Genomic DNA, 121896 nt, shown 5'->3' with positions numbered 1-121896 from the left:
GAGCTTTGCTTTACTGATGGGGTCAGGGTTAAATTACATTTAATAAGTGCGATGCATTTATAGGTGGGTGAACTATTTACTGCTGGGTCTCTTAACGGTTTGTGCTCTCCTGGGCTTTCTGCCAACAAGATGTCTTTGTGTAAATTATAATAACCGGTCAAAAATGTCCAGTACATCGCTCACTAACGCTAACTGGCCACGCTCAAAGTGCTGTATACAATTAATTAACACTACAAAATAGGATTCTGACCAAACCTGTGAATAACTCGAGACACGTCCGGTGTCCAGCGGCCCACTTTCAGTCCTGACTCCTGAGGGGGGATTAACCTCTCGCCTGCAGCCTTTTTGACCCCGCGGAGACTCCGTAGCACAATGCGGAAGTAGCAGCGCGGGTCGACTTACGAACGCTATTTCGCGGGAGTTTCGTCAACTGGATACAAGCTGTCACCGCGCAACATTACGGTTATTGAATTTATAAGACAATGAGTTTGTGGGTGGACAAATATCGACCGACTTCCCTCGGGAAACTCGACTATCACAAAGATCAAGCGACTCAGCTGAAAAACCTGGTAAGAGTAACGACCCGCTTGCGTGCTGCGTTAACCGTAACCAGGCAACATTAGCATTAGCATTAGCATCACAGTCCGGTGAAGCCCAGGCAAACGTACGTGTGAATATCCAACAAGTAAAAAAACAAAAAACAAAAACACACGTTTTATTATTAATGTTCGTTTCAGGTTCAATGTGGCGACTTCCCCCACTTGTTGGTGTACGGGCCGTCCGGCGCCGGGAAGAAGACCCGCATCATGTGTCTGCTGAGGGAGCTGTACGGAGCCGGCGTGGAGAAGCTGCGCATCGAGCACCAGACCGTCGTGGTGAGACGACGTGGGACAAAGTGTCAAAGTGTCCCAGCTGATCCTACGATACAGTTTACAGTCGGGGCTTGAGGTTACAGCTCTCCTCTTCCGGGGGATAAACACTGTGTTCTGTGTTTGTCATCTCCAGGCCCCCTCCAAGAAGAAAATAGAGATTAACACAATAGCCAGCAACTATCACTTGGAAGTCAACCCGAGGTAACTTCATGATTTATAAGCCGCCAGGTATTTTTACTTGAGTGCTGCACTTGATCACAGTTTTAGGAGGCATTTGCAGGAGATAATTTCACTTCATTGCAGTGAATTCTTTACTCTAATGCGTTTACTTGATTGCTGTAGTTGTTGTTATTATTATTGTGTTTGCTCTGCAAACCTTCCCCATGTATCATTGGATTGGTCAATCATTTAACCAATGTGGCGTGTGTTTATTTTTATAGGTCGGGTAAGAAAGTCTGTGGCTCTGTGTTGTTTAGAGGACTGCGGTCTGGCTCCGTGTGATTTACAGAGTGTGTGTGTGTGTGTGTGTGCGCGCCGTTCCTAACAGTGATGCTGGGAACCAGGACCGTGTGGTGATTCAGGAGCTTATTAAGACCGTGGCTCAGTCACAGCAGATCCAGTCAAGCACCCAGAGAGAGTTCAAAGGTAGCAAAGGCCGAATACCTACGAGTCATTTTGACTTGTGAATGCAGGTCCATGTTTTTAGAAAGGTCATAAAAATAAAAATAAATCACATCCCTCCATCATCATTCCACCTTGTGAAAACATCATATCTGACCGCCACTGTTGTGTTTTTCAGTGGTCTTGCTTACAGAGGTGGACAGGCTCACCAAGGATGCCCAGCACGCTTTGCGCCGGACGATGGAAAAGTACATGTCCACCTGCCGTCTCATCCTCTGCTCCACCTCCACCTCTAAAGTCATTGGGCCCATTCGGAGCCGTTGTCTGGCCATCAGGGTTCCTCTGCCGAGCACAGAAGAGGTAACGTGGAGACGATATGCGTTAGCTCGGACTCCTCCTGAAGGCGGCGGCACATTTTGAATAATCATAATCCAAGTCTACCTTTCACCCCATTTGTCCCTCTCTGTCTGCGCTATCGCTGTCTGCCAGGTCTGCAGTGTTTTGACGTCCATCTGTAAGAAGGAGGGTCTACTCCTCCCACCGGAACTGGCCAAACAAATCACCGAAAAGTCTGGTCGTAACCTCCGCAAGGCCCTTTTGATGTGCGAGGCGTGCAGAGTGCAACAGTAAGCCGTCACAACGCGCGCTGTCCTTTCCTCCACAGCGTGACCTTTTGGATCAGCGTGGGGGGAGAAGGATTCGCTCACTCTAGACTGAATTAATCGTTCCCAGGTATCCGTTCTCGGCAGACCAAGACGTTCCGCAGACGGACTGGGAGGTCTACCTGAGGGAAACGGCCAACGCCATCGTCAGCCAGCAGAGCCCTCAGAGGTAGGAGGAGAGAAAGGAGGATTTTCTTTGCTCTGTAGAAATTTAAGGAGAGTAAATCAGATTTGAGGGGGGGCAGGGGGCTTATTACAACGCTGAATCTCTGGTGTCGGTTCCAGGTTGTTGGAGGTTCGCGCCAGGCTGTACGAGCTGCTCACGCACTGCATCCCTCCCGATATCATTATGAAGGTACCGATCACGCCGTCCTCTGTGAGACTGCTTCACGGTGACGTTTGAGTGTTCACTTTACTCGTCCGAATCCCCTGCCAGGGTCTGGTGACCGAGCTGCTGAGCAACTGCGACGGTCAGCTGAAGACGGAGGTGGCCCACATGGCAGCTTACTACGAGCACAGGATGCAGCTGGGCAGCAAAGCCATCTACCACCTCGAGGCCTTCACCGCCAAGTTCATGGCCGTCTACAAGAAGTTCATGGAGGACGGCCTCGATGGGATGATGTTTTGACTCTGAGTAGAATACGGATACTTTTCGTTGTTGATTTCCCGCTATTGCTGGTGATATTATCAACATGACTCATAACAGCTTTTTGCAATGCGTGGGTTGTTGCCCCAAAACACATTACTGTACATAGTTTGTAAACCTTGAACTGTCACTCGCGGGGGTCAAACAATCCAAACATAGCCGTTTTGATAGAAGCAGGCAATTATTTGTATCAAAAGTATATTGTAACGATAAATTGCTTTGTGTATTTAAAAAATAAGTCTACTGTTCTTTGTTCTTAATAATGAAATCCACAATCACCCGTGTCTTATAACATAAGAATGCCTACGCAAACTTCAAGGATTGAAATTTGCGTTCCATCACACCAACAAATGTGTTTGTTTTCTAACCTCATTTAAGAAACTGTATTATAAGCAAAACAAATACTCATTACTATTACAAAAACATTAAAAATAGTTTATTCAGTTCTGTCCGTCCTCAAAGGCCGACACACACACACACACATCCTCTTTCCCCTACAATCAGAAGTTTCCTTCTTTTGGATTCTATGCATAAATTATCTTAAGGGTATAAATGGAAAATGGATAAAAACATCATCTGCAGCTGATAACAATTCAATTCTTGAGTGATTCATAAAAACCCAATCCCAGTCACAACCATCAGTAGCACTCTTTGTGTCTCTTGGCTGTGTAGTAGACAATGAGCCCCAAGGTGATCAGCACCCCTGAGCCCACCAGAGTCAGGAAGCCCACCACAGACTTCTTGGCCAGGACGTGGCAGCCCGGGCAGGGCTGAGGGACGCTGGGACACGGTTGGGCCGCGGCTCCCTGGACGGGGAAGCCGTTGTGCTTGATGATGTTGCGATAGTTGGAGAGGGAGGCCTTGACGATGGCCTCCTCCTGAATGTGTCCGTACAGGCCGAAGCCCGGGTCCCTCTGGTCGCTCAGGGCGTAAGCGAAGTAACCCTTCAGGTTCACGCCGTCCAGAGTGTGAGCTGCGGTGGGCGGGAAAATACTGTCAACAGGTTCGTGATACATATTTAAAAGTATACCATTTTTCTAAAGTGCTTAATGTGGAGGGTTGAAATATTATTTGAGTGTTATAAATACAAAACTCCCAATCCTTTGTTTTTACCTGCACATTTATAAAAAAAAATAGAAAGTAGACCAAGAAGTTTCAAGATCAAATAATGCAAAATAAAAAATATGAATTGATAAACTCCTCGTATGTCATAGTTGATGTATTAGACCCAATATATAAGAATAATATATTGCGATACATACGAGCGGCTTTCTGTGTTTGGCTGCCCCCTGGTGGTTAAAGAGCACACTCAAAAACAAAACAACGCGACACTATGTGCACATCGTAGCGGGACACTGCAATGTTTTTAACGTGGCAGCCAAAGTCTCCGCTGAGCGTAACCTGCTAAACTTTACCATGACGGGGAAATGGATCGCCGGTGACCCCGACTCCCCGATTCAGGTGAGGAGTGTATGTTTGCTGATAACTGTTCCGAGTTCAGGGGTCAGTGACCTAAATACCTGTCTAATAATTAAGCCCCGCTGAGGCCGCTAAGGGGAAAAACCCAAATCACTGATTTTGGATCCTACAAATCCTCCACGGCTAGATAAGCGTCCTCGTGTCACCTTTCAGCGCCTCGTTGATGTAGTTGTACAGGTAGTAGACTCGGAGGCTGTCTTTGAAGCGGGCCGGGTCTTCCTGTACCCCGTTGGCCATCACATAGACGGGTACGTCGCGGTAGTGCTCCCTCACCTGACACAGCAGATGAGCGACGACAGTCAGTCAGTCACAGTTTATCACATCGAAACAAACATTTCAAAGCAACAAAACAAAGCATTTGTGGTTTTACTGCATTTAGTAAAATATCAAAAACCAATGGCAGTTATTTAGGGAAATCTTAATCTTCTTCTCCCTCACTGAACGATCCAGTCTATTCACATTCAACTATTCTTAATATCAACAAGACTGCAAAGGCCACGGAAGAGAAGCCTCACCCAGTTGAGGGCTTTCCTCAGACCCCAGGGCACAACGGGCCTGGGAGACTTCATCCACGTGGTGTCTATCATCTGCTGGACCTCCAGCATCGCCGTGTAGGTGTACCTGCACACATGGACCTGAGGTTATCTTTACTGCCTAACACCTGGAAGCATAATATGTGTCTTTTTAGTAAACGCCATAAAGGTGGTGCTCAGGGGCCTGGTGGCTCATTCTGCTCTCTTCCTCCTCTCGTTTCCCCCTCGTAACGTCACCTGTCACCACGAAGGTGATGGCAAAGGAGCGGACTTTGGCTTACGAGTCTTCCATGGCGTGTGTCACCAGCTCGGTGCTGAAGTGACTAATGGCAAAGAAGTCATACGTCCCTCTAACCAGCTCTCTGTCCCCTTCATTGAACACCGGCAGCCTGAGGAGGAACACACGCAGATCATTACACGGGGGACACATTTCAGAAGTGCAACGAGTAGTTATCGATTTTTTCCCCCCCATTAATTATTAATTGTGTGTACGTAAGATGTTTTTCATCAATGATATACTGCACACAACAACATCCGGCTTAATAATATTACATCTTTGAATAATCCCAGTTAGAAACGCTGCTCTGTTGTCTTCATTGAATGAAAGTACTCGTACTCCAGTGAGTTGAGCTGCCTCAGCCAGCTCCTCATCCCCAGAGGATAGTCCCCGCTGCCGAAGACCGGCTCTGCGAACCAGCCAACGCGGAAGTCTAAAACCCTTTTGGCCGGCTCCACGTCTTCGCGGCTGAACGAAAATGCCGGTTCCACCCAATCCATGTGCAGGGCCAGGGACACCTGGACACAACACAGAACACGGCGGGACGGGGACGTTTTGAAAGCAGCGAGAGGAAAAAACGACAAAAAAAAACGTCAAAATTCACCAAAAGATGAACATTTGAATTGTAAAATGACGTACCGTTATAAAAAAAGTATTCAAGTGCATTTATATAACCAATATTGTAATTAAATTCCCTGTACTGACCTTTCCTCCCTGTGCGTGCCTGAACTCGTTGTCGTAGACGTGCCAGGCCCGAGCGTGCGCTTGCAGCATGTGATGACCCTCCTGGTAGGTCACCATCTCATCGTTGGGCTCATTCAGAGTGATCCACATCTTCACGTGGGCCCCCAGTTCTCTGTAACACAGCCTGGCGTAGTCTGCGAACGCCTTCGGGGTCTCTCTGGGAACAAAATAAGATATGGGTAAAATTTGAGTAATGCGCTGAGCTTGCGTTTAATTGCAGGCATGACATTCAGATGTAAAGCAGTCACAATGTTACAAAAGTATGTATTAAAACACACTGACACAAATAAATGTATATCCTAAATGATCTATTACATTGTCACATTCACTTGTCCGAGTTCAGGTTAAAATGCCAGTGCATTAGATTGTCCCATTATACCAATATTGTAACCCTGGTTTCAGTGATAGCTCTTTATGACAGGAAAGGGAAAGATGATACCGTGGCAGCGGCCTCGCGATGAGCACACACACGTTTACATCCCACCAGGGTAAATTGTAATAAACCGTATCTGAAAAAAGACGGGTGTTTATTAGCCTGCCGAGAACCGATTCTCCCGCTCTCACGTAAACGATCCAAAATAGAAATTAAAATGAGGAAAAAAGAGCTAAAAGGCTCGGCGGTGCGTCCGACCTGTTGAGCCACTTGTTGGCCGTGTCCAGTGGGGCCGGCAGGCTGCTGCGCAGGCGCGTGTGGTGCCACAGAGTGACCACGGGCGTGACGTTGGCCTGCAGCAGCTGGCGGGTGAAGCAGCGGTAGTAGCCCAGCAGGGTGGTGTTGGGATGAGCCACGTCACCTGTAGGCACCACAGCTGACCAGTTGAGGGAGAAGTGGAAGTGGTTGACTCCGACCTGCCGGATTTCATCAACCTAAGGAGAGAAACACAAGTGATCCCTCAGGGTCCGACCACACACACACACGGTCAACGTGTCTATAATTTGTTTCTATTGGAGCGATAGAGGTCGGACTGGTAGGAGGGACGACCTGTTGTCGGATGGTGGCGTAATCAGCACAGTGTGCGGCCCGGCGTACAGGAGGTGCGCTGAAGCCCTCCAGCCTCATCAGCTCTCCGTTGTTGGAGATGTTCCACAAGTACACGCTGGGGTCTGCAAACTGGCTGGGCGTTGTCTCCACCTAAGAAACAGAAGCAACAATGTAAACATGCACTCTCACCCCGTGGGGACCTATTACACGCGAACTCAAATAAAAAACAACCGACTCGGCCCTGAGATGTTTGGCCCGGCTGGCAGCGCTGGTCCGGCATGAGGTCATGTGATGTGGTTTATGATTAAGGGAGGATCCATCGTAGGGGCCGTTTCTGAGCTGGACTTTCTCCATGAAATGTGAAATGTGGTTTTGAAAATTGAGTCATGCAACTTTTAGGAACGGAGCAGAGGAACCGCAGCTACTGTACCTCGCAACACTAAAAGACAATAAAACAGTGATCATAATAAGAAATAATGATGATAATATAAATAGTGATAATACTTAACTACATATTAGTCAGGTTGGTACTGAATCTCTCAGCCAAAGTTACTACAGTGTTAATGTTTTCTCAAGTTACTCCCCTATCTCACACAGACACACACACACACACACACACACACCTGTATGGAGTTGGCTGATACCCCCCAGGCAAAGTCACACGGGAAGCTTCCTTGTGCCGGTTTGTTCTCTGGCAGTTCTGGGAAACCGTTCTTCTGGATGACGTTTCTTTTAAGAATAATGCACAATCATCACTTCAGGAGGAGCCATGTCAGGAGTGATGTCCCCCCCCCCCCCCCATTCCTCCCCCCTCTTCCCTCTGTAAGGCATCATTGCTTGTACCATTTTCCTCTTATAAAAGAGACGCCACCAACACTGGCCACCAGCGACGTGACGCTGTTTACCTGTAAAAGGTGGCGGACGTCTTGGGCTCTCTCTTCATGTCAGGAGCGTTGAAGTCCACGTAGTACAGCCCCCTTCGTATCCCATATTCCCTGTGCCACTCGAAGCCGTCCATCAGGGACCAGGCCGTGTATCCGATCACGTTCACTCCATCTATGACGATGGCTGACACGGACAGACGGACCGTCAGACGGTTCGTGCCCGTGTAGGGAAACAACTGCTGCGTTTTGTTACTCACACTTCAGGGCCTCTGCGATGAACCTCTTGAGGTAGTACATGTGTTTGGGGTCTTCGGTCTTAGTGTTGCCGAGGACGTACCTGTGTTTGTGTAGCAGCACAAAAAAGGTGTCCTTCGGTATACGGCAAACAACAGAACAGGACACCGGAGCACCGAATGGACCCGTCGGATACATACCACCCACTCTGCACCACGAAGATGGGCGGCTTGTCGTACTCGGCGTTGACCCAGTAGAGCAGCATCCGCAGGTCCAGCTCCTCCTGCTGCCCAAACTTCAGGCTGTCGTTGATGAGCTGGAAGCTCAAGGCGGCTCCGTGGGAGAGGGCGAAGAAGTCGGCCGTTCCCCTCACCTGGGCCCTCTCCTCCGGGGTGAAAGAGGGCAGCCGCGAGCCCAGCCTCGCCTTCATGCAGGGGGGGTAGTCCCCGTCGGCGAAGAGAGGCCGGGCGAACCAGCCCAGGACGTGGTCCAGGGAGCACTGACACTCTCGCAGGCTTTCCAGGCGAGTGCGGCTGGGCTTGATCCAGTGGGAGGCCAGCGCCATGGACAGCCGGCCCCGCTGCCGGGGGCGGTAGTGGCGGTCGTAGAGGTGCCACACGGCCGCGTGAGCCTGGGGGAGGACGGTGGGCGCAGCGGGTCGATGGGGATGAGAAAGGCTAAATGTATTTATTTAGTTCAGTGCAGTTGAATAGAAATGCTTCACGGGTCAAATGCAAAGATCAAAATTAAAAAGCAAATAGTGAGACAAAATATAGGACTTGTTCAAAATTGTGAAAGGGAAAAGATTTAGTTTTTACTCAAGTGAATACTTTAATAGAACCAATGAAGAGGGGAATTACGCATGATAATTAACCATAAACAATTAAGTTTGATTAAATATAGGACAAAACCTCACCTTAATGAGATTGTGCCCAACGCGGAACGGGAGGTCGGGGTCGTTCTTTATCCCGGGAGCCACCACCCCGGTGCCGTACCCGTGCCGCGCCACCACAAACGGGTTATCGATAGTGATCCAGTACTTCACGTCATCCCCGAACGTCTGGAAACAGAAATCGGCGTAGTCCTTGAAAATGCCCACAATCTCCGGGTGGCTCCAGCCGCCGAGGGTCTGCTGCAGGTGGTCGGGCAGGTCCCAGTGGTAGAGCGTGACCACCGGCTGCACGCGGATCTCCTTCAGCCTCCGCAGGAGGGTCCGGTAGTAGTTGGTGCCGATTTCGTTGTAGCTCCCGCGGGTGCCGTTGGGAAAGATCCTGGACCAGGAGAGGGAGAAGCGGTAGTGGCTGACCCCGAGCTGCGCGATGGCGCGCACGTCCTTGTACACGTTGTGGTAGCTGTCGCTGCCGACGTCCCCGGTGGCCATCCGGTTGCCGCCGCGCCGGAACGTGTCCCAGATGGAGAGCCCCTTGCCGTCCTTCTCGAACGCGCCCTCCACCTGGTACGCCGCCGTGCCCACCGCCCACATGAAGTCCTCCGGGAAGGTGTCGTAGAGGAAAGCCTTGTCGCCCGGATAGGGCAGCTTGTCGAAGCGACCCCACGTCCTCAGGCCGGCGTTGGGCTTGGCGGCGGCGGCGGAGGCGATGGCGAGGAAGGTGACGAGGGCGAGCGGGGCGCTCATGGTGCGCGTCGGACCTGCTGCAGCCTCCGGTGTCCGGGTGCTGCCGCGCTCTCAGTGTTCATTCAAGCGTGCTCGCGGGGGCCCGGTCGGTCGGGGGAGAGGGGGGGGGGGGGGGGGGCTTTATAGAGCGCGCGGCGGAGAGCAGCCGGCCAGCTGTGAACCCGCCACACGCGTCGCCTCCAAGCGATCTGTCAATTATTAGCCAACGCACCTGACGCACGCACGGTCTGCGCGCACAACGCGCCGCCTTGCTGAGCGGGGACACGGTGGCTTCAAGTAAACGGGATAAATAACCAATGGACGTGTTTGTTTTTATTGTTATTATTCAAGATGAGCATTTGTACTTTGTAATTTGATTCAGTCAGACACGAAGCGACCCAGGTGCAAAAAACGCCTGAATAATATGATCCATTACCATGCATCCTCCAGGGGCAGGACGTCCCATATCTCCATTTAATGCCACATGTCAGCAGCAGCAGAGAAAACTCATCTGTGTCGCTCACCGGATCAAGTTCAGTCCGGGAGGGAGGGGGGGAGGATAAGGGGGGGGGGGGGGGGGGGGGTAAACTAACAGCGGAGCCGGTGTTCCCTCTGCTGCACCATGGTCACCTCGCTTCCTTATCGCCTTTCTGCTTGGTTGCTTGGAAACTCAGAGCTCTTACTGCGGGACAGGGTGGTCCATGTGGCCCCCTGCATAAATAACTCAAGAGGGCTGTTAGTGTGTGTGTTTGTAATACAACATGTGCGGGTAGGTGCAGATTCTGAACTTGTAGTTTACATGTATTATTTTTTTTATGAACGTTTGAAAGTAAAATAATAATCAATGAAAAAAAAAAAGTCAGTTGAGAGGAAATCATTTGTCCCAAAAATAGAAGCCGGTAAACATTTTTAATGATTCATTAATGGTTTAAAGTAATATTTTTCAAAGAAAAAATGCCATTTGCTTTTTAGTTTACTCCAATATAATGTTCTGTTCTGATTGTTAGCTGACAAAAAGTTTCCAAGTTGTTTTTTAATATTTTATAGACCCAACAACTAATCGTATGAATACATTTAAAATGTCTACAATTGTTTTACCCTTGGAACTTAGTTTAAATCACAGCTTGGCTAATTAAAGCCTAAATGTGGTACAGCTCAGCAACAGACATGCGTGAAGAATGTCATTTTTCGTTGTGCGGCGGTCTATCTGGGCCGCACACAGCTAGAGGCCATAACGCTGCGTTCTTTTCAAGATCACGGAGGGAAGAAACTATTCGGCCAGTTCAGTGAATGAAACGTGTCGTCTCGCGTGCCGCTATAGCTTAAACTAGGACTCACGTCTTCCAGTGGCCTGAAGTCACGTCCAAGTTCCTGTCTCCTAATTTATTACCTGACAAAAAGAGGTGCATCATTTTCATAGACTTGCGTCACTCAGCAGCTCGTTGCTGAATGCGGCCTACAGCTTAGTTATGGTTGATCACTGTTATGGTAACAATAGTTACACTTGTATGACGTGTTGAGTAGAACATATTAACCCGTACTTACCTTTTAAAGGCAGAACAGAAAAAGGATCAATTGCAGATTAACTTTATCCGTGAGGACAAACCAGAAACAGAAAAATCAAACATGTAAGGTTTTATAGAGAATTATATTGATACAACGGGGATCTGACTGGGTGGATGTGACGTTAATCAGCAGTGACAAACACTACAACCACAGCTGCTCACGACTTCCATCTACCATTAGGTACAAACCTCAAAAGGAGACGCACACTACAACCTTTATCCAGAGGCAACTCTACATTTGGACATTTGGGTTTCTGACATTTTTGAATTTTTCCCAATACATAGTAAAAAAGTTTTTAATATACAGATCTGTCAACAAAAAGGCATGTTTTCCTTTTAAGTAAAATGACAATTAAACACAGTTAATCCAAAGACAGAAGGAATGACTGATATTGCTTTATGGAAGCATTTTAATAATAATAATATTGGCGGGTAAAAGGCTTTACAGCACCCCCCCAGTCAGCATCAAACAACAACAGAACATGAAACAGACATAAGAGACTATTTACAAGTGGGCTTCTTTTTTTTTTTTTTTCCTGTTAAAATGATTTCGACTGAATGTGGCGAACATCTTCACAACGCAACACAATGCAACAACCCACAGCTGACGACAAGGATGCACTGATGCAGCGTGCACGTGGCATATGCATGTGTGTGAACTTGTGTAACAGTAGGAGCGTCGGCGTATGAAAAGGTTAAAAAAAGTTCAATGTCCATATTTTCTTTTCTACGTCGTTCCTCCACAACGCGCCGTCTCCGTTTGTCCTCCCTCGCGTTTCTGCTCATCTTCTTCGCCCCGCTGGCTTCTTGCGTCCCTGCAGAAAAAGTGGTGGAGACAAAGGAACAGGAAGCTTAGAAAGTCTTCCACTTATGAGTCTGATATTCAGATATCCCATATCTGATTCATGTCAATACTGTGCCTACCTTGGGTGTTGGCTCTTCCTCCTCCTCTTCCTCCTCCTCCTCGTCTTCTTCCTCTTCAGAGTCGTCTTTAGCAGCAGCTGCCTTCGATCGCCCACCGCGCCTGGATACAGCAGAGGGGATACAGGGATGGGGGGGGGGAAATAAAGAATAAAGAATATTTAGAAATATCGTCTTTGCTCAAACTCACTGCATTCTAAGATTAGCTCATGAGAAATATTCTCCTCAAAAAGATCTGCCTCCTCCTGGTGCTTCAGCTTCCACAACAACCCCCCCTCACAAAAAAAAAACCCACACAGGACTTTTTTGGGATTTAGAAGAAAAAACATCATCTTACGCTGGTTTCTTGGCAGGGGGCTGGGCCGATTTGGGCGGACGTCCTCTCCTCTTCTGCGGTGTGGACTCTGCCGACTCCGTCCTGCAGATACGAAGACAAAGAGTGTGAGACAGAAATTGAAACCCCGGAGCCAACGGCAGACGTTTCTGCGCTCTTACCCTTGTGATCGCCGCGGCGTTCTGGCCGGCCTGCCTGCCTTGGTCTTCAACTCTGTGTTTTCACTGCTCCCGTCATCCTCTTCCTCCTCCGCCGGCTCCACCGCCTCTGCGTCCTCTTCTTCCTCCTCCTCCGCCTGCTCTGCGTCCTCCTCCTCTTCTGGCGGAGGGGCGGCCTTCTTTCGGCCCCTCTTCCCCTTGGCCGGCGTTTCCTGACCCGGCGTGGCCGACTTCGGGGGCCGTCCCCGCCGTCCCTTCTTCGGCGGGCTGTTCTGCTCGTCCTCCGGCCGGGTGTCCTCGTCCCACTGGTCCTCGGACTCGGCCACCGGGGCCGCGTTGGCCACCGCCTTCTTGCGGCCGCGCTTCGGCTTGACGTCCTGGTCTTCGCCGGAGGTCAGTGCTCGTTTGCGGCCGCGGGGCTTTTCAACATCCTGTGAGAAAACAACACATCAGTCGCCGCTTTCCTATAAAAAGGACATGTCTTCCCACTCGTCTGCATCGTTTTGCTCGCCGTGCGAATAAGCGTCTTCTAATCTACCATCTTCTTAGGATTAATAAATCAGATAGCGCTTGGAAATATTGTGACAAGCCTGTTAGACTTTAAAAAAAGGGATGCAACATGGTTACTTCTATGCTAGAAGAAACTTTGATTCTCTGACATTTAGAGGAAGAAAACAAAAGCTGCTTAATGGCACGAGTCCAGAGCTCAACACCAAGGAACCGACGACGGCGGCGTGTCGTGAATGATCGTCAACACAAAGTCAACACACAAGTCTTATCTCTACCTGAATCCAGCGGGTGTTTGCACAGTGGAATCTAAACAGAGACTCACTCGGGGTTTATGACTGGAAACACTCAACTGGATCACAGCAGCAGAACTCTCTACTGGTCCTAAGTTACTGTGGAACTTCTGATTTATTTATAATTTCCTAAAATAGGATTAAGAATGTCAGCTTCATTGCTTTTAATACATAACATTATATGAAAAAACCATTTTTTTGTATTTGTGTTATGTTCTAATCCAAAACACAATCAGAGGTAAGTAGCACTTTGGTTCCTCGATATAAGGTTGATTAAATATAAATAAATACAAACCTGCCATCTTTCCAAGAGCATTATAATAATTATATGTTTCCTTGTGTTGGATTTTAAATGATGATGATGATGATGATGATAACTGGAGCTTACAGACATCATATACACAAGATAGTAACGTATGACCATGTCGATGACGCAGATAAGACTAATTTAAATTTACAAAAACCTCTAAAAAGTCAACATTTAGCTAAACTAAACAACCCGTCACATCGCAGAAGACGTAACACCAGCAGACAGAGAGCGTTAAATACCTTGTCAGTGGTGTCGGCTCTTTTTAGGCTGATGTCCTCGTTTTCACTGTGATCCATTTCTGTGCTGTCGAGCCTGAAACCGCAATTACTAACGGTTACAAAAAAACAAACACCGTAGAGAAAGCAGCACATACGAGCGGTCCAGTGTAGTTCATGAACACGTTTCCCCATTTGATGCACGATTAGATCCTTGAGGTTCTCTTTGAACATTCAGAACCGGATTCACAGTCTTGCTCAACAACACGTACCGGGTCTTGCTGCGCTGCGGGGAGCCCGGGTTGGACGACGGGTCGTCGTTGCTGGCCGTCTCCATACGCGAAGCTTTGCTCTGGATCGGTTTCCCCGCGGACGACAGCGGCTTGTTCACCGCACCCAAAACGTTAGCCGACTTGGGCTTGATGAGAGTAGAGAGGGGGGGGGTTAAGAGTTAGATACGCGTTCCACTCAACAAGAGGCGAAAACGAGAGGCCTAGAGGATCAATTAAGCTCACCTTTCCAGGTGTGAAGAAAGACTTCATCTCTGGTGGCAGATAGTTTTTTGTGTTGCTGAAGTTCTGAAACGGAGAACTCGTTTGTGAATAGAGGACAATCAGCACACACAAGCTGAGGACGAGGAGGGGACGTCAGGTGGCTGCAAACAAGTCTGTTTGTGCACCTTTCATAGAACCGCACACATGTTTGTACACGAGCATCTTGACCCGTCATTTAATGGGGGGGGGGGGGGGGGGGGGGGGGGGGGAACAGTCACCAGCAGCTCAGATATGCATCAAAAAAAGTGTAAAAAAAGAAAAAAAAGAAAACAATTCTGTGATTCAAATGTATTTCTCGGGGTGCAGAAACCAACCTTGTCGGGTTTGGTGAAGAAGCAGGTGGGCAGCACGGGGTCTTTTGGAGACTCTAAGCTGTAGGTGGTGCTCTTTGACATGATAATGTGCATGGCCACATCACACACCGTGTAGAGTTTCTGTACGGGGGACGACACGGTGAGACGAAAGCCAATAAGAGCAGTAAACATTCACAGGTGTCCATACTCGGCCTCCTAAGCAGACAGGAAGTTGCAAGGGGGGGGGGGGGGGGATGTTTACCTCGTTGGTTTTGGGATCACTGGCGGCTTGGGCGTCTTTTGTCTGTTTGATATTTTCCACCATTTTCCTTATAAAGGCATGGCTGTTGTTCTCATTCTTGGCCATGATAATCTCCAGGACGAACCACAGAGCCCTGGTCGAAGAGGAAGGGAGGTGTCAAATCAGCAAATCTCAATTCCAGCCGTACTTTTGTAGCTTTTTACTTTCCATTTTCCTGGACATAGACTTAAATTACATCGGTGATTTAAGGTCTAACAGCAACAGTAACGTGTTTAAGAGCACCAAGTACCATTAAACATGAATCGCTATTTCTGAAATGTGCACTTCTCAACACTTAACGTATCATTTTGTTATCAGGGGTTACGGCCTCACTCTTTGATTTCTTTCAGCTGCTCGATGTCCTGTACTTTGACGTAGTCGGGGTCATGCGCCAGCAGGTGAATGGTGTAAGGCACCACGTACTCCGGCAACAGAGAGAACAGCTTGTCTGTGGTCACACGACAAAAATAAATATTACATCAACATGTCCACACATTTCTCACTTATGCACATTAGGACAAATGTTCTGGTTTTAGCTCAATACTGTAGAGTAAAAAGTACCACTGATGGCGGCGTGCTGTTTGAGGTACTCTCTGCGGATGTTGACATTTTTCACCAGGCACTGGCGCGCGTGAGCCCTCCTCTCCTTCACGGGGTCCTTGGCGCACAAAGCGAACACCGCCATGTACTCCAGAGGCAGACGGAGGCGGCAAAGCCCCCGGTGGAGCTTCTGGGAAAAACCTTGTCGCACCTGGTAGCACTCGTCCTGCAGAGAGAGAGAGACACACAGAAAACAAGAGGCATCACGTGGAGAAGACGATATACAAACGAAATAGGACGCAGAGGACCACGAGCTGTGCAGGAGAAGAGGATTCATACGTTGATGACGAGCGCACACAGCTGGTATTGCTCCAGCGTGACGATTTCGTGATAGCAGGGCTCCTGCGCCAGCTTCAGAAGGGCGCACGCCGCCGCCAGCCGCAGCCGGGACATGTCTGGTTTACTGGGGGGAGGGAGGATCAGAGGAGACCAGAGTAAACGAGGACGTCTTCATTTAGCTCTACGATACCCATTAAAAATACATCGGATGACAAAGTGAGCTTCTCAAAAGGCCCGACATGCACGCACAGCCTTAGTCTGAGCAGGAGGTTTAAGCTTGAGTTTATGTCATTTACCCCATCCTGCCCTGCTCCGTTAGGTCTCCATCGCTGTGCAGAATAGCGGTCAGCATCCTCAGCGTGGAGTTGCCCGATTTGCTCTGATTGTTCTTCACTCCCAGTAACCACCGTACCATCAGCTTTATGCCCTGGATCTGGACCGAGGAGGGTGGGTAAAACAAAAGAAAAAAAGATGGATTACTTTGAAGATGAATACGTAAGAGTCAGATCAAGGGGAGGAATTAACATTGCAATTCTTTTAAATGAAAGTATTGTTCAGATATTTGAACAACTAGCAGCAGACTGATCAGGTGGACATTTCCTAAAGAGACAAATGAAGGTTCCCCCGCTGACCTTGGCCAGAGTCTCCGGGGACACTTCCTCATCCGGGACCCAAAGTTTGGTTGTCTTCTTGCCCGGAATCTACAGAAAACATAAATAATACTTAGATACTTTGAACTGCCTACATTAGTATTCAAGCTCATTTGGATGCCTCACACAAACAACACAAGAAAAGGTTGTGCGAGTCAATAAACCATGACTACTGAAAGATTTAGTGAAATATATATTTTTTTAAACCAATTCTTAATGTTTAAACGTGAACACAATTTTTTTCCCCATTGTACTTTTGGTTAAGTTTGGTCACATTAACATAATTATGTCATCTCGTGATCGGGCCGTTCGGTTTTTAAAAGGGTTCATTTCCTGGACAAGAAATCACCATGCTGATCCTAGAACTGTGACAAAGGGATTGCCAGACTGTAAACCTGATTACTCACGTTTAAAAAGGTTTGTCTAATAGCTAAATTACAATAAAAACGTCTTCAGGTCCCTCGACACGAGTCCGGTTTACGTCGTAAAAGCGTACCCTGTCATTCATGAGCAGATCCTTCACAATGAAGTTGGCGACGAGGGATTTGAGCGGCGCAGCAAACTGTTCCGGGGCCAGCTGAGCCAGATGACCCAGAGTGGTCAGAGGAGTGATGAGCTGCTCAAGGTTAGCAGGGTCCAGGCCTTTGTGCAGAGGCTGGGGACACACAAACACGCAAAAGCCCATTCACCGTTTGATCCACAAAGGAAGTGAAAAAACATGACGCCGTGTTTGAGCCTTAGGAGGCGTGTCTATCAGTGCAATCGGACTGAAAGAACACAAAAACATTTGGAAATCCTCTGCAAAATGGGTCAGACCGGGAGATGCACACAACTAGACTATAAAATGGAAATACCGAAGTGACTAACCTCAAAGATTTGGGCGAAGTGCGTGTCTCTGTTGGTGAACATTGTGTTGATGCAGTGGATGGCGTACTTGGCCTGGCGGGGGGGCCCCCTCTTGGCTTTGGCCTGCAGTACAGGCAGCAAAACACTGGGGAGAGCAGGCGGGAGAATTACAAACCAGCAGCAGGTCAGAGCACGGGAGACGGCTTCGAGTCAGGCAACGCAACGTACGATTTGATGTGAGGGAAGCTCTCTTCCATCTTCATGCCCGTGTTCTTGAAGATCTGCAGAGCGGCCTCCGCGACCTTCTCGTCATCCATCTTCAGACAACCGAGCAGAGACTCAAACGTCTCTGCGGAGTGGAACGACACCGGGTGTGTGAACGACAGCACCTGGGGACGGAAATAAAAGACTGTCTTATACATAGTTACTAGGTAAACTAGATTTGTTTGCGTCACTTCAACGGCTGCCCGTGCGTTTCTGGCATTTTTTTATTTTATTTTTTACCTTCAGCAGTTCCAGTCCTGCTCTGATGGCCTCTTCAGTGGGGACGCCCTCCTCCTCGTCGTCAGCTGTTCCGTCTATAGATTTGTTAACCTGTTTTACCAACGCGCTGGTCGATGATGGCAGAGATTAAAGAGATTTAAAAAGGTCCATTACTGCAGGAGTGAATAAATGATCACTGGCATTTTAATTTCTCACACAGGCGCGCACGCGCACGCACACGCACTACCTGATGGATTCTGTGTCGATGTGTACGGGAGCAATTCTCTCCAGAAGGAACTTGACCATTTCCAGGAATGGATTGCTGGGCTGTTTGGGGCTGCCAAGCTTTTTAGTGATGTCTCGCTGAAAAGGTGACAAACGATTTCATTTTTAAAATAACGACAACCCTGAGGAACGCCCTGCTGGGCAAACCAGTAGAACCATCTCCACTCCTTACTACAGATACAAGGACCCTTTCAGGCATGCGCCTCTTTATACTAATAGGATGCCAATCTAACTTCAAATATGATCACGTGTGTGACAAATAAACAGTAGATGAACCTCTTATGTTTCAACTAACTAGTTTATAATAAAAGCGTTAATAAAGAGTAAAAATGGAACAGTAACATAGTACTGTCAGAAATACGTGAATAATAATCATGATTACGTGTAGCGATTTATAGGTAGTGAAAGTCAAAGCTTCAGGACAAGGATGGCCCGAGGGAAAGAAACTGCTCCCCATCATCCCGGTTCGGGCTTTCAAGCTACAGTAGCACCTCTTTAACTGCAGCAGATGTCATTTCATATCCGAAACACCTATTAACATTTACGACAAACTTTGAACAAGTCTCATAGTCGGAACCGAAAGCTTCTCCGGGTAAAGCAATTGTATTAAAAAGGCCAATTTTAAAGGAAAAAAGAAATCTGTTTTCCCCTTACTGTAGCAGAAGTGGTTTAAAAAAAGTATAATAATAATATTTATAACTTTATATCTATAACAGTATATTCATGCATTTCCACTTATGCAAACAGGGTAGATGAATAAAAGAGTATCCAGCAAACGCTTTGCATGCGGCATGTGAGCTTAAAAAAAAAAAAAAAAAAGTCCCAACTTAATATTCTCATATTCAAACTAAAGGGCAGCAGAGTTGGGTTTCAAAAAACAAGTGTCGTCGTGTCCAAATGGAGCCGTAGGGCACAAAAACATAACAGACTCTAAGGGATCTATGAAACATGTACTGCCTTCATCAGTCTACACGGTCTTTGACTACAAAAGATTGGACTAAATTAATTTTACATTAGAGATCCCACTTGAAATACAAAATGTTTAAACCATGAAGTGAACGCGGGTCCGACACTCACCACACAGACTTCGGCCTGCTTGCAGGAGCACGAGGGGCTGACCAAGGTTTCTAACTGATCTCGGATCCGCTCGTCATCATCCAGGACCTGAGCCAGCTTCTTCACAAAGTCCTGGGCCTTTCCCGGGTCTGGCAGGTTCCCTGTAGTCACATGGCATCAAAAGCTTTAGTCTACAACGAATGCACTCGAAAAGTTCGCTCACGCTGCCTCAGCAATGCCGTTAAAAGTTTGGTTTGTTCCTTTACTTTGTTTATGCCAAGTGGAGAGATTGTGTGGCTGAACGAGATGATAATTCAGACACAGGGACGTAGGGTTTTTTAAAGAAAAAGTCTTACTTGTGATCACCATGACTTTGGCAAATACGGCCTTGCTTGATGCATCAGACTAAAACAAAATGCAGAAGAAAATTCAAACGTGAGACAAGAGTATGTTAAAAATCTGCCTTTTTTGTGCTGTGCTTGAGTTAGTAACCTTGGGTTTCTTGATCAAGTCGAGCAGGTCTTTGACATGATGCCTCAGCAGATTCTGGCACTTCCACATCTCATTCAAAGCTCTGAGAGGAAGAAGAGTCAGAGGATGAGGGTGGAAAACAGACGAGGAGGAGGCATTGCAGTAGCACGGTGGGGAAATGAACGGTTTCCTCTTAAACGTTTGTTCTAGAAGGTTCAGTTGAACTGAATTTCAGAAGAAGAAATCTTTTCCAAAACATTTTTTTTCTTCATGATGAAAGTGGCGAGTCATGGTTTGCGGCTGCATTGATCCTCCATCTGTGAGAAACACTTACTTGACAGCATTTGTGTCCAGGGTGGCGTAGAGGTAGTACAGACACTTCATCCGCTCAGTGGTTTCCAGGTTGTGAGGAACCATGTACTGGGCAAAGACCCGCTCCACCAGCAACCTGTGCACATGGAAGGAATCGTTTGGGTCGCAAGGGAAAGAAAATCCCCACATATCCGTTTTCCTTCTGAGGCGTAGCGTGAAAAAGTGCCGTCTCATAATACCTTCTTGAATTTGCTGAAATAATTACGCACGGATTAGATAACAGCTCCTCACTGGTCGTTTCTAACCAAACATACTAGAGATGACATAATTAAGTAGACTGGTGAGATTTCAGCAGTGCAGGAATAATCTCACATTTTATTACTACCCTTCGGGGTAAAAATGGAAAATATTCAGAAATTATCCTTAAACTATGCTTACTACACGCGGAGGAAAAGTCCTGCTACAGTAGAGAGTTTTCTGTCTCTGACACTGCTCAGCATATCTCCACATTTGAGACAACGAAGGTTATTTGTTTTATGTTTGCACTGCAGAATCTTGCGAAACAACACCGCACCAAATGTCCCAAGTTAAAGTGAGTGATGCTGCAGTCTTCTGCCTGGCTCCTCTAATGCTTTCAAACATGTTTCAAATGCACATGGGGGGGGGGGGGGGGCTCTGACTGCTTGACATTTTGGAGCCCTGAGGCAACAGCAGGTGGAGCACGTTTGATTGTTTGAGTCCGGAGAGAAGCCTCTGCTTGTTGGAAGCTGAAGGGCTGATACGAGTCGGGTTGAAAGTGTCAAGACACTTTGATTTGGTTTTTGATTTGATAATGAATGGAACATTCATCCAATAAAAATGATGTGGAGAAATCCGAGCGACTTTGCAAATAGCTCAAAGCACGCAGAAACTGTGATTCAAGGAGCTCATTGATCCTAATCACCATCTTTAAAAGGGTACGGAGGTAAACGCTCTGCTGTTTTTTATAGTTATCCACAGGTATTAAATACTAAGGACTATAAAAAGGAATTGAACTTCTCTATTTGCGTAACTTGAAAGGCCAGGAGCACGTTTAAACAAACCTGTCATCGATGCTGTTTTGGTAGTAGATATGGAGGAGCTTGTCTTTGATCCAGGAAATCTGCTTGGAGGCCTCCCTCCCTCCTTCTCCCTGTAGCGAGTACTTCCTGTAGATCGATGCCAAGCCCATCATGGCCTCCTTACGCACACGCCACTGATGGGGAGGAGGAGAATAGGGCAGGATAAGAAGGAAGGCAAATCTAAAACACTGATTGATGCAGACAGCCTGCTTTTCAAAACCAGAAAGTTTGACTTGTGGTTGTATGCCTTTAAAGATTGTATCCAATTAGACAGTTGTTTAAGTTATATAATACAACACAATGACAACAATATGAAAAACACACCACAGCGGAAGTTGTCCACTTACTCGCTTGTCCAAAGTCCTCTCCTTTACAAAGTTGAGCAAAGCATCATTCACTAGAGACAAGTCTTTCTTGGCAGCAGTTACTATAGACACGATGACGTCATGGCGGATGGCCTCCTCTGGGTCATGTGATCTAACCCTCAGGAACTCTGTGGGAAAAAAACGGGAACAAATGAGTGGGATGTGAGAGAGACGGGACTCCGCCAACAGTGAGAAAATATCCGCCAGTTACTTCATGACACAAAAATAACACATTTGTTAAAGAAGAACAAGTTATCGTTGAGAGCTCGTAGAGTGTTGTGGAATCCCATCGACGCGCAGGGGCAAGGTAGCTCGCCGCTCATCACAAGCGGGTTTCCAATGACGCATCTGCTCAGATGGAAGAGCATTTTAGCCAATTCACCTGTGAGGTCTTTGGCCAAGTCCGGGTGGTTCATGAGACAGTGACTGGCGAACTTAACGCACTCCAGCCTGATGGGCACGTGGATGTCGTTAAACCTTTGGAGGAGAGAAATGAATATTAATATCAGCCCCCTCAAAATGACAAAAACATGCAAAACCCAGAAGGAAGGTAGGTTGGGAAGACTTGAATGATCTAGATGCAAGAGATACACCTAGATATAAAGAGCATAAACGGGACGTGCAATATATTTATTCAACAACCTTTTTTTTGTACAAATTAACCCCCAACAATTGAGAAAACAATCATTTCGTCGCTAAACAATTTTTCTGATGTTGTAGAAAATAAGATTTATTTTTCAGACATCCACACCCACCTGCCGAGGTAACACTGCCAGAGCGGTTTGTTCTGTGCAGCCAACTCGGAGTCCTTGGCTCCAAACATCTTAGCCAGCAGCTTCACCACTTGCAGCCTCTCGTCATTATCATTACTCTGCAGAGACAGAGCAAAGGGGAAGGAGGTGGGGAGAATTAGTCTGGTTTCCGAATGGGATGCGAAGAGGCAAGAGTGAGAAGTAAAGACTCAGGAAGCAGAGAGGGCAAAAGAAGAAGAAAAACAGTGGGGGGGAATAGAAGAAAATTAAGGAGGTATAAAAGTGATGATGAGACGATGAATGGGAGCGAGAGATGGAGGGAGAATGTGCAATCTGTGGGGGTGGGGAGGAAGGTATTTTATTGCAGCGATCATTTCGGGGGAGACGGCGGTGATCTACACTCCCTGTGAACAGCTAATGAGTGCCACCCATCAGGAGGAGCCTTCACGAGACACCGCAGAGGCAACATCGTGCCGAACGCTCTGTCTTTTCTAATACGAATCAACACTGCAGAGAATACGACACTGTGCAACCACGTCAGTTAATAGGTCAAAGAATGTGGTTTTGTTGGTTTGGTGTGTGTGAACATGCGCATTAATACAACGGGAGAGAATTATTGCCGGCAGAATCTAATTAGAACCAAGACCACAATGAGGCCGTGCATCTGTCGAATGTCCTCATAAAGTGCAGCCGGGTGCAAAAACAATTACACCAGCGGCATGATGTGACAAATGTCAAGTCGCTCCGTTTGTTCGCCCTCGCACACACCAACAGATATAACTGCCTGACTGAAAGAGGGGCCTTTCACTACCTTGAGCTTAAACTCCAGCTGCGGCAACACCGAGAGCAGCAGGTGGCTGTCGATGTTGTAGAGCTCCAGGATGAGGTCAAAGACGTGTTCGGACAGATCGCTGACCGAGGTCTTCCCCAGCATCAGCACCTGGTTGAAGAACTGATGGAGAGGGAGGAATCGGGGTTACCAATCAGACATGCTGAACATCAAGCCGGGACTTAACACGTGACCTTTTACTTTTTAATGGGCATTATTCACAATGTGAGCCTTGCAAAGTTCCCTAGTTTCTGGCTCCCTCTCTATGGAGAGGTCAAAGGGTCAGGTACACAACAGCATCCCCAAGGACCTGTTTCCTTTGCATGAACCTGGCACCTTCAGCATTGATGATACTCTTTTTCAGTAGCCTGTGTTGATCTGGATTTGCAACACTGCAGCAGCATGAAAACCAAAAAAGCCTCAGCCTATATATTTGGTGGATTTTTATGGCCACGGTATCAGTTAGCTGCAACGTTTGTACAGATATAAAGCTCTTGCAACACCAAGACGCTTCTGCCTTGGTTCAACCGCACAGGTTAAGCGGGACAATCCTTGAGTCTGCAATATCCCCCACTGTGTCCCAAATAACCGGTGGAGCGGTTGCGTTTTTTAGTTTTGGTTACTACAGGATACAGACCGCTGCAATGTTTAATTTCGGAACAGGAAGCTCTATGCAGCCACATTGTAGAAGCGTTTAAAAGACAAAAAAAAAAAAGTATGTCAAAGATGTGATCTTACGTTGGTGATGTACGGTTCAATAGCCTGAGCGGTTCTCTTCAGCAGAGCTTTGGCCAGGTCGTACGCTTGTTTATTCAAATTCTAGAAGGACAGAAAAACAAATCTGAGGATCAAACAGCAGGTCAGAGATCTCGTTCAGACAGATGACAAAAACTGCACAGGGTGTGCTAAAACATCATTTCTTGGTTGTCACACGGCAGAATTGCCCTTTGAGGATTTTACCCAACGAAGACAAAAAACTTCAACGCTGCGTTACCTCTTTTCACCTGCAGGGGGCTCATTGAATTACAGGGAATGGAAAGGGCTATTCTGAGCAATTAGTTCAGTTTCAGAGCGCCCTCCACACCAACATGGATTGTGCGCGTGCATGAGTGTAAAGTCTTCTTTATGCGATTGTAGAAGTGGAGTGCGTGGCCGTTCTTCTGTGCACATACCTTGTGTGCAGGGACCAGGTTGACCAACACGGTGTCCAGCAGCTCCTGCGACACGGTGTCTCCCTCACAGATGATGGAGCTCATCAGGTCCACCATATGCATGTGCACCTTTTGGTTGTGGCCGTTGCTAGGGAAACAAGGCAGGAAGGGTCACAGACCAAGGACATCGTCATCGCACGACTTCAAATGAAATATTCCATTGTGATGCCGGTTAAGGCAGCAACGTAAAACGGGCCGAGCTAAAAAGTGAGACGAACCCTGGTGGTTTTCACGGTTAAGATTTCCTCCGCTCACAGCAGGCATTAGTGGCTGTGTGTCTTTTGAAAACAAACTGTCCTCACACAAACAGACTGAGATGCCCTGATCACACAGAGAGAGACGGGGGAGGGGGGCCTGTACTGGATCAGCATTACAGCGGGAGGTAACGCTTATTACCCAGATTTCTATGTTGGTGACTGCTGTCCGCAGAGCCTTTTCTCTTACAGTCTCTTCACTGACACACAAACACTCCCCTGCACCTTTAAGCTCACGGTAGTATTTCAAGCAGAGCTCTTTAAAGGCTCCCTATATTAAAAAATAAAAAAAGCATCATTCTGGCACAAACTTGACGCGCGCGCACATCATTTTGTTACAATGGCAAAGAGCCCAATTCTGCATGGCAGAATTCAGCCCACACGGTTGTGGTCAGCAGAGTGAAACTGAGAGCAGGGTTGGGAGGAAAAAGAAGATAGTGGTGCAATCAAAGACAAATAAGGGCTATTGTGAAGTTTAATGGTGTTGCAGATTGACTGCTACCAAGACTCCTTCTGGACGTTGTTGCAGACAAAATGTGTTTGAAGGGGGGGGAAGAAACACTGCAGATATGGACAGAAATATTAATAACTGCACCGAGGTTTGCTTTGAAGCAAATACAAAATAAACACTTACTTGATGACCTGGAAGAGCGTTCTGTAAAGCTGGGTGAAAATCTCATTGCTGTCTTCAAGCTCAAAGCAAATATTGTAGGACTTCACCCACGCTATGTTCTGAACAAAAAGAGAAGAACAGGCCGGCTGTTAGTGACAATGCAGCAAACTAAATAAGACTAAAGGAGAATTGGGTGACTGGAGGAGGGAATTCACACGCGCAGACACAACCACGTCAGCAATCATTTGGAGAAAGCCTTCGCTGCAGCCTGAGGAACTCGTGTGGCATATTCTGCACCTTTTAGCTCCAGTTTTGGTCTCTACCGACTCCTGGGGGGAGGGGGGGTGACAGTCTCTTTAGCTGCTGAAATGCACCAACTACCTCCCCCGGTCTAGACGGCTGCTTGGGGGCCGAGCAGGTAGCGTGCAGCGGGGTTACGGCCCTTTCCTGGAAAAACAGCTACAACAACACGGAGAGCGGCGCAGCTAGACAATGAGCTGCAAGTCCGTATTAAGCTCTGTAAAAGGCGCCTCTGTTGAGATGCTGCCTGTTTTCAGAGAGCTCAATGTAATCTGGGTAAGCTTGAGATTCCATTCGAAACCTGAACAACTTCCACCATTCAGAGAGGCCGCCTCAGAAACGTGGTGTTTAGGAGGTGAGATAAACCGAAGCATAAAAACGGCACCCGAGGACTCATCGTTAGATACCGTGCAGCTTTAATGACATGAGCCGGGGCCGCCTTCAAACCGAGAGGTTTACAGGATCGCCGTGGTTACGGGCGATGTACAGTCAACCCCAAGAAATACACACAATGATACAGGATTACTACAGGTGAAGCAGCGACCCCCAAAATATGGCGCCCAGCCCAGTTTTTACACACAATTAAGACTGAAGAGCAAACCTAAGCATTAATACAGAACATTAGGGCAACACATTCGAGAGAATGCTAAAAATACTGACACATTTAGACTAGTATATTTAGTGACGGCCTTCAATATTTATTATTAGAACTGTTTTTAAGGTGGACGCAGACTGTGCTGCAGCCCAGAGAAGAAGAACATAAGTGACAAATTGCTCCAGATCTCTAGAGGAGTATGTACCCTATAATAAGCTTCTGCTGCCCGTGATTCAGCCACCAGCGCCTCCTCCATTGGGATTTCACATCCTTTATTTAATACAATATAGTTCCTGAAAATGCACAGAAACTCGTGAATGCATCCAGAAGACCAGAGATCAAATGTTGTAGGAAATTCTAATTCACCCCAAACCAGGTGGAATATTTAACAAACATTAAAACAATATAAATAATTAAAAAATGGACACATGTTTTCCCAGGTATCCTACTTTAGTGAAATGTATGGTTTGTGCTGCGGATTGCCTTCCATACTTCAACAACAAGATAACTGAACAAAATCCAGCTCGCACATTCACAAGTTCCTTTTACCTGCTTTTGCCAGTAAAACACACACAGGCACGGAGTACTTTTGGGCAGAAGGAGGCCGACAGAAAAGCTGCTCTATTCATTCCAAACATGTTCTACATAGTGAACATTATACTTGCAGCACAAGACAGAGTTCTCACATTTGCAAATAGTCTCTGAGTTTCCTGTTGGAAAAATAGCCTGATTTGTTAACTCAAATGTGCATTTCCCCAGTTTTTCCCATTAGTTCCATAGACTGTGGCGCCCTGACAAAGTAGATTTTATAATTCCAGTTGCAAAATGAACAATAAGTTTGTCCCCCTCCGCAGCGAGCCGCTCTAGTTTGGCTCAGAGGGAAAGTCACTTGCAGCTTTCTAACACTCATCTCCAAGAGTTCCCAGCTTCCCGGGGCCGTGACCCATAGTGACCTTTAGTGTCGGCTACACACTCTCCCCCAGTGGGGGAGGGCGGTTGCTATTGACGATGTTGAATGGTCCGTGTCGAATAATTAAAAGCGAAGGCCTGTAATAAATGCAGGGAAGTTATAAGAGCTCCTCAGAGATGTAATTACAGAAAAGCTAAATAGAACTTTGCTCGGTTACATTCCACCGCTGCTAGAACAAGAGCACCCAGATGTTTATAGATCTTTGAGGAATTTTGCTCCTCGGGTACAAAAGCTTGATGAATAGAACTTAAAATGTATTTGAGCAGGGTTCTCGTGAAGAAACATTGCATCATCAACGACACCCAGGGAGTGTTTTCATGGTGTAATGTCGGCTACTGGAAGTGATTTGGAATGCTTTGATGAGACTAGGCACTACACAGAAGAGGGGGAGACAACAACACCCTCCCCCACACTCCTCCTCCGACACACCTGAAGGATTCAAGCCGAGACACACTACTCCCGGCCGCTGATCTGGTTCTCCGTACAACCCTCTGCTGCTCATCTCCCCCCTTTAATGCTGCGGCTGCATTGTGCGAGTATTTTTCAAGCCGCCACCCGGCTTGAAAGTGTCTTCAGACTAAACTGGCAAAAGGTGATTGTAGATTTATTTTCTAAAGACAAGTATCTGCAAATGTCTTGAAGCCAAAGCGTAGCAGATCCGATGCGGGATTCAGAATGGATGAAAGAAAAAGAAACAGACAAACGGTGACGTACCTCAAGCAGATAGAAGTATCTGTTGAACTGGGCGCTTTTAGTGTCCTCCAGTCCTTTGAGCTGTCTTGTGATGAACATGAAAATGTCCTGGACCAGAAAGAAACGCACAAGTCAATGAGCCACACAGACAACATTTACCTGTAAGTGGATAAATAGGAGTCATTTCCAGCAACATTAGTTGGTTAATACTATATGAATACTTCAGAGAAGACCCAATAAAGGATGCAACCCGGAACCGTGGCCGATCCCGGCGGAGCGCAGTGATCTCCACTTTCCAGTGCTTGGTTCCGTTTGCCAGAGCGGAACCTTCCCCGCGTACCTTGAGTTTGTCTGGGGAGGTGTAGGGCGCCTCTGGGGCGTAAATCCGGAATATGTCCGCCAGACAGCAAGCCACCAGTAGACGGACGTCTTTGTCCGGGTGTTTGAGGAAAAAGTCGGAGGCCAAGTGCAGGGCCAGGTTCAGGTACAGCTCCTTCTCTTCCTCAGAGTCCTGGTCCATGTCCATGAAGGTCTTCACGACCATCTGGAAGGCGGGCATAACTATTAATTAACACTCTGGCTTACAAAACACAATTCACACCCTTAAAATATATGAAACGCTCTTGAATATTAGTACAGATTCTTATACACATACAATGAGCCCGTGATGTGTCCCACTACACAGCAGACAGAGGAGACACTGCAGCAGCAGACACTGACCTTGAGCCTGCGGACCATTTCCTCTTTGGAGATTTTGTCGGAGATCTCCTTGACCCCCGGGGGGTAGGTGACCTTCCCATCTGTGACTCGAGCTTTAGAGTGAGCCATTCTCTTTAGCTCTGCGCTGCCTGAGGAGAGAGAAAAGTACCGCTTGTAATCAAATCAGAGGAGCGCCAGGAAGAAGATGAAACGGGACACACACAGGGATTAAAGGCATAAAGCCTGGTGATTTGCTAGAACTATTTGGACTCTGTTCTTAAAACTTCAAAGTTGCAAAAGAAAATTAAAAAAGCTGCAGATGGGACTTTTGAAATAGTCCGCAAAGTATTCGCAGTACACAGAAAGGCCTTCCAGCTGAATCAGGGATAAAACTGCTGCATTCGAGAGAGCGAGCCAACGTTTCAGTGCACGCTGCCGCGACCATTGGGCTCCACGATTCATCCCACCGCCACAAACGGCCAAAGACGACAGCCAATTCATGTGTGAGACATTACCGTTGGTGCAGATGGTGCTCAGACTTTCACTTCATTACCCTGCTCACGGCCAGACCACTAGAAACTGCAACGCCACTCGACTGATCCGGCCCACCTGGCCACGGAGTCCTCGCTGACATCCTCAACTACGTCAAGACGAATTCAAGCCGGACTCATTGTTTGTGAATCTACAAAACGTCTGCATACTGAACTAGAAGCATGTCATGATACGGTACAAGTATGACACGTTATGTGGGATCGTCACATTTCTAACAGCAGCAGGGATAGAAGTCAAGAACTCCCCAGGAGTTTGGAGGGTAACAGAGGCGGATGTTTTGCAATCACTGAATTAGAACACTACAAATCAAAGAATATAGCCTCAGGGAGTCTGGAAAACAGATAAACAGACCCTAAACAACACTTTCCTTCCTCCTATATGATAGTTTACTCAACTATTTATAGCTGTTTGAGCGTGACTCAAAAGTGATCTTGTAAACAGCGATTACCTTAACCGTGTTTTCACTGTTAATAACACTGTTACGCAGGGTGTTACTCACAATTTAGACATTTTACTCATTGTGCAAAAACTAAAAAACCCTAACTTAATAAATGACATTGCCCTACACGCTGTTATCCGCTGCAGGTAACGAGCTTGAATGACTAAAAATGTTAGTGGGACTCTACCCAGTCGCGGATTGGAGGTGAAAGGGAACACGGTGGCTTCACTGCAAGGTCATTGGAATTCAATAAGCCTGGCACGTTCATATGCAAGTCTTACCCAACACACCAGGAACAAGCGGGCCCATCGGCCCCGTGTGGGCGACGGGCTCTGGGCACCGGAGTCACAGCTGATGGTGGCGCGCGTCAAGTGGCTGACTTGTTCTGCGTTTTGAATCAATAGGCTCTTTCAACAACGGCACAGCGACTAACAACGGCCGTCAATCACTCGGCCAATCCTTTTCTCGGTTAAACGATACGCTGAATAAATAAGACAGCAAATGGAATGCTGTTGGATTTCGGTCTGTTGGTCGGATTAAATAAAAAGCAAGCAGGTTGGCTTTGGAAGCCGTGGTGACCGGATCGTAAAAAGAAAACCACAAACTGCACGTCGGTGGAAAGTTCAGAGGCGCTGATTAAATCAACGCCTTTCAGCCGATGGGAATGAAAAGGACTACAATGTGTGTTTAGGGCCGTTTGTCACACAAAACAAGTGGGCCTGTGGATAATTATATCCCACTTTATAAACCAAACAACTAATCGTCAGATAAATTGATAAAGATAAGAGGTGCTTGTGACCGTATAAAGCAATAAAAAAGATGCACCTCGCTTAAATGAGCATGTGTAAGCCATTTACTACTAAAGTAACAATAAACACGCCCCCCCCAAGACAAGGCACCGCGTTTGATTCCTTTTTACCGGTGATAGAACTGCAATATAACGCAGTTAAAGAGAAATTGATCAAATTTCTCAGGAAAACAACAGTATTTAAATAGATCTGCAATATCCTGCGTGGCGGACGGACAGAAAGTCAGGACAACTGGAAAGACGGCTATGGGATCGAGTGGCCCACGGTCCATACCCAGTCCTGTGTGCTGTTACCAGTTAAGCACCAGGCTGGACTGAATGTGGCACCCGAGGCTTCTGGTATGGGATGGGTTTTCTCTGTGAGCTCTGATATCTCGTTACACAACAACCTCTTCTCTCAGAGGAGAAAATAAACAGCACCCGCTGTTACTAAAAGCATAAAGAAATTGGCCGATTACTTTTACTGTCTTTGGGAACAAAACGTTGCTTATGGAGATTTGAGTATTATGAAGAATGTCTGCCTACTACTTGAGCTTTCATTAATACACACACACGGACACACACACGGACACACACACACAGGACACTGTGAGGCTGCCAGATTGTTTGATTCTGACCTTCTTTTCCACCCCACAGCTGCTGCCAAATTCGAGTACATCTCTCTCTTGGTCTACCACACAGAGCTCTGGCAGCCAATCAGAGCAGAGCATTTGTCAACCTGGGCGTCCGTCTGGGTGCCGTCCAGCAGAGAAGATTTCACTTTGAATAAAAAGCAGCAGTAAATAACCACACACAGACTGGCGTCCAGTCAGTACTGCTTTATCACACTAAAACACACGTTGCTCAGGCCCTTCACCATGTCGCCCCTTTGACACGGCTGCCAGCCCAAAACGTGGAGACAAAGCTCAGCTCCCCTAAACCAATCTGAACCCCGACACAGACGCCCTTTGGTTTCACCCCGAGGATGGCGTCAGCAGACGCCGACCCCACACCAGCAGGAGGGCCGCACGCCAGCTGGGTGTCGTAAGGGGGGAACTCGACGACCTCCACAAATTTGCCCCCACCCCCCCCCTCGCAAAATAGAAAGCATGCAAACTGCCTGAACAGGGAAGCACTATTTCAAAATTAAATTATCTAGACATTTTCTGAACAGAGCAAGTCCGCCGCATCTGAACCAGCCGGGCAGAAATGACAACAAAGCAGAGGAGCAGGGTTTCAGATGAGTAAACCCTGATATATTTGACAGGTGACATGTCACCAGCAAAACCGACAAGGGGGCGTAGAACGACACGTTGTGTTATTAGGTAGAGCGGCACGCGCGCGCACACGCACACACGTTTCCGCCTCTGCTTGAATGTAAAACCATCATAGAGGAACAAATAGATTCCCATTGGGGCTCTGCAGACAACACATCATGTTGTTAAGTATTTCTTCTAGAACAGGTTTAAAAGGTCTAAAACCAGTACCAGGCATGCTCCAGCTTGATTTCTGATGGAACATTAGAATATCTAAAAAAAGATATATATAATTATATGTTATTAAACACAATCACTGTGATTGAACAGTACTGACGTGTGTGTTAATGGGTCCCAATGAAACCGTCTATAACCCAAAACATCCTACGGAATGCAGATATTTGTGAGAAATGTTACAACGTTGTGACCCGATGAACGCTCCCGATTTACGATCACGGGCTGATGGCTGTCAAAAAAAATACACACAAAAGAACGAAACGACGCGCTGCGTTGCGTTTAGCTTCATAATCCGTCGCGTCTCTTCTGCTCCTTCGACAAACGCCTAATTGTCGTTCGCCAATATCGAATCCGTGGCATTCATCGTTCATAGAACAAACCCACCATGTCTGCAGTAACGCGCCTGGTACAAATATTCACCTCGATAATATGAGGTCACGATAAAAACATGTTGTTGTTTTTTTTTTGCAGAGGAACAGCCGACCGGATTGCTGCTACTTCAATAAAGTTGACGTGAGAGGAAGCAATGAATGGCGGCTTGGTTGTTGTGGTACAGCGGCGGGACCGAGGCTGCGGGACTCCTCGGGACAGCCCCGCACCGCCTTGCTGCCGTTATGTTGACCCGTGTGCTAATCTGGTTAGCTTCCTTCAGCTAGCGTTAGCTTCTGGCGACAACGCCGACTAGCGCAGCCGTTAGCTAGCGTTAGCCCAGCGCTAGCTAAGCTCCGCGGCGAGAGGGCGGACGTGTGGTAAACGTTTACGCCGAACAAAAACACCGCCCCCCCTCCTCCGCCCGGCTAACACCACTTATATCGCACTAAATATACGGACCCCCGTGCCTATGGGCCGAGTCGAGTTATTGCCCCGGCTCGTCCCACCGGGGCTATCGAGCCTAGCGAACGGGCTAGTATGTGACTAGCTAACCATTATGCGCCGCGGGGACCAGGTCAAGCCAGGCGCCGTGAATCGGACACGGCTGCCGAGAACACAGGCGAGCGACGCGGGCTTAAGCTGTGCTGCTTTTTTTTCTTCATCGGCTAGGACGGCTGGCTACTCGGTGGATCCACCCCGGGCTCGTTACCTCTTCGCCCGCAGTAAGCGCTTGAAAATAGTCCGAGCCAGTCGATCAAAACGTCCTCTTATTCGTGCAATGTATTGAATTACCTGTTACGGTGAATTGTGATCGCGTCCTCCTCTGCAGCTCTCTTCCCCCTCCTAGCTCCAAAATGGCGCCAATATGTGTGGATCGGAGCGCCCGTCGGTGCGAACGATCGGCGGGTGTGTAGCGCCACCTATGGAGCAAGTGCATGGATGTTTTTTTTAAGTGGTGCCCGTGAAATCATTTAAAATGTATCCGTCTTTTTGTTTGAACAAAATAAATACGTAAGTGTGACGTAATTCCAAAACTATATCACAGACCATCAACGTACCAATTCGTGTCGTTTCGTAGCATAACGCGGATTTTTTTTTACCCCATACGTTTGCCCAGAAAGAGAATCGTTACAGTTTGATTACGGTATTAGTTAATTTATGTGAAGTAGTCAACATCGTACAATCCAGTCCAAATGCTTTGTAAATAGTGCAAAACGAACAGCCCGTCATGTCAAATATATTTTAGTACGGAAACGATCCCATAAATGACACACCCAGTACACATAATGCTCTCGTTAGGGCAACACTGAATGTTTTTTCCAAGTAAAATGTATTTACGAGTAGTTTAGCTGCCTCTTAACAACGCTGTTAACATTTGGAGCATTTTCATTCCTTTGCATGCGAACCTATTCATTGATATGCAACGTTTGCGTGGAAGAACAGCTGTTCCTCTCTCAGCCTCTGTGCATTACTTATTAGTAAGTTATTCAACTTGTCATTGCGTAGTCTCTGGTGAAGTCCACAACACATGTCTTACCATATTGGTTTTAGGAACTGTACGGATTAGGTGTCCTTGAGTTCAGCACTGTGATGGCCTGAAAAGCACATTGTCAAAACAAAATTACAGTGCTTTTTAATATTTCAAACGGAAACAACAACATCCAAATGCATTTAAAAACAATGAACATAACCTTGAAGAGATTGGATCGTAGCATTTAGGAATCACCAGTTAACATTCAATATTTATACAAATGAACAACAGAGTTTGGAACCATTATGAGCATCTCTTTAATATTTCCGCTTAATTGGAGGACGCGCGCTCCTGTTCTCAATCAACCAATCAGCGCGCGGCCGCCACGATGGCGACAGTTTAAATCCCAGCAGGAAGAACTCACGCTGGTTTCATGGCTCCAGGATGGAGGGGTTCGTGTCCACGTGTCCGGCGTACAGCGTCGCTGTCCCAGCCCAGGACATCGGCTGGGCAAAGAGGGAGGGCCGCTTCCTGATCCCCCAGGGCCTGAACTACCTGGAGCTCTGCAAGGCCATCCTGGCCCAGGTGCACCCGGGTGCGGCCCCGCCTCCGCTCCGGAAAGCCGCCACCAAGGAGTGCGGCGTGCAGGTGAACGCCAAAGTGGATAAAATCGTGCAGTGCTCGCTGGGTCCCAAAACGCTGCCGTGCGCGGTGGGCGACCGTTCCGGGTCCCCGAGGACGCCCGAGAGCCCGGAGCCAGTTAAACCGGAATGGAAGGCGCCGTACGACACGCCGCCGCTGAGCCGGCTGCGCTACCGGAGGCCCGTCTCCATCTACTCGCCGGTGTTCGACCGCCGGCTCTTCACGAAGAAACTCGACGAGGACGAAGCCGTCGCCGCCGAACCAGCGGGGTGTGATCGGGCGGATGTCAGTGGCGAGGCCGCGGTGCCGGAGGTGAAGACCCTCCTCCGCGGGTCTTCGAAGGGGTCCAGCTTTCAGGTGGGGGGTTTTCTCTTGACGGGAGACAGTCACGTGTTACTTTCACGCGCGTCCGCTTTGATAAATGAACCTTATTCTTGTGATTAACGTTGATTGATCAACTAATCTGACAACTGCAGTAATTAAGGTGTTCAAATGAAATGGGATGCAACATGTAGCCTCTAAAGGACGAAAAGTGCTCAGTATTGGGAAATAAACATGGTTCATTCTAAGCTTTAGAAAATGAAAGCTTCTTTCATTGCGCCTTTCAAAAGAGTTAAATAGGACACGAAGGCATTAAGGCCAATTCTAAATTAAAGTTATGGTGGCTTTGGTTCTGACTCAAGTTTTGGGACCCTCATTTGAAATCCATTTGTCTGTCATTATACTAGTTCCTGGAGCAGAGATATGGCTTTTTCCACTGCAAAAAGTGCAACATCCGGTGGGAGAGTGCGTATGTGTGGTGCATCTCTGGTACCAGCAAGGTAATCTGGTTTGTTTGTTCAGTGCAATCTATGGTTCCGCATGCATACACTTATGTTTGCCAAAATCTGCATGCATACGAAAAAAAAACAAAGCAATTATTTATTTTTTCCTTTAGGTTTACTACAAGCAGCTCTGCCGGAAGTGCCAGGTGGGGTTTAACCCCTACAGAGTGGAGTCCATCGTCTGCAAGGTAAATTTCACTCGGTTGTTCCAGGAGCAATGCGAAGTTGCGAGTCTTCTCGGCTTCTTAAACCTTGAGCGCCCTTCGCCAGGTGTTGGGAGAGTCTTCTGACTTGCTTGCTCTTCTCTCGCTCCTCTGCACTCAGGGATGCTCTCTAACCTGCTGCAGCTGCGAGAAGAAGCAGAGGCACATCAACATGAAGCGGCCTCATCGCCAGGACCTGTGTTGCCGCTGCAAGGGCGCCAGGCTGTCCTGTGACGTCACCTACAGCTTCAAATACATCGTCTGAACCGCCTGGCGTGTTCACGCTGGTCTGGGATCTGTTTCTAAGGAGACTGAGTGCAAATGCATGTCGCCGGTGGAAGTTCCCTCCACTAACACAGCAGAGAGATGTATTCTAGGGGTCTTTTTGTTTCCTTTCATCAGTCCTGGAGCGCAACTTGAATATGAACTATTTTTGTAAAAATAAAATCAATATATAAAATAAAGAAATTGTATGTTAAAAGTTATGTTGGATTTGCATTCATTCATCTATATAAACATGGAACAATCTTTTAGTAACGCTAAAAGCGCTCTGCATTTACTAATGCATGCTATTTTATGCATTAAATCTGGAGCACGGTACTGTTGTTCAAAGAGGAATGCAATGAAATCATTTGATATGTATTTTACTTTGACAAATACTTGTACAGAGCATCAACTAAAAAAACTTCACAAAGGCTGTAAAAGTATGTACAAGGTGGAAAAAAAACCTACAGTCTTCACCTAAAAAGCTTTAAAAATGTGCAATTTCTTGTTTGGCATGCACACACGTTCTCCCACACACTGGAAAGAAAAACAAACATACCCACATGAGCTTAAAGCCCCCTTTTGTACCTCACACAAATGTATCTTTCAGATAAAGTATGATTTTTTTTTGTTAATAAATATCTCAAACACTTCATACAGAAGAGTCATGCATGGCAGTTTGATTTGAGGGAAACATTGATATTAAACCCAAGTCAAATGAGCGATTCATAACCGATCACATAAATAGGAAAAATATATTTGTACAGCAAATGGGGGGGCAAAGAGTCACAAAAGGGGTTGACGGCAGGAAGCGGTGGACTTCAGTAGTAGCACGGGGTTTTGTTTTGAAGACCAACAAAGTGCTGAATGTCAGCATTTCCCTTGCATGAAAGGTACCTACAAACGACACAGACATATGCTACAATAGTCGTGTGCCCAAAACTATTAATAGAATACAGAAAAAGACTATTTCAAGTGTGTACGTGCACCATCCTCCAAGCATGAAAACACAAGGTCAACGTGTTACAGTGAGAAACATACAGTGTTTACGCTCGCTAATGATGCTACAACTTGCCACAGAGGAGTGCACAGATGTTTACAACGGGGGTCCGGAGACGAGCTGGTTCACTGACGCACAATATCAACAGCGCTAGGGCAGCATAGGGAGATTCCCTCTAATATTCCTACTTTGTCAATCAGTCTTTCAGTCAGTCTGGAGGGGTCAGACTTGTAGGGAGCCAAAGGGACGCTAGTACAGTGAAAAGCATTCATCTGGGTCATGCATTGCACAATTTCCACCAAATGAGGTCTCAAAATAGTAGACGCAACAGGGGAGAAGTTATTCCAGCTTTTGGCTTCTCCTCAGTGAAAGCGACAGCCTTTTTCCTCTTTCAGTGACAAAAAACAGAAACATAACCTTTCTGTAACAACCTTTTTAAAAACGAATACCAAAGTTCCATTTAGTGCAATTGCGGAAACTCTACCAGTGTTTTGACACAGTGTCACAGGTAGTTTCCTCACGGTCTCTGTCAATACTAATAAGCACACTGCGTCCTCTTTGTCGGAGGCAGTCAGTTCCATCAAGTTCTTCTGGGAGTCAAGTCAGAAGTCAAAGCTTAAAGCCTTCACAAGTCCTCAGGTACAGAACAGATTTAGTGCCGTGTGATGACCCTAAAGCAGATCAACCCTGCGGCATGTAGCCATAGCGATGTCAGCGCCTGGATGGAATCAGGTCGTGTTCATCACTAGGCAGCAGTCCAGGTTGTATCTAGTCCGTGCAGTGATCCCATCATATCTGGGGATATCATGATTCAATGTTTTTAAATGTGTAAAATCGGAAAGTATCTCTGGGATGTCATCTTCTGCTTTTCAGATATGAAGATCGGAGGGTTGCTCAAGGACGGTTGACTTCATTTAGGATCCATTCAAGTCTCAGACCCCTAGGTCTTCTGGCGCGGTAGGCTTACGTCTTAGGTCTGGACGTCGGAGGGTTCGGCATCCAGGAGCCCCCCTACTTTCAATAGGGGCAGGGCGGCGTGCCTCACCTTTCCCAGGTAGCGAGATAAGGGGGCAGAAGCTCCAGCGAGGGAACAACAGCAACCCCACATCGCAGCCTCTCCTGGGCCGGTGGGGCAGGGAGGGGGAGGAGTAGGAGCAAGGAGAAGGGATGAAGATGGGGCCGGGCTGCTGGATAACACAGCCTCTCGACTCGGTTGTCGCATTGGGGATAAACCTGTGTGTTTGTAGGGAGAGCGGGGGAAATCGGGGAGATGTGAACCCCGTGGGGCATCGAGACATGCGGTCAAATCTGAGTGCGTAAGCGTGGCCGGTTCCGAGGCTACTGTCAGCAGCATGCCGGATGTACGAGACGATATCCAGTGAGTGCTTCTGTGTGTGTGTAAAAGCGCCGAACTGTGCGACGAATGTCCGCTGAAAGGAAGGTCAGCGCTCTCATTGAGTTGAAGCCTCCTCGACTCTTGTGCGTGTGGCAATGGGGAAAAATGCGGCCGGCCCGGCGAGTTTGAGCAGCTGGGCGACGAGAACAAGTCCGGCGGTTTGGGAAAATCAAATAAGGCGGGATCAGACTGTACAGCGAATGCGGATGAGGAGAGCAGGGGGACATTAGGGTCGTGATCTAAAGAGGGTGCTGAGCGAGGCGGCAGGCAGGTAGCCGTCTGTTGCCGTGCAGCCGGGGCAGCAGATACACAGGGGGAGGCAGCGGCCAGGTATGTGGGTGCCGGGCCTCCGCTGTAACAGCCGGCTGAGACGTGAAAGGATGACGAGGAGGCTTTGGAAGCGTCAATGGTTGCGAGGACGGGCACGGGGGAGGTAAGGGTGGCGAAGGAGGGGGCGGGGGGCTCCTGAGCTCCTGTCAGAGACTTGTCCCGGAGGCGCTGGAGTCGGGGAGGTAGGTTGTGACCACCCGGTAACCCTGGGCGTGGCAGATCATGTCCCGGATCTCCCCGTTGAGCTCCAGCAGCTTGGAGCAGATCAGGCTGAGGTCCTGGCGGGAACCCACTAGGGCAATGGTGCCCGTCTGGCCCAGCGTCTGGTGGCGGAAGTAGACGTTGAGTAGCGTCTGCACCTCGCTTTCCGAGCCGCCACCAAACACGCCGCAGGGCCACTGCCTCCTGCAGACAGAAAAAACGAAAGAGGGAGAAGATTTGAATACTATTCTATGCTGCGTGTGCATGTATGACAGCGGGTTCACTTCATTTTATTAATGACAGCTGATGCCTTTTGCAGAGGAGAGCAAAAAGAGGAGATGCGTTCATGTCGATGCAGGGCTGGGCTATTTATTCATTTCCAAATACAATCATCCAATTATTTTTTATACTACAAAATATGTGTGATGGATTTTCCTGCGGATGCAGTGCTACTACAAACACTTTTTTCCCCACTATATTTTTAGTTTCAAGACACTAAATATAAGCACAACTCACTGGTTTTTAATGTCATCTGGCAACCGACATCTAGTGTGACACTTTAGAGAGAATTGCCGCTCACCTGCACTCCTGGATGTAGCGCACAGCTTTGGTGAACTCATGGTTCTTAAGGCACTCCAGTATGGCCTGCACAGCCGCCTCTGAGGAGGAGAAGCTGGGCACAACCATGGCTGCCACCTCGGTGGCGTGCGATCGAGTGTGGGCCAAGTGTTTGTGCTCCAGATCGCTGGCTACGGCCGCCTCAGCCACCTGCAGGCTGGTCTTCAGATCGGAGAGCTCTCGAGACATGTTCAGAAGCTAAGAAGTGGGAGAGAAACAGATGGGAGTTGAGCGTTAACATTATTTGATGTAATACTCAAGATTCACTTTAAGAGCCAGCGAAAGAAGAAAAAGCTTTGTGTCCTCTGTGTAGGCTGTGCACACAGTGTGTAGTCTACTGAGCACTCCGCTAATGTGTGTAAATTGGATGTAGCTGTCAATGGCATCATCTGGAAAAAATGATCATTATTATTGCTTCTGTGGATGGTGGTTCTATCTGATGGTGCTTGTCCCTGCAATGGTCCTGCCGTACGCCTGGCTTACTTCTCAATTCAATTATTGGAATCATTTGTGTTATAGGAATCGAATGTATTGTTCATCTTTTACATTGTTTATTCTGAACACATGACATCCATGTGATGTGAGGGTTTCGGGACAGAGGATGTCGCATGTCTACCGACTGTAAAGCCCTGCAAATTTGTCATTTGTGATTTTGGGCTATACAAATGAACCTGAATTGAATTGAAGTCAATGGGGCCAGAATGCTGCTACTCTTTTGGGGTTGAGTTCAATGGTGTTTACTGCCTGCCTTTGTGGTTTTCTATTTTCTTTGTTGACACCCTGAACAGTGTGAAGACGATTAAAGATGTCTTTGTGAGCTAAGATTGGACTCACCTCAGGCACCGAGCTGATAGCATGAAATTGACCAATGAGCGAGCAGTAGGACTGGAACAGTAGGAGGAGCTGGAAATGCAGTTTGTAGAGTCTCTGACAAAGCTCCAATTGCTAGAAGACATTTAAGAAGAAAACGGGTCAGTTTCAAACTAAGCCGACAACATGCAGACCAAATAACACAACATATACACACGCAAGCAAAGCAATAAAAAAACACATCAACGTGACTAGCGGATTGTCTTTTGCAAAGTATATTAAGCGGTTTAACAGGAGGTAGTGAAGTGAAGAAACTTGTAAGAGAACTTACTGCAAGAGACTCCATTTGCTAGACAGCGAGAGAGCATGTTAGGGCATCGGAATGAGGTGAGAGGAAGACAAAGCGTCAATCAAACACATGCCCAGCGAAGTGTACACCATGACCATTCAGTGAGCTAACAAGAATTAGTCAACAATGTAAAACACCTAGCAGCTCCACATTTCATTTAGTGTGTGGTGGCTGCGGGGGGAAAAAGAGAAGAAAGTAGATAACACACTGCAAACATGCAAAGAGAGCGGGAATCTCAGTGTGACAAAGAGGAGATGACAATCAGTATTACAGGGCACAGATGCTGAAGTGACCCATATGTTAAGCCTGTTTGCCTGTAAACCCTAGATGACTTGTAAACAAGTTGCCTGTACCTTCTCCTCTGAGTCTCCAGGCTGGCAGGTTACCACACTATCCCCGGGGCACCTGGGAAATGTGTCCTTACAGTTCCTCAGCCACTGGGGGTGGAAAGGAGGAAAGATGGTGAATATTTAGTTAATTAAATGAAGATTTGTTTTTATTTGTATATAACGTGTAGATGATAGGTTACCGATAGAGCAGCGTCCTCTCTGGTGTTGTAGGTGTCCAGGTACTCCTGCAGCTCCAGTGCACTGAACTTCATTTTTTCAAGGAGGCCATATGAAATAATCTGGAAGGAGCAACAAATTAGTTCAACACATTAACCCTGAGTTCAATGACAAATTCAGACACAAATTTCCCGCTGTTAACAGAACCGTTTGATGATGCCAACACTGTCTATTGGTATCAATCCTTGTCAAGTCAAGACAATTACGTTTGCAATACTCACCGTGTCAGCATCAATGTAGATTGTGGGACAATCTGAGCAAGTTGTTAGCATCTGAGACGACATAAGGAACTTTGATCCAATACCCCTCAAGCCCTCTCCAAGGTAAGTGGCAACATCAGTGGTCAGGAGGCAGAATTTGCCCTGGATGTTCTGGGGAAGAAAAAAAGTTTGATGAAGTGTTGTAGAATTGTAGATGTATGTGTGTCCGTTAATTCTACAGGAGTGGAGCATCATAGTTGGTTGTTTACCGTAAAGAGAGATGAAAAGACTTGAAAAGTGTGGACGGCACAAGACCCATCGGAGTCGGTCACAAGCTGGCTGATGTGACAACGCCATGCCTCCTCAGCATCGTCACACACGGCGGGTTGGAAGGCTGCCAAGATGGCGGAGAAAAATGGAGAGGGGGGAGGAGGAAAACCGAGGTCTTCCAAGTCATCTACATCATCACGTAAGCTGTCACCATGGAGATGGGAAAGATATGGAGTAAAAAGACGTTTTTGAGACCTTCCCCTCCAAAGTGGTTTCTATCAGAATACCTCACACAATTATATGAGTTGCAAAATGTGAATGCCTGGCTCACAATGATGATTGTTTTTCAAAGATAGCCTACTGTACAGGTCACAGGGGGCATCACAAGGGCCAGGATTAATATAAATCATCTAACAATTATTGAATATAATAATTGAACCTATGAAATCAGGACAATAAATGGCAAACACAAACTGCGGCAACAAAGAGAAACAATGTACACATAGTGAATCTTAGTAGCAGGGATATAACGTACAATCTGTCAAGCTGCATGCCAACTAATTACCCACATATATCACAGTGTTTTCATTTAGTGTTTTTTTTTACTTACACAAGGTTAAAGTCTATTGGTATCAATCCTTTTTTATTCTTTTTGACTGGGGCGTTTCATATATGAAAAATATTTACATCATACTTCACTGTAAATGGCGGCATTTATTAAATGACTGAATCTGTCCCAATCCTATATGCGGAGGCCCTCTGGTTGTGACAGAATAATATCAGTGGTTAACCGAGGTTTAGTCCCGATGTCATTCAATCGGCCGGTTGAATGACAATATTCCATTTTGTCTCCTGTCTGTCACATTCACCTGGGCAGACAGTTGGGGTCTAGAAAGTCCAGCGGAGGTTGGCAGTAGTCTGCGCTGAGACTGTGGTCCAGATTGGGCAGATGATCCAGAGGTTGGCCCGGCAACTCCAGGGTGAGACTCTCGCCGAAGTCCGAGCCGTGAGGGAGCTCATTGGCGCTCAGCGACAGTTCGTCATCCTGCACCTGAGTGTCCTCGTCCCCCCCGCGCACCCTCCCCTGAGGACGCAAACCTATTAGATGTTTCAGGGGATAACAAATGCATTTGTACATGTTTATGTATTTTAGTCCTCACATCAAGGCCACCGTGGTAATCGTGCAGCGCTCCCTGCCCCGGTGTGGAAGCGTTGAGGGATTGTGCGTCGGCAGATGTGTCGTAAGAAGTAGACAGAGAATCAGTGTGATTGGTTTCCTCCGATGGAGAAGGGTTCGTCTGAAACAGGAAGGTCAACAAGGGGAAATCTATCATTTTGATCCGACTTATTCGGGCCAATAACAATAAAGTATTTCAGGCTTCAGGGTATGTAAATGTAGCATTGATCCAACAATTGAAAGTACGCACAAGCTGAGAGTGAGACAGGCTCTGGCTGGTTGACGACTCCTCTTCCTCCGAGGACTCGTCTGAATCGTGGGGGTCCTCGTGACCAAGACTAGGGGTGCTGCCGGAGTGCTGGCTCTCCTCCAACATGTCACCCAGCTCCGTGCTGTCCAGAGAGCGCCGACGCACGCCCCAATTAAAGTTATCAACGGTCTCGCCCTGGATAAAACACACACATTGGGAGACAAGGGCAGAGGCGATGACAGCGGTGAATTTTGCTGCTATGAGGAGAGCATTTTCATGACAAGGTTGGATAGTTTATGTCCATTAGCATGACAAGCAAAAGCTTCAAAATGCCATTCATGGTATCACAATATGCTTGAAAGGCTGTCTGCATTCAATATAGGCCCAATCAAATTTAACTATATAACGCCAAATAGCAATTGGGTCAGAAATGGAGTTCTGCTACAAAGCTGTGACGGCAAAATGAAGCACAACTTATCAGCGGGAAACGAAGAAGCCACTACAGTGCTGGTTAAAGTCAATGTACATGCTGAGTGTGAGAGACCTTACCTGGAGCTCCTGGGCAGCGAGGGGAAGAGAGAGAGACACAGAGTTAGACACAGAGAGACAAGGACAAAGTATTGATGTTAAAGAAAGACATGCGGATACATTTTAAAACGCATCGAAGGGGGACGGGAAGGAAAGAGACAGACGGCGATATCTACGGTTAAAAATCAAGTGAAATACGTTTAGCACTCAGCAGGACTCAACGTGTGTAAAATACAGGGAAATGTAAATCCTACCTCTCCATCTTCCAGCTCCACATCCAGGAAGTCAAAGTCTCGGAAAACCCTGAACTGCTGCTCGCTGGCGGTGTCGTCTAGCGTGTCCTCTCTGGTTCCACCCTCCTCTGATGACACACCACTCTCCCGCACCTCCATCATGTCCAAGTCGCCACACGACGAGAAGATCACCTGACAAGGAGGAACAAAAAGGTATTTAAATCTAAGTTTAAAAATAAGTAAATATCTTGAGATATTATTTTAAGTGGAAGGAAGGATTATTAATTAATTCAAAAAGATTTTACTTGTACATACAGTGAACAAAATTTCCCAGAAATCAAAAAAGATGGTATAGAGGTTGACAGTACAACACGTGGAAGGCAGCTTACAGATGGGTTCTTGGTGAGTCCAACTTCTTGTCCACAAAGAGATAAAACGTTTACCAGCTTCTCTCTGGTTCTTTTCTGCGTGAAGGAGATATAGAAGAATAAACAAATGACTGTAAATCCAAGCAAAGAATAGACATAAACTCTGCTTTGTTATTGTTAGTTGAGCTCAGTATTTCAATGGATTTAGCATTTACAGTAATCTAGCATGGTTTTGCGTGTGCTATAAAACCTAAAAAAGGTTGTATATCACAATTTTACTGATGCAAAGAAATCAACCTAACTAGTCCAACTCTACCTGAGAGGACTGCGGTCGCCTCCAGCTGACGGGCACCAGGATAGTGTTGGAGTTGGATCCAGAGGAGGTGGAGGAAGTGCTCCGCGTTACAGCCATGGCTCTGGCCTTCCCCTCTCTGCCGCCCGAGCCCTGAAGCTCGTCAAACCGACGCCCAATGACTGGAGTCTGTAAAGGAAACAGAGAAGGATGCCCTGGTGAAAAAGCTTGAGCGGTGTGGATTTCACAAACGCTCGTGACGCGTAATGTCTCTTTTCACAGACATTTTTTTGCAGTTTCTTCACCTCAGAGATGTCAAAGGTGAAGTCCAGTGTTTTCCCAGGCAGAGCCTTGGCTGAACCGTCCCACACTCTGCTGACCTCCAGGTTGGACAGGTCGCCCTGTGAGTGGCGGTACACCGGATGAACAAGGCTGGCAGAGCGTGAGACCACCAGCTTCAAGATGTTTAAGGCATCCTTCCAGTGAACTGTCTATGGAATCAAAAGCACAGTGTTGAGCATAATAGAGGCAGCGGGTTGCACAATTTATATCACACATTACATAACACGGAGAAGGAGTGTAAAAATAATTAGTATTGTAAGGAGTTACCTGAACAAACTTCTCAATGGTCTTGGTGACATCACCGTTGAACTGTTTTACTTGTACAGAGGTCAGGTCCATGTGGCTGAGCAGGCAGTAAATGATCTGTAGGAGAGACTGTTGCATAGCGGGAAGGCCCTTTTCCAGCAGCTGAGAGATGAAAAAAGAAATGAAGTGAGTGACAGAGCATGCAGCTACTAGATTTATCCTGCGTAGCGGCAAAGACACAAAGGTGTATGGTCAATGCAGATTAAGTTTGACCTTTAAGCAAAATATCATCATGATTCCATACTGCACACAAAAGAAAATTATTAATTTGTGGCTATCTTTACTTTGCAAACACTAACAACTTTTAACAAAACAATACACTTAACCTTTCTATCCTCTCCAGTTCCTTAGAGAGTTTAATACTTTTAGTTTATCATGCAGCCACACAAAACAGGGTACGCAATACACATTGCTCAGCACTTGCCTCAGCCATATAGGTGACCATGTTGAGTGTGATTTCGGAGAAGGCTTCATGGAGGTAGCGGCAAACCACACTGACCCAGGAGAAGGGGTCCCGTGTGTAAGAACGTGTCTTATAGAGAGTCATCACATGGGCCAAATGGGAAAGCTTTGTGTTCTTCTCCATTAAACACACCTGACAGGGGGAAAGGGAGAGCTTGTGCTTAACTTTTCTGTGCCAGTTTCATTCCTCAGGACGTTTTTTTGGAGAAGCCTGCTTAAAGGAAAGGGGGAAGAATGGCATTGTACCTGTGCGATCCTCTCAGCACTCTCCTTACAAAACTGAGTCGGATGGCCAAAGTGCTGCACCAAGTGAGGCAGCAGACACAGCACATTCAGAGGGAAACCTGCACAGGGAGCAGAAGTTGAACTTCCAACACCCACCCATTATAAGAGAAACTACAGACGTGTTGGTTTTACGCATAGAATAAGAACCGTACAGGATGAAGATCACCGTGGTCTCCGGTACGCACCTATAGACTGAGAGCTGTCGACAACAGGCACGCGGGAGACTGGCGTGAGCTGGCAGAAGAGCTGCAAGGTGAGGTCAGAGGTGGCCTGCGAGGTAAAACCTTTCAACAAAAGCTGCTGAATCCCAGAGAATCCGCTCCACCTCAGCTGAGCCTGGAGCTTCTCCAGACGCTCGCGGTTTTCGGCTCGGTCTAAGGGCACCTGGGAAAAGAGTCTCTGGTTTAAACTGAACCTGGGAGTACATTGTATTAGTATCCTAATGGAATGCATTGTGAAAAGATGATTTGTAGCGTTAAAAGCCTGTTGCTTTTAATTCAGCGCAGAAGGGATAGCTGGGAGACGCTTTATATTTATGAGAAAGGACTGTTTACTTTGAAAAATATAATAAACAAGGCAGTTTTGTAGCCCCATTAGAAAGAGTGGGAGGTTCTTAGGATGGCCGGTCCGGTTGGCAGTAAGAAGCAGCACAGCCTTTAGAAACCTCTCTCAGAAATGACCCGCAAGTGCTGACACGTCGTCAGTACATTTCCTCTCATCTACCTTTGACAGCAGCTTGTGAACGAGGCGTAGTGACATCTGATATTCAAACTCAAAGTCGGACTCCATGAGGGCCACCGCCACCCAGAAGACTGTGGCCAGTATTGTTGAAGGATGGGAGACGTGGGCGGGGTCCGATAGGACGCTTGGATCGATGCGGTTGGTGGAGGATGTGCAGGACCCGGGGGTCCTTCCTGTTCGAGCAAGGCCATGGCTGTTGCAGGCCTGTCGATTTAAATATAAAAGACAACTCTGAATTAGCGAGATGCACAGTGTTCAACAAGTCCGCTCCAGCATCAAGGTGCCACACCCAGCAAACAATTGCCCTTTCTTGCCTGTATGCGATCCAAAGTTGCACTGCGAGGAGGATCACTCAGCTGGTGGCCGCACTCGCCAAACTTCTTGGGGACTGAGTAGGAGCGCTGGTGGCGTTGTGACGACAGGCCGACAAACCCCGGGCCGGGATAGTTCAACTGACCCGTGCTCTTTCTGTTCATCAGTTTCTCGCTAGTAACAAAGTCTGGCGAGGATGTCCTGCGAATCAAACATGGTGAGAATGTATGCATATACACCGGAATATGGTTGCATATGTTAAACAGGGGAATTAGTTTTTTGCAACGTAACCGCTGGCTGGACTGAATTTCTTTCCCTGCATAAAGGTCAGAGGCCTACCTGGTCAGGGCTGCCATAAGGTCACTGTTTTTCAGACACTCGGCGAGATTCACCACCACCGACTCCAGCGTCAACAACACCTCCATCACATAGCCCTGAAAACGCACCAGCACGCACTCTCATTTACTGGGCAAAGAGGGGGTGAGATGCTGCAGTGGCTCTCTCATTGGCCGCAGCTCACCTGCACCTCGTCTCCGTGTTCTCCCACCACCTCAACGAGGCGCGAGACCAGGTCAGAGACGGCGTGATTGTTGATTGGCTGTTTGAGGGCTCGGAAGATTTGGAAGGAGCGCCCGGCATAGTGACGAGAGGAGCTGCACAGAGCCGTCTGTAAAGCCACATCGCTCAGCTGATGCTCCAAGTGGAAATCTGTATGAAGAGACACATAAAGATACACGCATGCGCGTATGTTTGTTGATAAGCGGTGTTGTATTAGCAGACTCTATTTGCTCCTGGACTTTATCGTTCATTGTATGTATGACATGTATTTTTCAGAAATGCTCCATGTGAGCCCTGATATTTCCATGCCTTAGGGAAAGACCTTTTACTTTAACGTGAGTAGTTCCTCACCGGACTTTGACTCCTTAAAGACGGAGACAACGTGCCGCAGGAAGTTGGAGAGCTGCTCTGTGCTCTTGGAGTTTGGGTTCCTCGGCGTGATGTCCTCGTGCACCCACAGCGGCCCAAGCGCTCTGAGCAACAACAACACAGTACTCCAGGCACTGCATACCCACCACCAGTAACACCACATACATGTTACACGAGCACTTTAGCGTGTGCCTAGTGCGAAGATAGTGCACTTTGCTAGCACACCTGCTTGATTATTCGCCAAAGGCACCGGAATTGCACAAAGCGGCGGTGTAGCTGCGCGTACCTGGTGGAGAGGAACTCGATGAGTTTGTTGGTCTTCTCGTCGGTTTCGTTGGTCGTATCCTCAAGGTCCCCCAGGTCATCTGGTGGTACGAGGGGCAAATTTCCAACACTGCCAGCAGTGCTGCCGCCACCGAGACTGACAGAGGAGGAGTTGGAGGTTGAGCTGAGGCCAGAGTCCGCCATTGGAGACGCCTGCCACTCTCGCAAGAAGTCGGGTGTATCTAAATGGACGTGCATATTGAGTATACAGAGAATACTATTAACATATTGTTCCACAGCTTTATGGTATTGGCATATACTGCACGTTTTCAACACAATGTTATTGTCTCTCTCATGTGATCACCCAATCAATTTGAATAAATGTCAACGGGATAAACAAATATGTGTTGGCAAGTATTTTTGACTTACGGGACTGCTGGTACTCTGTGTGGTAGCTGGACTTAATGGTGAGGGTCTTGTTGTCACTTATCTCTCTCGTCAGCATCAGTACTGAAGCTATTACCTGGAGAAAAAAAGGAAAATCAGTCAATCTTCAGTGGCTTTGAATGTATTTTTGACTGAATAACTCCCCATTGCCACTTTATGCAACACATGGGAAGATCTAACTCTGACCTGGAAGTTGTTGTTGCAGGAGAGAGCAATGAGGAGGTGGAGAAGGAGACGTTTACTGTGTTCATAGACCTCAGGTCTGTAGTGGTCCAGGCCTGCCAATAAAAAACACATCCAGGACGCAACCATATGATTAAGAATACTACACTATCACAGATATCTACAGATACAAATAGATAAAACAAGAGAATTGAAATATTGGTCGTCACTGTTACTGTGTCCAGACATGTGTAGAGTTTCTTGAAAGGCACACACGTATCAGGGCATGTTGTTCTTCATTGGTTGCCCTGACAACACTGCTCCCAATACACAGAGGATTTCATAGACAATGTCATGCACGCAGAGGTACAGATTGTAAGATAATAGTATGCTGATAATCCAAAATAACAATACATCTGACAGGGTAAGTATGCGTCTAGATGTCTGAGGGAGAAACGCAGACAATATGGAATGTGTCCGTGTCTTTGGTGACTCAAGGAAACTGTCATGAAAGTGTAAACACCCTTTTTGACGGGTCAGTAAATGATCATTTTTCAAGTTGCTTCATGTGTCTCCCTTATCTTCCCTCATTGGGCTTGAGAACTCCACATAGTAAAATTGCCGTCTTCAATCTGAAAACACGCATCTAGGCATTAGGCATTACTTAGGCATTATTTTACCTTTGTCCCTTTGTCTTTCAAGAATAAAGTCCCAATGGGCGGACTTGCACCAAGGGAAAGTTAGATCTGAGTTATGTGTTTGCGTGTGTGTTTACGCCTACCCAAGAAGAGGGCATGTAGTAGCAGGGGAAGGTGTAAAGCCCAGTCTTCTCTTACACTGTGGTCAACCACCATTTCTGTCATGAAGATCACTGCAATGTTACACCTGAAAATCAACACAAGCACACACGGACCCAATGAGTGCACAACATATCCACAATGCCTTCTCCAGTCATGGACTGTGGGGGGGGGGGTCAATTGGTAATGATTTTGTCCTTTGATCAAATTGAGTTTGCAAGTATTTCCAATTTTTATAATCTATTCTTACGGAAATTAAAATATCCTAGGTACTGTCTACGAGTTGGTTAATGAGAAGTCTGAACCAGTGATCTTTCTTTGAAAAAAAACTTTAATCAAAGCGTTTTCTGTAGATCAACTAATTGAGAATATCATCTACAAATTTCAGTTTAGTCAAGTGAATAAGTAAAATAAAAACGCACACATAAAAAAAAATACTAAGATAAGTTTTACCTCATACATTTCCTTATACACTCACTAAGATGATTCGAAGTTAATGTATTAATGTGCTTTTGACAAAACATGCAAAAAGATTATTACTATGCTTTTTAGCCAGATATATCTGATTATCATGCAAGTCATACTCTAGGAACTGCATTTGAGTGCAAATTGCATTTGGAATCAATGTTTCTCCATAACAATAATTAACAAGACAAACTGACTGCAAAAACAAACTGCATTTGGCTGAACCCCCCCCTACTGCTGCACCATTTATGTAATAAATCTATCCTAAAACTCATCTCCACTAATGACTTTGGAGATGTCAAGAGAGATGGAGAAAATACATTACTAAATCCCTTCTAATATTCATTCTCCACACATCAACGGCAGAGCCGGCTGGCTGGTTTTCCGTTTATCAGACCATCTGGGAGAGCAGGTGTGACTAGTCTGTGTGAGAAAATACCTCTCCTTGCTGAATCTGCTACTATGGTGCTGAAAGGAACACAGCTGTTTTAAATTGAAAGGGTTTCTTTCTGGGTGGATTGCGTCCGTGTTTGTTTGTGCATACCTATGCAGTGGTCCTCTGGGTGTGATGGTTTCCGGCAGGTAGTCCACCAGAGGAGCCCAGCAGCCTCCGTTAATCGGCATGGGTAGCGGCTGAGGGTGATTGGTTTCCAGAACGCCCAGCAGCCAACCAGCGTATGGTGGGAGAGGGTCGGCTACAAAAAACAGACCAATTCCGATGTTTAGTCAATTGTAACACCCATCTCATATGTACAAGGCTCTCTCTCTCTCTAGATTTTACTTTAATGCCATCCATTCAGCGTGCGTTGGCCGTTGATCCTCACGCACAAAAAAAAAAAAAGAGTCTCTCCCGAGTGGAAATTGAAGCAGTGTTCTTCACCATGTTTGCAGCTGTTGACACGTTAAGTTATCTCTGTGACTCCATACTAACGCAATGGTTTATTCTAAATATAAACAGTCTTGAAATGTATTCATTTTTAAGATGTTTAAGACATTTTGGGAAACATCCTTATTTGCCATCTTGTCAAGAATTGTTGAGAACACTGTTAACAATAATGAACCCACAATAAACATGAAAACTACAGGCTGCAAGAACATCTCACCAGCGCCTCTAAAGCTCACAAATTAACACGTTACATCTCATTTGCTTAGTACGTATAAAACCACAAAACGACAATTTACCACTTCACAGGCAATTGCTTTGCACCCAGCAGAAAGCAGAAGAAGATATGGTCCCAGTTAAGAAATATTTTGACACATAACCTAAGGGACATCATTTAATTTTCAGCAGGAAATCCTTCAAAATTCTACAAAAAAGCCAAACCTTTTTCTGAGAAAAAACATTTGAGGAAGACATTCTCCTTTTTAAGAACTTGACGACATGAAATCTAATTATCATGTTAAGCATGATGTAATTATCTCATCAAACACTGGCTGGATGAAAGATGTGACAGCTTTCAGGTCTTTAAAATGGACCCACCCTTGTACTTGGCAGCTCTTCTTGGTCACATGAGTGCTACCAGCAGCAGAGTCACGCCTCAAAGCTTCCCAACACACACACCCGCTAAAGATAGACTGGGCACCACCACTGCGGTGGAGGTTAAATCTGTGTCAAAGGGCACAGTGGTGGGCCTTGGCTTGTGTCCAAACAACATGTTTCATTAACAACTACAACACAAACAAGTAACATTTTACTCTGTGAGTGAGTAAGACACACTCACACACACACACACACACACACACACACACACACACACAAACACACAGACACACAGACACACACGTTTTAGCTTGGCCACACCACAATAGCTGTTTGTACGGAGGGAAATAGTGACGATTATGAAGAAAGTGTTGAACATTGTGGACTAACAGGAAGAATCAGAGCCCTGAAGCTCTTTCCAAATAACAGACAGCTGTTAGTCCCCTTGTGCTGTGTGTGTGTGTGTGTGTGTGTGTGTGTGTGTGTGTGTGTGTGTGTGTGTGAGTGTGAGAGAGAGAGAGAGAGAGAGAGAGAGAGAGTACACATTATTGAAAATAACGTTTTTTACATTCATTCTCATGAGAACCAAAACAAACTTACTCTTTTCATCCTCGTAAGACCCCCCGGAGCTGTTGCTGTAGCGAGATTCTAGTCTGTTGTGAGCCCTGGCCATGCTGAGGCATAAATAAATGTAAGAAAAATACAGAATTAGCAACTGAAAACATTGAACGTCTTTATTTTACTTAACTGCACAACTGGACTCACATGATTGCCATATTTTATCTACCTGCAAAAGACTTCTGAGAGACCGAATTATTTAAAAAAAGACTTACCGCTCTTCACTCTCTCTGACCAGCTTCTTCTCATCTGTGTCTGCCAGGTTCTCCTGACCAGCCACCACGGTGTTACTGCTGGACGTGGTGCCTGAACGTAACACATTTCAAGAGGAAATCTTCAAAAATGCAGTCAATCATCCCTCACATAAAAAGCTACCTGGTTCAAAATAAAAGTCATGGTTGAGATGAAAATAGGAGATATGACAGGAACGTCTCTTACCTGTCTGTGAGGTGGGTGCTTTGTTGCTGGCGGCAAAGCGATAGAATGGAGGGTTATCACAGTGCAACACCACGGGGTTGACAGGGTCAGTCTGTTGCAGCTCAAACAGGAGCTCCTCCATAGTCTGGATGGTGTTGTTGCGACACAGGTAGATGACCACTTTCTTTATCTAAAACACGTACAAACATACAGGATTAATCTTTTTTTCGGACACTATCTCCGTAACAAGGGGCCCTCCAGTTCTATTTCACGTGGGCTGTTCATCAGCAGTGTGTCGGTTTGCGCAGCCCACACTTACAAATGGCAGCAGTGTCGTATCACTGCTGACTCCGCACAGGCTGATGAGGAACTGCAGGGTGATCCGCAGGTTGTTGCTCCACCTCTCGTTGGACACCAGAGCGTTCCAGGCATTCTCAATCTCTGGGCCGGGAACCTCGTCTCCGTACTGATAACGTGAGGAGAAAAACAAAACTAACAGTTGAAAGGAAAGGAGATTTTCTTGGAAAAGGCGGCATCATTTCACAAGCGAGCACAAGGACAGCTCCCTACCTTAGCGGTCATGAACATGAGGTTATTGAGCACCAGCGACGTTGCCTGCAAGGAGCCCCAGCCGTTGCCTCTCAGACTGGGGGACATGCCCTGCCCCTGACCGCAAGCTTCCTCTTCTGGTGTGCAGGGGCTCGAGGCTGGGGGTAGGAGCCCCGTGTCCACCAACTCAATGTTACTGAGCCAGGGCAGCAGGTAGGATAACATTATCTGTCTGCCGTTGGAGTGGGTGGTTGAGAAACGCTGGCTCACCTCTGGACGGGCAAAAAAAAAGACGGCTGGGGTAAGCGTTTTGTAAAAATCAGTCCAATAACAGCAGAGACATTGGTATGACATTGAACATCTATTTGCAGGAGTTTACTTGCCTCTTGGGAGTTTTGAATGTGAGGGTTTAAAGAGATTGTGCTGTATATTAGGTACATTAATCCTTGGGATTAAATAGGTACACTAGATGCAAACATTCACACTGAAAGAGAATTGTACCTGAGAAGAGAGGCAAGGTGAGCTCAGGGTACATGCTGGCCAGCTGGATGGAGAGTTGAGAGAGGTTGACACTGTACAGGGGAGGCAGAGGACCGTGTGTTCCATACAAAATGTTACCGGGCTTCTGCTCCACCATTCGCTTGGAGTACGCACACAGCTTTGACTCCAGCACCTGCAGAATGATTATTTATCTGTTACAGCAATGATGCATTACAGGTCTTGGTCTTGTGTTTGTGCTCTCCTTTCCCATCACGCTGTGTTTATGTTCCCTTTATGTATGTGTGTAAATACCTGCATCAGCTGCATCGAGATCTCATATATTTCCCTGCTGGTGTCTGAGGCCTTGAACAACACCAGATTGAGCAAAGTCACAAGATCACATGGGTAATTCCTGGCAAAGTAAGGAGAAACAGTCATTAGTCCTTGTTTACTAACTCAATGGATGTAAACTACCTAGCCTCCTACATGGGGGCGTAGCGCATGATTCCCCACCTGTTGCCGCAGACAGTGGCGATGGCCTTGAAGCAACCAGAAGCTAGCTGGTAAGACCCAGTGAAGCAGCGGTCCACGGCCCAGTTGAACAGATTGATTTGGTCCGGGTTTAATTCTAAGAGCAGGATGACCACCTCGCACCCCAGACGGTGCACCTACAACAAACCGGTTATTACAAGGAGGTACTAATCCACAGGTATAGAAAATGACATGAAAGGACTGAAGGCACAGACTTGAGGAAAACAGTGTACAATAAGTGTACGAAAGTGTACAGTAATTAAAAGTTGGGTTAAGCTAAATGACTCCAACTTCATCAAATCCAAATCCAGCAACACACAAAAACCTCAACAAGTGAACCGTTGACCTACCCGTAGGTCATGACAAGCCAAGATGTTGTCGAGCCATTTGTAGAGATAGCCATCAGTAGAGAGACCCACATTGTCGAACACTGGGCCGCAACACAGAACTGCTGACATGGCCTGAGGGACAACAGTTCAACTGAGTTAACGCCAAAGTAGTGAAAGTGACAGAAGGACTCCTGTGGTGTTTTGCGGAGTTTGGGACACTAGAGAATCGTTACCTTCAGGGCGCAGTACTGGTAGCGAGTGATCTGGTGGTTGCGATCACTGTAGCGGTCGAGGGGAGTGAACATGACACTGAAGGGGCCAGCCCATTGACTGAAGAGAATGAAGAGATGGTGCCTCAGGGACTGTTGAGGAAAGAGAAAGCGCCTGTGGTGGACTGCGCAGGTTTGAGGTTGAGAGAAAGAGAGAGAGACACACGCAGTGTCAAAATAGAAAATAAGAAACATGTGGATGGATTACAAATGTACATTGAAGTCTGACTGGAACTTTGTTTGTTGGACATTGTGACACATAATGAAATGTGAAAAGCAGCAGTGATTTACCAGGAACACACTGGATGAGATTGGCCACCATCCCGCTGAAATGGGCTCTGATGTCTTTAAGCACGTCCATCTCCTTCTCATTCTCAGCCTCCAGAAGCATCCGGGTAAGATCCACATACTCGAGGAACAGGGCACCCAGGGCCAGTGAATCACGCTCCAGTGCTCCATTGGTGCTGTAGGGGAGGAGATGATCACTTTTGAATGTGCATCGGAGGGCAAGAAGTGACACTCTAGATTAAATGCGTGCGCTACCTGTCACTGATAACGGCTGCATTAGCCAGCAGTTCAAAGATCCTCAGCAGCTGCAGCCTGAGAAGGTCCCTCCTCTCTCTGCGTCGCTTGTTCTGAAAGCACAGACAGGTTTCCCGGTTACTGGTAAATATGAAGGTTTTTTTGTATATACAGGATTAAATAAAGTAAAGAGACACTGAATTTAGAGGCTCAAGTAATGGAAAACACCTCTGACAGAAACAAGTACACACTATGTATACATCTACTAAACTATCTACAACTCATTACATTTCATCAGGAGAAGGTTTTCAAAAAAAAAAAAATTCTGGAATCATCAGAATAGAATCTGTTTCTCTCTCAGATTGTGTTTGTGTGTTACCTCCGGCCTACGTTCCAGTGCTTCCTTCATCAGTGGATGGAGTTCTTCAACTAGCTCCCTATGAGCAGGATCAGAGAGGGACAAAAAAATCAATTGATTGCTTCATTGCTAAATGAGAATGATCAAATCATCCTTCCTTGTAGATAGAGGACGGCCTGCTTTGAGGGAAACAGAATGGTTTGTAACAGATATCCATCTTGCGCAACCCAAATGTCACATGTCCTAAAAAACACTAATCCGCGTACCGACCTATTAGAGACTTTAATCTCTTTGACAAAAATGCACGCCCTTTTCGAAAACATTTTAGATTAAAAAAAGCTAATCTCTTTGAAAATTAAATTCCTCTCTTTCACAGTGGAACCTTTGTCCTCTAAAGAAATGTGATATGTCTCTGTCAATTTTTTTCTGAATGTCAACGAGGCATGCATCTGAGTTATGAAGGGAATGTAGGAACGGATGGGATTGAGTAATAGCAGAGTGAAAAGACTTATGTAAGCGAAAAAGCTCAAATCTAGCACATAAGCTCTAGCTCCATTTTCTGCTGTGATCCTGTCAAGTGGTATCGCGTTCATTCATGCTCTGTGTGTTTACTACCATTAACAGTTAACAGGGTCTGAGCATTAAGTCAGAATTTTTCACAAATTATTCAACATCTTAGAAGGATAAAAGATATGTAGCACTGGTGAGAATTATTTCTGAATGCTCCCGTTCAAATACCTGAAGACGAGAGCGTTTGTGCATCCAAACCCGAGCACCAGAGAGTCTGTGATCTCCAAACTTTCCGCTCTCATCAGCGGGACGAGCTGTTTCAAAAGCCAGGCTACCGATGGAGTTCCTATCACCTGAGCAAAAGCAAACACATAAGCATTGATCAGGCCACATCAACAACCTACGTAAAGAAACAACACGTTCTGGGAAACTCTTTTTTTTCCTGTTTTACATTTCAGAGAAGAAATGATCTTTTCAGGAAATGGAACCAATTAAATAAACTTAACATATCCAGCACAAACACCCACTTTGTTGTCGTAGGTGACGCTGCCGTCGGGAGTGGTGGCCATGATCTCCGGCGTGGAGGCTCGGAGGTGACCGGGGGACATGATGCTGGGTTTAGCCACACCGAGACACAGGATGAGGTAGTTACGCCACAGGGAGATGTAGCTGTCGCTGGAGCCTGCCGTGCTGGTCTTCTTGGCGTTCACAGGACTGCTGCGCAAAGACAAATAGGAAAATAGGCATGTGGTCAGATATGTGTCCCATGAACATGGATCGTTTGTTGAATGATCTCTCTATGGTCACACAGTTAAATACAATAGAATGATGCGGGTTCTCGTACTTGGGGTCGACCAAGGGCAGTAGCAGCTGTAGCCGTGTGAAAGCATAGGGCCAGGCGTATCCCAGGGCAGTGGGGCAGTGTTTGGGCAGGTGCTCCTGCCGCAAGAAGATGTGCAGACAGAGCACCCACGGGTCCTTCACACACAGCGCAAAGATCCAGACATGGCTGGGGCTCTTCACGTCGTAGGAGCTGCTCACCAGCCGAGCCGTCCACTCCACCAGCCACTGGAGGTCAACATGGTGGCTGAGGGGCAAGGTGGACTGAGGGGGGGGAGGCGATTAGGAATGATACACGGCAGCTGAGGAAGTGACAGGAATAACTTATTGCATGTACAAATGTTACTGGCGCATGCTTTGCATAAACAAGCTCACCGAGTCAGAGACAGCGACGTGAACAAAGCTGTCCATTACAGCTGGGCTCAGCTGGTCCATCACCTCGATCATGGGTTTGTCATCGTCCTGGAGGGCGATAAAATCTATTTTTAAAACAGCGTCATACGCACATACCACATATCAACATTACAGCTCTGCTTCCCTCATTTACCACCAGCTGCGAGATACATGCTGGTAATATCCAAAGTATGACTGTGTATAACTCTCACTTTAAATCTATGACAGGAGCTTAAAATAGCGGAGAAGCTTGTGACTTGTTTCTCGCCATCTTCGCTGGGTGAAGATGTGAACTTCCTGTACTCACGTCAGCATGTCCCAGGGCAGTGAAGAGGCAGCGTATTTCTCTTAACACACCGACCGCCAGCTTCCTCGTGCTGATCTGACACGAGCAGAGCAGCAGCAGGGCCAGACCCTCAACCGCGTGGAGCACGGAGCAGTGGGGGCTTCGCTCTGGTAGTCTGGGGCTGGACTGATGGAGGTGGAGGACAAAATGGGGGGAGATTAAGTAAAGAGTACAAATATTACTGTGAGTCACCTTGTAAAGTAATGGTTTCAAACTACAAACCTCAACTCCACCTCGCGTCTTCCCTTGGAGCTGCAGCGCCAACCTCCACTGAGTGAGCAGCTGGAGAAGGAGCTTCACCGAGGCATCCTGCAGACCCTGATGGGTGTCTTGAACCTGGAATTGTTTAGAGAAGGGAACTTACAAAAGGGCTGCCAATCTCATGTTAGGATATTTTAATGACGATTATGCCTTTTGAATCACTCTAGTATTTTTGAAATCCTGAGATCCTTATGCGATGGTGAGCTACACTTTGAAGTGTAAACAAAATGTATTTTGTATTTTCTCTTATCTGGTGTTTATCAATACAACAAGCCAACAATTGCAAACGCAGGATTCACATTGTATTGGCTAGGTAGCTGTTCAGAATTACCTCGCGCAAAAGGAAATGTGTGTAACCAAACAGGACGTCCTCCCTCCAGTCTGGGAAATCAAGTAACAGGCTCTGCAGGGAATTCTGGGAAATGAGACGAAGCTCGTCGTCCATGTGCACAGTAAGTCTAAGGGGATGGATGAGAACAGATGAGTCGAGTGAACAAGAACTTATTATACAGAAAGACAAAACCATAGGAGTTCCATCAACAAAGTATTAAAAAAGTATAAAAAAAGAAAACAACATAGCCCTGAAATAGGCTATTTTGTGTGTATAATTAGAATGTGATGCATTTCCTCTCACTCACCTTGAGAGCAGGTCAACGAGCTCAGGTTTGGACATGGCATCAGGAAGGATTCGAGGAATGGCCGCCACACATGTTCTGAACAGGTCGATTTTAGGTTTCCTTTCGCCACTGTCAAAGTTAGAAAGGGATGTTAAGCACAATCGCCCAAGTCAGGGGGAGTTAGCCTCAGCTGCAAATATTGGTAGGGCATGTTTGAGATGTCTGAGACTTTGAGATAACAACATCTAAGATATGTGGCAGCAAAATCATAAAGATAGCATAATGTCAAATGCTGTACATTTATTTATGTTTTGCATCATTTTAATTATAGTATGACAATAACCCACAACACTGAGAAGTTAAAAAAAAGAAAAATGCCCTTTGCAATTACATACGTGATCATGTCCTCTGGTTCTTTGTTGAGCATCTGAACGCTGGTGAGCATCATACAGCGACCCACCTCCTTGTCCAAGTGTCTCAGGATGTTGTCCAGAGCCTTTCGGACCTGGGAGTAGTACAAGGACATGCCTGTGTAGGACAGGAAGAGACAGCGCATCTGTTAAGAGGCTACATTCACATCACCCTGTCTAGAATGAACAGGTACACACATACCTATAAGTTTGGCTTCCTCCTCAGTAAGTGTCTTGCTGAGATAAGTTTTCTTTTTCTTCAGAGAGTTTCCAGAGGGCAGAGTGGCTCCTGTGTTGGGCATAGGAGGCTCTCCGTCCTTCTGTTGCAGAGCGTCGGCTATTACCAGGAACGCCCGCAGGCCGATGTTCATACGCTGGAACACAGAGAAAGCACAGCATCCTCACTATGTGCCTGAGTGTGCTTATCGATAGCAGTGATTCAATGGACGCTCATATGAAAAATGTCGAGGCTAATGTAGCCAAGGGACCTGATGCTGAGATGACGGGATCCAAGAGTTTTTCAGCACTTTAGGAAATTAATTAGATCTTCCTCGGGAGCCACAGCTTTGTGGAACATTTTTTCACATATGCATTAGTACTCCCAACGACCTCTAAACCGACTTTAATGAGTAAAATCGCTTGCCCTTTAAACTGCATTGATTGCAGTGATTCATTTAATTTGTAATAACATTAGGCATGATCAACCCTAATTATATTTCTTTCCTACTGCTGAAACATTTCTTACTCCATCATCCAACAAAGAACGTTCTTCACCGTTCTGCGCAGACTGAGTACTACAAATAAAAACTGGAATGCTCATCCTTGTAACATGGCCCAGGGGATACAACGGTGTACTGTGTGCGATTGTGTGCACATGATTGAGCGTCTGTGTTCGCTCCCCTTACCTCTGGGTTGAGACTGAAGGCTTTGGCAGGTTTCCCGACGCTCAGCAGATCAAATATGATCTCCTTCATGGCAAAGTCCAGTCTCTCCTGAACAGAGGTCAAATAAACTGGTGTTATAAGATTTTAGAGGTGTGAGGCAACAAGCTGTATGTAACCTATAGGACATTTTTATTACAGTATGTTTTTATACCGAGACAGAAAATTGACAAAAAAAGATGTAAGGAAAAGGCCTTGTATGGATATAATAAGTCTGATTATTCCATATGTGTTATTTACAATAAATTACATATATGCCTTTTTGTGATCAGGTTTTATCAGAGCCACTAGAGAAAGTGCTGCAACACTAACACTAGCTTTTGACCAGTTTCTTCAAATCTGTCGAGGTAAGAATTTCTTAGTGATAGCAGAAAGAAGTACAGAATAAATCTTGGAAGTTGGCACATTGTTGGCTCCGCACTTAACACAACAAACACTGCTTCATTTCTCATGCCCTAAAGCCGAATGTACCAACTGTGTGCATGAGAGTATGTGCAAGTGTCATACACACCTGGGCAATAAACTGGATAATCTTGACAAAAATATTCAGAGGCATGTCTCTGGGCACAACGCTCCGACTACCTTTGGGGAATAGAGTGGAGGTGATGGACGTCAGACGACTGGGGGAGGAAGGAGAGACAGGGAGGGGGGCGGGGGGTTGAGACAACATCACAACATGTTTCGATAACAACGATAACAAACATCATCACTAGAATGCCCTGGATTTGGTAAATGTCCCAAATGTTACAGCACAAAAGAAGCGGCATAAAGACAGACCTCCTTTCGCTTTACAACAACTTGGTTCAAAAATGTAGTTTACAATGCAACAACTTCAAAGTTACATCTTATATCTAATTGATCACAATCATGACACAACATTTGGCCGTTACCTCTGAGTTCCTGTGTTGCTCTCGCACTTTATTCGGATCATGTAGACCCAGAGCAGGCGGTAGAGCGATTCTAGAGCCACGCGGGCCATCTTTGGATCTCGATTCTGCAATTAGACAAAGATATAGATTTGATCCCTAACAAATCCTTCTTCGTTAGCGCACATCTAGTGCACTGGCTTCATCGTATTTGTACGGTAAGGACATAAACGCCGACCTTGAGGTTGGAGAGGCAATTGTTGAGGAAAATGTGCCAGCGGCTGAGGAAGAACTGCTTCTGACTGACACACAGGAGGCAAGTCACCAGAGGATACAGAGCCTGTGGTGAAGAGGGGAGACAGAGAGGAGAGACACTTCAGGCAATTGAAATTCAAAGGCCAGTCATTGAATGTAAATATGAAATAGAGCTGCCTTACTGTTTTTTTACACGTATGCAAAAGGCAGCCTATTGCTCCGACGTTTAATAAAGTCACTCGTTAAAAGGACTAGGAATCATTTATTCTAAACTGAAAATCGGATTTCTGAGCTCTTCCTTTATCAACAATAGGCAATAACAGTGTTTCACACCTCATGAATCCCTCATCAAACTGTTTTGTTTCCATCTTCAATAATCTATGTTTACATCTCTGCCATTAAACGCTATTATTATTATATTTCAGTTTCTTTCGGTCTGTCCCTTTTAATTTGTTAATTGACTTGGAATTGTTAACACATGAATTCCTCCAGTTCATAAATAACAAACATAAATCAGAACAATACCATTGCACGGTTCACATAGAGGAGTGTCTGGGCTGTTCAATCATCTGGTACGGGTATGTAGACAGATTATTGTTGAACATGAATGCCTTCAGTGAGCAGTGTGAGTCCAGGTACACCCTTCTCACGAATGGTTCTGTTAAAACTAGGTTTAGGGAGTGCATCATTTACCTGTCGCTCCTTATCAAAGTTGCCATTTGTCATCTGTCACCTTCGCATTTCAGTGTCACCTCTCTTGTCTATCTCAGGTGCTCAGAGTGCGTCACAACTGTCATTCCTAACATGTCTGCCCATTCTACTGTGACACTGCTGGTGTCGTTCGGTTGCATGCGTCTGTCCAGGGCTTGTCTCGAAAACGTTTGCGTGCAGAGGAGGTGTTTCAAGCCTTGATTAGTTTGTTCTGAGCATTTGGAGAATTCAACAAAAGAAACAGGCGTTACGGCCGAGTAAGTAATGTCTGCAGCCCTTAGGCCGTGACTCCCCGTGTGGGAGGCACCTGAAAATATATGACAAAGAAACCGGCAATAACGCAACGCATCTGTCATCGAATCTGTCTGTCAAATGGCTGTGGGATACAAACCAAAACCAAAGGGTGGGAAACATCTCAGGGGAAGTGTAAAGCATGAGTAAGATTAACCAGGTTATTGCGCTAACATAACTACTGTATCCTTCTCGTATGCCTCCGCCAACCGCTCAAGTAGCAGTTTACATCCTTGTCAGTCCACAATGTCATTTTATTACCACGGTGTCATAATTATCATAAAAATCCTTGAAGTTATGGCCAAATCTGAATCAGTTCAAGAAGACCGTTATGCCAATTTACAGTGTTGCCAATGTAGAGGCTTGTTTCCAGCAAAAAGACTTTAAGAAATAAACTAAAGATGAACTAAGATGAAAAGAAACAAATAGGAAACATTTGACCCTTTGTGTTCTCAGGAAATACTGCTGTTATAATCTGTCTGGCCTGCACCACAAGTCATGGCCTGTCCCATCATTTCCTTGACGTTCATTATTTTTAATAACTTTTTCAGCAGTGAAGAAGGTCCTTAATATACCAGTACTGAAACTGCGGTTTGTAGGTGAAAGACCACTATCTCGATAAGAAAGGTGTACTGCTTTTAAAACGCCCGTACGCCGCGTCCTGCACTCCTCTCCACGGCAGCAAGCTAAAAGCCCACATATGGGAGAGTTCCAGTAAGTGCTCTCACCAAGTGCTCCTAATGGAGAGGAATTGAAGAGAGAGGGGCACTGAATAAAAGGAGAAACTTACCAGAGAGTGTTTCTTCCTGGATGACAGGTCCAACGTAGTATCGTACAGACTTTCTACAAAATTTCGCAGACACGGCACGTTCACCTCGTTCTTCACGGTCTGCGAGGAGGATGAAAAGTGCAAGAGTGAGTGTCCAGAAGTGTTTTTGTTGGGTCCCAACACTACTTGATGCATGTGGATAGATAAGACACTATACATTCAAGCTAGACATTTGTCTTATTGTTCTCATTGCTCTTATGATCATTGTCCAGGTAAAAACACTATATAAGGAGAACAGCAGAAAGACAAAAGCTAAAGTACACTGAGGTGCTCAGCAGTAAGATTAAATGCACTTACAGCAGCTACAGGTACAAGTATTTCCACAAAGAGTCCGGCTAACGAGTGTTTAATGTCTTTATCCTTCACTTCCAAGAAATACTGCGCGCACTCCTGAGGAGACAAAGAGAGTAGGAGACAGTTACAGAAACAAGGTATGTACTTGACAATGCTGCAAATGCTAGGTCGCCTCCTCTAATCCCCGAGTCGTTACGGGGTTAGGAAATGAGAAACATTATCACCACTGCAATTACCATCAAAGGGGCAATAAAAAGGCACATAACCCCTAATTACTCGAGGGGGCCCTCTTAATAGTCGAGTTAGGATATCTCTCTGATAGCACTAAACCTCTTCAGGGGATGAATGTGCGCAGGGAGGAGCATTTCTACAATTTGTTAAAATCAAGTAAGGGACCAAGTGGTTTGAGCTCTACCTGCATGAACTGGAAGGAGGCTTCAAAGTCCTCCACCGGGTACATTTTGATGCGGAAGAACTTGAGTCCCATGATGAGGCTGATGGTGGACTGGATGACGTAGGGGCTCTGCTCCTTCTGCCTCAGCTCCTTCAGCTCGGAGATGAACTTCTTCCTCACTGCTGGGAACCTGCCATGTAAATGGCGACCACATTTGAACAGTCGCTCTCAGTGAATTGTTTTCATGACCAGGCAAAAAGGAGTGAGTTTACTATTAGCCTGTCTGTGTCCGACAACCAAATTGACTTGACCAAAAGCGCTGTGCTAGCCCTATGTTTAGAATGGCATCTGGACAGATGATTTGGAGGGAATGTGCATGTGTGTGCGTGCACTGATTCTTTGGGCGTCTGCGTTTTTTTTGCCAGCCCCTTTGCGTGTTTCACAGGGGTTACCACAGCGGCTCAGTAAGGGGAACAGTCATCATCCATCTGTTTACTGCAAGTGTTTAAATAAGATACACAAACACCCACATAATGCCTGCATACGCATAAAGTACGCATAACTTTTTCACAGCACAGTGTGTGAATAATGAAACACAAACAAATAATGATGAAAGGAGAGCTAATTATGTCAATGAGCTGGAAAAATAGAGATACAGGTATGTGTGTGTTTGTGTGTGAGCGTGTGACAGCAGAGACTGAGCAATCCAGTGAAAGCTACTCCATCCCAGTAATAACCTCCTGGAAAATGCGAACCGTGCTCATCTGTCATCACAACATGACAGACAGACGGAGGACCGTCATTATCCTCATTGGTCATCAGGCATTTACACATCCACACAAACAAAAGCACGCACAAGCACTCACAAGAGCAGGCATAGTTTCTTTCTCACTTGTACTCAAAACGGAGGTACGGCATTCATGACATCGGTTGCCACTTATTTATAACTTATTTTCAAATATTTGGGCATACGGCAAAATACAACAATCTTATTGTTGATGCTGTTTATATACAAACATTTAAATCGCAAGCACTCACAAAGAAGCAGTACAAACACTGATTTGCACGTTACCTGGACTGAGCTACAACTCCCACGACTTCAGCATAGAGGTCAGCCACTATGTGCATGTTGCCTGTGTTGGGTCCCAGATACCTATCCCAGATAGAAGTGACCACAAAACATGAACATCACAGTATGTGGCTGTTCACATTGAGAGAACAATACACACATTTGCCACATTTGTATGAGCTGGGCAGAGAGAAATTGCATGTTGAAGGCAACGGCGCACGTCAATACGTTGGGAAGATTTGAAATAAGAAGTAAAGTATTCCACTGAAATGCGATGCATTCAAGAAAATGTGTTGTGCTTCTACATGTGATCTGACTTACCCTTCTTTGTATTTGAAGTGCTTGAATGTCAGGTTTATGACTTCTTGGATGAGTCCGTCCAAAAGAGGATGAAGGGGGATCTGGATTAAAAGAGAAAAGTGTATTATTATTTCATTCCGATCTCCATCTTTTCACTGGATGGCTCGGAACTTTTAATCATAACAACAAGTCAACATAAAATACACAACAAAATACGAAACGATAAATTTAGATAAAGTCTACCAGGAGCGGGTGCAGGAAATACCAAGTAAGTTGGTTGACGGGAGAATTCACGGCGTCGTATTTGGCCGTCCAATCGGCATTGACAGCAACTCGATTGCTTCGATTGAAGCAGTAAATTCTGCAATGTGTGCCTGTCTTTGAAGCCCCGGATTCCCGTTGGCCACAACAACAGATCTTGAAGATGTTAACCCTGCTTTTCTCCGTCCATACGCTCTTACCCAGGAATTTATTGCTTCACTTCACAACAAGTAGCATCAGCAGTGATTGCATGTTCACGTGAATTAGTTAAGTAGCCAAAATCATTTCCAGACTAATAGTACTTAACCAGTGCGGCTTTGCTTCCAATTGAGGGATATACTGTTTCACAACAGGCTTTCGTTTTTTTTTGGAGTGAAACCCATTCATGCTGACTAGTGAGATATGTTGTCTAAGTGTTAAATCAAGACTCACCTGCTTCAAAACCTCAATAAGCACCAGAGAAAATATGAAGTCTATTGCCAGATCCCTCCGCTCCAATAGGTAGTCTTTCTGTTGCTCGTCACTGAAACAAAGAAACAGTTTGTTCTTACACTTGCCTTTGTACTCAACACATTAGAATGGGCTTTTATTACATTTCCGACCATTAACTAATTGAAGGCACCGTCAGGGTAATTTTGTAGCTGTTGTGTGTACTTAGTGTGCAGTGTGTTTGAGATATGGAAATAAGCTTCTGCTGTTCATTTGTGTATTTTCTTTTTTTATGCTTTTTGTGTGGCAAGGCTGTATGCAGTTAGTGCAGGAAAGAAAAGTAATACACTGAAGTACGTCTGACATGGTAGTTTGTTGTGTTTTAGCTTTAAGCTTCACGATGTATTATTTGTTTCTGTAATTGAGACCTCCGAATCTACTCCGAATGAAATGTAACTCGAGGGCATGTGCCGTTTGTGTCCTCTCACTTCTTCGATTTTGTGTTGGCCCTGGGTCGATACTCGTGGGACTCGTCCTCCAGACCGTTCTGCCTCTTGTACCAGTCAAACAGAGTCCTCAGGATGGACGGCAGGCAGTACTCTGCTAGAGAACTCATACTGCTGATGAACTGCACCGAACGAAGGAGTGGGCCATGTGAAGGTGAGCAAAGAAGAGAGAGCGAGAGAGAGAGAGAGAGAGAGAGAGAGAGAGAGAGAGAGAGAGAGAGAGAGAGAGAGAGAGAGAGCAGTTAATCCCACTTCCAAAATAAAACAATTCTGTGGCGAGTAAAATGTGTCCATATCAGCAACACAAACCTGGTCGAACTGTGGGTCCTCTCCCCTCTGCAGAGACTTGTTAAGTGGCTTCTCCTGCGACATAAGAATGGAGAGAAGGGGAAACATGTCCAAGGAGATGAGAACAGGTAAACATTTTGCTATGAAACTTTGTAATCACAACTAGAGCTGAAAATATCGAACGTTTTGCTAATTGAGAATTTGACAGTATACCAAGCGAGGGATATGATAAGAAATACTTTTGCTTTATTTAAGGGTATTAGTACATACAAAACAACACGTAATTGATTTCCTTTTTGGGAAAAAATCCACATTTTCTTTATGAAATAATATATGAAACCCATTTAGTGCCATGTCATACTTTTTCTTTTCTTTTAAAGTATAACTTCAAAATATTGAAGACACTTGAGACGCTGTGTTGGTGCTAAATATAAATGTGATTATCAGCTAAGGGCCTAAAACAAGCCAGACTGGACAGAATCCCCTACTAAATATCAAACATGCTGCTTAGACACCGCCCTTGTTATGTTCCTTTCATGAAACATATCAGGTGTTCAGCACTAAGCGCCCTTAACATACTGTAAAAGCTTTGCACCCTACCTCTTACACCACTTTGAGTAAGAGGTAGGGTCTATATATATATATATATATATATATACTATTTAGCTCCGAGGCGCATTGCAGGCCTCCCTTCCACTGACGAAGAGTCTACATATAGGGGCTCTGGATGACCCAATCAGATGAAATGGACACCTAAATGATGCAGCAACCTGAGAGACACTGGACGAGACGCCGAGACAAAACAGAATAAGATACGGTCGGAAAGTCACTCACCAGCGGTTCGGCCATGATGATGCGAATCTTGCGTTCGGAGAGCAAGGTGAAGTTGGCAAACAAGCTTTTTAGGACGAACTCGCCCGGCTTGCTCTCAGGGTCCACGTTGACGGGCGCCATGACGACAGGACCCTTCCTATCTCCCAAGGTTCCACTGACTGGCGGGAGGGGCGGCTTCTGTTCCACTGGAGAGGCTGGGGAGTCAGAACAGGTCAGTCAGCCGAGGCAGAATTTTCAAGTCTTTCCAAAAAAATGTGTGATTAATTTGTTATTTTTCAAAAATCTATTGACAACCCTAATATATATCATGTCGGTCCGAGCAGAACCGTGATCTGGGCATCACAACCACTTCTGCAGCTCAAATTGCTGCAATACAAAGACTCTGCTGAGACCTCCTGCTCATTCTCCGGCCTCCCGTCCTACTAAACCTCACTCCTTGAAAATCTATTCTTCATTTATTATTGTGAAGTAAAACTCCTTTGTTATTACTCGTTTGTTTCGAATGTGTGTCCAAGCTTGACAGGCAACACTCTCCAGGCACACATATACATATACACACGCGCACACACACACACACACACACACACACACACACACACACACACACACACACACACAGACAAAAACACGTGCTGGGCAGGTCATGTTTTCATTCCTCCCCTCTGATTCCATCATCATTATGGAGCCTGGGCACATGGGGAAGATAAATAGGGAAGGGCTGAATTCTCGCGGGGATTTGACTGAGAGACATTAGGATGAACAGGGCACTTCATGTCAGGAGTCTCTAGGAATACTGGCTTGCCCTTAAAATAAAACAAACTCCTCACTCTAAGAAATGGCGTCTGTTATGTTAAAGTTCGGGGACTTAAGCAATAACTTCGTGGATATTGTGCAACTTGTATGGAAATCTATCATACGTCAACCAATGTGGTTTACCAAAGAAACAAACTCAAAAGGTTACTTGTATGACTGAAGAGGGTTTGAGTATTAAATTCCCTGAACATGCTGAAAGGAACAATGTGCATAAAAAACTTTCCAAAAAGGTTAAAAAAAAGCAATAATTCCCCTGAGCATTTCCGCGTATCGTGTGTGTGAACAGTGTCAGGTCAAACTGACCTTTCATGACCGCGTGACCCAACCTCGGTGGAGAGGTGAAATGTAAACACTGATTCCGGGGCAGAACGGGCCCCGGGGGCCTCATGGACAGTGGCTTGTTTGTATGAAAGCCGAGCGCTCGAACGAGGCAACACTGTGCGTGCGTGCACTTGGAACGCACGCACCCCCTGCGTGCTTACCGAGGCCCTTGATGAAGCTGATGACACTAGCCCTGCTCCATCTAGTTGGCACTTCCATGGTGCGGGCAGCCAGACGGCGAGGAACAATGGTACGGCGGGTAGACGTGGGTAAAATGGGCTGGAACGGAGGGATGGAGGAGGGACACCAGAGGATGTGGGGAGTTGTGGAGGTGTAGCTGCGTCTACAAGGTGTAAAATAAAGCTCCAACGACGGACAAATAGACAGAATTCCTTGCGGACCAATCAGCAGCCACAGGAGAAGGTTGCCTTTAACATCCAACTATTTGTCCATGGCAGCTTTAACCAAAGCTGAACGTGTGGAGCTCCATCCTCCAGAAAGCTGACAGACAGGTAAAGCGAGCCGTATCCCACGTTCAATCCGAGGGAAACATCCGCAGACCCCAGGGAGCCATCGCCGGCCTGAAACCGCTGCGGGTGGAGACGACTCAACGGCCTTCGTGCGTCCAAGTGTCTCAACCGCGGCGGAGACAGGAGACGCTGACCTGTCTCCTCAAAATAGCAGAAGAGACGACCAACACCGTCATGAGTGAACTCTACCAAAGGGGAAAGAGATATGTTCCAGTGCGCTGCTCCGGCGGTAGATCCGAGGCTGCGTAGGGCCCCATGCTCCAGAACTACACGAGACTAACTATCGGTTTCAACTTTGGCTTCTGCTGCGGCTCCGGCCCGCTGTCACGGCGCGGCGCGACAGCTCCCCCTCCACCACGGGAGCCCGCGCATTGGAGAAGTTGCGTTGAAACAAAGCGCTTCTTTGCGAGGGTTGAGGCGGCTGCCCTTTTGGTTGTCAGTGGCAGTCAAGTAAAGTCTGCTTGTGGAGATCTGACCAGAAGAGTTGCGTTGGAATTTCAACACTGCCCCGAGAGAGAGAGAGGCGAGGGGAGGAGGGAGGCGCTATATTTAGACCACTGGAGGTCACTCTCTTACATACCCACCACTCCCACTGACCGCCACTCACACACTCCGCACACAGACACACACACACACACACACACAAACACTGACGCCGGCACACTTGCGAAAGACCCACATGTAAGCAACAATTTTCCCAGGCAGACAGTGGCAGATCAGGAAAACTCCGTAATCTTATTACACCCGAAAGTAAATGGCACTGATCTAATTCAGAGAATATAAAGTTGACTCCAAACAGAGATAATCCGGTAAAGCTTCTATGTGACATGAATTTAAGACATGTATACATGTCTGTGTGTGAGCCTTGGGGAGAAGAAATGCGAGTAGGAGGACGTAACGTCTCCAATAAAAGTGGTCGATATAGCACACCGTTGCACTTCCCGGGACCCTCGTAAACAATTGCATGACTTAGCATTTCAAGAGATTAATCAGCAGTAATTGAACACTTCTAGTCATGAAAATTTGACCTTTTTTTAGTAACATTTTCATATGCTGAAAGGTTTATTTAATAGCCCCGGGATGCCAAAATGAAAGATGAGAGTGAAGCAGACGGGGAGGATGTAGAGGACCTAAATGGTTCGGTTGATTAATTGATGCACATAAAATGTACCCGCAACTATTCGGATAATAAAACTAAATGTTCACTTGTTCTTACTTCTCAAATGTGAAGGTTTGATGCTTTTCTTTGTCAGCAATGACAAGAGTGAAGTGTGAAATAACAGAGGCACTTGAATATCTCAATATTATGTTTTTATGATGCAGTGTGGATGTTAAAGGACTGTGATAAATGTTGATGCCGATCCAACTAATGTCATTAAAAAAAAGGTGAACACAATTTTACTATGATTTTATGCATACGCCACATGTTCTTTGTAGATGACAATTTCCCTTAAATATTATTTTAAAAATGTAAATATGTTGCCTTGCTTGCAGTATTGCAAGAATTGTTACCACTTATCACAGGATTCTTTTCATACATTACCTTAAACAAAATGTCAAAAAGACATCCATTCAGCATAAACAGAGGCACAAAAAATTCAAGGATCAATAGATGTCGTAAATCCTCGTTACTATTTACTAGTACTTTATATCTAGATTCAGGTTAACCTTCTACCATCACGTCATATCGACAAAGAAGAATTCTGAAGTGATGAGTCATGACTCATGTGACATCATGCGCGTGTGACAACACAAGACCACGGCTTTCAAACTCATGTCATCGGCATAGAGGTCGAAATCCAGACCGCAGGAAGTCGACCTGGGTCGGTGAGCATCGTAACGAGTCATCTTGGCTTATAAAAAGACAAATCTATCCTGTACAGCTCGTACGGCTTGTCCGCAGTGCAATGAGTCATTTAAAAAAAGAAAACAGGCAATTACCACCAACACAACGACTGCCGCAGACATGACCGAACAGAACCAAACGTGACAGGTCCTTGTTTGATTCATGTATTCTGGCATCTACCCTGTGGTGATGGTCCATTGGCTTTCAGAAAATTAAATATAATTACATAACATAATTTAAAGGAGTTGATCCTTTTGTTTACTTTTGTGTTCTTTTAACCAGCTAGCTTGTCTGCAGTGTGTGTGTGTAAGTGTGTGTGTGTGTGTGTGTGTGTGTGTGAGATGAGGTAGTTGATACAGGCCCAGACAAGTGTACCGCTGGCATGAGATGGAACAAGTTCAACTAGATGAGGTCAGCTGTTTATCTAGCAATTACATTCAGTAAGTACGTGACTCCTGCTGGAAGTGCAAAGCAAAGCCTTCTGATCGTGTTCATCTTCACGACCTTGGGGGGGCGGGCCAACCGAGGCGACTAAATTAGGTCCTTCACCGGTCCGTCCCCATCTCGTCATGGTTCCTGAGGTTTTTTTTTGTTTTTATGTCACGTAAATGGCCGCGGGAGGGATGCGGGGGGAGATAAATCAACACATCCCCTGCAACTCCTCTGTAATCCTCACACCAACATAGCCCCTGCTGACAGTAACCTTCAGCACACCGCTAAACGGCTACCCCCGCATACATGGGGCAGGCAGGCTGATGACACGCGACACAAAGACGATTTCGAAATATAACTTCAAAGCATCCCACAACAAAGGACCCCACACATACGTGTACGTGGAGAGATGAAAGCTAAAGTGAAAGCAGTGTTCCGTTACATGGTCTACGTGTAAAAACGGCGATGACCACAAGCAAGAAACGTTGCGGCTAAACTGCAGGCTGCATGGTCCCGATTGTATTGAGTCCCATTAATAAAGCAGCGGTGCCGTTTTGCTTACTGTCACGTCGCAGGTTCATGAGCCTGGAGTTGAAATTGGGGAAAGTACAGCGTGTCCAGTTGGCGACGGACGCAGATGATGTTGCTGTTGGGCATTGATCACCGACTGCCTCGGCGTGCCAAACGGTAGCCATACTTTCTGTTTGGTAAACAATGGCTCAGTGACTGGGAAGCTGATTAAGATGACTGTGAGAGCCCCTTGTATTATAGTTGACAGAATGTCAACACAGTCTGCGTGTTTCACTTTTGATGCCGAGGCACGGAGATTGAAGAAAGTCAGAGACTGTTTGAATAAAAATGCTGTACAGACAAAACCGCCAGATTTACTCTCAACTAAACCAGGGGGGCTGTTTACTCTCGCTCAACCCTCCGTCTTCTATTATTCCATTACGTAACATTGCCAGATATTGACAGGGTGGATCATGCTGCATGCCGCCTGCAACACAGATTAACAAAACCCAAACATGCGTAGTCAGTGCTCTGGTCTGATCGCGCCAGCGTCAGTGACTGCGATGTGGTTTGCTGTACTCACTCCCTCCCAAGGACTTGAGCAGAGACTTGATGCTGATGTCAAAGAAGCCCGAATCCTGCTGGCTGGTCGCCATGGCCGCGGAGGCTGTGTCGCCACGGTGACAGACAGCCGAGGGAGGACAGGACGGCAGGATGCCACGGAAGGGAGAGAAGGGGCTGGGAGAGAGAGAGAGAGAGGGATGCGGGTGGGCACAGCCGGCGATGCGGATGTTGCGTCTCTCTGCTGTCGAGTGCGTCCCACTCTGTGTGTGCGCATGTGCACAAAACCGTGTGTGTGTGTGTCAAAGAGAATGAGGCAAAAAAAAAGGCAATCAGCCTCGTCTGCGCTTTGCGTTGCTATCTTGCTGGCTAACGCTCCCCATCCCCTCTCTGTTTTGCTCTCTCAGGACAGTGATACACAGATGTTGGTAGACGCCAACAGCCAATCCTCTGAGAGGAAGAAACAAGAGAGAGAGAGAAAAACAGGGAGGGAGGGAGGGATGCAATAACATACGGTAGATGCCGCTGTACGGAGGGAAGGACACTGAGCAGACAGTGGAAGGACGGATAATGAAGTCAAGATTATAGAAATAAAAAGGACGGACATCAAATGTTTCCCAATCACTTTGGTTCTGTTCTGACTCACAATTAGTGTGGACCAATGAGGCTAGAGCAGCACTGATTGGCAGTCAGTACCAACCAGTAGTCAGGAACAATAATAAGGGGCTTAATGAATTCGTGCTGCAGGTACAGTATATTCTCACCGAGGTCTGAATATATATTTTAGACACTTTTGTCCCACAGCGCAATGCACGATGAATTGTCTTTAGTTTTTTTATTTAACTGATGCTCTCTCAAACATCATATTTTTTTTGTGATTCCTGTGTACAAAATAAGTCCTTGTTCCCTATATGATGCCCAATAATAAATTAATTTCAAGTGGGGATGGAGGGAGATGGAGAGGGCTTGTGTTGACATGACCCCCATCCACTGGGTTTTTATTTTGGTTTGACGCAGGAGTTCTAATATGAAACATCAGGTACCATATTCATGCGTGTGTAAATAATAACACACAATGAACAACTGTGACCAACATACTCCCATGGCAATTAATAGCTTGCACTTGTTTACTAGTTAGCCTCATTTTATGTTGTCTGAGTGGTAGAGGAAAGGCTTTTGGGAGGTTGTGCGGGGAAACAGTGTGAGGGAGTGGACAACTCCTCCACTGCGTTACAAATAAAAAACTGTTTTCTGCTGTTTCTGACTCTCACAGAACTACGAGATGGATCGGCTGCTGTTTGTTTTTCAGGGGTGTAGCTCTAACCAGAGCACATTTGTTTTACCCTGCCAACCAAAGGCAGGTGATGATTTGTCAGGTCGTGAAACAACACACTCTTTGTGACAATTTTCGACACAACGTTCTACAAGCTGCTCCACTAAATCAACTGAATTGGCGATTCAATTCCTGCTCATGTGCTCACTTCAGCAGCAATGATTCTGGACACTGGGCGATTTTGCAAATATAGTTGCAGCCTAAGAAATCATTGATAACATCTGCTCTTGTAGTTACATGTTTTTTTTTATCTTGGCTTGGGAAATTTGAGTGAGTAAACAACGCAGCTACCGGGCTTGCCTGATAAAACGTCTCGGAATGACCATTTCAACCAGTTTACCGCCGCACCCACTTTTAATTGGTCACTCACCTCCTTCGCTAATTACGCCGGCCAAAACTCCCAACAGTCACCCGTCCTTTGCTTGCAGCTAATATTGACCTACCATTCCAATGCATTCATAGAGCTCCAGCATTGCTGCTCACAGTTATGACAACGTGGAGTGAAAAAATGAAATGCTTTCCCTTCTCCTCGAACCGATAAGGCATGGCGGCCATTGTGACAGTGACGCCCCGGTTGGCGGGTTAGGGTTGTGGAAGCACAAGTGGATAATTAGGGTCATTGTGCAATTCCCCGGACCAACTGCGGAAGTGCCACAGGACAGCGGGTGAGGAGGGGGGGTACTACGTGGTATCACGCGAGGCAGCGGAGGCTCGCGGGAACGCCACAGAGCACAGGATGGCCTGGTTCACATTAACAGACAATTACGCTCTAATCCCAGAGGAGGAGGAATATAGAGAAGGCCTTCGTGCTGACTTAATGAGTATCATTTGAACGCGTTTAACGTTGCAAAAAAGTGAGGCAGATTGGACTTTTGATAAAAAAAACGTTCTCCTGCTGTGTGCAGCACGCAGCTAAACTCAAAGGCGGTTGTTAAACATTATTTCGTCTTCTGTGTCATCTCTTCATGCTCACGAGAAAGTATGAACACGTCCAAGGGTTGCTGTTTGTTGACCCCGTTCCTCCCTTTTTGGGTAAAAAGGCTGTGGGAGGTTTCATGTTATGCGTGGGCAAACGCTACGCGATGACACAAGTTGTTTGGGGGGGCCGCGGAGGAGAGCAACAGTTCTCCCAGGATTCAAGAGAAATGGAACAGAGACGAATGTGTGTGAGCATTAGATTTTTGTTCATCTTCTTATCAATTCTAACTCAGCCCCTACAATGGGGAGAGGGACAGAACTGCCACAGAGCGACACCCATTCATAAGGGTTGCAGATACACCCCACACAAACACACACACACACACACACACACACACCCCCTAGTGGAGGTCCTAGGATTCCTCACATTCTGAGCAGGGGCCTGGGCATGCCAGCTGTTTGAATGTTACTTTTCCAAACACACACACACACACACACATACATGCATGCATGCACACACGTACGCATTCAGTGAACTCTTATGCCATGTGCTTGTGCGTGTTAACTGGTCCATCACAATGAAGCAGAGCCACGCAGCCACAGAGGGACTGTTTGAGGGTCACAGTTCACACAGTGGTGTCTCCTTGACACAGCTGGGCTGACCAAATAGATAAATCTAGTGCAGAATGTGTGTGTGTGTGTGCGTCAGCAGTTTTCATGCCAGGCATACCTGTCTCTCCAGCATCTAAGCCACACATTATCACAGCATAGAAGCCTGTTGCATCCATGTGTGTCGACACTTTGAATTTAATGATTGACGTGCTCATTAATTGAGAAGTGCATTTCTCCTGAAACAGGTTTGTACATGTGGTATTTTGTTTCACAGGAATCACCTCACTCCAGACTAGGTTTGCAAAGGGGCGGAAATTTTCCTGACGAATGTGGGGAATTTAAAAAAAAAAAGTTTTTTTGCAAAAGCATATAACAGGGAACTTAAATGTAGTTGAGAAAAAGACTATGCACGCCTAGCTCAGCTGGACCCTGGATGCAGCTGGTTGGGAACATGGTCTGCCAGAAACATAAACGTAAACATAAAACGTTCTGTTGTTTTTGAGTGTCTGTCATTACCTAGCAAATTGATTACTTGGTAAACTGAAGCCATGTTCATTTTAATACCAAATGTATTTGTATACAGTAGACTCACAGACTTTACACCACTGAGAGTAGGATGTATGAATGTCCACACAAAAGTCACCCCGATTATTCACAGCTTTCGTGGTCCATCAAAAAGCGCGAGTTGGGCCACTTCTCACACTACAGCAGGTCGACTCAGGTAAGTTTTGATGATATTACTGGGCTAAATATATTATCGATAAGACAAACAAGCTGCTAGTCATTAAGAAACTGACAGCTTATCATTGGAGAAAAGCTCAATTCTGAGCTGACATGAGCGGGAGATGGGCTACTGTACAGTGGAGGTACTGGCTGTGTTCGAAAACTCTTAACAGTAAGATAGCTGTCTTACTACCTTACTAGGGATCTGACTCTGACGGATATTTTTTACAGGTGATGGTATCTAAAAAAAAACATGTTGTTTTTTGACCGGTCTTTTAAGATAGTTGAGTAGATGATAACGTGTGCCGTTGGTGCGCTGAAAGAACGCTAGGCTATCTAACATACCAGCACGTATCTCTCCTCATTTTCAGATCATCCATGAGTTAAGAGTTAAGGGTTAAAAAGATGATTATATCAATACTGTAACTTTGATTCACTCTGCACAATGGCATAACATGTACATTATGATTTGGGCCTGACGAGGCCTTCAACTCAGAGTCCCCCCCGTCCCCTCACGCTCCCCGCTCGGCCGAACCGTTTGCCCAACTACAACCCCTCCTGAAGTTTTAAACCTAGGGGAAACATGTCCTTTTTTTCTCCTCCGACTCTACATATAAAGACGATTAGTGGAGAAGTGTCGTGCCGTTTCTCTCTAAACAGAGAAGGTATCACTCTTCACGGGCTCTAAAGAAACCAGTACAATGACACTAGTCAGGTGGAGTTCTTAAATGCACAGAGTGGAGGATATCTCGCCGAGGCGACAGGTAGTAAGAGATCTGAACCATCGCAGGTTGTGTAAAAAGCCCAGCCCACATTCCAGCTGGGGGGTAGGGTGGGAGTCGAGGATCATTCTTTCAACTTGATGTCCGACCAGCTTTTCCACCTTTTCCAGCACACGAAAAAAAAAGACCAAAAACAACCAAAGGCGGCTCACATTCAAAAATCAACCTGTTCCGCGTCACACACTCCTGCAGGCAAATTGTTTTCTCACCTTGTTGTTTTCACAAAAAACACCAATGCCTGACGGTTTGCACTTACGGTCAATGATCCTGGTCCTCTTTCTGGGCCACTGGATCTTGGTGAACCTCCCGGTAAAGTCGCTGGGGTCAAACATGTCCACGGGCAAGGAGGCAATGCGCTTCATGACGGCCCCATCCTGGCCCTGGATGTCCGGCTCCAGACCTGAGTGGCAGTTGCAGTGGACCGAAGTGCCGTTCACGGCCCCGAGACTCACGGTGCTCCTTGCGACTTCTCGGGACATGTCTTTTAGTGACATGTCTTCTAGTGACATGTCTCCGCGACCCACAGGAGCTCGACCTCCCCTCCTCTGTTGTTTCCTGTCGAAAACTTGCCCACCTCAGAGCTCGTTGGGAGACGCTCTACATGATGCTTCTATAGTAGACTTAGCAATCCCAAAAAAACCACACAACATACACGAGTCGCTTAGTTCCAGAAAAACTACTCTTTAAAGAAAAAGGAGAATCAAAGGAATTCCACTTTTGTTTTCTTTATCTACTTTTTGTCCTTTTCTTTAGGTATCCCCTTTTTTCTGGAGAAGGGTTCTTGTCTTCATTCAATCCAGAGCCGGTGAGCTCACTGCTTTGTTGTTTCAGATACACGTCCCTCCTGAGAGTTCACGTTCTCCCCTCCGGAGTCCCTCACTCTTGCTTTGAAACGAAAGAAAATAGTCCAGCCATCATCCTCTTGTGCTCTCTTTTGGCTCTAACGTGGTTCCTTGTTCCTCTCTCTCTCCCTCCGGTCTCTCTCGCCGCTCTGCGACCCAGCTGTGTGTCTCCGCTGTCAAGTGAGGAAGAAGGAAGGGATCCAATTCCAACAACAGCACCTTGATTGGGTGATGTGGGAGGTTATCTTATCCCCGGTCCCGATCACCGTCTTCTTTATACTTTTTCTCTCTCTCTGTCTGTCTCTCTCACTCTCTCTCTCTCTGGGGTTTTCCAGCCACCTCCCTCCTGTCACTCAGCAACCACGGAGCGGCTTCTTTCTGGGCTCGCTCAAAGTGAAGAAGTGTAGCACGGCATGCTTGTGCTTGATTCAAACAGCCAACACATGGACAGGTGGGCGGTGGCGTCTCTGCTCTCACTGGTCGAGGCTGTTTAGCCAGTTACAGTAAGCTCAATGTGTTAATGGTGTAGGATTACAGGGGGCAGACACACCCCTTTACGGAAGGTGGGGAGGTGGAGGGGGGGAGGGCAAAGCCAAAAACAAAGAATCCTGAACGCAGTGTTCTGTTAAAAGTCTCGATTAGCAGATGTATTTCAAAAACATATTTAAGCGGCCACATATTTAAATACTCATCTGTTTTACAAAGGTTGAAGACACACATACACGCAAAGTTAAACCGTAGAAGTTTTTCTTTATGACAAATAAACACTTCAAAAGCCAAATGACCTCATTGTGGCTTATCTACACAAACCATCTTAGAGGAAGTACGCCGCTGTGTTTTGGTCTGGCCGCCCCTAATTACATGTGGTCCTGTAATGCTGCCCAATATTCCCTCTCAAGAACACATGCACCTTCTGCCTCCACACTTCTTTTTCCCCAAAAAGGGAAGAGAAAGCCTTTTAACACTCACTGGAGGCACTGAGCCGGTCATAAGGTGAATAAAGGTGAATAAAGTCAAACAATCGTCACAATTGTGTTCATCCCGAATCGTACGCTCTCTTTCTCTGCAGGTAGGCTAGTTAGTATCTCTCAAGAGACACCTACCCTGAGGGGACTTCCTGCTGTTTATGACACTATTGTCATGACATCATCGCCTTGCCCCAAAGCTTGTATGTGTGTGTGTGTGTGTGTGTGTGTGTGTGTGTGTGTGTGTGTGTGTGTGTGTGTGAGAGAGAGTGAGGATTGGAAAAAAACAAATCTTTCCACCACCACGCACGTTTGAATAAACACAACGAATGAGCGACGGTGTAGATTATCTTAGAAAACATCTGTCTTAAAACTGTTCTCCGTATTTTTTGGAAAACAAGTTGATGCACATAAAACTTTTTGTTATTTAAATGGCAGATAACTTCCTCCTATCTTTATTAAAATATACCTTTTTAAGTGAGATTTCTTCAGGGACATTTTTAACAACTTCTCCGGCATCCACCTGGCCCGGGTATAGTTAAAGGATGGCCAACGAGCTCGAGGGCTGGGGGGGGGGGACAATGTGCCAAAGTCAGTTGGAGAGGCGGGCCGTCCCTCGAGGAAGTCACACAGCAAGTATTGAGGCAGACGCACTCGCTCTTACCCACAAACAGGAGGTTGCTTCTTTTTGTTTTCTTCCTTTCATTAACTGACAACCCCTGCGACCGACCGGTGAAAGAAAAACACAAAGGTTACCCAATCAACTTCAGGAATGTGTTGGCAAACATGAAGCAGGCCGCTGGGAGGAAGGAGGGGGTGATGACGGTAGAGACACGAGACAGAAGCAACGGCCATTCGTCGCTCGTTTGATACACAAGGTGCATTGATGACAAACAACACATATCATAATCTGTCCAACACAATAAGGTGAATAAAAAATATTATTTTGTATACCCCCAAAAATTCCCGCAAGGTCAATTCTCACACCACTCATAATCATAAAGATTCAATTTCTAAAGTAAGTATGTCGATGTTGCACATAAATCAGCCTGAACTTGAGTTAGGAGATGCCTTTTAGTAGCTGTACAGACATGCTCTGGGTGGCTGGGACAACAAACACACCCAAACAGACACACACACACACACACACACCACGGGCTAAGAATCTGGATGAACAGCAAAAGTGTCTTAATAACTATAATTTGTCCGCTGCCGCAGCGCCCAATCCCTTCACATACTCCTTTCTTTGTCTATGCCCTTTTACTCAGTACTTCATCCAAACCCAGACTGTCCCTCACATCCTCACAGTTTTATCATATCTGATGGTCTCCGTGTTTTTGTCTGTGGAGACGGAACGAGGAAGAGGTTGACTTGACAAAGACACAGCAGTGCCAATCGGACAGAAATATGAAACCATTACCTCGTTCTCGCAGGAATGTTTTAAGTCAAAAAGCAGGCCGCGAGAGATGTGCTTTTGATTCACTTGATATTAAGCCTTAGTTTGTGTTTAAAATTACCTGTTAATAAATCTAAGAAGTTCCCAACTGTGTTTACGGTTTACATCTGGGTTACAAGATGAGCCAGTAAGCATTCTCCAAAAAGCGTGTCCTAAATCAGTGCCACATCTGACCACTTTATAAAGCCTGTGACGAGAGTATTAGCTGCTAACGCATTTATGTTGAGCAAGCTTTTATTCAGGTATTTGTGTAGTAGGAGCTGCAGTTGGCAGGAGCACAGAAATGTGCGTCTCACTCCCCATCTCGCTCACAAACGCCCCCACAGAGCCTACTTTTAATGGGAGATATTGATAGCATATAAGTAACAAGTGTTTTTAAAATTCTGAATATTATCTGCGCACTATCAACTGACAAGTGCGCTCAGGGTTCCCACAACTAGAAAGTTATACTTTCACTTTTGCGCTGGTTGTTTGGAAACTGATTTTGCAACTTTCCTCTTGACAGGTGTTGAGCCTGAGGCTGCTGGTTGTTAGCTGCTATCAGGGCAGTTGTGGGCTTTCATTTTCACTTGAAGCTCTGAACCAACTGATGAAGACCGTAGACCTCTTGGAACCGAGCTTGGGCATAAGGTCATAAAGATAATCTAAACTAAAATTAACTGAACATATTTTGGGTATTTCACAGGTGTCGTCTCATGGAATGAAATGTACCAAGTACCACAAGTTGTAGCCGAGTACAACTGCTAACTATCATCATAGTCATAGTCAGGCCCACATCGGCTCTACTATGGTGCCCCCTTTAGTTCATTAGATGTATAATAATTCAGCTCATGCAACTCGTCACATTTGTGCAGTCCCACGTTAAATTATTCATTAAATGATTCATTCACCTATATTAGCCCATGATAAGTCCACATGCAAACACTATGCCCTGCAGCCTGTGGATATTGATATACAAAAAGGCGAAGGGGCTCTACATATAGAGAGAGAGTGATATGTGAAGAAGATCTCTGGGGTCTGTAATTTGCAGATTAATGCTTCCACTAACAGCCTCAGTGCCGTCAAAGCTAATATCAGTAAAACAACATTCCCCGACTAATTATGGGAAGTCCTAAAATCACATCCTAAATCAAACACCCCAAGACACACAAGTCAAATTAATTCATTCTCAACCAGACGTCTAGATAGTTACGTCAACACATGACTCAACCAGGCTCATCTGATTATTGATTACCTATTATTATCTGATAAGAGCTATTCTATTAGCAAAATTGTGGAAATGAGTTTGACAATAAAATAAAGCCCCTATCGCTTCTCCAAAAGCACCCGAGACAAAGCCAGAAAGGGAGTGTGGTGCCGAGGAATGCCAGTGTGCACCGACGTCTCTGTTTATGCGTGGACCGGGTTATGCAAGCCAGTGGGAGTGAGGTGCCGGCAGGTATCTATGGGAACCAAAGAGAGTTCATCCTCTGAGACCATGCTTCAGTGGGCAGCGAGGGTGGACTAACACAGTTTCTGTTCGGTTTCTTGCTCGTAGTTCACAGGGTTTACAACCGTGGACAACAAGACTGTCACTGCTGCAACCGCACTGTACCATCATGATTTAACTTCCAAAACAGGGTGTCATATCAAATATGACATTTGAGTATGGAAATGAATCTAGTGATTTGTGTCAACGTGGTCTCTGAAAGAGGAAAGAATCCATCGGTAAATCTAATATTTTTTCAATCATTTTCCTAACTATTTGTTTTATATGAATATTGTGATTAGAAAAGATGACTACATCTAAGTCAATGGAGAATCCTCACATTCTCTGAAACCCTTTATGTGGCTCCCCTGAATTCTTGCTTCACTGCTTAAAACAACCAGAGACAACTTCACGATAACACATCAAGGGAGTACGTCAACTGGAAGATGGGGGCAAAAAATAGAGAACCCCATATGGGAGTGAGGGGAAGCGCGGTGACACATGCTCTGTGAGTGTGTGTGTGTGTGTGTGTGTGTGTGTGTGTCACTCAGTCCAGACACAGAACAATGGAGCAAACTGGGTCGCCTTAACTGACCAGCAGTGCCAAACAGCTGGGGAGATGGAGAGGGAGATGACTGGGCTAGGAAGGGAGGGAGGGGGTGAATAATGAAGGAATAATTGACTTAAAATGGGGGCATGAATAGACGAAAATTAAAAAATTAAGCAAAGGAAAGAGGTGTGATAAACCATGATAATTAACTTCACTGGAAAGTCAGTGGTGTATATCTTTCCAGAGCGGCACAATATCAACCCAATAAAAAAAAATATATATATATATATGCAATTCATTTTTTTAAATATATATATATATATATATATATATATATATATATATATATATATATATTCAATATACGTGCAATACCAAGAAATTAAACAGCTCGGAATAGAGCTGTATAGAGGAGTGCACGTGAATAATACATGACGTAAAATGATGTAAATATTCACTGAAGCCTCTCCGTTAATTCAAAAAACTAGCTTTTCATTTCCACAATGAGGAGGGGGAGGAGGGGGAGAATAATGCATTGACACACCACGAGATGTCGTGTACCGTGTTTACTAAAGCCCACGGTGCGTGTGCGTTAGCCACCCCCGGCAATGGTGACACCGGCTGGGTCGTAAGCTAACGTCATAAGTCAGCACGGTGGCGCATGTTAGCATTATCTCCCACCACCGTTGCACACCAAGTGTGTCTTTTACAACCGCCGCCTCGGACCAACACGAAGACTGTTGCCCGGCTCGTCCGCCCCACGAAGCGACGCGGCTTTGTTCGCCGTGTGAGTCCTACCAAGGAAACGCGGAGGGTGTTTAATTATAGGTTGCTCACATTTAATTGCGCGTAAAGTGCCTGTCGAACACCATCACCAGCGACGCCTGTAGTTAGCTAACTCGGTACCGTTAGCCTACGAGCTAGTTCGACCCCCCGTGATAGTTAACGTTGTATCGATGTTTATGCGAGACGTTGCTCGGTTTGCCTTTGTAGTCAACACAGCACCATTAAAACAGCACCGGACACGGCTTTAAAACGACATTAAACCCAACTGTACCTTGTCTGCGTCGACTGTGGCAACTACGGGACCATATCTTGGCACTGGTTCTTTGTTTATGTGATGTAGTGGCCTGTTTTCATCAATCCGTTTCGTCTCTCTCCTCCGGTAGTCGTGCTGCCCCGGCTGACAGCACTACTGCTGGGGATGACAGGGCCCCGCCCTTAGCAACCAATTGGATGGCGAGGATCTCGAGGCGCAGACTGTGCACGTTTCCTATTGGCTGTTGGCGGTGTCCATCGACGTGTCGCTAAGGATGCAACAAGGTCCAAGGGTAGAACACCTGCCAAGGCGGGATGCTGAGCACCGCAGGTGCAGTCAAATGAAGTGATGAAGGGGCTGTAGAAAAAGAAAAAGACACGAGAACAGACGCGTTTCCCACAGGCTGCTGCACAAGAGCAAGAGACGAAATGGACCGCTTCCCTTTGACGATAGAGTGAAATCAACATGTTCTTCATAGAGTAAGTCTCCTTCTTGGTGTTATCGTGTGGGGGTTTTCTACACCACCCATGTTTCAAAAGTATTCAAATGTATCAAATCAATTAGTTAACAGAAGGTTGCTGAAAAAAAATCTGTGCATTAGGAATCTGTCGTATTGCATACATGCTCATTCTCAACCAACTATATGATAAAGTTTTGATCATGGTCATGGGAAATGCAGTTTTGAGTCATAATATAATGTAAAATGAAAGAAACTGATTTCTGTCCTCAACGGTAAATGTTACATTCAGTTTGGAGTATGAAAGCTCTACCATTTTTAAGAAGAACAGGGAAGTGGGTCAGTGCTTCATCTCTCTATTGGGTGCAGGTACTTATAATTTTAGAACAGAATTGTTCGTTTAGCGTGAGTATTGCGTGTTTTTGTTTGTGCGTGAGTGTGTGTGTGTCTGTGTGTGTGAGGGAGTGAGTGAGCAAGTGTGTGTGCATACTGGTGTCTTCTTTGTCAGCTTGTTCCATTTTTTTAGGGGGTAAATGTTTTAAGGTACTTGAGGTTTGGTCTCTTTTTTTTCTTTTATTAACCCAGTCGAAGGGCGATATCTGTGTGGATGCAAATGAACATAAAATCACCAACAAACCTCTAACAAACACGTTACATAACAAACACCAACAAGACAGACTCCAGATGTTGTACAACAAATATAAACCTGCACAGAAACAATAGTCCTTATTTCATGAGAGTAATTTTCACTCCTTGGCATACTGCTTTAGAAATCAGCACACCTATATAACGTCCTGGTTGTCTTTTACCATTATCTGGTTCTTGATTGTCCTTGAATCAAACTGTAAAAAGGCAGCAAAAACAAAAGTATATTATACAGTTTATCAGTATAAAAAGTATAAATAGAGACATAAAACGTAATTCCAGCTGATGTCGCCCAGTGACAAAAGATCCGAACCGAACAAAGTCCTGATGTACGGATTAGTGAATTGCGCAGCATGCTGTAACTGACCATTTTAATCCAGTTCAGGTCAGTCATGCAATCAGGAGGTCTAAAAGTATGACTTAATGGTAGCAAGATGCTGCAGCACATTGGCTGTGATTTAGAATTAGCACAAAGCACATAGTGTACCGCATATCTTTTGTTATGTGTCTTTGTATTTTGTGATGGACCCCCCCCTCCCCTTGTGTTGCACACTTAATTCAGTTTCAATTGAAAAGTACATGCAGATGGGTTGCAAAAAATGTCAAGTAAACAAGTCAGGGAAACAAATCACATTACACTCATTAGTCATTACATTAAAATATGAAGTATTGCAGAAATGGGCATCAGTTTACATTCATTGGGGAACAGGAAGTTGCTGCTACACGTGACTGCTGCACGACATCCACTGATTGTCGATTTGTCAAACTCACTCGCTCACCTTTTTTGGAAATTCACTTCGGTGCTTAGTACATGAAATTATAATCCTGCCTTAATTCACTAAACAAATGGCTAATACACATTTTGATACAATTCAAAATCCAGTTTAAATCATCACCGGGAAACCATTAATTAAAGGTGAAATTATTTGAAATTTGAAAGCTTTTTATTAGTAAAATGAATACTAGTGTTTAATATGATCATTCAAAAGTGCTATTTGTCTTTTAATTTGTAGATTTTTGTATGAATAAATATAATTTGTGGGATTTATTTAACATTTTTTCATGCAGCACTGTAAAATCAGGCAATAAAGGTGCAATAGATTTGAACAGAAATTTAAAAAAGATGGACAGAGAAGAAGCAGAAAATGTCATGGAATATTTTAATCGCATAACCTTACAATACCTTAAATTGTTTAACCAACTCTAATCTTAACCTGCTACATTTCAACTGGCAGATGAAAGAAAAAAGATGCCCGCTGAACTACATCATCATTATGTGACCATTAATTAATGTTTCATTTGTATTTTGACAATAGTATAATTCCATAAACCATGTGTGAGTTTATGAAATCCCAGACTCTTGCCTCTTGTTTTTAGTTTAGACTGAAACCATTTGTCCTTGAAGATATTCCTCAGTTAAAAGAAGTATTTCTCAGTGATTCAGTGAACTTTGACCCATAATTCACTTTGTAGAAAATATTGTCTCTGAGATGAGGGAGATATTTGGCTGTGCCTCTCTCTCGCTCTCCCTCTCTCTCGTTTTCTCTCTCTCAAAAGTCCGTTGTGATGCTCCTCGGGGTGGAAATGTACAGTATCTGCTAGTGTTCATCAGCTTCTTTGTTATTCCTATCTTCACTGAACCCCAAAGGGCTGTCCCCATCCGTATATATCTTCTTCTTCTTTTTCTTTTTTTTTTTTTTTTTTTACAAATATGGACCACGCCAGAGCTTGTGATTGATAATCTTGTTCTACTGGAAAGTCAGCTTGATTGAAGCAGTGCAACTTCCCCGTAGCAGCGTGAAGTCAGAACCGGCAAGAGGCCCGTTGACAGGCAGGTTTACAAAGCGCCAGGAAAGGTCCCGGCCTTGGTTCAGGCGTAGCGGGGATCTGCGCCGGCGTGTGCCGACTTCTGGACGTAGGCTGGTGGCTGGTAACAGGGAGGACGTGGCGTCTCCATGAAGATTGTGGAGGAGGTGAGGCTTTTGCGGTCTTTTTTCAGAATGTGTCTCCTCTGCCAACGACAGAGTAAGACTTCCACCTGCTCTCTGAAGAAGCTGGTGGTCAAGGTGTAAAGGATGGGGTTCAAAGCGCTGTTGATGGGTAGGATGAAGACGACCATCCAGCTAGAGATGGTGCCTAAAGGAAAACAGGAGCAGAGCCGTCCACACGTTTAAGCAGTGAGTGGATGTTTCTTATTACGCTATTCAGTAAGTAAAGGGTAGGCAGCAGATCACTGGTGTGTGGCAGCTGTCAATGCAAACACAGAATCATTTCTTACCCGGTATCTCCACCTCCAATAGTGAGAGGATCTTCACCAAAAATATGGGAATCCAGCAGAGGGCATCAGAGAACACTATGAAGAAGAATCTGTTGGCAACAGCCACATCTCTGTGCAGTCTGCTCCTCAGATCTGTGGCATTGATACCAGTTTTATAGATGGAGTAGAACATGCTGGAGTAGGAGACGGCAATAACCAGGAATGCCACCAGGTTTAGACCTAAAGAAATGCAGATAAATCACACATAAACACAGGGGGGGGAAGTTCAGTAAAAGTACCAATAATATCGTTCAAAAGAAATATATACTTAAGGATATATTCAGCAGAAAAAAAACTCCCACTGATATATTATAGTAAATGATACTATCAAATGATTATTTCTGATGCTTTGATGATTGAGCAACATTTTAAAGTGGTCGCTGGTTGAAATCTTTTTTTTCACATATTTATATTGTTTTTGGGACATTTTTCTAATCTTAGCGATTAGCGGATAATTGTACCTCTTTGGGGTTGAAGCAGTATAAATGAAACCATCTGACATATTGCCTGAATGTATTAAGAGAACCGGCCACAGTGTCGGAGGCAGCTCCGTGTTCATGCCTGCTGCTCATTGCAGCATAAAGGGGAAAAAAAATCCTTGCTTCGGCCATTAGGTGATTTTGCAATTTGTAAAATAATTCATGTAATCTAATGCTTTCTTCAACTGAACTGAAACTGTTAGGATGAAAAAATAAAGCAGAATAGCAAAATAAATCACATTCAACTATACATCCTCACAAAATAATATAACGATAATAATATAGAAGGTTTTATTTTTTATGTCTCCATGATAAGCAGAAGTATCGCTCATTGCATTTAAAGCTCACTATTTTCATAGCCCAGTGTTTTTATTTTTCACGTTGGAGGGAAAGAATGTTTCATTAGTTTCACACAAAAAAAGCTGTGGCCAAGTTTTGAATTCATTGTTAAAGTCAGCATTCAACGGGTGATGACTTTACGTGAGAACATGACATATCTTTTTTTCAATTTACCCAGAAAAATCCCAGTTGAATATCCTTTGGCGGTAGGTTTTTCTTGCCTGTCAGAGTGCAGGGGAAAGCAGACCCCATTACGTCCATAGTAGTTTCCAAACAAATCCTCATTCATCAGTGGCACCGCAGCTATAATGAACCCCAGTAGCCAGATGGACGCCAGAACCACCTTGCAGCAGGAGGACAAACATGCCGTTAGGATTTCGAGTGTACTTCAAAGCCCACAGTTAAAAAAGGATTTGAGCAAATTTCAATCAGACTTACATCAAGGATGAAAGAACATTACTAGCAAATGGTTTTACAGTCACATTCGGCGAGAAGGAGCGGGGTGGTGGAGCTGTGCAGCTCTAGCCCGATTATATCAGCAGAGCAATGGCGTTTGAATGGAGTCGCGGCGCTTGTAGTCAGCGACACAGTTGTCAGTGATGCTGAGAAGCATCAGTGATCTTTATATATAACATGTAGACATCTATATATACACATCTATATATATATTATTATATATATTCTATATTATTATTGTTATATATATATATATATATATATATACACATACATATACATGTATACATATACATGTATACATATGGTTTTATATACACATGAATATAAATATTTCCATTACATTTTCAACACAGCATTTTTAGTTGAGCTGAACTTCCGTGAAGTTAGAAGCACTCGCTTCGGCTCTGAAAGTTAAAAGCATATTTCTGTGGCTTAGTTGTAATTATTGTAGGGTCATTTATACTGAGCTTTGCAGTCTAAAATAACAAAGTGTACTGACACACGTTGAGCAGCTCTACTCGGCTGCTATTGATCTGCTCTACAGTATAATTATATACATGTACACAATTTTAGTTTCATTCTAAACGTAGCGACAGCAAAGGCAAAGGAGGGTTTTACACAAGGTGCACTGAGCACTAGGCAGAATAACAATAATAATAATAATTATATTTTCTATAGCAATTTTCAATCGCACTGGGCTTCCCACAGCCGATCATTACCAACGTACAAAATCAAGAAATAAAAAACAGAAAAACGAAAAGACCGTATAAAACACATTAGAAGATTAATGATCCCAAAGCATAAAAGGTGGGGACTGTAAAACTAATACAATAAAATATCAAGTCGTTGCACAGCAGAGCTATATTTAAGAATAAATAAAATGAATAGCTCACCATAACACCTCGTTCTCTTCAAAAAGAAGCTAATACAAGATGGTTGAATGAGGATTTTACAGACACCACTGTAAAACAACTGTCGGTCTTAAGCTGTCCTTATTTTAGTATCAGGATGATAAAGCCGCTCACCACAGTTTGGAGTTTGCTCGGGCGCAGGTTGCTGAAGGGGAAAACGATGACCAGGAACTTCTCCAGAGTCAGGTAGGTCAGGAGGAGGACAGACACCTGGGGGAGGAGTAATTGTTTGTTTAATGCTCCTCTTTTTTAATCCTCCCCCATTTCATTTAGCGATTATGTGTAGTTTTGCATAATATATATAGTCAACGTGGGCGGCAACATGCGAAACCACTGGTACGGTTCATTAATCCCTGCCCAGTAGAATCCCGCTTTGACAGTGAGGTATTCCACTGTTTTCTGTTCACAGATATCCTCAACACTCTGCACAACATCAAAGGTAATTTAGGGATGCGCCGATCTAATCGGATATCAACATCACGAGAATAATTCATAAAAGCCTTGGGGAATTTTCCAATTATAATCATGTTCGCAGTCAGTGTGTTTTTACCAAAGCACAATGTGTGTCCTTAAATTCCTTCCACAGAAAACATTTGCAATGATCCACATTTCGAGCGTTGGTTTCACGTTTATTAGGCCTTGAATTAAGGCAAAAAAGCAAACATGGACTGAAAAGCGTCTCTGAAGCGAACGTTTTGTGACAAAGTATTCGAGGATACGTTGATGTTCCCTCCTTGTGTAGGCACAAAACAGGGAACAGCTAATAAAACTATAGATTGATAGCTCTATGCGGATGCCTTTCAGACATCGGTTCCTACGTAGTAGTCATTATGAATGTCAGCAGTTTGAACTCTTGACAATGCCTCATTTCAATTCAGCATGTACAGACTCTGAAAAACTATAGTCAGAGTCCACAAAATGCTGAAGCAGCAACAGTAGTGGCTGAAATGGGATCAGTCAAAAGACAACATCAGCAGAATAAAAGTAAGTAAGCTCAATCAACAGCTTGTAAATAATATGGATGCTGTATACGTATATATTTATTGTTTTACAGTGAATATCTGTCACACGCAGTGTTGAATCCACCAAGACTTGACCCAGCGTTTATCGACACCGTTTTTAAGACAAAGTTGCAGCCTACAAAAAGAGGTCTTGAGATCAAGTACCTAAACATCACACGTTCACCTGCAAGCAGCAGACTAGTGTGTATGTGTGTGTGTGTGTGTGTCCGTAGCAAGTCACCTCTGAGGAGAGCATGGCGAGGAATCCAATGGTCCGACACTCAACGCTCTCCATCCAGAGCAGCGCGTTGCGATTGTACTGCCCGCGGAATTTGATATCAAACACACCGACGAAGAATAGGTACACGCCCATGAGGCAGTCTGCACCTGAACGAGGAGGAAGTGATGACAAAACACCAGTGCGTTAACGGAGAGAGAGAGGCGCCTTGCGGGGGGGATTATTAGAGGGCAACATCTGTCTGCTGCCGACACGGCAGACCCGGCGCCTCTCGATAAAAGACACAGCAACGCTTCGTCTACCCTCCGGGGCAGGCGAGAGTAATCACTCACTTACGGGGTGAGTTAGCGGGTTCAATACAACCTCTTTTTATAGACAACATGTGGATAAAAAGAAAAGAAAAGAAACGTCAAGTGTTTTTTCCTCACTGAAATGCTGTATCTTGAATGACGGAGAGCACCTGTTTTACAAAGTAAAGCCTGGGGGATGAACAAAATGCAGACGGAAGAGAAGCAGCGATGGGGGGCGGGGGGGGGGGGGGGTTATGCAAGTGAAACTGACTGAGAATACCGAACAGAGGCAAGTGAGAGAGGAAACAAATGGTGCTCAACAGAAGAGAGCGGTAAGGTCGATTAAAAGGCAGCGTGCAGACATTTCAGAGAAGCTCTTTCATAAGCCCTCCCATCTTTTTTAAATAATTGAAGTCTTTTGAAGTGGATGTTATTGATTTATAGAGCAAACCCTGCCGGGTATTTTGAAAGGAATCTTAATACCACCTCGAAGCCTTATTTAAGTTCACTATGACAATAAAAATAATAATATGATTTGACTCCAAAACTTCTTTTAAAGAACAGTTTGAGGATTCCCTTTTATATATCTGCCTGTTTAGTTTCATCCCCACAATTTTTAAATCAACCGTTTATCCTTTTTAGCACAATTGTTGTTAGATGCGGTTCACCTCCACCCTGACATGATCAGTCAAATGCCACGTCTGTATTCATGTTTCTGTATTTGCACACTGTGTGCGCATAGTGTGTGTGCGTGTACTCACAGCAGAGGACCTTGATGCAGGCGGCATGCAGGTTGTTCTCCGCTCGTATCAGCGACCTCATGCCGATGACGAATAGGTTACCAAAGCAGGTAATGAAGGCCATGACCCAGACAGACACCCGCAGCACCATGTTAGCCAGCAGGTCCTCAAAGGAAGAGATGCCATCTGTGTTGGGCTTGCAGGACCTGACGTGAGGCGCATAGGAGCAGTACTGGAACGTCTCAAAGTAGCTGGAGGAGAGGAGGAGCAATGACAAACGGAAGGTGTTGGTGGAAGAAATGAACGAGAAAGAGTTTGACAAGCAATGACACGTGGAGGGGGCAGGGGGAAGATGGAGAGACATTCCATCGGGTTAGTCGGCGTTGGCCAGGTACTTGTGAGGGTTGAGATACTTGAGTAAGATTGTACACACATGTGGGAGAGGTTCTTCATAGGCAGGAACATCTTTGTCTGGATGTCTGAGATCTCTATCCCCTCCAGCGCCCTACAAACAACACGGCATATCTCAGCACAAAGGGGCTGCAGCCAAAACGTTCCTGTATGTGTGTGTGTGTGTGTGTGTGTGTGTGTGTGTGTGTGTGTGTGTGTGTGTGTGCGCTCACAGAGACTGAAGATGTGTCAGGTGGTTGAAGTGGCTGGGGTGAATCCGGAGAAGGGGATTGTGGGAAATATTTCTGCAACAAGAAACAGATTTTAATAAAGTGAATGCTGCCTGGATGCTGTGTTACGTGTAGCAAAGCATTTGTGTGTCAAATATTATGTAGTGTAAGCCTGGAAATAGCAAACAGCAATGCTTTTGAGCAGAGTTTGTTTCTGTTCGTTTGGACCCGTTTGCTCTCATCTACATTTCATTTATCCAGTTTGGCCACAGGTGATGGACAAGGAATTTTTTTTCTTTCTTTCTATAAATATGATGTGATTAAATTAATGACTATATGAACGTGCTATTGTTGTTAGGAATGTGGCTTTAGAGACGTTCAAACCACAAACTACATGCACGCTGCTGGCATAATCATTGTGTCTGCAGACCAAACTAATATTGAACCATTGTCATTCATCTGCAAATTCTAAACTCACTTGGTTAAGGGAGGAAAACACAACAGATTCAAAGCAGCATACTATCAATTAATGTGCTTCATGCTAGCCGTCCGGTCACCTACAACTATGCAGCAATTCCACATTACTACATAACGTGCAGGATTCCTTCACTATTAAAAGTGCTGTGGTGTGATTACTGCTTGTGGGTCCGATTGTTGTTGCTGTGATTGTTAGAGGTGACCTCTGGCTTTTGGTTACGACAAAAAAATGGTTACAGAATAGATGAAATGTGTGTGTGTGTGTGTGTGTGTGTGTGTGTGTGTGTGTGTGTGTGTGTGTGAGACTTGTCTCTATCTGTAAGTGTGTTATTCACATATCTTGAGAGCAACTCATCTGATCTTATTCCTTTATGGTCGTGTGTGCTTAGGAATATAAGTAATATAAGAATGTAATATAAGTCATGACATTGCGTCTAGATTGTATTTTCACTCGTGTCAAAAATTGTTATTTTTGCTACTCCTCAAACACATGTTGAGCAATCGTAACTAAATATTTCAGATAACAGCTCTGGAATGTTCCAATACAGTTAATTAGCCCTAAAATATATCTCCTGAACGCTTTGTGCTATTGCACCACAGCTATTGGGAATAAATCATCAACGGATGAATCCAAGAAAGAAGAAAATCCACGGAGGAAAATAGTTAGGTTCTTGAATACTTCACATTTTTTGAAAATGTCATGTGTGAAGTTTTCATTTACATTCTCAGCAGCGGCCTATAATTACTTTGACCTTTGAAAGCGACCTCCTTTAGGTTTGTGCTAGATAAGTTGATAAGAAATCAACGTATTAATCAACTTAGCATGCGACCACTTGACTTCTGCTGGGTGTTATTACATCTTGTTGAAAATTCTTCAGTAAACAGTAATTGCGAATTTGATGTCTCTCTCTTGCAAACTACCTGTATATTTTTCTATATGCTGATATATAATATATATATATTTGAATAATTTCTTAGTGCACACACATAATCTATGTTAGCGTGTTTAAGTTACTGTGTCAGTCTTCACTGTAAGGTTGTGATGGTGCACAGCGTAGTGCTTTACAGTGTCATATTGCCTCCAGCTGAATATCAGAGTATTAAAGGATGCCTATAAGCTGGAATTTACACCAGTCAGCCAAAGCCAGTGCGCGTGTGTTCGCTGTGGGAGGTTTTCATTCAGCTTTTAGAAGCCGTATCAGGATGCGTGAACATATTATGCAGCAGAAGACACATTCTTAATTTCTACAGCGAATGAACGATATTGGGTTTTGGTGAGCTCCTTAAATTCAAGGTCTTAACTTCAAACAATGCAGTGCTAAATAATTTCGGTCCGTTATAAACTGTAGATAAAACCCTGAAAGCATTAAGAAAATCCTCTTAATGTGAACACATTTCAGAACCTTCATCTGGACATTTGAATCTTCTGGAGAGGTTTTCCTTGTAAGAACGGACTGTGCCGATCAAATGAGCCGGTTAAGAAAACTTTGAAAACAATGTGTCAAAAACTTTAAACACGAGTTGACAAAAAAGAAAAAGAAAAAAAAAGACGTGAACTTTGTTTCAATAAACTACAGCCATCTCGTTCTCCTCCCTCCTTCCTCCTCCCCTGTGCCACGTTGCAAGTCGGCTCATCTAGATGCTCCCCACGTCGCTCTTTCGTGGCTTATGAAGCAGCAGCTTAAAGCGGCTGCTGGAAGAGCGACGGCGGCTTGAGAGAAGCGCGTCAGGAAGAGTGAAAAGAACAAGTGCCGGCATGGGGGTTTCCGACGAGCGGCAGGCGACTTTGAGCGCCGGGTGAAGCTGTTTCCATTGGAATGATAAAACATTTGTGAATGTATTCTGCGCATCAGCAGTCATCTATACAATTGTCGCTCAGCTCGAGGATGTAATAACGTTTTGTGTCGTTTCCAAGGTCACGGTTTACCTGCTGGCTCTCTGGTAACACAAACAGTGATTTGTTTCACCCGCACACAACAAATCAAGAAGGTCTCGAGTTAAAAACAATCTATTCACATTCAAATGTTTGTCCAGACAAGCAAAATAACAAAAGGAGACAGCAGATACGATAAGATATTTTGGTCACATTTCTTTCTAAAGTTGCCAAAACACTTCTCAGAGAGCCCATTCATCTACCTTGCTGCTGCTCGTGCTCTTTCGGTCTGTGTTCGCCCTGTTTGGTATTTCTGCTCACACCTTCAAACAGTAATGATTTCAAATGTTTTCATTTCAAGATTTTACATCCCAGCGAGAACATGTCTCTGAGTTTCTTACCTGTGGGAGGCATTAACAGTAAGATAGAAACTTGTTCTCTGAATCCAACCAAAGGGTTTTTACGCTTGATATGTGATGACTACCCTCAATAATCTTTAAACAATAACTCACACCTCTCCGCCAAACCAGACATCGGTTACTCACAGTTTAAGGAGGGACTTGGAGAGGCTCTTAAAGGTGTTTTTTGGCAGCTCTCTTATCCTGTTGCTGGACAGATTCCTGGATACAGTCAGAGGTCAGAAAATAAAATGCAAATTACTCGCTCAAAAGCATAATGACACACAAGCAGATGTACTTATATTCATTATTTAATCATTCAGATTAAATATCTACCAGCCATGAGAAACCAAGAGCCTCAAAAAGACATTTCAATTTCAACCAAAACCCAAACAAACCTCTTGCTATTAATATTTAATGTCTCTTCATACAAACAGAATTAATTTTGTTAACAGAACGATAGAGATTCAAACTAATTGTCTGGAACTCACAGTTCAGCCAGTTTCCACAGAGACTGGAACGTGTTTTCTGGAATACTTCTGATCCTGTTGTCCATCAGTAATCTGAAAAAGGCCGAACCTCCGTCAGCAACAATGTGCAGAGTGCGGGTTTCTTAAACTCTCTTGTTGTCGTATCCGAACGTTGGGCTCCCAATTGTCACAATGCACCATCCGTTAACAGTGAAGGCTGACTCAAACAGCGCTGCCTGAAAAACTAATAAAAACTGGAGAAACTTTCAGAGCAACACAGACAGATAAATCCATCAATCAATGCCTTGTTGATGGACAGGCCCGATAAGGCCGATAATGCACAAACAAGTGTCCGCTTCATGGCCCACTGAAATGTGGGAAAAAAGGCCGCTTAGAAATCTGACTTGAAACACTACGTATTTTATTCTCATTCTGAGGCACGTTTGTAATTACTTTTACGTTTGAACATGAGACTTGATGTGGTTAGTCCTAAATCCATAGTCCGGAAAAAGCAATCTTCACAAAGGCTTCAAAAATCTGTTTATATTGTGAGTTTAGCAACTTAAAAACATTGGAGCAGAATTCTAGGCAGCCGTTATGTACGCTTGAAGCAAACTGATTTCTGTAATTTTTGTTGTCTAATCTGTAACTTGGGTACAAGATGATGCTGCACAGAACGTGCTATTTTCAAGAGATGCGAGCAGACAACTTAACAACTTAACTGATAACATTTGATTAACTTACAGTACACAAGTATAAGTATATTATTATCATTATCTAAGCTGCTGCAATCACTGTTGAGAGGTCTGACAATTTTCACTCTTCCACAAATGTTCTGAAATTAGATGAAAACTAAAATTTTGATTAAAAGGTTGATACCACTTTGAGAAATAACTATTGTGCAACCACAAAAAAAGAGCAGAGTCGTGCTTGATCAACACAGTGTGTGAAATCTAAAACACAATTACTGAATAAATATCTGGTGTAGTTTGGATTTCAGATGAAGCTTCACTCAGAAAACCTTTTCACGTCCGTCAGTCAACAGATGGGACTGCACATAATTTGGAGTTGATGTTTTGGAAAATGTAAAAAGCTCCCTAAATGGAATGGAAACACGCCTTTGACTCGACTCTCCTAAAAGAGATTGTGTTTCAATCATTTTAGACTTTTATTACTTTAAAAAAAAAAGGTGAAGTAGGATACTCACAGAACTTCAAGCTTGCTGCAGGTCTTCAAGATCGAGTAGTTGAGAGTTTGAATCTGGTTTCCCTCAAGATCCCTGATAGCAGAAGACACATGGGAAAGTTAACCCCCCCCTGTCATCTCTGGGTGTACGTCCGTGTTTACGTATGCACACAAGCACACCCATATCGCTCCGTCTGGTCAATTATTTGCAGCATAGATATCTAGTGAAACACACACACACACACACACACACACACACACACACACAACACAGCAGACTCACAGCCAGTCCAGGGCGGGCATGTGTTGACAGAAGCTCTGGTGTGGAAGCTGCTGCAGTGCAGTGCCCACCATGGATCTGAGGATGCGAGAAAACGTGTGTCATTGCAAACAAGAGATTTAACTCAACTGGATGAACATCTTGCACTGACGTCTACTCTGGGTAACTTCAAAAAATCGCTGAAGCAGCAAAAGCCAATAAATAACCATTGAGGTTTAACCTTTGTTCTGCAAACAATTAAACCCATCAGTAGGACATAATTAAGCTTTTCTTATCAAACATACTGGTTAAATTACTATTAACTACGGAATCCAAACGTTTTCTGTGCTGTTGATTTTCCTTTCTGATAAGATGCCTGAAACCACCTCAGCGGGCCGCGGACTACGTGAAGCACCAGCAACTTCACTCGTAGCTCTTTCCGGGTGTCTGAGGTCCTCATTCTATCTCTAAGGGGGCTCAAAAAGTCATTTGGGCTCAATCCATCTCCACAGTCCTCCTACCCCCCCTTCTAAGGTCGTCAGCGGTTTCTCGAAGCCCCCCAAAAGACCTGGACTTTAGCCCACGTGTCCAGACAAGCTGCCCTGCCAGCACTGGGCTGCTGGAGGACCTGCTTTCCCTTTTCCAGGCCTGGTGCTGTGACTCTGTTTTTGCAGATTGCCGTGTTATCATGGCCAATGCTTCAAGACTTTAAGTCTGTTTGTGGTTATTTAGCCACCAAGTTTTTCTTTAAACGCTATAAAGCAGGAAAGGATTTACTGGCTGTTCTTAGTTGTGCCCTAGAAATATATCTGACATCACCTCACGTTCCCTACACTGTTCACGGGGACAGTTTCTTTGTTGTTCGGCCGGGCCCTGCTTTCTGTTCCTTGATTCCTTCAAACTCTCTCGCCAGTTCTGCTCCCTTGACACATCCTCCCACTCACTAAACCAGACTGCTTCCAAATGGCCTTTCTTTTCTCCAGAGTGAAATGACACAGAAGTACTGAGCAATGACAAGAGCATGTTGAACCCTCTAAATTCCCACAAAAAAAGGAAAGGTTGCCGTTGCTTCTGTTCTTTATTATTGTTCTATCCTGCATGAAAGAGAAGATAATAAAATTCCACAACTAATTGCAGCAGCGCAGCGGCAGACCCACAACAATGACATCTGCCCTTCGCATTTTTCTTTGACCCGTATGACATTTTCTGAAGAAGTGGAGAACAGGTGATAAGGTAAAAAAAAAAAAGGCTTAGGAAGTAACTCGTTTGACTATTGAACCGCGGCCCTGATGAAATTGCCCTCATCAGCCGTGTCGTTTAAAAACCGGCCCTTTTTTCCACACAAACCTCTCTACTGCGTTGAGGTGGTGATTTATTGGAATTCCCCATGTAATCACGGCGTTTCACGGTTTGTGAGCACAAACTATCAATCTCTGTTAAAGTTGGCAGCCAATCAGCAAACCATTTAATTCAAAAAGTTTTTAAAAAACTAAACAAACGTGAACCGCTATGCGGGGGTGAGATCTCAACAGTTAAAGTCAGTTTTCGGGTTAAAAGCAGATAATTCGGATGGCAACTCTTCAGACGAATGTAGCAGAGACAAGGGACAAGGGACAACGGACACCACAGCTGATTGGAGTAACCAAACGAGGGACATATGGTCACTTCTGACTGGGAGTGACTCCCGAGAGGAACAAGCGCTCTTTGAAGAGGCAGACACAGAGCGTTCACCAAAGGCCTTTTATCTTTCAACCAAAGACATGAAAGGGGATTTATTGAAATGAATAACTGCTGTGGCCAGAAAGCAAACAGAGAAGGATTGAGTCAAGTGCAAAGATGAACTGAGGAAAGACAGGTGTGAAGCAGAGAACAACATCCATGGGTTGGTATTAATAAGACAGACTCTCTTGCCGGTCCTGCTCACTTTACTTACTTGCCCACATGCACATCTGGGCCGACCTAGTCTACAGGGCATGTTGGGAGCAGGTTGAATTCTCTGAATGCTGAAGACAGCTGTGACAGCTGTGCCTCATTTCCTCCAGCACTGGACCAAGCTCGATGAATGTAGAGGAGTCCTTTTCATTGCCATGTGCATCTTGTCTGTTTCCCGGTGTCTGTTATCTGTAACTTGGCGGCCGAATATAAGCGCCGCCCTCCTGTTTGAACATCTGTCTTTTGACTTTGGATTTCATTGTTATGCTCCTCGCTGGATGTGTTTGCCCGTTGGACCCGTCTTCCCGGTGCTGTAACAATACAACTCTGGAATGAAAATGTCAGTCGGCTTTTGGGTCCTATCCTTGTTACCTCGCACACATCAGCAGTGGAAACTCCTGAAATGAATCCTATTAAATTGCCACAAACCCTTTAAAGCCTTTTATAGGACTCCATTGACTCCCTTGTTACTTGACCATCTTTAAGAAGTCAGTCATGACTGACCATGAAATGGGGTGTGTTATCGTAACAAAGCAGATGTTTGACAAGCTTTGAAGCTTTGAGCCTCCTCGGGATGGAAAATGAGACCAGCGGGATGGCCGACATCACTTCCTTTAATAGTCTTGGATCTTCGTGGGCTGATGATTTACCATATGGAAATATTCTCAAAGAGTAGGCGTTGCTTTTGTATATACTGTGCATACAACTCTTATCCAATGCATTTCATATCTCAGACTCTGCATGTTTGTCTCATCTCAAATGTTGGAATCCCTTTGAGTCTAGAATCTGTCAGATTTTTGGAGAGAAAACCTTGAACTTACAGGTACATGAGCGACTGGAGCCCGATGAAAGCGTCCTGCGACAGGTTGCTTAACGGGTTATGATCCAAAATCCTGGCACAAAGAAACATTGTTAATCATTCAAAAAAATAACATTTAGGGAAATACGCCTAATTACCATCTTACGAATTAAGAATTAACCAAGATGATCGATATCAGCGTGTCTGTACGCTAAATATGCATCCATATATTACCTGACAGGAAAAGCTAGAGAAGCTAAGAAATCTTCCTGCCAGCACCTCCAAATTTGACCGATGAGCACGTTGTCTCTTGTTCGAATATAAACAGGCTATAGCTCAACACTTAGTATACAGACATGAGAGCATCAACATGACCGCTTATGATCCCAAAGGGTCCAAACATCTTACAGTATTACAATGTTTTTGAAAATGAGACACAAAAATGCAACACGTGTGCACACATGCACGAACATGCGATAAAAGCGCACGCGGCTTTAAAAACGAGAAGACGCTGGGATGACTGCAGACACGGAGGGAGAGGGACATCCTTCTCTAATTGGGTAGACATTACCGCCCTGTTTCTTCTTACATTAAATAGTTCCTGGAGGCTTTATTATTGTTCAGAATGTTAAATAGAGCTAGCGACACGACACCAGTGGGGAACAGGAATTTGTTTTTGCTTCATCGAGATTGAAATGACTTTTTCCCAGGGAAGAGGAGACATAAATGTAGAACTCCGATGGGTGGAAAAAAGAAACTTCTCTCCCAGCTCCCAAAAATAATTGCAACTCTCCCAGGGATGTGTTTTTTTCAGGATCCTAAACCAGTAGACAAAATCTGAAAAGAAATTCCAGATGCCTAAAAGGATGCTGATCAGCTGTGTGAGTTCCCCATTCAACTACCATGTAATTGAATGTACTCTATAGTACCAACTAAATGAATATAAACCCACAGCGAAGTACACAACTCAGTAACTTCTCATGCTGAGGTGCGTGTGTGTGTGTGTGTGAGTGCGTGTGTGCGTGTTACTCACAGCCAGACTAACTGATGAAGATTCTTGAAGACACCAGGACTAAGGGAAGATATCAAGTTCTCACTGAGAAACCTGAAAAACGCAGTGAGAAGCAGAGAAAGAGGTGGTGATCATCTAATGTAGTTACTCTCTGACTACCAGCTCCATATTTTTTTTTATCCCAAATTTGCTGCCATTTCCAACACTACATATTACAACATAAAACCTGTAAAACCTCCTCAACAGCTCTGTTTTCTCAGCTTTGGTATCTCTGGCTTCCCCCTAAAATGGACTTTCTTTGGTGTGTGTGCGGCCTCGTGTTTCCACAGTGTCACAGGAGTCAAAGCCTCAGTAGAAGAACCCAAGAATCCAAAGTGTTCTAAAGAGTTTAAATCTAGTCAGAGTTCAGGGTTTCATACATATTTCACTTTTTATGCATTCTGTGAAGGGCTAATAGAGTACATAAATACAAAAAAAAGTAATTGTTTCCTGCCCATTAGTTCTTCATTTGACATCTGATATAAGAGATGCACTCATCAAACAAACATGTAACCGTAAGGAAAATAATGCAATCTGAAAGGATAATAAAATCCATGAAGACATTTCAGGAGAGATTAAAGTCATTGATCTAACTTACAACTTCTTCAAACTGTGCAAGCCGCTGAAAGCATGTTTGGATATGAACTGTAGGCTGTTGTTCTGCAGAAACCTGGGAACGGAGACAAGAAATCATCAGAAATGCTCCTCTTCTGACTGTTGATCCCTCTCACGCATGTAAACGGCGTACACACAGAAAAAGCAGCTTATTCTGCACACAGTCCCGGACGGCAGTCCACAACAGGGAAGAATCGTTTGCCAAAATGAAAATTATGATCTTTAACAACCCACTAACAAGACAGTAATTACGGACCTTTGTTAAAGTTTACAAAAGGTGGAGCTGAACTTTTAAGAAAGTGAGTGAATTAGTTTGTGAAGGTGTGTGTTCCCCACCGAATAGATTCAGCAGAACAGACCATTTTTGATGAAAACTATAATTGCAAGTCATTATTGATTTTGGTATAACATGCAGGAGAGGGGAACACAACCATGGTTCATCATTTGTCTCTTAATGTCTGTCTTAATGAGACAATTAAATGACATAATTTCTTGATTGATCGTTATGCATTTCTCTTCTTATGGACCTTGACAAACAACAATGCCAGTTTGCAGGTGCACTACAATACAATACATGGTAAACGAAATCTGATTGTATTCAGCTCTTTTATCTGTCATTTCACTATTTCAGTAATCATCCGCAATTAAGGAGAACATCCCAAATTCCACCACCTGACTTTAGTTCTTCACCGAAAGTAAATTCCTTAAACTGATGCAGCATATTGTTAGAACTTTGTATAAGCCTCTTATTAGACCAAGATATAATCGTTTGTAGTGGGAAGTCACAGTGTATCATTTCAGCGGCGTAAAGTTGTGTCGGTTAAGATGTTCAGCAGAAAGATTTGCACCCAAGTCCATAAACCGGATAATATCTGGCATGAAAGCAAGATGAGACGACAGCGAGAATGAAGCAATTTATTTCTGTTCTGTTATTTTGTCAAACGATTTAAATCAACTTAATTTCTGAGTCTTTGGTTTGTAATTCTGGTGATAAACTATTCCAATAAATGTCCTTATGTCATTTGTATGGGGCTAGTTTTACAGTTGGCCAGCGCTTACCTTACGATGATTTATGAGGCCCATCCTCATGTGTTTTCCAGAGAAACATTATGCAACTCACGCAAGTATAAATGCTAACAGAGATGATTCCAAGATTGAAAAAAAAGAAAACTGCAGAAGCAAAGAGCCTTTGCGGCTCCCATGCATCTGTCATCACACTCACAATGTGCTTAATGGAGGGTAATTTTTTAATAACTATTGAGCAACCAGTATATAAAATGTAGTGACGCCAGAGAGATGTAAATGACCTTCTGCTGGCCTCATTATCAGCAAAAAGCCTTACATTTTTTACTTGGACTTTGTCTCAGGTAATATTGCAGTATGCAGTATGATGTCATTGATTTACTACAGTGACATTGAGTTTTTCTAGTTCAGCCTGCAGAGACGTCAACTAACTTCTACAACACACTATAACACACAGAAACTATTTTCGTGTGAAAGAGTGTAACTGTGGCGCAAGGAGGTCATTAACGTGTAGAAAGCATTAATACTGCCAACTAGTCAGAGTCACAGAATCACTGATTGAAAACTGAAAATGTGAATAATAATTTTTACATTTTAGAAAAAGACAATCAAAATGTGGCAGCATATTATAGATCTCTATGTATAGATATCTATAATATGCTGTATCTTTCCTTGAATAAAAGGAATTTATGATGATTGGTACATTGTGATTCAATAAATACATTTCAATTAGTTTTTAAGTAGCATCGATGTTGTGAGAGTATACCCTATGAAGGTTGTGCAGTACGTAAAAGTATTTAAAATGTTTTACTTTATCTAGATATTTTAAGCCCACTTTTCGTTGTAATATTTCCTAAATAGTTTTGCTCTTTGTCGTTGCGAGTCCGATGGTTTCTTTACACCTACAAAATCCCTCCTAAGACATTCTGAGCATTAATCCAAAAGGATTGTGCTTCCACACTGAAGGCAAAATACATAAAATAATGATGAAATCAACAAACAGTTCCCATCGTGTGAATGTAGAAAGCGGCACAAAAATGACTCACAGTTTCTCGAGGTAAGAATACTCTGAGAAAACGCAGTCCGACAACACTCGGATCTCGTTGCTCCTCAGCGACCTGGAACAGAAGCCGTAACACAGTCAGGGAAACAGAGCGACGTTTCACACAGGCGGAGTGCAGATGCACTCCGACAAAGGAAAGCAGGTTGAGAGAGGACAAAGCGTCTGAAGAATTATGAGGTGGGGAACAGTCACACAAAAACATCACTGCTGCCATTTTATTCGGAGAGGGGCTTTTAAAGGGCTCACATCACGTTCCGATATAATAAAAGCACAGAGGAAAGACTTCAAAAGGTTCCCCGTTATGCAGCTTCAACAGGTTGGTAAAAGGACGGGCACATAAAAATTGCAGAGCATGGATTAATTTACAATCCACCCACTCACCTACACACACACACACACACACACACACATTAGAATTCAAGCAAACAAGAATTCAAGTTTTACTGAGATGCTTAATAAACTTGTTTTTGTTTTTGAACAGAGCCGGTCACACCGTTACTAGCAAAACAGCTTATTTAAACAAAATAACAAACATATATAGGCCTTAATTATACAGTCAATCATACAGACACCCACACTCCAAGAATCAATAAAACACATTGCCAATAAAACCCAAATCGCCCTTCATTAGCATAATAGAGAAGAGGGCAACACAACCGAGAAACTCCTTCAATGGCAATGCAACAGGTCATCAGGACCTAAGGTTAAAATCGAACATTTTCTTCAGAGCCCAAAATGTGAGGCTTGATAACCCAAAGTGATGCTCTGGCTGAGAAAGTAATGAAATGTAATATTCGAAGATAATGCTCGAGGGTGAACCAGATTTTGAAATAAGCAGGAAAGATGCTGAAGGCAGAGAGGATAGAATAAGCAGGAAATGGGGAAACCACCTTTGAGATATACAAATTACAATGGTTTCTATATTTTCAAAGGTCATGATCATCATCTCTTCATCTTCTGCCGTCGGGTGGTGAAATAGACTTATTTCAGCTGACACGGTGATGCAATGGCCATTATCCACAGCCATTAAAAGCTTAGATATTTTTAAAACAAAGAACTTCTTTGGAGGTTGTGGCAGTCGGTTGGTTACGTGTTTTATTCTGATCAGGAGAGCGTCTTTAAATGAAAAAAAAGGCTTGGACCTGATAATCCCTTTGCATTTTACTATAGATATAAACTACATACATTAAAGCAGGTTTCGTGGAGCTGAGAGAAAGAAATTGTATCTAAGTGAACAATAAGAACCGTATATTTGGGCATTCCAGAAATATAAACATGCATTGTTTGGTAAATCTAACTGAATTGTGGAAATGGAGGCAGAAGGGCCCGAGATAACCTGACTTCTAAAATTGATCTTCTCTAAGCCGAAGCGTCGCTGTCAGAGCAGACAAAGCCTCTCTGGAGCCACGAAGCGGCTAAACCGTATTTAAAAATCTGTATTGTGATGGAAAAACTTTACAAAGTGCTTCACGTTTCACAGCTACAGAGAACAAACGACAGTTGGACTGAAAGAAAATTGGTCGCCGGCGAAGAAAAAGCTGAGTAACAGAAGAAATCCACAAGAGCAAGATCAGGCATCAAAACAAACGGATGTAAGATGTAAAGTGAACAGGAGGTAAAGAGAAACAATGTGCGTTCCCCGTGTGAGCAAGTGACTGCAGATAAGAGCGCAACTGCAACACACACATCGAACATCTATCCAAATCTAATCTTGCCACTGTGTGTGCAATTATGCAAAAGGACCTTTTGTGTTTAGGTGTCACATAATCTTAAACTGTCAAGCCCAGTCAAAATAAAAGTGAGGAAATCCCACTTTAAGGAAGGAGGAGGAGGAGGACCTCATCGTGGCTGACTGGAGACGACCACACCGAAGAGTCCGAAGAGCTGCCTGGTGGCGCTCGGCACGCCCTTTTTAATCAGTGCACAGTGAACAGGACGGGGTGGGAGGTTTCTTACTTAGGGACCAATTTGAAAAGGAATGAATCAATCAAGCAATGAGGCATTTTCAGGCGTGGAGCAGCTGAGAGCGAGATGAATGTGGGGACACTTCACTATATGACAATAAAAAGGAAACGATCCACTCGTGCGTCTCCTTAACTCCGCAAGTGGGTATTGATGATGATTGATGGATATGAATCATGGCTGCCATTTCAGTGGGCGTTCAATCAATGATTATTTACTGAAAAGTGGTGTCACGTTTTGTTGCGGCAGTCCTCTGTAATTAGAGGAAAAGGGAAACCAGAGGCTGCTGCTGCTGCTGCTGGTAAATCTACTTTTACCACAACCGCAAAATAAAATAAGACAAAATGAGACAATCAAGTTATCAAACAACAATACTAAAGGAGTTATATGATGAAATAGCTTACTTCTAGAATTCTGTTGGTTTGTAAACAGTCCTGAAATTGGCAACCCCAATAGGCCGATTATCAATTGAGTCGATGAAAGGAGAGAAGCAAGTTGGAATGAATAGTTTGACGTTTGGTGTTGAGTAGAATAACAACTGGGAGCAGGGGGGAAAAAGGCTGAGCACGGCCTGAAAAGCGTAATAGATCATAGAACATTGAGAACATCTGCGTTGTGTTTGGGAGAGCTACACTGGCATACTGACATACTTTTTCTTTCATAGTATTACACCTTAAACTTTGACCCTCTGGCTCATATATCAGCTGCACCGCTGGCTCGCACACTGCAAAAAGTGGTGGCGTGTGGTGGAATATTCTGGGTTTCCGTGCATTCTGTGCATTGGGACGTCCTAAATGTCTTTCTGTTATTCTACATTGTACGGCAGAGTGGAAATGTAAAAATTCAGAAAATGTCTGCATGGACACGGACAGCTTTGTATCCGATTTAATCAGAACACAAATTCTGGTGACTTCTGCAGCTGCAGAGAGAGACTGAACAGCAGATTGCCCCCATTTCTTTACTGAAAAACCACTTAGTTATTCTGATTTCAGCAGATAAACACTAACAAGACCAGGCAGGATATTGCGAGTAGCGAGCTGCAGTGTAAAGGAAACCATTGGTAAAAAGAAGAAATAGGGGGGACGGTTGGAAACGCTAATATGGGTAAGAATGTCAATGTAGCTTCAAAATCAATCAAGCGCCAAAGAAACTTTTGGAAATACTTTCAGGAAGCGCCATGGTAATCGATTTGTGCTTTTACCGTCTGTTCAGCAGGACCATTTATAAGTAAAGCAATCATTCGCCAAATATAGTCAACCACTTACTGTCGTCATCTTGGTGATTTGAAATGGATTTATTTCGTTTATCTGTCGGGGTTCATTGTTATGGCATCGATGCTTCTACATACAGTAACAACAAGCTGAAAACAGCATAATTTATCCTTTAAGAACTCATTTGTGAACCAGGGTGACTGAAGATTATCCACTCAAATTGGTATTCACAAACCCGGAAGCGCACCCACGCACGCACACACACACACACACACACACACACACACACACACACACACGCACACGCGCGCGCACACACACACCCTCACACACACACAGTAATTCAGAGGACAATCAGAGGACAATCAGAGGACACTTACAGAGAGGTAACGTTTGTAGAGAGAAGTGGAACAGCCTGTAGGTTGACCGCCACGCACTCCACATCCGTCTGAATGCAGTCACAACTCTCTGGATACTCCTGCAAGACTAAACACACACACACACACACACACACACACACACACACACGCACAAACGCACTTCACTGTAGCGGCTTTTTGCAGAATTATAACAGTTGGCAGAAGTAGTCCTTTGGTGGCCATCGATGATTATTACCCGTTATTATTATTATCCGTTAACTTAAAAATGCCACACTTTCTGAGAACCCAACTGTGATTACATTGACTATGATTCCCACACTTGCTAAACACACTAATATACTGTGCACACACATGCTAAAAGTAAACACTACACAAATACAATTTACACACACACTTACAACACTCATCCCGGAAGTAATTGTCCACGTCATTGGCATCCTGCAGTGTTTGGCCAATTAAGTCGGCCCACCCGATGTTGTCCCCTGCAAAGCCAGTCAAGGAAAAATAATTATCCGTGCGGAAATATGTGAAATGGTCGCGATCTGCACGTCTCAAGGCGTTCGACAACAGACATTGGAAAACTACTTACTTTGATAATAAATGCCGCCGACTTTAACAACCTACCATGTTACTGCGTGAGTCTCTTGCTTGTTGCAAACCATTTTAGAATAAGCGACTTGCAATCACGACCCAGTCGGGCCGGATCGTGTGTCGCGCTGGTACGACTGTTATTCAAACGAGTATCGACAACCCTAAATGAAGCACTCACACCTTTCATTTAGCAAAAAACGGGCACTAAACAAAACACACTCATGGCAAATTTAACAAAAAAGGGATTATAATCCCTCCATCCACTATCTTTTAACTGCTTATTCGGTTCAGTTTCACTGGGGGAAATGGAGCCAATTTTAGATGACACTGGGGGACGGCAAAGGCAGGGTACAATTAAATTGTGTTGAATATAACCAATTCTCTTCTTCACTTCCCCGGAGTCAGCAGAAGCAGATAGACAACTGAAAGTGGAATCCAAACACAGTGAATTTCAGCAGTTTTCCCAACTTAATAAGAATGTGTTTTCATGGTTTGTGACTCATACTAGCTTACAACACCAATAACGTCCGGCAATATTCCTCTGCTTATTAAATCCATGCTCTTCTTTAAGTACAGTGGTTAGGGGGTCAAAGCAGGCAACTATAATACACGTTAAAGCAAGTAACCAGGTCTTCTTTGTGTTTTTCATGGGGTGGCGTAATTATCAGAGGGTCTCAGACCAAACTATTGTCTAGTTGTTTAAGTTTTCACTCTTAAACTATAAACTACTAAAACAATACAAATACGAATAATTAACAACACAAATCCTGCATTCGAATATTAATTTCAGGTGCAGATGATACATTTACTTTCAATTGTAATGTGATAGTTTGATTACAGATATGAATCATATTTCAAAATAAAGATAACATTTTTATTGTTTTATTTTAGTAAATATGAATCTTCAAATGGACCAGCAACCTTTCTCTGTCACGAAAGTGACTTCAGGGCCCTTTTAGAGCTGGAACTGCACTTGTCTACACAGAAATCTTATGGAGGCTTCGTCGATGTTGCTTTTAATGAAAGTAATATTTTGCAGCGGCTCAAAGCAGAGTCGGTTGGAGCTGTCAGACGTGCATGTCGCGTCTGACGAGCACATTCTGCGCCTTCACCAGCTTACAGCCGGACCGACATTCAAAACTGCTGCTGTAAGTGAAGCTCGATGAGAAACAGATTGGAAGCCCATCATGCCCAGATGTGACGGAGTTGTTTTTTGTCTTTGCACAAGCAGTCAAGTCATTTGCTTTCTCCGTCATTAACCGGAAATAAACCGGAATGCTTCGTCTCGTAGTTCAGATCTAAAACATAAATGTCAACTATGCGAGGGATATTTTCAATTTTAAGCTGTGAATCGTGCCACGGGTTGGGTAAGCGCGGCCCGGGAGGCTCAGTGCTGATGTAAAATGAAGTTTTGACAGATCATCGGGCCCCGCAGTGGAGATCGGCCTTGGCTGTCATAAATCTACTGAGCTCTCTCCCCAGTGAGACCCTATGAGCACCTCCTCAATGTTTTTTTCCTGCTGGGCACACCCTGCCCTATATTAATTCATTAAAGCACTTGATCAAGCTTCACTTTTAATTTACGCTTCCGATTGAAGTGTTGCCTCGGTGCTTTTCCACAGTTGTTGCTGGAGGAATAAGCGGCACCGCCCCGCCTCAGCATCTAATCGTAAATATCCAGCAGAGAACCGCAGTATTAACAGCAACATTGAGAGAAGCGAAGTCATTCGCTGTGTGCATCACTATTTAGACAAGCCTTAGCCTTCCTTTGAGACATCCCTTACTCATTGATCATCTGATAGCTGGTCCGCGGCCTTGCATTCCCACAGCCAGGGTTATTCGCTCTAGCGTTCACAGCACGATGTGGTGAACGGCAGCACCTGGAGAATTGAAAAATCTATAAAAGGGGAAATGTTCATGCTTACATCCACACCTGTGACTAAAATCAAAGAGGTCCCAAATCTCGCTGGAGGGAACATGGATTAAAGAACAACCAATTTGATGGTGCAGCTGTTAACCAGTCCTTCGCTTCTGCACTGAGCAACTCGCTTTAATCAGACATTTAATTGCATGAAATCTCCCATGATTTAAGCAGATGTGGTGGAAATCAAACCGGCCTTTTTAAATGATTGGCTACTCCTGCTTTCATACTTTTGCTGTTCATACTTCTCTATGTGCCGAGCTCTGATAAAGATGTTTGTGTTCGGATAGATAGTTTGAGTTCTCAAATAGGCCTTTTCGTCCTCCGCCTGGGGAATTGCCCTTTTTTGCAAGACATCGTATTTCTCTGTTTTCTATTATTTCTATATTTTGTTTTTACCTTTGGTCTCCGGCATCAATCCTCAAATAAAATTGTGTTATAAAATTCAAGACCTCACCGGAGTTCTTATCGAGCAAGACGCAGCCAGCCAACACAGATGCTCCAAACAGAGAGGGAAACAATTCACAGGTCTCCGCTCACTTGGCATTGCCTCAAGGTGACTCCTCGTAACTTTTGTCTGCTGTGAACAACGTTCGAACACAAATCTATGCAGTTTAATATCTTAATCTCCCTCCCCAAAAAAGAAGGGAAATATGGGAGGCTCCTTCACTAGGAGAAGGGGCCGGCGTATTTCTATGCATGATATTCACACAGTGGTTATATTTTAAGCCAGTGTGGGAAGAAGAGTGGATGTGAGAAACAGCAGCTCGGGGAGGTGTCCCAGAGACGCTTCCAAGGGTGACGGGGGAAGGGGTGTGAAAAAAAGAGGAGCGGAGAGGAGGAAAGAGAAGGAAAATTAGGCCGGTAGGCAGCAGTTGTTGTTGTTTATATTTGAATAAGATCCGTTGATTTGGAATATTTATTTCGTCGATCCATATGAGTGCGAAATAAATATAGTAAAACATGTACTTTATCTTTATCTTTTTGTAATAATTAAAGAATTGCCCTTGTTCGCTTAAGCACTGGACGTCTGTGCACAGCACTGTTCAGGAGGAAGAGGCAGAAATTAAATGGCTGCGAAGACGATGCGTATTGTGCCTCGTGCCCAATATGTGAGTCTCTTTCTCCACAAACTCTTGCAAATTGCAAATGTCAATTGCAGCAAAGTTGCACGGCGTCGATAAGAGAAGCAATACGGCCAGTGGCTTTGTGATTATTGGCGGCATGGCCTCCCGCGGACAAATGAAAACAAATTCTAGATTGCAACTTTTTATCAGAGGGGGAAAAATGAATCTGATCAACCTCTAAGTGATCAACACGCAAACAGGAGGTACATTAATTGATAAATGGCTCATTCTCATAATGATTTTATTATGAAGCTAACGGAGAGTCATGAGAGAGCTTTTTCTCACATAACACACGTTAAAAAAGGTTGTCTTGCTTAAATACTCAACCTTGTGTTTTCCATCTATTTTGTGATGCTACCCACACTGTTTATGTTACTTGTGCTTCACTTTATATTCTTCTGCTAAGTTTGTTAAAAATTGAAGAGGCTGCAGACTGTGGCGAAGGGTCTTCCAGTGGTTCATCCGGATGACCACGGAGAGGTCACAGGACAGCAAGACGCCACTTATTCCTGACGCCTGTCATCGGTTTCCTTTTTCCCAAAGCAGAAGAAGCACGTCGGCTCTCAAACCACAGCCGCGTACGTCACATGAGGTAAAGTTTTACTTACAAAATGGGGCTGCATCAAAGTGACTTGCTTATGCTTTGGCTCAAAGTGTTTAATGAAGTATTTTCTCCCACAATGCCAAAATAAAAGAGTCTTTGGAGTATAATGAGGTTACTGTTGCCTTTCATATCTCCGAAGGATGTGAGCTGGCATTTCTGATTAATACCGAGCCAAGTGAAAATCTGATAGTTTTTCCTTTACTGCTTGGCTGAATCCAGCAGGACACAACGTCTGTTGACTGGATAATGAATGCATGCAGACGCCTTTGATTAATGAACTAGCATGGCGCCTTAATCTTGCTTAATATGTAAGATGGGGGCTGTTTTGAACACTTTAAATAATTGCTGGATGACCTCTTCTCATCTGCTCACTTGCGAAGGACATTATCTACTCTATTATAGAGCACATGTCTTGGTTTTCCCACTTATTGCTGATCATTCATACGTTTTCTTGGGGGGGGGGTATAACATGATTGAGCTGAGACTCCAAACTTATTTGAGGAGGCAATTATATTTTGAACCATAACCCTTTGCGCCCAGCGAGTGTTGAGTGGCAATTTTCCCCCAGGTCGCCGTGATGGCATTAGACAAAATGAAGGCTGTCCGGTGGAACTATAGGAGGATCTCTCTTCTTTTTTTTCTTTTCTTTTTTCATTTTCCGAACTCGCCAATATTGCCACGAGGTAAATCTGTTGCGCTGCAGTGACTTTTTCTACGCACACACTTACCACAGCGCCGCTCGTCGGCTCCGTTGGGACAGTCTCTGTGCCCGTTACACTGCAGAGCCTGAGGGAGACACTCACTTATGTTCCCACAGGGGAACTGGCCGAGGGGACATCCAGCGTGTACTTCCAGCCGGCTCGCCAGCAGCGCTGAGGGAGAAATGCAGTTAGAGAGAGAGAGAGAGAGAGAATACGTTTATATGGGCTGTTATCAAAATTAGCATTTCTTGTTAGAAACCTCCGGTAAAAAGATTCTCTTGGCAAAGAGCCTGTCACATTAGCGAACAAAATGTGAGTGATATTTTGCAAGTTAAAGCAGGCAGTTAAAATGGGAAGATATTCACAGCAAATTCTCACTTTGGAGACATTATTGGCTCATCATCCATCTAAGTTACCGACTCTGCCTTCACTGCATTTAAAGTTATATCTTTGTGAATATTTCAATTTATAAACCCCCTCAAAGTGTTTATCTTGCGGTCTTCGCGACCTCCTTCCTTTAGAGTGCAGTTTGAGTCCTACGGCCTTCTTAGTCATCTCTCCCGAACAGATGAAAAAATCACCCGCTATCAAATTTAATCGGATTAGTTGAGCTTTTCTGCTGTACCGAGTCCCCTTCGATGCAGATAATCCATCCCAATCGTCATCAGATGTTCAAGTACCGTGACTCCTTCCTCCTCGAAACCAAGACACCTTTTTTACCCTCAGTGCACCATCGCTGTTATATCTGTGCCGGATAATTGACTGACTGAACATGTACTTATTCGCCTCTCATTTCATCATATCGCTATTTAGGACCAAAATATGAGTTAGTAACTCAACTCTTAAGCTGTCATGAAGACTTATTGTGGCTTATCAGTTACTGCATCATGTCATCTCTCTGGCCTGAAAAACATGCCACGAACAAATCTTTCACTAAAGCCTGCCAGCAAGATAAATAGTGCACACATCTGCAATAATACAGATGCGGTATTTCTCCTTTCTGACACCTAATACAACAGACTCAACGTGATCCTTTTTTATATAATCAGCAAACAACATATTTTTGTGGAACCAAAAAGCAAAGTTTGAGATGCTGAAATGAAAGAGGAACAAGAAGCTCTAACCATTTTAAAAGTTTGTTGGTGGACATATTCAATTTGTTTTTTAAATCTTTGCACACAATGCTCTGGTTATTTGTGTGATTATTGCCCTATTTTGTAATGCGATAGCGGCGAGAAAGAGCCAATTCACAACGTTGTTCACAGCATTTCTTTTCTATAGAAGTACCACAATAGTGGTTTTCTCTCTTTATAAATCCCAACCCGTGATGCACATCTTCAAGCACAGTCAAAGCTGCCATTTTTGCATCTGCAACACCGGAATTCTGCATTTATAAACTCGCCCTCACGGTCCGCATCCCAAATGGAAGCACTGATTCATTAAGAAGGGATTAAGAAAAGCAAATACAAGTAAGAGGTCTTCAGGTAAGTGGACTGGGTGTGATTACTGCTAGATGAGGGATCCCAGGTGTGCAGGACAGGGCGGCTCACTGAGGGCACCTAGTGGACAGGTGAGGAACACACACAGCAAGTTTGTTTGTATACACGTTAAGCATTACTGCTTCATGAGAACGCCAACTTAACAACTGAGGAGGGGCTCGGCTTTGGCTCCTCCGCACCCATATGTTTCCAAATTCATTGAGAAAATACTTTTGGTTGCCATCGGTTTCAATGGATCACGAATGTTATCACGGCGAGGAAGAAACACTTGAGAAAAACCTACAATTTGATGAGCGGGAGACACAAAGTGTGAACACCTACAATATCTAAAGTAATGTTCTTACTTTCATGTTTTGTCCCTGATTTATTTGACTTTGGCGGTTATAACAGAACCTACTGGAAGGTGTCGCACTAAGCCGACGTCCCCCTGAACACAAAGTTCCCCATTACATTTCATGACATTACCCGATAAGCTGCAACGTCTAAATCAAACCCTTTGCAGAACGGCATTTTCCCCAACGCACATTCGCGTTGTGTCACGCAGCGAGTGTCACAGGACTGCACTGAGTTTGACCCAGCGATCGCAGTGCTTTGGAAGCGTTGAGATCTGACCTAAGATGTGCCTGCAGGACTATAAAACCATAGAAAGCGAGACGACATGCCATGTATGAAAACAAACGCACCGGGGAAAGTACACCGAGGCTCTGCAGGGCAGAACAAAGAAACAAGTGTGGTGTTCAGTCAGTCCAAAGTGTCTACGTCATCTGCAACATCTCCCAAAATAGTGTCACTTTTTAAGTTACTGTTGTTGGCTGTTAGGAAAGAATTTCTTTCTTTTTCTTTCTAAAAAACAAACTTGAAGTCAAGAGCGCACAAAATCACATAGAATTGAACAAACCCTTAAATAATAAGGCCTTTTCCAATGTAATTGGCGACTGTATTTCCTTAAGTCACAATTTTTACATCTAGTTGTGATTGAAATGCAAACTACTTCATGTGAGCTTACACAACTGGATATGCATTCTAACGCACAGTATACAGTATGGTTGAAGTACTGACATTCAGTTTAAATATGAGCATTCGGATTCATGCACCATTCAACCCATCTGGACGTAAACATCCTCAGAAATGAGAGTCAGTACGTCTCCACTATCAATGTTTTATTTCAAACCCGATGTCCTGGAATTAATGAATGTGTTTGTTCCTATGAGCTGTGCAGGCCCGACCTGCTGGGCTTGGAACAGACGTACAAAAAGCACAGTGCTCGTAAAAAAAAGGTCATCCCAATCACTCAGGGGAAGGAACACGCGTGTGCTGTATGAAAAGTGACATTTTGTGCAAACGCCAGAACAAAATAAACCTCAGCAAACAACATGAAAAAAATGGCCTGAACTCTGCGGACAGACTGAAAAAATGAAAACAAGAAAACAAGACAAATACACTCAATACCTTTGTTAGACCTGCGGGACTAAAATCTCAGTTTGGGGTTGATTACTTGTCATCTTATCTTAGCAAGCAAGTAAAGGTGTTAGATGTAAAAACATCCCAAAGGCACATAAATAAAGCAGCAACTAATGGGAAATATTAACTTTGAGCCTGCTGGAATTATTTCTACTACTAAGTAGGTTTGTCGTGAGATTCGATCTGGTTTCTTTATTTCTGTGAATTACCTGTAACTAACCAAAGGAAATATGACAATAATAACCTCAGTGAGTGAAAGCACAAGATGCAGAGCCAGTGTGACACAACACGTCTACCAGAGGAAGGGAACACTTCACATTCAACACTGACATAAACCTCAGTGGCCCTGCAGTCTGAAGAACGCCTGCGCCACATCTGGCTGCCCGCCTCACAACTGTATCTACTCAATGTCCAGCTGCACAAACATACACGTACGGAATAACTCTATTTGCAATAAGGAAATACTGCAAGCATCGGTGCAAATTGCTGTTTTACTGGCGGGGATTCCTTGTACTTTAATGTCTAAGAGGGCGAATGACTGAATGTTTTTCCGTTCCACCGCAAGAAAATGTCATATTGTTTGTTACTGATTGCTCAGCGACGGACTGAACGTCCCCGACAGTGAAGCTCTGTCGCCCTTAATGGAAACGTCCCTCTCAATAGCTCATCAATTTCCCGCCTCTGAAATATATGCAATTGATTCCAGCTGTTCCTGACTGAGGTGATGAAATGCAGTCGGGAGACACTGCATCTCTTACTGTCATGTGGCGCATGGGACGCCGATGCCATTTTGCTGGGTTCCTTTTCTTTTTAATGGACATTTTGCATTGCATTGGTCCAGCTATCGTTATCAAGTCATTTCACAGTTTGGAACCAAACCCCATCAGCATGTGTGTCCTACCAACATGCTCGTCACCTGCACACGCACACACACACACGGCATGGTGCCAGAAGGGATTCTTCAGTGACATTTTGACACAGTCGGGGATTTGAAGATGAGTCACAGAATGGTAAGTGCAGGGAGTGTGAGTGGGCATGAATGAATAGGACAAGAGTTAGATATTGATTTTGCTGATTTGTTTTGGCAGCTCAACCCCCCTCAGTAAAAAAAAACACATAATCTGACGGATCGAATGTCTACTAGAGAACAAAGAAATGTTGGTATAATTGACTAAATAAAATGCCGTGAATGTATTCCCTTACATCATGAATCTTAGCTCACTGAAAAAAAAGCATCCTATATCATAAGATCCTTTGCTCAGGAAGATATTCATCAATCTTTTACCTCCATCTGCTCAGCAGGGTGGACAATTCCCCTCAGCAACACAATTCCTCTCCAAAAATATACCTGCTGGCATTACTTGGTGTTTACAAATCCATTAACCATGGGGCCGGTTGAGTGTTCTCTAGATCAGCACACAGCTGGGGGGGAACATATTGAATCATTATGTTAGAGCCACACATGTTCTGCAAAACGGTCTCCTCAATTGTGGCTGTCAGGGGGTTCATTCACAAAAAGCACCGGCAATAACTGGAGAATAATGAATAATGTAACAATGAGCCCTCTGCAGACAGGAGATTAGTGGCGCAACAGCGCTGCAAATACAAGCAGTGACAGAATAGTCTGTTTCTGTACCTGTGATCTCAGTGCGGGTCAGGTGGATGAGCAAAAACAGGACAGGTACTTCCATCCCGAGGCGCAGAAGTTTTCCTGCGCTCATGTCGCTCAGGCTGCGAAAAGCTTCAGGCCGATCAACGACGCGTGAAAACAAAAGTGAAAAGTCAGCCGAGGTCTTTTAGTTTTTGTCCAAAATGTTAGAACGTGTCCGACATTTATAAAAAAAAATCGGAGAAGGAATAAAAAAAAAAGAATAAAAAAAAAAGGGAAGGTGAGCTAAGCCATTGGAGGAATGTTGAGAAGTGGCGAGGCGGTGCGCGCGAGCAGAGACGTCCTCTCCATGCTGTCTCTCCGGAGCTCAATGCAGAGAGCGACGAGCGACGATCTCTCTCTCTCTCTCTCTCTCTCTCTCTCTCTCTCTCTCTCTCTCTCTCAGACAGACGCGCACACGCACGCACACGCCCCTTGCAGTCTTCCCCCTCTCTAAAACATCTCTTCATGCTTGGTCTTATGTTGGTTACATTACAGGTCATGTTAGCTGAAGCTTTTATCCAAAGCGACTTACATTACATTTTAAACCCATGGCTTTTTTATTTTTATTTTTTACATCTTTGCCCGGGGAGCAATTAGGGTGTTGGGTGTCTTGCTCAGGGACACTTCGACATGGGACATGGGGCGGCCGGGACTCGAACCGCCAACCTTGCGGTTTCACCCTCTCTACCGCTGCGCCACACAACCCAAATAAAGGAGCAGAACTGATAAATTAGCCCTCTACTAATTCAGCTTTCAACTATTAATATATTGTGTTTTAATAAGCTAGCCGGACTATTTTCTTTTTAGTCTGACTTTTTTGGGGCGTTAAATTGGAGGAGCACGTTCATCTTTAGCCTTTAGCCACAGGTGATGTTAGCTTTAGCGCGCTGTAAAGACAGGAAGCGGGAGGGAAACAGGTACCCTGACAAAAAAGAAAAACAAATATACCTTTATATAACACGCCGACCGTAATATACTATAATGTGCTAATTTACTGCATCAGAGTTGCTGTTTCCTTTATAGTTTTCTCTACACTTTGTGTCCCGCTAAGCTAACTGCCCCCCCATGACTCTCCCCGAATACCAACGGGACAGATACAACAATAATATATCTTCTTATTTGACTCTATTTTTTTTAATTAGAGTGGAATACAATATTTTGGGTTGAACAAAGTGGAACATTTAGAAGTTATTTAGATCATTCAATTTCCCCACAGTGTGCCAATTACAATCCAGTGTGAAGATGTATTTCGAGCACAGACGGATCTCAGCCTTTGCTGCTTTGCAGGGCTGCCACAGTCAAGCTCATTTGGATATATTTGTGATATCGTTTTTTTTTGCGTAAATTCTATTTATTTCATCGTCCTTTTTTATGTGACATCAGTGGCAGCTGGAATTCAAAGGGCTCAGGGCACTTTGATTCAATGGAGATATTTTGTTTTGAATGGCGATGAAGTGCCATTAATGTTCCAATCCGTTTGATTACCGCTTGGATGTTATATACTGGGCAGATAAAGCAGAATCATCCAAACGTAGACAAACAGTTTCATGCGGTCTCTGAAGATGTGAGAGGCAGCAGACTGGCAGCAGCAGCAGGATGAGACCCTGAGCACATGACTCACTGCCGTCTTCATCTCTCATTAAAGGGACAGAATTAACCCCGGCTTTTCTAACAGCAGGCAATTTTGAATTGTGACATTCAGGCAACTCGCCTATTTTAGCATAATGTGTGAGCTACGACCTTTCCTATGAGCAACCACTTTTCTCGTTTGGCAACAAAAAAAACCAAAGGGTTAAGGTTGACCTTTGATTTGTCAGGTCACTTTACATCTCCCCCAGTCTTAAATGCATTACATCTTTCTGTATTTCTTTAACAATGACAGTGGACATTTATAAATGTTACTATTTTATAGACACCGAAAAAAACAGAACTAACTAACTTCACAACTATACTTAGAAAAATCTATTATGGGTGGATTCAAAACCGTGGCTGCCTTCTGTGATTGCATTAGAAAATAATCACCCGAAGAGGTTTCGATTTTCTGCATAACAGATAACAAATGAGCTTATCCGCCATAAAAAGCTTATGGGGATATTGTCATTTTATCTATCTAAATTAGATCTGCTGTTTTGCTGCAAAACAAACCCAAAAATGCAGAATATGGAGGTAGAAAAGGAGATACTCAATGTCCCCGAAAGAAAGCCCTCAAGTTACATCGCAGGTGATGCCGTGTGTCATCGGTAGTTCAATCCGCCCGGTGCAGAAGCTCCCTGCCAGGTTTCGTTTGTGGAGCAACGCTTGTTGTTTTTTGCATGTTGTTTGTCTCAGCACGAAGCCCGGAGATGGAAATGTACCCCCATTACATCTGTGATCTCACATATTTTGCATCAGTTGAAATTAATTCATAATATTTCATGATGAGTTCAAAATGGCGATTGATTTGCTACTAAATCCATGACATGTTTCTTTTCCCAAGTGGGGGCAGTGACATCACCTTCAAAATAGTATGTGTGAATGCAAGCGTGTCTTCAAACAGTTGTGTATTTGATCCTCCAGCAGGCAAACAGACTAACATTCGTTTGGAGGCGTGTTTGCTTTTGCTTTGCACATATGCTGCAAGAACCCGAGGAAAACCATCCAACGCGATCCAGGATCTGGAGCCCGGAGAGCAGCTGCCGCTGTCAGCGATGGAGTGGGAGAAGAGCCGCGGTTGATATGCAGGAGAGACGACGCAAAGGTTGTAGCCAAGCGTGTGGTGGACCGAAGCGGGAGAGGTGATGCGCTGATTGCTCGCAGGTGGGCCTGTTGGCAGAGTCCGGGTGATTGGCAGGACGTAGGCAACGCGCACGCGCACAGTTCAGACAATCTGGGCACACGGAAGACACAAGGAGAGTGGGAAACACAAGGGGCCGAGACAATGATAGAAAACAGTTGGTGTGGTTCCCGCATTAAAAACAATTTTGCATTTGATGCGAACCAGTGAAAGCGTTCGACAGCTCAGAGACGATGAAGAGGCCAGAGACACCACAGAGGGCCCCCGGGTGTGCGCTCAGAATTAAAAGTGGGGGAGAAAACCACCAAATTAACTTTTACCAGGCATCGACCCTCACCATCTGCAGTGCAGCCCTGTTACATTTGCAAGGACAAATATGCACCCAAATACCCAAAAGCACGCTTAGACCAAAGCAGTTGGTTACACCTAAAGCACCAAAAAGGTGGTTTAAAGATTTAAAAAAGGTGATGTTTATGCATGAGGAGTTGCATGAAAACAGCTGGGAGCGCAAACCATTTGGCTCCCAGTTTGGAGACATAGTTGCATTAATCAACACTGATGAACGCCATAGAAACAATTTTGAACACAGAGTTGAACACAGAAACAATCTTTCTGATTCATCATCACAATTTACTAATTGCTTTCATCTTTCGTTTTATTCAAGTCAAGTCAAGTTAGTTTATCTGAATATGCAAAACAAATGTATTATTAACCACGGAAAAATAAGAACATAAGTCATTTAAAATATGCTTATTTTATTATGGTTTGTTTGAGTGCTATTAATTCATTATTTTGATCATTACTCCGGCATTCTGGATCGGCGGTACCACAAATGTCAAACCCAACTCATACAAGCATGAGGATAACTGGAAATGTTGTGAATAAAATGAGAAACTTCACTTTGAGGTATGTGGGAAATAGCTAAATAATTAAGCTTGTTTGAACCAGTTATTTAGAAACAGCCTCCGTCTGTTTGGGGCAATGTGAACTTTCTGATGCAAGGCAAATGTCGTGAAAGTGTGTAACGTTACGTTACAGTGCCCGTCTTTTAGTACCACGCATCTGAAATGGTTTATTACCCCCATAAATGCAATAAACTGTATTTGTTTTTTTGGTTTTATCTTTAAGACAGTGTAAAATCAAGACACTAGACACCTTTCAAATACATGTTTAAATATGATATTTTGTTGACTTACTGTATTTGCGATTCACACAAACACACACAATCAGTGCAGTCGAGTTCCCCTACATTTGTTTAGAGCTTCGTCTCTGACTTTTCATTAAAAACTTGTTTCAGTCTGTGAAGTATTTTGTTCAAATAGCTGCTCCGCATTGGTAGCCAAATTTAACTTGGAGTTAAAGTAGCTTGAAGGACAAACTTTCACAGATTATGTGACTGGAATTTGATGAAGCCATTATAATTCAACCAAGAAACTCCTTCAGGGCAGTTTTGGGTGTTATGATATATATATTTTATGGCCTTTAATATATTCAAACAAAATTGGTCTTGAGAGGTAGAAAGTCCTAAGTCATCAGATTGTGTTTATATTGCAACTTAGAAACATAATAGACCTATTACCTTGCCTTTCTGCCGGCCCGGTCTCTGTGCGTGCAGAGGTCAATGTGAAATGCACCACGGTGGAGCAGCCAACCGCTTCAATCAGCATCACCTGACACGCTCATCGAACATCTCTGGAAAAAAAACTCGTCAATGGCTATATTTATTGAGGAACCGTGAGGGCAAATGCCCGCGCCGAGTTCTCGTTAGCTTTAACGGAGAAGCAATGTAAAGCCCACTGACTGGAAACATTACAAACTGTCGAGTACACGGCCGGCGATTTGAGTGTTCTACAGTGTGTGGTTAAAACCTCCCAGAACATCGTTGGCAGCCACCACCTCCCGAGCATCAATGATACGGGTGAGAAGAGGAGCCTGTGAAAAAAAGCCCCCAAAAAGCCGAGTAACAGCCTGGTCACCCTGCTAGCGTCTGGCAAGAAACACATACGTGTCAGCTGCAGCGCCACCAGAGCCAAAGCAGCTTACTTTCCCAGGCTGCGAGACCTCCACCCTCCACCACATTTAATCTTGCGTGGGTCTTTCTATTTTCTGAGCTTCTTCCTATTCTATCTGTGGTTGAGCCATGCACAATCTCCCGCGAGGAAAATATAGCACATTCGTCTTCATTCTAAGTTCCGGTTGCAAAAAAACAAAAGGAGGGGCGTCGCCCATTTTTCAAACCCATACTAAAACTCTTTTTTTCAATGGTAGTCATAGGTTTCAAATTATATTTACAGCCACTTAAATTCCCAAAGGACTTTCCCTGATGGGTATTTCCTACAAAGGGCATGTTGGTGCCTTCCAAAGAGCAGAGACAATAATTTCTATGTAACTTTCCATCCCTCCACGCCATTAGAGAATAAATTGAAATGGGAGTGGTGAGAGAAGAAGACACCCAGTGTTCTTCCCTCACCACTCCCACAGCTGTTGGAGGATGTGGAGATAAATTAATTGGCTGGAAACATTGAATGGGTCTAGTTACAGTGTGAACTCAGTTTCCACACAAAATGTGAAGCAAGTTTTCGGAAAAAGAATGTGCAAAAGAACGTTGTTACCAGCCACAGCTGTTAATGACAGTACATATAAAAAATGGGTTCATCAGGAAGAACTTCGGATGATGCTAATCTTCTGTTAGGGACCATTAAACCTTTGATGAAGACAAGCAGGCAGCAAAACCACGGAATGCAAGTCAAATCTCTGATGAAAACGAAAAGGAAAAGGGTACAGAAATATGTCATTTATGTTTGTCTTAGCGTCATTTATTCCTAACTAAAATATTCCATTAGAATAATTATAAATATGCTAGATCACATTAAACACCTGGAAAAAGAACAAAAACTGCCAGTGTGAAATGTATCAAAACAATTGGATGGATTGTCGTGTTACTTGGTACAAACTTGGTACTCTTTTCTTCCTCGGGGTGACCTGACCTTCACCGTTCATGAACAGGGAGGTTAACATTAGCTCAAAAAACATCAGGGCTTCAATGGGAAAATTGCTTCAAGATTATTTTTTTAAGTGCAATGATGATGCTACGTGAAGTAGATCACAACGATTTAAATGATAATGATATTGGGTCAAAAATGACTATACTTGGCTGCATACTATCAGCAGATCCTCCTTCTCAGAGGGATTTCTAGCGTGGGATATATTTTGGCTCAGGACCCATTGTAAGATAATTTATCATTTAATACGGCAAAGAGAACGCACAGCACCGAGCCCTGTAATAAACAAAAGGCTTGGCAACCAAACCGCCGACGTTGACGGCCATATAAGTGTTAACTGGGGTTAAACCACAGTGTGGTTCATAAACGCCACCTGACATTTACCATTCACATTAAATACCTTTTCATCTTTTCCCAGGCCTGTGCGCTTGCATTTTGTTCCAATTATAATACCAAACTTGGAAAGTACAAGTGAGACAAGAACAGAGGCGGGAGAGAAAGAGTGAGAGGTGCTGTATCACATCTGTACAGCAGATCATCATTTTATCAAGAACTCCGGGTTCCCTTTTATTCACATCATGAATTTATAATACAAAGGGGCTGGACCCTCCAAGTCTCATTTTAAATGTCACTGGCAGGTCAAGTAGAGAGCTCCGACACATAAAACAAACAGGCCGTCTCGCGGCGATGCCTCTGTGCATCCGCAGGGTTCATGTCAGAATCGAGTGCTCAGTTCCTTGGAGTAACCTTGTTTTACTTCAGTAAGTGATGGAAAATGTTGTTTCACTTAATCTCAACTCCTTTCTCACTCCCAACTCGATGAAAACCGAAAATTGGCCAGTAAAACATACTTTTACCATTGCAATTAATCCATTTTTCCCCACAAAAACTGTTAAGTAAATATATGGGCTTGTGACGGCCCCGTAGAAAGAAGGTATAGTTATTGTTGGTGAGTTCTAATGATT

General features: G+C 44.6%; 6 protein-coding genes across 17 annotated transcripts; 2 read left to right on the top strand and 4 right to left on the bottom strand.

Annotated features, from left to right (window-relative positions):
* Positions 1-240: 240 nt before the first annotated feature.
* Positions 241-3126, top strand: rfc3 (replication factor C (activator 1) 3). Its single transcript, XM_040183070.2, has 9 exons — positions 241-569; positions 738-875; positions 1006-1073; positions 1420-1517; positions 1672-1853; positions 1983-2119; positions 2226-2324; positions 2441-2510; positions 2592-3126. Exons 1-9 carry the CDS (start codon positions 483-485, stop codon positions 2781-2783), a joined length of 1071 nt encoding a protein of 356 aa, XP_040039004.2. The 5' UTR covers positions 241-482; the 3' UTR covers positions 2784-3126.
* An 89-nt stretch (positions 3127-3215) lies between these two features.
* On the bottom strand, positions 3216-9758 carry kl (klotho). The gene is made up of 13 exons (XM_040183118.2): positions 8851-9758; positions 8135-8565; positions 7958-8037; positions 7722-7884; positions 7440-7545; positions 6817-6966; positions 6466-6701; positions 5796-5991; positions 5430-5608; positions 5095-5202; positions 4796-4901; positions 4427-4553; positions 3216-3774 (listed from the first exon to the last, which is right to left on the bottom strand). Exons 1-13 carry the CDS (start codon positions 9568-9570, stop codon positions 3440-3442), a joined length of 2937 nt encoding a protein of 978 aa, XP_040039052.2. The 5' UTR covers positions 9571-9758; the 3' UTR covers positions 3216-3439.
* A 1411-nt stretch (positions 9759-11169) lies between these two features.
* On the bottom strand, positions 11170-32915 carry pds5b (PDS5 cohesin associated factor B). Of its 2 annotated transcripts, none has more exons than XM_040179851.2 (35): positions 32799-32915; positions 28385-28512; positions 28005-28208; positions 27686-27772; positions 25128-25225; positions 24201-24327; positions 23767-23847; positions 23011-23151; positions 22203-22318; positions 21830-21924; positions 21430-21575; positions 21065-21216; positions 20005-20118; positions 19692-19773; positions 19556-19604; positions 19221-19360; positions 18106-18221; positions 17880-17985; positions 17604-17764; positions 17397-17520; positions 17026-17184; positions 16512-16580; positions 16176-16312; positions 15880-16003; positions 15562-15766; positions 15334-15448; positions 14962-15094; positions 14721-14840; positions 14368-14430; positions 14125-14270; positions 13877-13949; positions 12531-12958; positions 12373-12453; positions 12039-12138; positions 11170-11929 (listed from the first exon to the last, which is right to left on the bottom strand). In XM_040179851.2, the coding sequence occupies exons 2-35, from the start codon at positions 28490-28492 to the stop codon at positions 11897-11899; spliced, it is 4233 nt and encodes a 1410-aa protein (XP_040035785.2). In that variant the 5' UTR covers positions 28493-28512; positions 32799-32915; the 3' UTR covers positions 11170-11896. The 2 variants fall into 2 exon arrangements, with proteins under 2 accessions (XP_040035785.2, XP_040035786.2); XM_040179852.2 differs by having other exon boundaries at positions 32716-32822.
* On the top strand, positions 32381-35631 carry zar1l (zygote arrest 1-like). Of its 2 annotated transcripts, XM_078106558.1 has the most exons (5): positions 32381-32728; positions 33921-34476; positions 34848-34940; positions 35057-35131; positions 35268-35631. In XM_078106558.1, exons 2-5 carry the CDS (start codon positions 33922-33924, stop codon positions 35409-35411), a joined length of 867 nt encoding a protein of 288 aa, XP_077962684.1. In that variant the 5' UTR covers positions 32381-32728; position 33921; the 3' UTR covers positions 35412-35631. The 2 variants fall into 2 exon arrangements, with proteins under 2 accessions (XP_077962684.1, XP_040035787.2); XM_040179853.2 differs by lacking the exon at positions 32381-32728 and having other exon boundaries at positions 32907-34476.
* Positions 35632-35774: 143 nt separating this feature from the next.
* Positions 35775-82627, bottom strand: fryb (furry homolog b (Drosophila)). 9 transcript variants are annotated; one of them, XM_078106551.1, is made up of 66 exons: positions 82426-82627; positions 66707-66900; positions 65894-65947; positions 65567-65706; positions 65082-65172; positions 64410-64489; positions 64092-64172; positions 63041-63209; positions 62629-62721; positions 62293-62391; positions 60484-60585; positions 60270-60373; positions 59891-59999; positions 59344-59430; positions 58641-58812; positions 58424-58556; positions 58050-58157; positions 57743-57869; positions 57373-57486; positions 57112-57276; positions 56787-56873; positions 56416-56675; positions 56099-56288; positions 55800-55924; positions 55083-55140; positions 54725-54816; positions 54473-54645; positions 54146-54306; positions 53934-54044; positions 53566-53720; positions 53365-53464; positions 53074-53245; positions 52594-52844; positions 52343-52489; positions 52045-52213; positions 51822-51912; positions 51589-51662; positions 50053-50203; positions 49028-49131; positions 48271-48362; positions 48067-48160; positions 47660-47879; positions 47356-47507; positions 46967-47154; positions 46786-46880; positions 46449-46647; positions 46117-46338; positions 45579-45777; positions 45355-45452; positions 45071-45241; positions 44608-44748; positions 44304-44489; positions 44023-44187; positions 43728-43802; positions 43360-43530; positions 42578-42772; positions 42311-42448; positions 42020-42234; positions 41150-41354; positions 40902-41051; positions 40644-40742; positions 40468-40551; positions 40097-40114; positions 39790-39900; positions 38918-39153; positions 35775-38541 (listed from the first exon to the last, which is right to left on the bottom strand). In XM_078106551.1, exons 2-66 carry the CDS (start codon positions 66824-66826, stop codon positions 38283-38285), a joined length of 8997 nt encoding a protein of 2998 aa, XP_077962677.1. In that variant the 5' UTR covers positions 66827-66900; positions 82426-82627; the 3' UTR covers positions 35775-38282. The 9 variants fall into 9 exon arrangements, with proteins under 9 accessions (XP_077962677.1, XP_077962671.1, XP_077962673.1 ...); XM_078106545.1 differs by lacking the exon at positions 82426-82627 and adding an exon at positions 76344-77334; XM_078106547.1 differs by lacking the exon at positions 82426-82627 and adding an exon at positions 76344-77334 and having other exon boundaries at positions 47356-47477.
* Positions 82628-84655: 2028 nt separating this feature from the next.
* Positions 84656-115541, bottom strand: rxfp2a (relaxin family peptide receptor 2a). Of its 2 annotated transcripts, none has more exons than XR_013468358.1 (20): positions 115142-115541; positions 110573-110716; positions 106000-106083; positions 105602-105707; positions 102032-102103; positions 99946-100017; positions 99330-99401; positions 98319-98390; positions 95590-95664; positions 95329-95400; positions 94143-94214; positions 93799-93873; positions 90907-90978; positions 90717-90788; positions 90305-90534; positions 89257-89402; positions 88129-88224; positions 86866-86987; positions 85788-86006; positions 84656-85645 (listed from the first exon to the last, which is right to left on the bottom strand). XR_013468358.1 is itself a non-coding variant. In XM_040182320.2 (20 exons), exons 1-20 carry the CDS (start codon positions 115224-115226, stop codon positions 85380-85382), a joined length of 2271 nt encoding a protein of 756 aa, XP_040038254.2. In that variant the 5' UTR covers positions 115227-115488; the 3' UTR covers positions 84656-85379. The 2 variants fall into 2 exon arrangements, 1 of the variants encoding a protein (XP_040038254.2); XM_040182320.2 differs by having other exon boundaries at positions 86819-86987; positions 115142-115488.
* Positions 115542-121896: the final 6355 nt, after the last annotated feature.

Source organism: Gasterosteus aculeatus, chromosome 7, assembly GCF_964276395.1.
Source record: "Gasterosteus aculeatus chromosome 7, fGasAcu3.hap1.1, whole genome shotgun sequence".
Taxonomy (NCBI): Eukaryota; Metazoa; Chordata; class Actinopteri; order Perciformes; family Gasterosteidae; genus Gasterosteus; species Gasterosteus aculeatus.
The sequence above is the reverse complement of the archived record's forward strand: the minus strand, read 5'-3'. Positions and strand labels throughout refer to the sequence as shown.

What these genes read in the sequence shown, in the direction of transcription:
- rfc3 (XM_040183070.2), top strand. Translation starts at nt 483, where the DNA reads ATGAGTTTGTGGGTGGACAAATATCGACCGACTTCCCTCGGGAAACTC. An exon ending in TCGAGCACCAGACCGTCGTG is followed by an intron (nt 876 to 1,005) that starts GTGAGACGACGT and finishes TGTCATCTCCAG; the next exon opens with GCCCCCTCCAAGAAGAAAAT. An exon ending in GAGGCGTGCAGAGTGCAACA is followed by an intron (nt 2,120 to 2,225) that starts GTAAGCCGTCAC and finishes AATCGTTCCCAG; the next exon opens with GTATCCGTTCTCGGCAGACC.
- kl (XM_040183118.2), bottom strand. Translation starts at nt 9,570, where the DNA reads ATGAGCGCCCCGCTCGCCCTCGTCACCTTCCTCGCCATCGCCTCCGCC. An exon ending in CATCGCAGAGGCCCTGAAGT is followed by an intron (nt 7,885 to 7,957) that starts GTGAGTAACAAA and finishes TGTCCGTGTCAG; the next exon opens with CCATCGTCATAGATGGAGTG. An exon ending in ACGCCACCATCCGACAACAG is followed by an intron (nt 6,702 to 6,816) that starts GTCGTCCCTCCT and finishes TTCTCTCCTTAG; the next exon opens with GTTGATGAAATCCGGCAGGT.
- pds5b (XM_040179851.2), bottom strand. Translation starts at nt 28,492, where the DNA reads ATGGCTCACTCTAAAGCTCGAGTCACAGATGGGAAGGTCACCTACCCC. An exon ending in ATCGACACAGAATCCATCAG is followed by an intron (nt 17,986 to 18,105) that starts GTAGTGCGTGTG and finishes ATCATCGACCAG; the next exon opens with CGCGTTGGTAAAACAGGTTA. An exon ending in ACAGCACGCCGCCATCAGTG is followed by an intron (nt 15,449 to 15,561) that starts GTACTTTTTACT and finishes GTGTGACCACAG; the next exon opens with ACAAGCTGTTCTCTCTGTTG.
- zar1l (XM_078106558.1), top strand. Translation starts at nt 33,922, where the DNA reads ATGGAGGGGTTCGTGTCCACGTGTCCGGCGTACAGCGTCGCTGTCCCA. An exon ending in CGAAGGGGTCCAGCTTTCAG is followed by an intron (nt 34,477 to 34,847) that starts GTGGGGGGTTTT and finishes TCATTATACTAG; the next exon opens with TTCCTGGAGCAGAGATATGG. An exon ending in GCATCTCTGGTACCAGCAAG is followed by an intron (nt 34,941 to 35,056) that starts GTAATCTGGTTT and finishes TTTTTCCTTTAG; the next exon opens with GTTTACTACAAGCAGCTCTG.
- fryb (XM_078106545.1), bottom strand. Translation starts at nt 76,596, where the DNA reads ATGTCACTAGAAGACATGTCACTAAAAGACATGTCCCGAGAAGTCGCA. An exon ending in CACTGGAACGTAGGCCGGAG is followed by an intron (nt 54,817 to 55,082) that starts GTAACACACAAA and finishes CTGTGCTTTCAG; the next exon opens with AACAAGCGACGCAGAGAGAG. An exon ending in GAGAGGACGCTGCTCTATCG is followed by an intron (nt 40,552 to 40,643) that starts GTAACCTATCAT and finishes TTCCACCCCCAG; the next exon opens with TGGCTGAGGAACTGTAAGGA.
- rxfp2a (XM_040182320.2), bottom strand. Translation starts at nt 115,226, where the DNA reads ATGAGCGCAGGAAAACTTCTGCGCCTCGGGATGGAAGTACCTGTCCTG. An exon ending in AGCCGACGAGCGGCGCTGTG is followed by an intron (nt 106,084 to 110,572) that starts GTAAGTGTGTGC and finishes CTGGCTTTGCAG; the next exon opens with GGGACAACATCGGGTGGGCC. An exon ending in CTGCATCAAGGTCCTCTGCT is followed by an intron (nt 89,403 to 90,304) that starts GTGAGTACACGC and finishes CTCCTCGTTCAG; the next exon opens with GTGCAGACTGCCTCATGGGC.